This window comes from Monocercomonoides exilis (genome assembly GCF_001643675.1).
Source record: "Monocercomonoides exilis strain PA203 chromosome Unknown scaffold13-1861174, whole genome shotgun sequence".
Lineage (NCBI taxonomy): Eukaryota > Preaxostyla > Oxymonadida > Polymastigidae > Monocercomonoides > Monocercomonoides exilis.
Window position 1 is genome coordinate 1,484,166 of NW_027150558.1, and position 108,866 is coordinate 1,593,031.

The 108,866-nt window shown below is 34.5% G+C and overlaps 27 protein-coding genes across 27 annotated transcripts; 15 read left to right on the forward strand and 12 right to left on the reverse strand.

The window, feature by feature from the left end:
- Positions 1 to 3,982: 3,982 nt before the first annotated feature.
- On the forward strand, positions 3,983 to 12,105 carry MONOS_14939 (uncharacterized protein; the record flags this gene model as incomplete). The annotated part of the gene is made up of 3 exons (XM_067867781.1): positions 3,983 to 4,038; positions 4,108 to 4,193; positions 4,478 to 12,105. 3 exons carry the CDS (start codon positions 3,983 to 3,985, stop codon positions 12,103 to 12,105), a joined length of 7,770 nt encoding a protein of 2,589 aa, XP_067730921.1.
- A 6,849-nt stretch (positions 12,106 to 18,954) lies between these two features.
- Positions 18,955 to 19,425, forward strand: MONOS_6600 (putative DDE superfamily endonuclease; the record flags this gene model as incomplete). Its single annotated transcript, XM_067876841.1, has 1 exon — positions 18,955 to 19,425. The coding sequence occupies one exon, from the start codon at positions 18,955 to 18,957 to the stop codon at positions 19,423 to 19,425; it is 471 nt and encodes a 156-aa protein (XP_067730922.1).
- Positions 19,426 to 21,369: 1,944 nt separating this feature from the next.
- On the reverse strand, positions 21,370 to 22,847 carry MONOS_6601 (uncharacterized protein; the record flags this gene model as incomplete). Its single annotated transcript, XM_067876842.1, has 2 exons — positions 21,370 to 21,766; positions 22,549 to 22,847. The coding sequence occupies 2 exons, from the start codon at positions 22,845 to 22,847 to the stop codon at positions 21,370 to 21,372; spliced, it is 696 nt and encodes a 231-aa protein (XP_067730923.1).
- A 345-nt stretch (positions 22,848 to 23,192) lies between these two features.
- On the reverse strand, positions 23,193 to 25,021 carry MONOS_6602 (putative Surp module; the record flags this gene model as incomplete). Its single annotated transcript, XM_067876843.1, has 3 exons — positions 23,193 to 24,061; positions 24,158 to 24,823; positions 24,892 to 25,021. 3 exons carry the CDS (start codon positions 25,019 to 25,021, stop codon positions 23,193 to 23,195), a joined length of 1,665 nt encoding a protein of 554 aa, XP_067730924.1.
- Positions 25,022 to 25,081: 60 nt separating this feature from the next.
- Positions 25,082 to 26,331, reverse strand: MONOS_6603 (uncharacterized protein; the record flags this gene model as incomplete). The annotated part of the gene is made up of 2 exons (XM_067876844.1): positions 25,082 to 25,933; positions 26,200 to 26,331. 2 exons carry the CDS (start codon positions 26,329 to 26,331, stop codon positions 25,082 to 25,084), a joined length of 984 nt encoding a protein of 327 aa, XP_067730925.1.
- Positions 26,332 to 26,713: 382 nt separating this feature from the next.
- Positions 26,714 to 27,118, forward strand: MONOS_6604 (uncharacterized protein; the record flags this gene model as incomplete). Its single annotated transcript, XM_067876845.1, has 1 exon — positions 26,714 to 27,118. One exon carries the CDS (start codon positions 26,714 to 26,716, stop codon positions 27,116 to 27,118), a length of 405 nt encoding a protein of 134 aa, XP_067730926.1.
- Positions 27,119 to 28,997: 1,879 nt separating this feature from the next.
- On the forward strand, positions 28,998 to 32,750 carry MONOS_6605 (uncharacterized protein; the record flags this gene model as incomplete). The annotated part of the gene is made up of 3 exons (XM_067876846.1): positions 28,998 to 29,163; positions 29,264 to 29,494; positions 29,545 to 32,750. 3 exons carry the CDS (start codon positions 28,998 to 29,000, stop codon positions 32,748 to 32,750), a joined length of 3,603 nt encoding a protein of 1,200 aa, XP_067730927.1.
- Positions 32,751 to 34,227: 1,477 nt separating this feature from the next.
- Positions 34,228 to 37,462, forward strand: MONOS_6606 (uncharacterized protein; the record flags this gene model as incomplete). Its single annotated transcript, XM_067876847.1, has 4 exons — positions 34,228 to 34,595; positions 34,871 to 36,024; positions 36,298 to 36,425; positions 37,094 to 37,462. 4 exons carry the CDS (start codon positions 34,228 to 34,230, stop codon positions 37,460 to 37,462), a joined length of 2,019 nt encoding a protein of 672 aa, XP_067730928.1.
- Positions 37,463 to 37,795: 333 nt separating this feature from the next.
- On the reverse strand, positions 37,796 to 38,053 carry MONOS_6607 (uncharacterized protein; the record flags this gene model as incomplete). Its single annotated transcript, XM_067876848.1, has 1 exon — positions 37,796 to 38,053. One exon carries the CDS (start codon positions 38,051 to 38,053, stop codon positions 37,796 to 37,798), a length of 258 nt encoding a protein of 85 aa, XP_067730929.1.
- A 205-nt stretch (positions 38,054 to 38,258) lies between these two features.
- On the forward strand, positions 38,259 to 40,094 carry MONOS_6608 (uncharacterized protein; the record flags this gene model as incomplete). The annotated part of the gene is made up of 1 exon (XM_067876849.1): positions 38,259 to 40,094. One exon carries the CDS (start codon positions 38,259 to 38,261, stop codon positions 40,092 to 40,094), a length of 1,836 nt encoding a protein of 611 aa, XP_067730930.1.
- A 941-nt stretch (positions 40,095 to 41,035) lies between these two features.
- On the forward strand, positions 41,036 to 41,245 carry MONOS_6609 (uncharacterized protein; the record flags this gene model as incomplete). Its single annotated transcript, XM_067876850.1, has 1 exon — positions 41,036 to 41,245. One exon carries the CDS (start codon positions 41,036 to 41,038, stop codon positions 41,243 to 41,245), a length of 210 nt encoding a protein of 69 aa, XP_067730931.1.
- Positions 41,246 to 41,636: 391 nt separating this feature from the next.
- On the forward strand, positions 41,637 to 41,949 carry MONOS_6610 (uncharacterized protein; the record flags this gene model as incomplete). Its single annotated transcript, XM_067876852.1, has 2 exons — positions 41,637 to 41,739; positions 41,813 to 41,949. The coding sequence occupies 2 exons, from the start codon at positions 41,637 to 41,639 to the stop codon at positions 41,947 to 41,949; spliced, it is 240 nt and encodes a 79-aa protein (XP_067730932.1).
- An 8,123-nt stretch (positions 41,950 to 50,072) lies between these two features.
- Positions 50,073 to 51,724, forward strand: MONOS_6611 (uncharacterized protein; the record flags this gene model as incomplete). Its single annotated transcript, XM_067876853.1, has 3 exons — positions 50,073 to 50,106; positions 50,188 to 50,454; positions 50,664 to 51,724. 3 exons carry the CDS (start codon positions 50,073 to 50,075, stop codon positions 50,987 to 50,989), a joined length of 627 nt encoding a protein of 208 aa, XP_067730933.1. The 3' UTR covers positions 50,990 to 51,724.
- Positions 51,725 to 51,776: 52 nt separating this feature from the next.
- MONOS_6612 (Adaptor protein complex 3 (AP-3), mu subunitB) lies at positions 51,777 to 55,220 on the reverse strand. The gene is made up of 9 exons (XM_067876854.1): positions 55,151 to 55,220; positions 54,765 to 55,071; positions 54,594 to 54,704; positions 54,400 to 54,521; positions 54,162 to 54,278; positions 53,899 to 53,997; positions 53,564 to 53,648; positions 53,149 to 53,277; positions 51,777 to 52,649 (listed from the first exon to the last, which is right to left on the reverse strand). The coding sequence occupies exons 1-9, from the start codon at positions 55,183 to 55,185 to the stop codon at positions 52,248 to 52,250; spliced, it is 1,407 nt and encodes a 468-aa protein (XP_067730934.1). The 5' UTR covers positions 55,186 to 55,220; the 3' UTR covers positions 51,777 to 52,247.
- A 114-nt stretch (positions 55,221 to 55,334) lies between these two features.
- Positions 55,335 to 56,614, forward strand: MONOS_6613 (uncharacterized protein). Its single transcript, XM_067876855.1, has 3 exons — positions 55,335 to 55,849; positions 55,928 to 55,998; positions 56,089 to 56,614. Exons 1-3 carry the CDS (start codon positions 55,369 to 55,371, stop codon positions 56,089 to 56,091), a joined length of 555 nt encoding a protein of 184 aa, XP_067730935.1. The 5' UTR covers positions 55,335 to 55,368; the 3' UTR covers positions 56,092 to 56,614.
- Positions 56,615 to 56,699: 85 nt separating this feature from the next.
- On the reverse strand, positions 56,700 to 62,465 carry MONOS_6614 (uncharacterized protein; the record flags this gene model as incomplete). The annotated part of the gene is made up of 3 exons (XM_067876856.1): positions 56,700 to 58,241; positions 59,032 to 61,582; positions 62,030 to 62,465. The coding sequence occupies 3 exons, from the start codon at positions 62,463 to 62,465 to the stop codon at positions 56,993 to 56,995; spliced, it is 4,236 nt and encodes a 1,411-aa protein (XP_067730936.1). The 3' UTR covers positions 56,700 to 56,992.
- Positions 62,466 to 64,107: 1,642 nt separating this feature from the next.
- On the forward strand, positions 64,108 to 64,884 carry MONOS_17352 (uncharacterized protein; the record flags this gene model as incomplete). Its single annotated transcript, XM_067870264.1, has 4 exons — positions 64,108 to 64,141; positions 64,202 to 64,322; positions 64,564 to 64,693; positions 64,753 to 64,884. The coding sequence occupies 4 exons, from the start codon at positions 64,108 to 64,110 to the stop codon at positions 64,882 to 64,884; spliced, it is 417 nt and encodes a 138-aa protein (XP_067730937.1).
- A 2,788-nt stretch (positions 64,885 to 67,672) lies between these two features.
- Positions 67,673 to 68,056, reverse strand: MONOS_6615 (uncharacterized protein; the record flags this gene model as incomplete). The annotated part of the gene is made up of 1 exon (XM_067876857.1): positions 67,673 to 68,056. The coding sequence occupies one exon, from the start codon at positions 68,054 to 68,056 to the stop codon at positions 67,673 to 67,675; it is 384 nt and encodes a 127-aa protein (XP_067730938.1).
- Positions 68,057 to 72,522: 4,466 nt separating this feature from the next.
- Positions 72,523 to 73,014, reverse strand: MONOS_6616 (putative Mterf domain-containing protein 2; the record flags this gene model as incomplete). The annotated part of the gene is made up of 1 exon (XM_067876858.1): positions 72,523 to 73,014. The coding sequence occupies one exon, from the start codon at positions 73,012 to 73,014 to the stop codon at positions 72,523 to 72,525; it is 492 nt and encodes a 163-aa protein (XP_067730939.1).
- Positions 73,015 to 75,640: 2,626 nt separating this feature from the next.
- On the reverse strand, positions 75,641 to 77,183 carry MONOS_6617 (putative DDE superfamily endonuclease; the record flags this gene model as incomplete). Its single annotated transcript, XM_067876859.1, has 2 exons — positions 75,641 to 76,852; positions 76,905 to 77,183. The coding sequence occupies 2 exons, from the start codon at positions 77,181 to 77,183 to the stop codon at positions 75,641 to 75,643; spliced, it is 1,491 nt and encodes a 496-aa protein (XP_067730940.1).
- A 902-nt stretch (positions 77,184 to 78,085) lies between these two features.
- On the forward strand, positions 78,086 to 78,718 carry MONOS_6618 (uncharacterized protein; the record flags this gene model as incomplete). Its single annotated transcript, XM_067876860.1, has 1 exon — positions 78,086 to 78,718. One exon carries the CDS (start codon positions 78,086 to 78,088, stop codon positions 78,716 to 78,718), a length of 633 nt encoding a protein of 210 aa, XP_067730941.1.
- A 64-nt stretch (positions 78,719 to 78,782) lies between these two features.
- On the forward strand, positions 78,783 to 79,679 carry MONOS_6619 (putative DDE superfamily endonuclease; the record flags this gene model as incomplete). The annotated part of the gene is made up of 1 exon (XM_067876861.1): positions 78,783 to 79,679. The coding sequence occupies one exon, from the start codon at positions 78,783 to 78,785 to the stop codon at positions 79,677 to 79,679; it is 897 nt and encodes a 298-aa protein (XP_067730942.1).
- Positions 79,680 to 80,289: 610 nt separating this feature from the next.
- On the forward strand, positions 80,290 to 80,613 carry MONOS_6620 (uncharacterized protein; the record flags this gene model as incomplete). Its single annotated transcript, XM_067876863.1, has 2 exons — positions 80,290 to 80,317; positions 80,414 to 80,613. The coding sequence occupies 2 exons, from the start codon at positions 80,290 to 80,292 to the stop codon at positions 80,611 to 80,613; spliced, it is 228 nt and encodes a 75-aa protein (XP_067730943.1).
- Positions 80,614 to 92,637: 12,024 nt separating this feature from the next.
- MONOS_6621 (uncharacterized protein) lies at positions 92,638 to 94,287 on the reverse strand (the record flags this gene model as incomplete). Its single annotated transcript, XM_067876864.1, has 4 exons — positions 92,638 to 93,052; positions 93,230 to 93,842; positions 94,014 to 94,076; positions 94,170 to 94,287. 4 exons carry the CDS (start codon positions 94,285 to 94,287, stop codon positions 92,638 to 92,640), a joined length of 1,209 nt encoding a protein of 402 aa, XP_067730944.1.
- Positions 94,288 to 97,949: 3,662 nt separating this feature from the next.
- Positions 97,950 to 98,279, forward strand: MONOS_6622 (uncharacterized protein; the record flags this gene model as incomplete). The annotated part of the gene is made up of 1 exon (XM_067876865.1): positions 97,950 to 98,279. The coding sequence occupies one exon, from the start codon at positions 97,950 to 97,952 to the stop codon at positions 98,277 to 98,279; it is 330 nt and encodes a 109-aa protein (XP_067730945.1).
- Positions 98,280 to 100,007: 1,728 nt separating this feature from the next.
- Positions 100,008 to 100,262, reverse strand: MONOS_6623 (uncharacterized protein; the record flags this gene model as incomplete). The annotated part of the gene is made up of 1 exon (XM_067876866.1): positions 100,008 to 100,262. The coding sequence occupies one exon, from the start codon at positions 100,260 to 100,262 to the stop codon at positions 100,008 to 100,010; it is 255 nt and encodes an 84-aa protein (XP_067730946.1).
- Positions 100,263 to 105,274: 5,012 nt separating this feature from the next.
- Positions 105,275 to 105,940, reverse strand: MONOS_6624c1 (uncharacterized protein; the record flags this gene model as incomplete). Its single annotated transcript, XM_067876867.1, has 1 exon — positions 105,275 to 105,940. The coding sequence occupies one exon, from the start codon at positions 105,938 to 105,940 to the stop codon at positions 105,275 to 105,277; it is 666 nt and encodes a 221-aa protein (XP_067730947.1).
- Between the last annotated feature and the right edge of the window lie 2,926 nt (positions 105,941 to 108,866).

Consider the following 108,866-nt stretch of genomic DNA (forward strand, 5'->3'; position numbering starts at 1 on the left):
TTTTCAGTATTTTTTGGTTGATTTTCAAAAGATATTTTCGAACCGAATTCTCTGAATGGCAAAAATATGATATATAAAATAATTGCCCATATCAGTTCATGTTTTTTGATTAATTCTTTCAAAAAGACATCTGTTTAAAACAAAATAACGTTTCAGCATGAACAAGTAATCTCGTTAGAATAATGAAATCAGAGTTGTTTATTTCCTCTATTAAAAAATAAAAAGTTTATGAACTGAGTTCTTGCTTGAATAACGCAGGATAACTCATCTTCATTTCCTTTTCAACGATGAAATTCAGATTGTCTGATACAAAAACGATGAGATGAAGTACTAACCATGAAACAGGAATTTGCAAGAATCTGTATTCTCTGAAGTGAAAGATATTTTGCAATAGCCATGAGCAACATGTCAAATATTTTTGTTAAACAAATTATTGCATTCGGACAAATAAACCGATAGCTATCCTTCCTCTTTTGAAGAAAATGAAGTGCGCAAATTATTCCTATTTTGTTGATTGGAAAGATTTAGAGTGAAAACAAAATTTTTGTGTCAAGCGTTTTCCTTTTTGAAACAAACAGAGTTGTTGTGAATTCAATTTCGATTTCTCATTTGCCTGAAACAAACAATTTATGTTTTGCTTCTTCAACAACATAATAAAGTTCAATAATTGAAAATGAAGAAAAGTAGAATTAACTTTAAAAAACAGAAATATTTATGAATATTCAACGAGAAAAATACTGTGTAACAGTTTTAAATGTTGAAAAATAACAACCTTGTGTTTCTATATGAATGATATGTCCCTCATCCATTCGATTATTAATGGGTAATTATTTTTGTAATCCTAACTTTTATCGGGACGTTGATAATTAAAAAGTTTTTCTGTTCAAACAAGTTAATTTGCAACGAAAAGACAAATGCAATGCAAAATGTTAAAAAGCCAATGTTTTTGATCAAAAAATGTGATATTCTTCTTGTTAAATGAGTTATTATTTTCTAGTTTTTTTCAACCTTTGAACATGAATATTCAAACTGTAATTTTTGTAAGAAAATCTCTAATATCAAAAATAATCACACAAATAGAATGGGGAAAATGTGGAAATTGACTCTTTTGAAAAATATTTCCAACTTGTGTTGTGATCGAAGTTGTTAAAAAAATGATTGTTCAATAAAAAACTTCAAAAACATCGAAATTTTTCACTATTTTTCCATTACAATATCTCTCAATTTTTGATTCGAATCTTTCATGGTTGATTCGAGAAAGGAGCCATTTATTCGAATAAACTGTCTCTCATTCATTTATAAAGGGGTTTATTTGAAAATTGTCAGATCATTTAAACAAAAACTTTATATTCACATTTCATTCAATGAAAAATGGATTTTTTGATTTTTCAATATATTGTTTGAATAAGGCAAAATAATGTGTTTTTTCGAAAAAAATTGTTTTCTCAAGAGAAAAGAGCATTTAATGAAGATTTTTCAAAAATGTGAAAATTGAAACATTATTATTTTATAAATTCATAAATAGTTATCATTTCTACAAAGCGAAGTGATATTTTGTGCAATAACAATAAGATATAGTTTCAAATAGTTTAGCAAAAATCGATGATATAATTGCCTAATTTGACTGCATGCAAAAAATTATTGAATTTTTACTTAATCTGTCTTTCACATGTTTCAAAATAAACCAGATTTTAATAACTGAAAACAGGCGTTGTTTATTTCTACAAAATGTTTTCTTCCCTCACACATATTTCAAAATGTGAATCCAGTTAATTTGAAAAATTTGATCACAAAAAAATCTTCTGATGTGCTTTATCATTCAATGGAAATACCTGAAGTTTAACATTTAACTCCATTTTATATAAATGCCATAAATATTATAATAAATAAAATTCATTAGCAAAAATTTTTTTTTATCAAAAAAATTTCCAAATTAGAAAAAAACACAAAAAAAAAGATGAACCAACAATTTCATATAACATTAATACTCGCAATCAAAGTTTCAAAATTGCTTTTTAACTGGAATCCGATAAGAAATGACTGATTTTCATACCACATCAAAGAGAAAGCATGAAAAATGAATATTTATGAAATTTTGATAATTATTGATTTTTTTATTTTTTCTATATAAAACAAAAGGATTAAAAATTTTCCACAAGGAAAATGAAGCTGTTTTAAATAATAATTGATGTAACACTTATTTTTATTTGTATCACAAATCTGATTCGTGAAAAAAAAATATTTTTGATTTGAACCATTAAAAATGTTCTGATAACTGTAAAATCCAAATAAGATTATATTGCAAGAGCAGCATCGAAAAAGAAAAGACTAGAACTACTCTACTCTTTTTTGCGATGAAGATGCAGAAGCAATAGAATTGAAAGCGAGGGCTTGTTCAACTGAAGGAACACCATCAAATCCTCATTTTGCCAGTGCAGTTCAACGGCCAGATCAAACAAAAAAATTCTGAAGAAAGGCAACACATAAAAGTAGAGTCCGCCAGCATTCCCTTTTTGAACAGTCAGAGCAAAATTACTGTCAACAGTGAAGCAGATGTTGATTCCTTTGATAAAACACCACAAACACCGTGCTCAACAACAGAATATTCCTTTGCGTACTCCATCATATTTTCACCAACATTTTCTTCAATAGTCAATGTGTTTCATTTGCCTTTCCAAGTGAAGCCAAAAAGATTTCATTAATTTCGTCAATTTTCCAAATCCACATTCCATTCCATTCCGATTTGCATTCTTCTTTGAATGTGTTTCCATTTTCATTGCAACTTTATCAGATTTGTCGAGAATGCATTGGTTGCATTTTAACATTGAAAAGCAATTTTTTGAACATCACTTGAACATCAACCACGTGACATTCTTCACAAGGTATAAATCATTGATACGAAAATTCTATTCAATTGGTTTTCACAATTCTCCATCATCTTTTTAAATATTTTAGCACGAGATATTTTGAAGATGCACCATTTTATTTTATTGAAATACACACGATTTTGTCAGAAAAGCGCTGGCTTTGGCGAGAATTTGTATTGATGGGAATTGCTTGAAGAAAAGATAGCATCATTGAAACACAAGGAAGAGAGCGAAGAAAAAGAAGAAAAAGAAGAAAATTGAAAAGAAAGTGAAAGGATGAGATTCATGAGAAGAAGAAGAAAGAGATGGAAGCAGGGCCAATGCAGAACGGAAAGCGAGGAGCAAGAGATTGGGAAGGAAGAAGAGGCGGATGGGGTTATTAGTGTTTTGCAATGAGAATGTTTAGCTGGCAAAGAAGGGCAAATTGTGTTTGTTCTTGTTTGCAGATTAAAATTGATTATTTTGAATGATTAAAATTTGAAGAAATGTGAAATATGAGAAATGAAAGAATCAATTTCTATTTTTCATTTATTTTGGAAAATGTATTTTAGAGTTTTAATTACAACACATTAAATTCCTTTTTTTTTATTTATTTGTTTTTTTGCAATCATTTGGAATTTCTTTCTTTCTTTCTTTTCTTTTTTTTAAAGAATATGAGAAGAGAAGGTTCACATTGCATATTCTCTCAATTGGAACAAAGGATTTCTTGAAAGGCATTTTTTCTTCGAAAAAAAAGCAGATGAGTATTTTTGAATAACAAACATTGGTTGTTTGCATCAATTGGATAAATATGCAAAATTGAGAAGGAGCAAGAAAGTGGGGGATGAATAAAGCAGAAGAGGTTGTTTGGATGTTTGGAGCAAAGAAGCAGAAGAAGAGGGAAGAGAAAGAGAGGAAGTGAAGAGAAGAAGAGGGAAGAGAAGAAGAGGAATTGATCGATGAAATGACGTGAAAGTTGGAGGAAAGCTGTGAAGAGAGAGCAATTGATCAGCAGACAAGTGGAAGAAAGAGAAGGTGAATGAAGAAAGACTCATCATTTTTGAGCAATTGGAAAGGATTCATTTGACAATTAGAAAAAACACATTCAACTGGTGATTTTAATATCATTTTTTTTGATGAGAGACTTTCACCTTTTTATAACTTTGCTGGACAGCAATTTCTTTTTGAAAAGGTTTTTTTTTTCAATCTTTCATTCAGTTTCATCCTTTTTAAATTTTTTATTTTATTTTATTTTTTGAAGTGAAAGAATTTCATGTGCATCAGCAAATACCGATTCATGCCTGACAAAAACCAAAGAAAGCCACATGCTTTGGATGCGCCCCAGATGTATTTTAAAAGCCCACAAAATGATTTGCTGAAAGAAAGATTTTTTCAATTTTCCATTTTGATAAAAACCATTATTTATTTCTATTTGATCATCTGGAAAATATTAAATTTTTAAAGTCAAAATTAACATTCATTCCGCATGAGAATGCTTTTGCTCCTTTTTGCAAGTTTGATTCTTGGGAAGGCATTTGAAGCACAATATGTCTCTGGAAGTGCCAGATTTCAAAACAAAGGTATTCTTTCGAACTGTTATTTTTTCAATAATTCTCTTTATTTGGGTTCAGGTTATTCTAATGATGCACAACATCTATCAGAGATTGATATCAATTTCTTATTTGAACAGATTTCATTGTTGGAAGTGAAAAGATTCCAGTCAGGACTTTCTACAGTGAAAAACACATTTTTGGGATTGCACAATTCTACAGTTGGACTGAAAAATGTGGCAATTGAGCATTCTTCTTCAACATGTGTGCTAATAACAGGCAAATCGACTGTAACAATGGATTCCTGCATCTCTCACCAAAAATCGGAATCTCCGTTTCTTTTGCAAAGTGGGTCAATCTGTTTCACAAATATGAGTTTGATCCCCCAAAAGAATCTTTGCCCTTCCAGCCTCATATTTTCATCTGATGATTCAAATATTGTTATTTTGAGAAATTCCATCGTTGCAGATCTGATTGCTTCATCATCAGACTATTTCCTGCTGTCTGGAAAGAGCAAAAGAGAACAGATTGATCATTGTGCCTTCAGGAACATGTCAGTGAAATATGACAAGAACAGTGATTGGAACGTGGAACATTCATGTTTGTTGAGTTCAATGGAGAACACCATCATTCATTCTTCTGTTAATGTATTTGAAGGAGGGATCTCAGGTGGATCCTTTTCTTCAGAGAAATTTGTTTGCAAAAACACATCAATATGCAACGGAAAAAGAGAAGCAAATGCTTTGAAGAAAAAAGTGCATATTGATTCAACAGCAAATGAATCATTTTCTTTATGTGAATGGATTGATTGCACAGCCGAACAAGGAGGTGCACTTTATGTGCATGACAATGAAAAAGCCATCCTTCGAGTTGAAAATTCGTCATTTACTCGATGCAATGCTTCATCCACAAGAGGCGGAGGAATATATGCATTGAAAATTGCTGAATGCATTGTGCTTCATTCATCATTTACTCAATGCACATGTGCTTCATTAAAAGGAGATGGCGGTGGAGGAGGAATTAGGGTGGAGAATGTGTATGTGCAATCAATGGTCGACGATTGCTCCTTTCGAAATTGCTCATCCGGCAACGATGGAGGGGCAATGGAAATTCGTCCCACAAATACAAAAAGTCAGAAAAAATGCATCATCAATTCATTGTTTGATAACTGTCGAAGCAATCACTCAACCAACGGGATCGGAGGTGCGATAGATCATTGGGGTTGCACGGATCAAGTTATTTTTTCAAATTGCAAATTCTGTAACTGTTATTCAATGAATGGAGGAGGTGCTGTTGGTATATTAATTAATAGTTACAATAATGGAACATTGTTTTATTTCTGCTTTTTCCACAACAATTCATGTGTAAAAGGAGGTCATGACATTATGCTTCAAGATTCAACATCAAACAACATTGATTCGACATGCTATTCAACAAGGAACACAACAAATAGAGTTAGCACAGATGCATATGTTGTGATTGATAAAAGTGTATGGCTTCGAAACAATTTTGGAATAATGAGATTTGTTTCATCCACCGAAACGCAACCTAATGCAATTGATACATATGCATGTGGGTTGAATGAAATTCATCCTTGTGGAACTATCAGGCATTGCTTGACTCAGCTTATTCCTGATATTGTCACAGATATTGAGATACTTACAGGAACGATCACAGAAACCAAGAATGTGGATTGTGGAATTAACACTTTCACAATATATGGCCAAAGTGATTTGAGTTCAACAGTTCAAATAGAATTTGAAGCATCTGGTTTGTCTCTTTTTTCTGTATCAGTGGGAACATTGACAGTCAGAGATTTTATCCTTGTGCATAACTCGGTTCATCCGAATAACCGTGGGTCAAGGCTGTTTGAGATCACTGGAGCAGGAGAGATGCATGTAAGTGGACTGAACATTTCAACGGGAAGTGAGTATTCTTTAGAAACAGCGTTCACCACTGAGCTGATAAATGTTCAGAGTGGGATGTTTCAGATGGAAAATGTGAACTGGGCAAAGACTATCTCTTCAACTTCGTTGTTTTCGCTTTCTTCAACAAATGAGATTTCATTGACACTATCAGAATGCACCTTTGATGGGATTGAAAGAACAACCAGCGGAGCATCTGTGATGTCGTTTTCCAACGATAAGGCAAACATCGATCTGGATTCTTGTTCCTTTTCAGGATGTGGAAGCACATGTTCGGAAAATGGAGGATCGATGATGCTTTGTGTGGGAGAGGCGAATGAAGTGAAAGTGAAAGGTGGGACCTTTAATGAGTGCTTTTGTTCGTCATCCAATGGTCTTGGGGGAGGAATTCTTCTTCGATTATTCTCTGATAATCCAAATTTCCTGATCTCCTCTTCATTTGGAACAAACACAGCCAAGTGGGGAAGCGATATCTTCGTCTTATCACCAAATTTGGAAATGACTGCAAAATCAAAAAAGATCTCGTGTGTTACAGATTCATTGGATTCTTTTGACAAAGTTCGAGGATATGATAATGGAAATACGAGTGTGGCCATTCCTCCGTGTATTTATCTCCTTCCCACCCCAGAAGAAATATATGTGAGCAATTCTGAGGCATCTGATCATACGCATTGCGGAATAGCCCAATTCCCTTGTTTGACAATAAAACATTCGCTCACACGGTTGACAGGAACAAAGAAAGTTGTTGTGAGTGGAATGATTCAGATGAGCGATGAATTGACCTTTGCTGGACAAAAGCATGAAATCAGAGGAAATGATGATCAAAGTGGCTGGACAGTCTTTGATTCAAATTCAATTTCCAATTCAACGATGATAACAGCAAGTATAGAAACAGAATTATCAAAACTCATTTTCTCTCTTCCTTCTTCTCTCTCATCGCATTCCACTTTTATTTCATCATCTTCACAACTGTCTTTGTCTCATTGTTCTCTTTCTCTTCAAAATCATTCATCAGAATTATCTTTTCTATTCTTATCTGTTGAATCAGGAATCCTGACAATTGATTCGTTTTCTGATTCGTCTATCACTTTGAGTGAAAATCCATTGATTTCATTGTCTGGAAGTGGAACAAATACCGAGTCAATGAGCACCAAATGGTTGAACATGACGAACTGCACTTTTTCAGAAATAGAAAGAGCAGCTGGAAGTGGAGGCTGTGTGAGCATTGATAATGGCAACGATGAAAATTCAAATGGTGAAATAAATATTGAAGAATGCATTTTTGATGAATGCTCTGTATTGGTTGATGAAAGCAGAGGAGGGGCTATCAATGCTCAGTTGAAAGGGAGCATTCAAATGAATGTCATTTCATGCACATTCACAAAATGCACTGCACCAGCTGGAGAAGAAGGGAAAACTGGCTTTGGTGGAGGAATGGCGCTGAAGCTGATTGATGAATATTCTTCATTTGTGATTTCATCACCTGTTTTTGATTTAGAAAAACCAAATATTGCAAAATATGGAAATGATCTTTTCGTTGAAGCATTCAACTTGACAAAGTGCATCACAAATGACACACTTCCATTTGTATCTGGGCATCTTGCTGATGTTTCCTTGGATTCCATGAGAGGCTTTGATGGGAGTGACACAACGAATGCCATCCCGCTGGTGTATTTCTGGCGAACATTTGGCTCAGAGATATTTATTGAGGGAGGTGGAAAAGACGTGTGCATTTGTGGACTTTCAGATTATCCTTGTCTTTCAATTGGTTATTCATTGGATCGATTGCCAGGAGGAAATGAAAGGAATATTTACATAATTAGAAAAGGAATTCTTCAGAAGAGTGTTGATCTCAGTGGAATTTCAATAAAATCGGATGATACAAATAAATGCTCTTTGGAATGTTATTCATCACTTGAAGGAACAGATGAAGCTGTAATGAAGATTTCTGGAATCACAAATTTCGAACTAATTGACTTTGTGATCCCAACATCATTTGAAAATCGTATGAACGTTTTGATGCATGTTGATTCAAGCGAAGGATTGTTGACTGTGAAAAACTGTTCATTCACTAAAATGGAAGAAAGCGGAGAAGAAATAATTAACTACAGGCTGATCAAGGCAGATGGTGGAACAGTTCAATTGGAATTTGTGACAATGCAATTACTATCTTTTTCAAAGGATGTTATTTCTGTGTTATCTTCAACGATTTTGAACATTAAAAACTTGACGATGAAGAATGTTGAGCTGGATGGAGCAAGCGGATTGAGCATTTCAAAGAGTTCAAGGAGAGAAAAATATGAAGAAGAACAAGATGTTGTTATCGAGTGGAGCTCATTCGAAGAAGTCACTCAAAACACAACCAATGATATTCCAGTCATCCAAAATGACAATGATGATGAGCCTTTGAAAATGGTGATAAGAAACACAACGATGAAGAAATGTGGTGGAACGAGGTGCGGAAAAGGAGGAGTGATGTTTTGTGTGTTGAATGAGGGAGGAAGATTTGATTGCTCATTTTGCACGATATCTGAGTGCTTCTGCTCAACCACAGGAAGAGGTGGGTGGCTGTTTCTGGAATGCGTATCAGTGTCTGAGCAGCCTCTGAATTTTGTTCTCTCAAATATCGCATTCAAAGACAACTCTGCATTCAGAGGGAGAGATGCGTATGTGAGATGCCACTCAATTGAAACACAAATTGTTGAAGAGCAATTCTTGCTGGATTTCAGAGCACCATTTGTGAAGGAGCTTGCAATGTGGGGCTGCACAACAGATTCGTTTATAAATGAAGAAGATCTTCTGCTGAGGGTTGTAAAATACCAGAGCGAGACGATATTTGTATCTTCTGTTGCAGATAATCACTCAGACAGCAAGCAATGCGGAGAGTTCAGTGCGCCATGTCAGTCAATGGATGTTGGAGTGCAACATATCATTCCTTCATCATATTCTCAACTGCTAATCGCAAACGAAACAGTTGTTGTTGGGGAATGCAGTGCTCATAATGTCAGCATACACTCGCTTGAATCTCCTTCAGCTTCTTTTGTTCATCTGAACTCAACAATAACCAACGAGGGAAGTCTTATCACAACCTCAGAGAGTGTTCGGATCGAAAGTGTTAAGTTTTCCTTTGGCAAGTCGTTTTCTTATTCTGGAAGTTCTATCATTCATGAAGCAAATGGACAGCTTTCTCTTTCAATTGTTGATTTCTCTACAGTTGTGGAGTCAAACAGCATTCCATCTGTTGCTCTCAACTCAACTTTGCTGAGCATTGCAAATGGAATTCTGCATGTTGACAACTGCTCAGTGTCACTCCTTTCGTTCAAGAAGCCTTCGCTTCTGTGCAATGGAGATGAGATTAACATCACAAATTTCAAACTGGAACAAATTGAATCAATAACAGATATATTTGTGATTGATCAGTGCAAAGAAGTTGCATTTAATTGGGTTGTGGCTGATGAAGTGAAGCTATCTGAGGGCTGCATCATTGCGATTCATGGTTCGAATTCAGGAACAATTTCGATTGGAATCTCCTCATTCAACAACTGCTCGAGAAATTCAGAAGGATCTTCTGTTCTCTCTGTTTCTTCAGCTTCTGCTCAAATAACACTTTCAAACTGCACTTGCACGAATTGTATTTCATTGTCTGAAAAAGGGAGCATAATCCAAGTGAGCGATGCAACGAGTGTTTTGATAGATTCATGTCGATTTGTAGGAGTTTTTGAGAAAGAAAGGGAAAATGACAGAATTAATTCTTTTGAAGAAATTTGCAAATGGAGTGGATCACTTGTTCATTCAGCGAATTCTTCACTGATGATGAAAGACACAACAATATCGAATTCACCAGAAGGTGGAATAACAATGAGTGGAGGAAATGTTATAATTGAAGCCGGGAATTTCTCAAGCAATAATCCTTTTGTTCAGAAATATCCCTCTCTTCGTCGAAATATCATTTGCTCCGATTCTGCCTCATTGACTATTTCGAGCTTGAAAGGTGGAGATGGAGTGAAAGATAACTCTTCTCTTTGGGTCCTGAATGATGGATGCACCCTTGGAGGAATAGCAGGAGAAAGGCCATCTCCTTTCTTCATCCCAAAGCTCGAAGAGGCATCTCTCATTGATAATGGAAACAATGTTTCAATAAAATTCAAGGGAACACTTCTTCTTCCTTGTGATTTGTCATTCAAACTGGTGTATAAAACAGGGGATGTGGAGTTGGTTGAGACATATCATTTCGAAGAAGATGGTTTTGTTTCAGAAACGGAAGTGATTGGAAGAATCCCATCAGAAAATATTTCAACGATTGCAGATGAGACAGAGGTATCAGTGATGATTCTGTTTGGAAAACAATTGGCTGCGACTTCTCCACAGATACTGAAAAACAGAAGTGAGTCCAAGGTGAATGGAGATGAAAGGATTTCCGAAGGAGGAAAAGAAGGAAAATCTTACTGGTTGCTAATTGTTATTATTATGGCATTTATTCTTCTTATCATTCTGATTATTGCAGTGGTATTCATTGTTAGATGGAGAAAGGCAAAGAATGAGAATAAAGATCTGAGAGAGATTGTGAATGATACTGTGAGAAAAGATCCAAAGCTGATTGAGATGACAACAATGGAGATGTCTCCAGAGGAGCAGTGGAGGAGAGCAGAAAGAGAGGCAGAGAAGAATAATGATGAGAGGATCAAGAAGAGGGTATATGCGAAAAGCCTTCAGCATTCAGAATCGTCAGAACACTTGCTGGCTGAGAGTGGATCGACTGAATACATCTTGGGCAGAGACTCAGACAAGATTCCTGAATGGGCATTGGAAAAGGTGGATGAAAAAGAAGAAGAGACAAGAAAAAGAACACCTTCACCTTCCATTTCATCTATTTCATCCACTTCAACAACTGATTCAGATTCAACATTTGTTCGATCGGAGAATCTGTGCCCAACCACCTCATCGATGTCAAATCTGGTGGATGCAATGGCGTGCTCATCACCACATGATAAACTTATTGTGGATTTGAGGGATTCACTTTTCATGCTGCTTCATGGGCTGAATAAGACAAAAGAGATGGCAATTGGCACTCTTCAGGAGAGGGAACAGACAGCTGCTCAGATCCTGTTCTGGGTGGCCAATCTTGCACTTCACTCTTTTGATGAAATGGAAAACCCACTTCAATCATTATCCAACCTCAGTCCTCACATTGTATTATTCTCTGAGCATATGGTCATCTGCATTGTGATGCATTCGGACTTATTATCAGATGACTCAGATTCATCATCGATCTCATCAACAACAGTTGTGACATCTGTCAGTGATGATGATGATGAAAGTGACTCCCTTCCTTCATCTGCCTTCGAGGATGAAGATAGCTTCAAAAAAGAGTGTTTGAGGTGGAAGGCGCCAGAGCTGCTGATCAACAAGAACATGGGGGCAACAAAGAAGTCGGTGGTGTTCTCGATCGGGATGATGCTGTGGGAGTGCCTGACACTCCAGATCCCGTTCGGAGATTACGAGGCAGAGGTGGCTGGACAGAAGATAGTGAATGGTGAGAGACCAAAAGTTGAATGCATCCGAGAGCTGTCAATGGGAGCGATTTCGGAGAGGTGCTTGTTGGAAGAGGGTGGAAGCAGACCGACGCTTGTTGAGCTGAAAAGAGAATTCATCCAACATTTCCCAGCTGGAGCTGTGATGCTCACTGTTTCAGATGCGATAGACATCAGCAGAGAGACAGACAATGGAAACAGGGAAAGCGGGACAATATCAGAAGGGAGCATTCTTGGTTCAGTGAAGGAGTGAGATGATCACGCACAGACTGAGAATAGAAAGCATTCACCATATGTGGATATTGGAAGTGGTGGCTTCTGTTTGAGCTCATTGGTGATTAATTAACAAAAGGAATTTTTGACGATATTCACAAAGCAGGACAAAGGAAGCAGCGAGATGAATAAGGAGTGAAGAAATAAAAAGGAATACCGTGAAAAAGGAAAAGAAAAAGAAAAAAAGCAGTGTGTCAATCATGCGGATGGCGTTGCCACAACTGTGAATTATGATAATAGTTGTTCTATAGAATATTTAAAGCTGGCTTTTGTTATTTTTGGTGAATGAATAAGATATTTCATCATTTTTTTTAAAGTTGATCAATTTTGAAATGGATTGTTTTCTATTGTTTTCTGAATCCTTGCTTTTTTCAAAGAAGTTGTAACTCTGGCTTCTATATATAGCTGAAAATGATTCTTGCAGAGACAAATATTGAAATTATAATAATTTTTTATGTTTCAAAAGTTTTCACCATTTGTATTTGTATTGTTCCATTTTGTTTCAATCCTATTCAAAGAATTCCATTTGAATTAGCTTTTTCTCACTTTTGTTTTCGTTCTTCATTTTTTGATAGCCAGCCTTTTTCGTTGTTTCTTGTTCTTCGCATGTGTATATATTCATGTTCCTCACAAGAATTTATGCAATTCAGTTGTTTGTATTTCAAATTCATTTCATGTTTGTATTCATCCACTGAATTTTTGGAGAAGAAATATCATTTTTCAAATCCCCAACAAATGAATATGAATTGCATCACGATAATTCATCAAGCATGTCTCTGCTGCAAACAAACAGATTCTGACAATCTTTTGAGAGATTTCGGAGACAAATAATTTTCATATTCCACTTTTTCATCTGTTCTTAACTTATCTGAGAAATAACTCCAAAACAAATTTAACAATCAATTTTTTAGCCAGAAAAAAACAAAGTCCGAAACTTTGATTGATTCAAATAAAAAAACTAATATTTTGTCATTCTTTAATAATTATTTCATCAACAAATATTTGAGAGAGAAGATTTTTGAAGTTTTTTCAAAAACTTAAGCAGAATAACAAAATCACCACTCAAGCTGTGAGACTCAACAACTCCAAAAAAAGAATGAGAATGGAATTACTGATAAACATTTATCGCCAAGGGGATGAATTGACTCAATCTCATCTTCTCTTTCTCTTCTCCTGATCAAATGATCTGACTTTTTCTCCATCCTCTTTGTTCTTCCTTCACCAAAAAATTCTCCTTTTCTTTCCATCCCATTTCTTTTTATTGTGCATCTTCAGTTGCTTCCCTTCCACAAAATGATTTCACTTTTCTTCTTCTTCTTCTTCCTTTCTTCTGGCTTTCTCATCTTCTCCAACAACACAACGAGAAGTATTGTCTCATCATCACATTCATAACAAACTACCACTGGATATCCACACTTTCTTTCACACACAAAGTTCATTTGATTCTGCATGAACCGGTTGGCGAAAGAAGGAGGAAGATGAAGAGGAAGATGAAGAGATGTGTATTTTGCGTGTGAATCCCTTTTCGCTTCCGTGAACAAATCATCCGTTGCTTTCATGAGAGACATCACTCAGAAAAATAATTCGGTTGTTGGGCATGACAGAGCAGAAACATTCAGATGCCGAAATGTTGGACTGTTTGTTTTTCTCAATGGATATGCATCTGGAAATGAACATGTGGACCGAACTCTTGGAATCAAAGCAATTTATTGCAAGTTGAAAAAGACACTTTGCAAGAACACATTCAACGATATGAGTCTTCGGAATAAGGTGCAGATCACAGGGCTGATATTATCAGATGCGCTGATGAATAGTGAATATGTGTGCAAGTGAAGGCAGAGTCGATGAAAGTTGTGGAGATGGAACTTTAGAAAGAAGAAATCGCAGAAAAATAGCATTTGAGGACAAATCATAAGATATATGCTGTTTATTCAGCTGTTTTATTGAATTTTCCTTCAATTATGAATGTTCATCCAATTCATTCTCCTTCATCGATTCATCTTCTGTGACAAGTTGAAGGCTCGTAACATTGCCAAATCTGAAGAAAATCATTTCAGTCATTTATTTTGTCCAAGAATTGTTTTGATAACAAGTTCTTTAAATCTGTACCTCATTAATCTTCCACATGAAAAAAGTCAGGGTTGATCTCCATTCCTTGTTGCACGCCTTTTGATCAACTTTTTTCAATAAATGTTGAATTGTCACCATTCTCATGCATTTTCGTCTGAAATAATGTGATTGAAAGAATATTCGTTATGTGTGGATGAAAAGAAATGAAAGAAAAAGAACATTGTTGAATTCGAGTGGAGTTGAATGAAGTGAAAAAAAAACACCAATTTTTGTTGTCTGTTGAAGGAGTTGAAGAAGATGTTGATAAATGAAATGAAATGAAATGGATGTGAACAGATGACATTTTTCCATCAGAATTGTGAATGAAAAATGAAATGAAGACCCACCTATTAATTGATCTGCTCAAAGGAAGGAAAGCGAAAGAAACTATTTCTGGTTCATGTGGTGGAATTGTTGAATTGTTGGACAAAAATATATCAGAGGATTGATGATTAATTAAAGAAGTGACAGAAATTGACAAAAATGTTGAAGATGGAAAAATCAAAAAGAAAATGAAGGAAACGATGAGGAGGGGGAAGAAGAAGAAGAAGAAGAAGAATCTGAAAGAGAAATGAAAAGAAATGAGTTCGATGATGCTCCTCAGAAATAGCAAAACAACAAATGCGAACAAGAATCATCTGATGAAAATGCATTCATCATGCACAGATTCAAATTTCATAACAGCCAACAGCAACAACAGAAGGAAGATTAATTTTGTGTTGCACCGTGAGACTTTGATGGCTATTCAAACAACAAATTCTCAAATACAAAGAAGGCCTTCTTTCCACCAGCTTTGTTAAAAAAACTATCATTAATGAAGAGATCGAAGGAGAAGGAGAAGGAGAAGAAAACTCATTGCTCACAAAAATGCAACTTCATATGGATTGCATTTGGGAATGACGTTCAAAATAAAAAATCTGTTGTTAGGAACGGAATTATAATTTTTGAAAATACATAAAAAATTATTAGTTTTGCATTGATGAAAAAAATTCTTCAAAAGAACACACATGCTTTTCCTGTTCCAAAAACAGAAGATTGTCCAATCACTGATACTGTCAATCTCATTTTTCTTGTTTCCATGCTCCTTTTTCCGTCATCCTTTTTCACCCTAAAATATCATTCTTTCAATGTTTTCATTCACATTTTTTTCCTGAAAAATATATCTCCGAATTTCATTCTTTTCAAGAGCCTTCCAATTGTTGGAATATTTCTTTTCGCTCTCATTCAAATGCTTTGAAATCGAATTTGTTTTTCTTCTCATCACCCAATTGAAAAAGGAAAATATGCAATTCCCATCTGCTGATTGTCTCTCAGCATCCAGCACTCTTCTGATGTTCCCCTCAGAAAGGCAAAGGATTGTTCATAAACATCATTTATCAGATTCTTGGACTCTGAGAAGGCCACAGATGGAAACATCTTCAAAATGAACAAGAACAATAATATATGCAAACATGCAAATATTTTGATTTTTTGAAAATAGCTGAATTTCTTTCCAAGATGCTTTTCTTAACAATCATCTTGCCCAATTCCATCAACGATGTCCCTCCTTCGCTGTCTCGTCCCTTCAAGCAAATTATAACTGCCCATTTTGCAAAAAATTATTCATTCATCGATTTCTCATTCATCCTGTTGCAATTCTTGCACAAAATATTGCTTTTGATCAAAGCATCCATAACAACAATACTGAAAAGATATTGTGTTATTTCTCTTTGTTGCACCTTCTCAAAAATGCAAATGAAAAAAGACACGGAATGGATAAATATTTTTTCGTTTCTATTTTGATAATTTATTTTTCACCAATTTCTTCCATCTGTTCATATGCAAATTCAATGTTAATGATAAAAATGGTATTGTTTTTTTAATGCAATGGATTTTCAAAAATGCAGAAAACGAACAACACAAAAAAGTTCACAGGTCTTCAATTGCAGTTGCATTTGAATTTTTGATTATCGTAATTTTATCTTTGTTTTTTTCATCAAAGAATTGCTTTCTGCGCTGGAACAGTGTGGCGAGGAAGATCAAAATCAGAAAATCGAAGAATTGAATGGAATAATTGATGAAATGGATGGAATTGCAATTCATCGGACTTTCACAAAAGAATTGTTCAACAAAATTTACAAAATGATTGAAGAAAAGAAAACATCTGTGGAAAATATCATAAGATTGTTAAAGCATGTTGGATTTTGCAAAGTTCTTTTGAACTTGCGATGTTATGGCTTTTATTGTTCTTCACTGTCCATGAGATTTGAGAAAATGATTGTTGAAAACGAGAAAAATGAAGAAAAGATCGAAAAGTTAATGGCAGATCTTTGCGAATGCTGTCTTTTGCTGAATGAGCAATTTTCTGAAAAATTGATGTTAATCAGCGTGACTTGTCTTCTGAAAGCCGTCTTTGACAAAGAAGAATGCATGGAGAATCAAAAAGATGTTGAAACATTATTTCTTGCGTTGTCTTGTGTTCGTAACTGTGCTGTTTGAATTATTCACATGCTTTTTAATTTTGTTTTGTTTTATTTATTGAATGTTATTATTATTATTATTTAATGTTTTTTAATAAGAAACTTCCAACAGAATTGTATTTGAATGAAATCAAAGATGTTATCCAATATCATCAGGAGCATCATCACCTCACTCTGCTTGCCTATCAATCAACATGGGATTTTTTGATATTCAGATTATACATGTGTAAAGAAGTGGAAGACACTATTGTGAATGAACTGCATTTTGGAAGAGAGGCAGAAAGAGAGTTGGAAGAACAGATGAAATGTGTGGATTGGAAGAGAAAAAAAGAAGATGAAAGGGGAAAAGAGGTGAAAGAAGAGCTTGTTTTAATCAGATGGCTCACAACATTGGCGTCTTTCTTCAGCATTTGTTGTTTGCGGAATGATGAATGCTCAGGGCTTTTAAGCAGAATAAAACAGGTCTTTCGAGCAGCGAAGGACAACAATGGAGAGATTTGCAATAATTGCTTTTATTGCTTTGTGGTTGCTGTGTCAAGTGAATCAATGAGTTCTGATGATATACTGAACAGTGGAGCCATTGAACTTGTTTTTGCGGAAATGAACAGCTCGAATGAAAGAAATACTATATTGAGAAGTTGCAAGCATTTTTTCGAAAATCTGTGCGAAAGATTGAAGGGAAAGATGGAAAAAAGGGAAGATGAAGAAAGGCGAAAAGAGATCAAAAGAAAGATAATTGAAAGGATGGAAGAAGAAGGTTACGAAGATTGCATAATTGCATTTTGTTTTTTCACTGCTGTGGATTCATTAGGAGAAAGATATGTGTTTCGATTTTTTGATGATTCCATTATTTGTTGTTAAGTTATGTTCTGTTCTCGTTGAATTCTTCGCTTGCAGGCATGATATTTCTTGTAGACAGACAAGTCAAGAAATTTTTCAACTGAGAAATTATAATTTATTCCTTATTATGGAAAAATAGATAGCAACAGCTTAATTTTATTCTTTCCTAATTTGATGTTTGAAGCAAAAAATAATAATAATGGATTTAATCAACTTCACACTTGTTTTTTTGACTTTTCACATTGCATGGAATCATTTGCAACATCCATTGATTCATATGGAGCAATAATTATTCTTCAACATTTAATTTGAAATTATTTGAACTTTAGATTTCATTTTTGTTTTGAAAAAATAATTTCAAAAAATGAGTTTCTTCTTTTGAACGCAGTAAAAGCCATGACATCCTTTGATAAAATCGTTAATGAACTCAAAAGAATGCAATGTTTTATATAATTTTTAATTTTGAGTGAGTTTCATTATGTTTTTCAGTTAACGAAGAAATTAAGGCATAAAGTCATGGACAAAACCCGGGAAAGGGACAAAACCCGGGAATGTCTAATGAAAAACTCAAAAAAGAAAAAGTGAGTTGAAGAATTTGATATTGAAAAAATCAAACATCTTCCTTTTGTTCTTCTATTGTGCAATATTTAACTTTTTTTAAAATGATGAAATTTTTGAATGAAATAATTAAAATGAATAGATCGTAAAGCCATCATATTTGCTTTTTCTTTCAACACGTCTTCTCTTCCTTCGTCTTCAGAACTTTCAAAGGTTTTAGCCACCGCAGAATTCAGAAGATTAAATTCAAAAGTAGAAAAAATTAATTTTCTTCTTTCAAGAAAAGATATTACACGCAAAAGCATTATTTCATCTGGCTTAGTTTCTTCTTCAGCTCTATATCGACATATCTCTTCTTTAAATCAGGGAAGAGATCCCCAACACAATGGCAGACCGAATTTGTTCAACAAAGATGAACAATAAGAAATAGAAGACTGAACTAAATCTCTTTTTCTTTCAACGAATAAAATTACATTCAAAGACATCATTAAAATAGTTTGGTTTTTGTTTAAAAATATGAATTAACTTTTTTGATGTTGTATCTTCAGGCTGAACACGTGCTGCAAAGAAAAAACCGAAACAAGGATGACAACAGCGAATTGGCAGAAATTAATGAAAAATGGGCAAGACGATACATAAAAAGAAGCAATGCCTTGCAAATGGTAAAACCAAAATCCATTGATGTGAAAAGGTTGCTTGCATCTTCAACGGAAAACATTTCAGCGTGGTTTTCATTGCTGGGGGACACAATAAGAACGAACAAAATTTGCGCTGATCTGATATTAAATATAGACGAAACAGGAGTCAGTTTGTGTCTATCTGATAACAATTTCATAATCAAACGATCAGATCAAGAAGACCCAATGTTGCACTCCCAACAACATCAGCCCAACGCAACATTGGTTTTCGGAGTTATTGCAGATGGATCTTCTATTAATCCAGTGATGATTTGGCCCTCAAAAACTGTACCAAAAGATCTTGCAGGATTGAAATATCATCGACTAGAAATAGTGGCCAACGGAAGCGGGTGGATGTCAAAAAATGACTTTGAAGAAATCATGATGAAAAACATTTTACCAATAGTTAACAAAAAAAGAATTGAACTTCATGGATCGGAAGCATCGGCGCTTATTATAATGGATGGGCATTCATCTAGGCTTTGCTGGACTGTTATCACATGGTGTCGTGAACATTCAATCGAAATTATTATTCTTCCTTCGCACACCACACACTTGACACAACCGCTTGATCGCTATGTGTTTGTGCAATTCAAAAAAAGACTGTATTCATCTTTTCAGCCTCCAACCGAAAACGGAATATCGTCATATGGGTGATTTTTTTTGATATCATAAAAAAAGATCAAAAATCCAAAAAAAAATAAAATTATGGGCAGTTGTGATCAATCAATTTTTTTGGAAAGGATTAATTGTTTTTTGAAAATATTCCAAAATATCAACAAAAGATCAATTTGCATTATTTTTTTGTCAAATTATATTTTTTTTGAACATTATTGAATGATTCACTTATTCCCAACAAAAATAGAACCTAAAAAAATTATTTTTCAGGAATATTGTTTTTCAAATTTTTTCATCACTAAATGTTTTTTGAACTATGTTTATTAATGAAATAAACATGACATTATTTATTTATTGATTTATTTTTTCTTCGTTCAGAGATATATATTTTTTAAGTTAAAAAATGTTTATTCATTAAAAATCAATTTTTCTTTCATATTAGTACTCTTTGAAGGAAATATTATTTTTGAAAACAACCAATAACCTAAAAATTGATGTTAATAAAGAAAAAAATAAATAATAAACAATTATTCACAGAGTAGAATTAATTTTTCATTTTGATTTATCAATTTTTTCAAAAAAGAGTTATAAAAAAAAATTTCAAACAATGATTTGTTATGATGATATGAAAAAAACAAAAAAGAAAAATAATAAATCGAAAAAACAAAATTTTTTTAATTGAGAAAATACTCAAAAATAAAATCAAAAAAAAAAAATGAAAAGAATTATGATTTTTCTATTTTTTTGAAAAAACAAATAGAAGGATGAAAATTTTCTGAAGCGAGATGATTCCAATAATCATTCCATTTTTCAGGAATAATTTCTGAAACAACATGATCATTACACTCAATAAACTTTGAAATGGAACTAGGTTTAGAAACATCTTCTTTCACAATGGCCAAAAAATGCCCTTGCTTATAAAGAATACTTGAATGAATAACACATCCAACAAATTCATAAACAACAACATCATCTACAGAACAAGAAGATAAGAATGAATCTTCAGAGGAAACCGTTGGATCAAATATTCTTAAATCCTCAGGCCCTAACCCTGAATTAACAAAATGAATAGAAAGAGGAGGAGCTGTTACAGTGAAAAAATCACCAACGTTGAACAAAATACTTAACACTTTTGGAAAATACAAAAAACGAACATATTTCAAAAATTGTCTATCTTTGTGACATGATACGCATTCTCCTTCTCTCTTCTCAACAAAAAAAGAATTACAAGTTAATAAATCTTGAAGACCAGAAACAACATCTGATCCTCTAATTGTGACAAAAAACTGATCATCCCTTTTTGAAATAGAGTAATCATTACAATGAACACACATTAAAACATTTTGTGAAATGATAGAAAACATATCGTTTATTTCATTACAATTTTTGGAAAGAACTTTGAGAAGTCTTTCAAAAACAACAGACAGTTCTTTTGGCTGATTCTTTCCTCCAAGATAAATGTCGTAAAATTTATTAATCTGACCTCCATCCCATACATTAAAATTAAACGAAGAGATTCGAAGAAGATGAAACAGCTGCATGAATGTTTTTTGCATACTGTTCATTTTTGAAATGTCTATAAATTTAACATCAAGAGAAGCCATGCATTGACAAATGGCAGAAAGAGAGCACACACTGCCATTGTTTTTCAATCCTCTTTGTGAAGAAAGAAGCATGACAACGCAGGATCTTGAATTTGCTTTTGAAGATAATGAAGAAAAAGATGATGATAAAGCATATTGCTTTTTTGTTTGTTTTGTAATTACTGAAGAAAAAGTCGAATGTTTTGTGTATTTCTTTGCTTCTTTTGTATTTATTTGAAATGGAGAATTAGCTTTAAAATAAATACAAAATTTATCGAAATGATGTGAATTTGTGGATGAAATTTTTTCTTCCTTTTCTGTATTGATGTTTGTGAAGTTTGAAAAAGAAGTCTGTTGCTGTTGCTGCGGTTGAAGAAGAGATTGAGGTTGATTTTGATTTTCAGGTTGAGGTTGATTTTGAGGTTGAGTCTGAAAAAGTGATTGCGCAGAAGACATAAGCATAGTCTGTTGTTGTTGTGGCTGCTGCTGCTGTTGTTGTTGTGGCTGCTGCTGCTGTTGTTGTTGTGGCTGCTGCTGCTGTTGTTGTTGTTGCAGTTGAGGAAGAGAAGATTGCTGCCCTGCACCGACTTGCTCCTGAGGCTTCCCAGTCATCTGCAGCTGATTCTGTTGTTGCGCTGACTGCGGGACTTGTGTGCGAGGCATGGGGATATTTGGCTGCAGCTGGGGCTGTGGCAGAGAAGCACCGCCCATCTGAGGATTGAGCTGGGTGCTGCCTGGAAGAGATGGATGCCCTTGAGACTGCTGCTGCTGCTGCTGAAGAGAAGATTGTGTCTGTGCTTTTTGTGAGGAGTTAACGAGAGGTAAAAAAAGAGCAGAATTTGCTAAATGTTGCACATCACTGACTTTTTGAATAACAGTCGCTTGTTGATAAACATGTTGTTATTATATTTATGTAAAAATATTAATTGTTGTTTTGAAAAATTAAAAAACAAAAATTAAAAATTAAAATAAACATAAAAAAGCAAATTAAAAAATATACAAACGTAAACACGATTTGATAAAATCGTTGAATAGCTGCGATCCGAAAGAGTCTTCAAGCATTAAAGCTCGAAGAATGTGCAAAGCTCTTTCATATGGCATTTTTTGAAATATGCCAGAAATATGAGCTACTTCACGTTTTATTACTTTTCTGTCGAAACTATAATGCACTTTGGAAGTGCTAAACATGAAAAATTATATTAAAAAAATATTTGTAAGAACAATTATAATGGTAAATTCAATCTTTTCAGAAAAAAAAACACATTAAATAAATTAAAACAACAGTTATTTAATAAACATTCCATTTCTTCAAAAATTATATTTTTAACAAAACGACAAATAAAATCGCTTGCATTGCTTTGTTATTTCAGCTGATATTCTGTTATAAAATAAACATACGTTTTGTGCTTCCGAAAAGAAAATAAAAGAAGAAGATTGGAACTGAATTTGACGAAAGTTGAATGAAATAAAAATGGCAATTTTTTGTTGTTTATCTAAGAAGAGAAAAAAGAAGAAGAGGGGAAGAGGGGAAGATGAGGAGGAATAAGAAGAAGATGGTTGAAGTTGAGGTTGGGCAGACTGCAACAGGGGTGATGGAGATGGCGATGACTGAGAAGGAGAAGAAGAAGGAGAGGATGAAGGAGAGGGTGAATGTGAAGGTGAAGGAGATACAGAAGGAGAAGGTTGTTTGACAGTTTCATGAAGTGGTGATTGTGCTTGAGTGGAATTGTTTCCTCTGCTCAGTTGAGATGAAGAGATGTATGAGAAGCTCTGGCTTGTCTGCAAGGGATGCTTAGCAGCTGCTGCCTCCTTGGCAATTTGAGAAGAAGCAGAAGAAGCAGCAGAGTGAGTGATGGCAGACGATGATTGAGACTTCATGGAAACACGAGGAGGGACACGGGGACGAGATGAAGGTGAAGAAGAGGAGTTTGAATGGAGATGGAGGAAGTGGTGGTGCTGTGGAAGAAGAAGAGGAAGAGGAAGAAATGTTTGGTGCAGTTGGGGTTGAATTGGAAGGAGATTGAAGTAATTGTGATGTGTGAGATGACTGAGACTGAGAAAGAGGTGAAAATGTGGTTAGATGTGATGAATGCGCAGAAGGAGTAGCAGCAGAAGAAGAAGAAAGAGAAGAAGAAAGAGAAGAAGAAAGAGAAGAAGAAAGAGAAGAAGAAAGAGAAGAAGAAAGAGAAGAAGAAGAAGAAGACTTTGATAAAGAAGAAGAATTCAATTCGATTTCTTCATCCATTCTGATTGTTTTCGATTGCAATCACCATCATTTTGTGTTCTTATTCCCTTTTCTGCCTCTTCCTTTCCATCAGCACATTTTTCTTCCTCTTCATCTGGACGAACAATTTTGCTTATTATTGGGTGTCTGGCTCCGAGGAAGCACTCAGGAACATCCCATCTCTTCCCCTGTGCATATCGGATCACTCTTTTGCCGCTTTCTTCCTCCGAAATTCCGTTCAGTGCACAGAAAACACGCCATTTGTAGTACTCGTTCCCTTCTCCACCTTCACGCAGGAAACTGAACAACGGGAACTGCTTCTTCTCTTCCCGCATCTTTGTTTCAAACCCTTTTCCTTTCACCACAACATACATCGCCATCTTTTCAATCACATGTTCCAAATCAACATTTTCAAGAGGAGCTGTAGGAAAAATAGCGTTCTTGTTCTGATTCAATGAAAAGATCCCTTCTTTCATTGTGTGATTATGGTTGTCTTCCTTTTCATCCTTTTCCTCATTTTTGACTTTGTTCATTTTCTTCTTTTTTCTTGCTGAGTTGTTACTATGGTGATACAATGGAATAGTCTTTTTCGCATATCCAATATGCATACAGCACTGTTTTTCTATTTCTTGTTTGCCTTTTTCAATCACCTTTTCCTTCTCTTCACCTTCCCCTATCTCTTCCTTTTCGTTTTCCTTATATCCTTTTATCTCCTTCATCTCCTTCAGTGCTGCCTTTACTGTCAGCTTTGCACAGACTGCCTCCTCTGTCGTGAAGAACGCCACAAACGCATATCGCTTCTTCTGGTTCACTGCCACATAATCCGGCTGCCCAAGCTCCCCAAACAGCTGCCGCACATCCCGCTCTCCTGTGCCAGCGGGGAAGTTGCGGATCCACAGCGTGCTCTGCGCTTACCCCGCTTCCTACTCCGCCTCAACCACAGCCGTAGGGAACACCACTGAACGCAGCACTGCCTCCGTCTCGCTGATCCGCCCGCAGCTGCACAGAAGAGAGAACCATCCGATCGCAAAGCTGAACGTGTTGACGGAGTCTGGCTCTGACGTCAGTACACTCGAAGACGAGCTCTGTTCGGTCTCTGAACTACCGGTTGCGCTTTTTGACAGATTATCGCTGGATACAGAGGCTGCGCATGAAGAGGATTCCTCAAAGCAAGAAGAAGAAGATGATGATGATGACAATGATGAAGATGATAATGAAGATGACAGTGTTGATGAGGAAGAAGTTGTTGCTAAATTAACAGTTGAAAGTGGATTAAGCAGAGAAGATGCCAAATTGGTTGATGACGACTGCTGCTGTGGGTTGATTGCTTCAGCTTCCATTTCGTCTCCACTGATGTTCTGATCATTCGTTTTCATGTTTGCTCCCTCAACTTCTTCTGTCTTGTTCTCTTCCTCTCTGTTTTCTTGTTCTTCCATCTTTCTGTCCAGCTTCACCGACGCCACACGCGCATGCGAGGCAACAGAAGAAATGAACTTCTCCACTTTCAGACTCTCTCTTTTCCGCAGCAGCTCTACTATGTAGTTCAGCTGCAGCAGCATCGCTCCTTCTCCGCATTCAGATCTACTGAATCCGAAATCCGGCGCTTCAGCTCCGCATTCGCCTCGTTCAGCTTCTCAATCTTGCTTCGGAATGCAGGCATCTGCTCTTCATGCTCCTTCGTCCCTTCGATCGTCGCACGCACTGTCGTGTCTTTGTCTTCCAGCAATTTTTCCAGCTCTTCTTTCTCCCTTTTCAGCTCAGCATCCTGCGCCTCTTTCTCCTGCAACATCACCCTCTGCTGCGCTGCCAGTTCTGTCGTCTCCTTCATCCGCTGTGCTGTCTCAACGGCATCTTTGTCTCTCGCTTCACTCAACTGCGCCTCTCTTTCTTACGCTTTCAGCTTCAATTCTTCTGCCTGCTCTGCTTTTTCTCTAAGCTCCTCCACTTCTTTCTCCACCTTCTGCTTCGCCATCAGCCATTCCACTTGCTCCTCCGACTGGCTCGACATAAGCGACGTTGCTTGCTCTTCCAGTTCTGTTTTGATCTGCTCGAAGCGCTTGATATCTGCCTTCGCTTCAGCAGCCTGCGCCTGCAGCGACTCCTGCTTCACCAGCACCTCTGCCAGCGCCCTCTCAAGATCTGCTATGTGCTCATCGCATTCCTTCAGCTGCAGAATGAGAGACGCATTTTCTGCAGCCAGGCGGTGGATCTGGTCGACAAGGGCGCTGTTGCCGCTCTGCTGCTGGAACAGCACAGGCAGGCTGGGCAGCGACAGCGTCTGAGCTGCAGCCAAACTTGGCGAAGCGGAGGGAGTTTGAAGTGTTGTGGGGTGAGAAGCGCTCTGAGGCATGTTCGTTCTCACTGTGTTATTTGCAGTGAATGTCCGGAGTGAATCGTATCCTCCTCCGCCAAGTGGCTCAGCATCCAGCTGCTTCCCCTTCTCCTCTGCAAATGGCACCCCAGCGAAAGGCTCCTGGGCATTCGTGCTTTGGCTTCTGGGTGACGCTGCAATGTTCGCCTCCGCCATCGCCGACGTCAGCTCTTCTTTGATCCCTTCAGCGCGGTTCTTTTCTTTCTCCAGATACGAAACACGCGACCGGAAAAAGAAGTTGCGTGGTGCCTGCCTCTCTTTCCTCTGCTCTGCTATCTTCCACCGCAAGCATACCTCGTTCCTCTCTTTGTGTGCGGAATGCCACGCAAAGAACACCCAATGCACCAGCCGGATGTCCGCCAGCCGCTGCTAAAGCGCCACAATTTGCATGTTGTGCGTTTTTCTATCCTTTCGCTCCTGAATGCTCCTCCTCCACTGGCAGAACAGAGACTTAACTCTTTTCAACTTCCACATCTCGGCTGCCCTGTTCTCCTTCTGCTGCTGTTCGAGAAATGCGCCCCGCATAACACTCCAGCTGCTGGACATTCGGCGCCTCCAGATCAATTCTTCTGCTTTGCTCAGCAATTTCTCCTTCTCATTGAATTCTCTGTGATGCCGCTTCCACTCCTCATTACCATCGCTTTCACTTTGTAGCTTCTCATTGCAATCTTCGTGTTCATTAAAAGAAATGCAAACCGTTTTTTCCTGTCTCTTTCATCATCCATCGCTTCTTTCAACTCGTCCAGCTCTTCCTCTTTCTCATTCATTTCTTCTTCTTTCTCTTTTTTCTCTCAACAAACCAACAAGCAAACAAAAAAAAAGAAATACCCATCATTCTATTACTTTCTCTCAAACAGTGGCGAAGCCAATTTTTATCACCTTTATGCCCTCCAAAGACAAATATTGTGGATCCTTCTTCATTAACATTATCTTCTTATGCTTCTTCTTCTTCTTCCTCCTCCTCCTCCTCCTCTTTTCTTCACATACTCTCCCCCGATCAGCAATCCCTCTTCCTTCTCTTCCACTGACTTCTTCTTCTTCTCGTCCTTCTTCTTCTTTTCCTTTTTCTTCCTCTTTTTCATTATCCTTCTTTTCACACTGCCCCAGCAGCACCCACAGCATGTCCATCGCATAACACACCACACTCCGATGCCTCCCTCTCTTCAGAATCTGCGCCACTGCCTCAACACACCCTGCCTCCACAACCACCCCCGCCGCCTCCTTCCCCAGCAGCCCCACGTTCCTCAGTTCCCTCAGCGCGTGGCACTTGGCGATGTGGCAGAGGGCGAAGACACACCTCGGCCGGAGGAGGGTGCGTGCCTGGGAGGAGGTGCCGGCGCTGATGTTGCAGGCGAGGAGCGCTGCCTAGTGGTGCAGACAGGACGAGGAGGAGGACAGGTGGGAGGCGAAGACGTCGAAAAAAGAGGGCTGCAGCAGAAGACCCTGGATGTCTTCGTCGCTGCCGCACGAGAAGTTCACAAAGAAGCGGAACGCCATCACTCGCAGAACAGACACAGAATCACTTTGAATGAAGGGGATGATCATTTCATTTGAAATGTCATTCATATTATAATTAATATTTGTAGAATATGTAAATGAAAGTTCAAAAAGAATATAATCAAATTGATCAAATTAATAGAAAGAAAAATAGATAAGGCAAACCTCATCAATTCCGCAACCAGCCCAAAGAGCACAGGATCAATGTAGAATTTGTTATTATTCGAATTCTCGCGATGTTGGTGAGTACTTGCATACAATACTCGATGACTGCCTTTTCTGTGGGCAGCTCATCGCTCTTCGTTCCTTCATTCTCTATCTACTGCTCTCTTTTTCAAATCCTTTCTTCTTCACTTCTTTTGGATTCTTCTTTTTCTTCTTCCTTGATTTTCTCTTCTCTTCTCATCTTTCATTCTTTTTATTCTTCTTCTCTTTTTCCTTCATCCAATCTCATATTATCCTCTTCAGCTTCATTTTCTTCTTCTATTCATACACCATACAGCCCTCCTTCCATATTATTTCCTCTTCTTTCTTCATCCAACTTCCTCTTCCCTCTCTTCCCTCTCTTCCTCCCTCTTTCCATCTTCTCCTTAGTATCCTCTTCACCACTCTTCTCATCCACATTTCCCTCAACACTTCTTTCACAAACATGGCTATGCTGAAGAAGAGCTGGCCAGGCTGAGAAGAAAGCATCAGAGCTCCCAGAAGCTGAAGGAGATGAGAGGTGGTGGCAATGGATGGGAATGACGAGAAGAAGGAATTGCTTGAAAGATAGGTGGTGGAGAAGGAGAAGAAGAAGGAAGAGGAAGGAGAAAGCAGCATCGTTTCGATCATTCAACGAATAAGTGCATTCGGGGAAGATAAAAGCTCAGGCAAAGATGATGGAAAAGAAGATTATTTGTGTTTGCTTGTCGAAAGAGATGAATGTTGCGGAGCAGAAGGAATTTGCGAAGAAGAAAGAAAGATAAGGAAACGAAGGATGTCATAATTGTAGGTGTAATAACAATTATGATAATTAAGAGGTTTAAAATGATGAATGCTTTTTTTCCAATTTTGTGGTGGAAATGAAGAACAGTATGCTTGAAAACAACGAGGAAGAAGAAGCATAAAAGAAGACATGAATCACATTTGAATTTTGCTTTCAAAAACAAAGTTCCTTTCCTGAAATATCAAATTTTTAAAATTTACCAAAAACCCATTTCGAATTTTCATTTTTTCGTTGATCTGGAATTTGCAGAATTGATTATTTTTTAGTTCTTAATGGAATAAATGATATAAAGAAGAGATAAATATACGCAAAAACGATTTCTGCAAATTCCCGTGTAATTAAAATCTTTCATTGATCAATAAGATCAAATCGGACAATTTTCAGAATGAATATTATCAGAAACATTTTTTAAAAAAAAACAATCTTAATTTGTAAATTTCAATCGATGCAATAAATTTTCATTGTTTATTATTTGTCACTATTGAAAAAAAAATTTTTTTGCAAAAACTTATCATTTACAAAAAAAAAATTATTATTAAAAAAATCCTATTTTGATTTTAGTCATTTTTTTAAATAAACACATAAATAACAATTATGTTCATTGAATTTTGATTGAGACAGTAATACTGATTTTTTGTTTTATAAATGATATTTTTAACAATTTTTTAAAAATTTTTTATTTTGTCGTTTGATATTTTTATTCTCAAATGATGTGGAAAACGAAATAAAATTCATGTCAGTTTTGACTTGTCAGCAAATTTTTATAGGATAATTTTGAATAATAAAAATTCATTTTTGGAAGCTCTTTGAATATTTTATTTGTCAATTTTTCTTTGAATAAACACAAAACCAAAAAAAAAAAATTAAAAAAAAGCGTTGTAAATTCAAACAATAACATATAAATTTCTAATATCATCAAACCATTATTAAAACACTTTCAATATAAAAATGTCTTTTTCAAAACCTCAATCAACTCTTAATTCTCGATGTAAAGTTATTTGGAACGAAATAAAACGAATCGGTGGAGATGACGTTGATTCATTGCTCATCTATCTTTTTTACAACTATAGGCAATCATCTTCTGTTATTAACGATTTACTGAAGTCTTTGAATGGTTTGGTTCTAAATATTTATGTATTGTTTCAAAAATGTTATTTTGACTCTCAATTATTTTTTTCTTTTATATTTGTTTATTATTTATTTTTTTGAAACAGAATATCATTTAAAGCTGCTGGAAGACCTGTCTGTGGTGTACAACAACGCTCCATTGCACACTCAGACAACAATGCTGCAGGCGTTGTCTCGAAACACATCATTATCCGATTTACAGGACTATGGATATGATGTCACAGAGGGGAAATTTATTTATGCGAAGCAAACGCTCAAAAAGAACCAAGGATTTATCATTCCTCCACAAAAACCTCACCTTCCGTCTTGCAAAAGTGGTTTGTATTTGTATATTTATTTTTTTGAATAATTTTCTCTGTAAATTTAGGCTTAAATGAACAGGATTGGGAAAAGGGCAACAACTGGATGTTAGCCCATTCGACTGAAGCTTCAACTTCGCTTCAGTCAGCAAAGAAAAAGCAGCGAGCTGAGCCAGAATATGTCAGATACATCGAAGAAGAGGCTTGGGAAGAAGAGATTATTACTGAAAATTCATCTCAAAGGAAAAAACAATCTTCTTCCTCTTCAACATCGTCTCAACAAAATAAAAAATCTAATCCCATATCAGAAAAAAATTCTCCATCTTCAAATTCCTCTTCTTCTCAAGCTGTTGATGCTCCAATCAGTACTCCAACAAGGAGAGAAAGGGGTTCAACAAAAAGAAAAACAAAGAAATTACATCATAAACGTCATTCGTCTCCATCTCCAATTCCAATTCATAAACTTTTCAAACAGAAAACAACATCATCCAATTCCTCGTCTTCCTCGTCTTCCTCATCTTCCTCATCTTCCAAAAAAAGACAAAAAGAAAATATGAATTCTTCTACTGTTGAAGAATCTTCAACTTCCTTTTTCAACGATGATGCGTGGGTTAGTGATCAATTAATTGAATGTGCCACTTCACCCACATTAATTCCACCTCAAGCATTTCAAACCCTCTTTTCTTCATTTTCAAAAAACAATGACACTTCAACAGTTCAACAACAAAGCATTCAACCTTCAAATAATGAAATATCTAATAAAAACAATTCTTCAAAAAATATTTCAAAAAAGAATGCAAAAGAAAATTCATCAAAAATTCTTTTGCTTTCTCAATCTTCTTCTAATTCATCAATTTCTTCTGACACAGTATCACAAATAACAAAAGGATTGCTAAACTTAGGCAACACATGCTATCTTGCATCTCTTCTTCAATGCATGTCTTCTATCATCACGCAAAAACCATCTTTTATCAAAAAACAAACAGTTATGAAGAACACATCTTCGCGTGTAATAAGTGTTTGTCAACAACTGGTTAAAGATGGAATGGCAGTGCGTTCGTGGATCCCATCGCTTATCAACAAATGGGAAGACTTTTGTGGATATGGCAGCAGGCAGCAACAGAATGTGATAGAAGCATTTGAAAATCTTCATCAACTTCTTCAAATTAATAAGATATTTGAAAAGGATACCTTCAATCCTGTGCTCATTACTCATTTCAAATGTCAAAAATGTCAAAAAGTTTCTAATCATTTCAATGAAGCCTGCAGTAATGTTATCATTAATTCATCATCTCCTCATAAAGGTCTATCTTCTATCTTTTCAACTGAGATATTGAACGGAAAAAATGCTGTCTATTGCGATGAATGCAAGGAAAAATGCTGTGCTGCGAGATGGGAGGAAATGGCTGCATTTCCAGAGGTGCTAGCTCTCTGTCATGAATGCACTGATTCTGCTAGTTCTGCGCCTTCGAGAACGCTTCTAATTGAAACTGATCGCACTAACCAGCGCACGTTCTGCAAAGGGTTTTTAACAGAAAACATTCAACATCTTCAAGAGAGCAATAAGGAAACTATCATTTATCATCTTTCAGGACAAATACTATATAAACGTCTGGATCAAAGAAATGGACATTACATTGCTATTGTTAAAAGGAAGAGTGGAATCAACAGTTTTTGGAGTATTTGCAATGATGAAAATGTTTCTGAATTCGATTGTGACAAATGGAGTTCTTCATGGAATAATCTTTACTCACAAGGTTTCATTCCTTCACTTTCATTTTTCACAAAAGAAAAAACAAAGCCAACATTATCAGCAATTCAATTTGGTGGTTCTTCATCTTCTTCAGAAACATTAAATGAAAACACTTCATTCACCTTATCATCATCATCATCATCATCATCATCATCATTCATCACACCACCACATCAAACTTCTTCCATTCCTCAACATTCTTCATCAATCACATCTTCATATGGATTGGAAGCACTGAAAGAAAGAAGAAAGAAAACGGGCATCTTTTCTCCCAATGAAAAGAGATTAATCTTCAAGCCCAAGACAAAATTATGGAGAGAGTTTTCAGAAGAAACGAATATCAAAGTTTCTCTTTCCCACTTCTACAAACTCACCACCAACTTTTCCAAAGCGAAAAGACGAACTGACCTTTGTGGAATGTGCGAGAAGCTCAACTATCTGGAAAACAAATTAAAGTCATCGCAAAACAAAAATGGACTATCTCCTGCAGAATTTCAGACTCTCAAACTTCTTCGTCAACATCGTCTTGTTGCAGAAATGCAACGAAAACATTATCAATCAACTGTTGATAATCTTAAAGAAGGTGAGGCAGTCTTCGTCTTTGACTTCAAAGAAAAATGGAAACTCCCTATCAGAAAAAATCAACTTCAACAGGAATTCTTCAACTATCAACAAGTTTCTCAATTCACAATCATCTCACTTCAAAAAATAAACAATCAACAAATAAAAAGAACTTTCAACTTCTTCTCCGACTGCCTCTCAAATGATCACAGATTTGTCATTGAGTGTCTGGAATCTGTGATCAAAAGACACTTCTTCTCAGACACTCACACCTTTAAGTTCTTCTGCGATTCTGGACCACACAACCGAAATCGCTTCCTTCTTCACTTCATCCTCTCAAAACAATCAAAACTTCTTAAAAAGAAAAACACTCAACTCAACTTCTTCGCTGAGCACCACGGAAAAAATATCTGTGATAGTGAATTTGGTGCGTTAGTGAATGCAATCGACAACTATCTTTCGACTGAACATATCACCACACTTCATGACTTGATCAACTTCTTCGAAAACAATATGAACACTTCGACATCAGCTTCTTCAACTTCACAATCGAACAACTTCTCAACATCATCATCAAACTCTTCACCATCTTCGACATCTGTCAATAACTTTGAGCATGAGAGGTATTTTGAAGAATATGTACCATCTCAACAAATCTCATGGCCGTCATTGACAGTCCCTCACATGAAAGACTATTTGTATTTTGAGCGCAAAGGCTCATTTGTCTGTGCTTCAGCTGTTGGATATCTTCCTCAACGCTCTCTGGTTGCCCTCGAATCTTCGACAATGAAAGAAAAGGTTCAACGAACAAGAAAGTCATTTCACTCTGATATCACATCATCTAACTCTTCTCTTCTTTCTCAATCTTCTCAAGATCTTCTTTCAAGGAGATTTGAGCTTCTTCTTGACTCTTCTTCTATTAATGAATCTCAAAATTGTTCTTTTGGTGTCCCCTATTAAGAAACTAGTTGTTGTGTATGCTTAGCTGGCACTCTATCGGAAGGGTGCTGGACATGACTGTTCGTATTAGATATTGCAGCCTTCGGGCTGCTTTATCCGGACCTGGATACGACGAACAGCCTCCCAGGTGCACAACAGTTAGAATCCGATTGTTTTCTTACTGTTTCTGTCCCGATAATGTCCCTATAATTAATTTGGTTATTGTCCCGCATATATTTGTATTTATCGAGATTCATTAATAGAGAGAGTTGTGAGGGAATTCATTGATCTTTGAGTGAGGTTTTTGGAAGGGAGAGTTATTGAGAGTGTGAAGTGATGTTTTATCATTGTGTCTGTCTTTTTTCTTTGTTGGATTTGATCTTTTTGAGTCAAAGTTAGAGAAATATCAGAAAGGGAAGAGTGGATTAAAAACAAAAGAAAAACAGTCAAGTTTGTTTTTGGACTTAAAATATTTGTAATCTTTTTTGTTTGGTATTGCCATTGATTCCATGAATCAGCTGTTTTGGTGCGACCTTTTCTTTTTCCTTTCATTGTTCAAAATTGTTGACATTTAGTTAACATTTGGTGACTGTTTTGATGATTATGTGATGGAATTATGTTTTTTTGAAAGATATTGAATCTGATTAGAAAATTTCTGACTGTTTTCAATTTTTTTAATGATCAATATCATGAAGTACTTTTTGTTTATTTATGTCATTCTGATTGGTGAACGATTGTTAATTTTTAACGTATTTTTTTCATTTCATTGATATTTTTTCCATTTCGATTTTGACTCAGATTCGAAAATATTAAATTTTTTTATCTTGAATTCAACTTCAGTTTTTTCCATATTACTTAAATTAACGTTAAAAGCAATTAGTATTTATTTGAAAGAAATGAATTTTTGCAAATAGATCAACAAACAATTAACTGTTTCACAAAAGATCTCAATGATCATAAAAAAATTTTCATTACTTGGGAATTTGCAGAAATCGTTATTAACCTAATGAAACACTTCAACAATATATAAATATTATCTTGATATATCAAAAAAGCATTTCTGCAAATTCCTGATCAACAAAAAAAAATGAAATTTGAAATGGGATTTCAATGAAGAAAAAGGTTTGATATTTCGTGTTGACACTTTATTTTCGAAATTTTTCTTAATCTGCCAAAGACTCTATTATTAAATTTTGAATATTTCTTTTGCTTTTCTTTTTAGAAATTCTGTGGTTCTTTCTCAACTGAAGCCATAGTTGAATTTTGTTGTTTTCCGTTTCTTATGGAGAGAAATCAAATTATTCTTTGTTTGTCCTTCAAGGCATTTTATTTATTTATTTATTTTTTAATTTTAATTTTATTTCCAAGTCTTTTATTTTCTTCTTCTTCTGCTTCGTCAAATGCTGGTTTTCCGGCTTCCTCATGTCCGATTTCAAGTGATCAAACCAAGAATCCCTCTTCATCATCATTTTCTTCTTCTTCTGTTTCACTGCTGAGCATGCCATCAACTGCATTCGGAAGAGCACTCAAACGAAGCGGAGGGAGAAAAGCGCTTGCTGCCTTCAAGCGGACAGTTCGTCTGAAGACATACACAAACTCAAGAATTGCTCCACCAGAGTTCAAATCAGAAGTGCTAGGGCTGACAAATAAGATGGGAGGAAGTGGAAATAACATCATTAATAATAATAATAGCAGTAAGAGGATGAAGCTATTTCGTGTGGTGATGGAACAAGTGTCGCTGGCTATTCCAAGAGGAAGACCACCGAAGATGCGGAAGAAGAAGATGATGACAGCGATGGGGCTGATTCAGCAGGTGCAGAAGAGCGAAGGAGGAGCAAGTGCAAATGTGACTGTACAGTATTCGAGGTGTTTGGAGTCAGCTGCCGCGGCATTGGAGAGTTAGAGGAAGCTTGGAAACAAAGAGAAAGTGAAAGAAGATGAGAATGGAAAAAGGAAAAAGGAGAAAGATAAGGAAAGAATTATTTCAGTGTTTGATGAGCTTCCTTCAGATGAATAGGAGTTTTGAAGGCAAAGAGGAGCAAAGTGCAGAGGGAAAGCGGGAGTGAAAGGGGAAAAAAAGCGAAAGGAAAAGCATTCCAATCAAAGACAAGTCCGATGATGGGTTCATAAGCTGTCCTAAGTGAGCTTCTTTCGAAAAAGTTGGAGCTGCTTTGTGTGGCAGATGGCAGCATCACATTTGACTCTTCTGAATCTGACACTCGTGAGACAAGTGGAAGAAGCAGAAGTGACATTGAGTGGAATGGCTATGACGAGGAAGTGGATGATAAGGAGGAGGAAGAAGAAGAAGAAGACGTGGAGTTAGACAGGATTCTTAGTGCAAAGATATCCATGACAAGCACACGGGCAAATCGGCAGACACCGAAAAAGATCAGATTTGTTTTTGAATATGGCACCTCTACCACATTCAACTCAGCAAAAATAAGAGAAAACAGCTCAATCGAAGCAACATTTATAACAACTGAGATGAAGGACAGGGAGAAAAGAGATTCACTTACGAAGTTGATGAAGAACACACTGAAGCAGACACATGGAAGGATCATTCCAACAATCAATCCAGCCGATTTTAGACTTTATGCAAATCTCGTGCAGGAAGAGGAAAGCAAGGCAAAGAAACAAAAAAGAAAGATGTGGCTAAGAGGGAAAGGGAAGAATGAGTATTATTTGAAGCGGAATGAAGAGAGGAGAGAGAGAATGAACGGAGCTGGTGCAGCTGACACTGAAGAAGCAAAAGAATACTATGAAGATAACGACAATTACGATAGCGATGATAGATACGTTAGCGGTGGTGAAGACAGTTTGGATATAACACGATTTGCTGATACATCAAATGCCGATGAAACAGAAAAGACAACAGAAAGAGAAAAAGACCCAAAAACACTCCTTGCACTGCGCTTCTCTCACAAACAGCAAAAAGCTCTTTCATCGATATCCCAAAAGAGCTATCACAAGAAGTCGAGTTTTGTTTTCTCACCCACCTCAACCATCTCCAGTGGAGAGCTTTGTCCGATGCCTCTTCAGATTTCTTTTCCTTCAGCTAAGTTCACAAAGAAAAATGGAGAGAAAGAAGAATACAAGAACACAATTGGCTCAGACGGAGGCAGAGAAGCGCTGCAGAGCCCGCGCAGAAGACACAGCAATTACAGTTTATTAGCTGTTTCTGTGTCACGAAGACATCTTGTCCTGTCTGCCATCAGAGCAGCACTCGGCAGAGAATTGCAGGCGCATCTCAGAGCAGCTGCGGAAAACGGGTTTGCGATAGCTTCTTCTTCTGCAAGTGTGTCTTGTTAGACGGCATGCCAATGCAAATGGAGAAGATAGAGGAGGAGGAGTAGATGACCTTGGGAACAATTCTGTGTTTGGGGAGAAAAACAAACAGAAGACAGGGCCGAAGAAGCTGTTTGTGAGGTTGATGAACAGATTGGGTAGGATGAAGGCGCTTCTTTGCTTCACTCTCTCGGAAAGGCGCTATCCCATCTTTTCAACCAGCTCGGGTCACCTCAGCTTCCAAAGCCCATTACGATTCCATCATCTTATGCTGGGGCAACAGGGGGAATATTGGCGAATGATGCGAACAAGTTTCTGGCTCTGCTGTGTGGAACGAGGCTGTTCAGCTTGGGGGGAGAAGATGCAGTGAGAGATGCGCAACTGGTGGAGAACATGAGAAAGCAGATGAATGTATGGAAAGGAGAAGGAAGTGCAGCTGTGGAAGGAGGGGACAGTGCAAATGGTCGAAAAAGCTGTTCTGTGAAGAAAGGGGAATCTTCGGAACTGTTCCTGCTGTACAGAAAAAGATCAATAGGAAGAATGACGACAATAACTTCTCTTTGGATGCAATGGAAAGAGAGTTATATACAATCAATGCGAATATTCTGCTTGACCCACTTTTGTTTGCTTCGTCTGTCTTTTTCAAAAACCAACAACTTCTGCTGTCTGCCTCAGAAAATACAATTTTAGTTCCTCCTCAAAGAACGGCATATGTCCCATCCATCGGAGAAATTCTACTCGAACTGACAAATCCATCTTTTCAGTTTGCTCCGCCGCTCATTGAACATCCACAGAAAAAAGAGAAGCATTCAATTCTGCCTTCTTCTCTCAAGTTTTCATGAGCGCTTCTTGTCAACATGTGCCCTCTCCCTCTTTCTCATCCACTCACTCCAATCGTCCGCACTCTGCTTTCAAAGATGCTTTCAGTATCTTTCACTTCATCTTCCATGTTCTCCATCCCTTCTTTATTCACCTCCTTCGTCACTTCTATTTCCATTTCTCAGTCCATACCATCCTTCAGCGCAACGCCTTCCATCATCTCGTTCTCCATGCAACCCCTCGACCCTTCTGCCGCGTAGTCCAATCTCCAGCTGCTTCGTCTGCTGGCAACGCGGGCTGCACTCACCGCTATTGTCACCGCTCTTCGCAAGCTGATGGTGAAGAAGGACTTGCTCCATTTAATATTAGCCATATTCGAGACACACCATGTCCAGAAACCTTCTTCTTCTCCTTCGATGTTCATTTCTGCCTCTCTCATCCAGCGATTGGAGGTTGTTGGCGCTGCATTCGCACAAGCCACACCTTCCGCTTTTGCTTCTGTCCAGCAAACATCTGAGTCTCAGTCAACTTCATTGGAATCGAATATAACAACAGATGCACTGGACCTGAGTGGATCTTCAAATTCTGCTGCTGATGAAGCTAATACAACTTCTGTTGGCATGCGATAAATGCATAAGGAACAGCAAGTGGAAGAAGAGGAGAACTTCCCTATCAGATAAAGAAAGACTAATTCTCAGCAATTCTTCCACATCAGCTTCAGATAAGCGTAACCTCCTCTCAGTTTCCTCTCTTTTTGCTTTCGCAATCTCCTTCTCCTTCTCCCTCTTCTCCGTCATTCACATCAATAAATTCTCCATCCTCAGTTTCCCTCCCTTTTCCTTCGACTCATTCTCTTCCACTTCAGAGTGGAAAACGAACATCTCCTTCTTTTTCTTTTCTCCCATCCATCAGGAACAATTCCTAAGAATTCGACGATGAGAAGTCAACTTTCTCGAATTCTCTCATTTGTTAAAGGATGCTCTATCATCTTCACCTGCAACTGTCCTACTTGCTCTGCTTATCTCACAGCTACAATCTAATTCATAATCTTCTTCTTCTTCTTCTTCTTCACCTCCTCCTCCTCCTTCTTCTTCAATAACAGAAATAACACCTTTATCATCATCTTCTTCTTCTTCTTCTCCTTTCAATAGAAGGTGATTCAATGAAAGAATTTGGCACAACCGAAGACTCAGAAGCAGCTCTTCTGCAGCGTCTGGCATTGAACGAACTTGATTCCCGTCTCTCAGACGCAGAGCGAAGGTGGATTTATCACTCCAACTTATCCTATTCACTTGGGTGTTCTGCACTTCCTATTGTGTCGCCATCTTCTCTTCTCACACCAGGCACGCAAATTCACTCGTTTCCTGCGCCTTCTGTCTCCTTCTCTCTATTTCCCCCGCCGCCTCCCCCGCGCGTGTGCGAAAGATGATCCTGTCAGAAAGAGAAAGATTAAAACAGTTTGTGACCCTCCACGTGCGCAGCCGCCTCTTCCACATCTGCACATTCTGTGGGAACAGCAACAGCCACCTCAGCTCTGCTACCACAGACGTCCTCGCCTCTTTCTTCAGCGGCGGAGACAGCATCGACGACCCTGATATCACAGGAGCCAAATGGGCAAAAGAATGCCTGCGCATCAGTTCCCCCACTGTCCAGCACGCTGCTTTGCTCGCCCTCAACCGCCTGGCTGAAACTCACCCGCCCTCAAAGTACTTCGACTTGTGGTACCCGATCTTTCCTGAGCTACTGAATGCAGAGCAGATGAAGAGGTACTGCGAGGTCGACCGCTCCCTCTCCGCCTCGCTTGTCGCGCTGTTTGCATCGTCTGCTGTCAGCTTTGAGCACATTTCAGTTGCAATGCCTCGCATGCTCCTTTTATTGGGTATCCCAAACACAGCTCTTCAGACAACCGTCCTGCAGATCCTGTTGGAGGCAACGAAGAGGGGAGAAAGCGAGCGTCTGTCGCTGGATTCCCTCAGAGCCATCGAGTGGGCGTCTGCAGGGCTGAGATCAGTTCCAGATGAGCTTATCTTTGGAGCCCTGCAGTTCTTTGTGGTGATGCTGGGCACGATACACAACCGGCCTGACGCTGACAGCGCCATCACTTCTATCACACGAAGGAGGGAATATAATGGAGAGCGGTTTGGCTGCCCCTGCGAAATGCAGGCAGTGAAGATGTGCTCGTTCACGTTCGAGTCGATGCTGAAGCTGATCAACCCGCTCACGCACGCGCCACGCACAGTCTCTTTGGCTGTTGCTTGCATTTCGGCCTTTGCTGAACTGGGATTTGGAGCAGAAGATGTGATGGAGGACAGGATTGCGCTGCAGCTGTATCAGAAACCGGAGGAAAGGGCGTCGTTTTTCTTTTCTCCGGCTTCTTCTCCTGGTGGGAGCGGGAGTGGGAGCGGAAGAATAGCATCAGCAGCAAATGCGACGGAGGCAATGTATTCTTCTTCTTCCTCTCCCTTTCACTTTCCCTCTTCATATTCCTCTTCCGACCAAAAACTTCACTTCGACTCCGGCACCTGCTTCATCCGCCTTCTCATATCCCTCTTTTTCACCAAGTTCCCTTCCCTCACCTCTCTCTCTTCCCTCTCCTCCACCAGCCCCAACGCCTACCTCCGCCTCTACCCAACTCCTCCTCTCGTCCACGCCGCCCGCGCCTTAACCCACTTTGCCAAGCAAGACAGACGCATAGCACATTCTTTGTCTTCTATCAGAATCAGTTTCCCCTCCTGGCCTTCCACACATATCTTGCTCTCTTCTGTTGTTCCGCAGCTGCTGGAGACGATGGAGGGAATAAACTTGGCGAATGTGCTGAGTTTTGTGGCGGTTGTGTTTGAGATTAGCAGGGCTTTTAGAAAGCAGCTGGTGGAGATGGATATCTTTGGGATCGTGCTGAAGATGACAAGAATGGGAGGGGAGGCGTATGCGAAGAAGAGGAAAGAGGAAGGAGAAGAAGAAGGAAGTAACAAAGAAGTGGATGATAATAATAAAGAAGGTGATATAAGAGAAACTTCCATAGATTCAGATAGAAAGCACGTATTCAGCCCAAGTCCGCTATCTCCTTCGAATTTTGCTCAAAACAATGCAACTTCAGAAAATAATCCCTTCATCGCCCCGATCGCTTCCCCAACCCCTCCAGAACTAATTCCTGCAGACATCAAAAGCAGCTTAAATAGAAAGCATATAACACCGCTGGATTCAGAAGAAGCTGAAAATGAAGAGAATGAAGAAGATAATGACAACGATAATGATGAATGAAGTTCAAACGAAAGAGAAGAAAGAGACGATATTGTAATTGAAAATGAGGGAGAAAGAGAAAGAAGTTTAGAAGAAGAAGAAGTTGAGAATATCAGCAGACAAAGCAGAAGATGAGAAAGAAGAGAGGTAAGAAGAGCGATCACTGCCGCATCGCGGAATTCTCGTCGGAGTGTGCAGACAGCTAGCCGTTCAGTCGATGCTTTCTCAACAGCCTCAGCTGCTGCTGGCACACTCAATGCCTCATTCTCTGCTTCTTCTTCTTCTTCTTCTTCTTCTTCTTCTTCTTCAATTTATTCTTCTTCTTCTTCCTTTTCTTCTTCTTCACCTTCTTCTTCACCTTCTTCTTCTTCTTCTCCTTCTTTCTCCTTCTTGGATATTTCTTTTTCTACGCTTCTTCTTCTTCTTCTTCTTCTTCTTCACATTCTTCTTTGCCTTCTTCTTCTTCTTCTTCTTCTTCCTCTTCCTCTTTCTATTTCACTTCTACTACTACGATCACTTTTTCTTCTTTTCCTAATCGTATTTCTTCATTTTTTGCATCTTCATTTGGGAAAATAGCAGAAATAAAAAAGAATGGAATTTATGAAGAAATCAACTTATTAAAAAAACGAAAAGAAGATGATTAGTGAATGAAGAGAATGAAGATAAAGAGAAGAAGAATTTGATTTGTCAATAAATGATGATTGGAAATTTGAAAGAAAAAAATGAAGGTATTGATAAATGTTAAAGTTAAAAAGAAATGGAGAGAAGTTTGAAGAGAAGACGTCGACGAACAGTAACAGTACGCGACAACGAAGCAAGAAGAGTTCGTTGAATGTCAGAACCATTCCGTCCGTTTCTTCTTTTTCATATGCTCTTTGGAGCATTGCAACAATCATCATGGAAGGGAATTGATTGGCGAAGCAGAGGAAAGAATATCCACCGTTTCGTTTCTATGTGAGTAAATGAAAGAGCATTCAGGAGCCTTTCCAGGGCTAGGCAATGAGGAGTACACAAAAGTTAGAGCAGTTGCTGTTGTGGAAGGTGGAGGGGAAATTCAGGATGGAGAGGCTGTCGTTGGTGAGTTGAAAGTGGCCTTCGAGCATGCTTCGACAGAGCTGGCCGAGAAAAATGATAGTAAAGATAAAGCGCATCATGATGAAGGAGATTTCTGACATTTTTATTCCAGAAAGATAAAGAAGAACTATGCTTTTGCTAACATTGGCGAGGACTGTTATAAAAAGATGTTCAAAAATGCTTATTGATTCATCGTCAAGCATAAGCAAAGTTGAAGCAACTTTGAGAACTGAGAGGTTGATGTGGAAAAGATTAAGGGAGTAAGCAGTGAGAGTACAAGAAGCATAAGGAAAGAGGCGAAAGGGATGAACAGGTGCGTTGGAGAGGTGAGTGGTGTTTTTGCAGGCACAAAGCAGTTTTGAGTTGAGGCAGACATGTTGGTTGGAAGGAGAAAAAAGGGATAATTCGAAGGAACAATTGAAGCAGAGGTGGCTTAAAGGATGATGCAGCCATTGAGAAACACAACGGAAGCCAACTGATGGTGTTCAAATGAACAAGATCAAGACTTCTGGAGATAAACCAGAATCGGAATATGGAAAGAGAGATATGGGCTTCGAAAGAGAAGGAGGAGATCCAGAAGATATTGACGAGTGTTGTCGATGCAGAGGATTAATGTGCAAGCGGGTGATCTGCTGGCTTTATCGACGAATATCTGTTGGACGCAGTAGAAGAAGAAGAGGATGAGATTGTGATCGACATCGAAGTTGAGGCCGGGACGGGAGGAGATGGCGTCGCAAAAGGAGGCTTCTGTGACGAGAGAGAGTTGGAAAAAGTGAAGGGAAAAGAGGAACTCGTTGTTTAGGCTTGGATGCTGCAGCACTGGAGAAAGATGCACTTGCCCGCAAAGGAGTTATTCAAGGCTCAGCGGAGAGCGAGGAAGGAAATGAAGTTGGCAGATGCGACAGCTTTGTGAGAGCAGTCGAGAAAGATTCAGTCGCTGTTTGTTGAGCAAGTGATGATGCACTGGATGAGGATGCAAATCGATACGCGCAACTGTTGAACACTCACGCCTCGGCAGCACAGCCTTCAGCACATCTCCTCTCCGCTTTCCCGCTAGAACTGTCCCGTTGCATGACAGCACGATGTTGGTGATGTTGGCAAAGTCCAAAGCGAAGACATTTCTAATGTCTGTGGCCGCCAACCTCGAGACAGTCTTTCCGGCCAGTGTGTGGGCTGAAAACATCGAGGTCAGCGACAGTGATCAAAGAAAACGAGACTGAGAGGGATTTGAGTTCAGAGGAAGTGGATGCAGAAACTGACACAATATACATGAAAAGGAGAGGGCGCAGTTGTTATAAGACACACGCACTTCAACCGCTTCCACAGTTGCATATGAAAAAGGTGTTTGTGGAGTCTGCATATAAAAAGAGCAGCCTGCAAAAGCCGAGCAACTGAGGAGGTAGTATCAGGATGAAGGATGAAAGACGAGGAAGATGATGAAGGATTGAGAGAGGGGAAAAAGAAAAAGTTCAAGTGAAGATTTTCGTTCTGTGGAAGATTTAAAATTGTCTGAATGAGAAAATCTTAAATATCATGTTGTTTCTTTTGTAATTTTTTTCAATAGCTTTGATCAATTAATTTAAATAACTAATTTAAAGAATTATTAATTTAAATACAATTATTAACAATGAACAATTGTTTATTCGACAAATATTATGTGCTTCCATCATATTTCTCTATATGCGTTAATGAAAATTATTCGTTTTCTATAAATGTTTCAAGATCTTCATAGTCAATTTATAAAATTCTTTGCATTAACATCATAAAACTAGTTTTTTAAATAAAAAATAGATTGATTTCATATTGTTATTATTGTTTTCACGTTTAAAATACCAGTGAACATTTGTATCGTTCTGTTTATTGAATTATCGATATTTTCTATTAATTTTTTATGTTTTCTTCAAATTTTGTAATAAAAACAATTAAAATCAAATTAAAATCAACAAATTAATAATTATAATAATATATTAATGCATATTTTCGCAAATTTTTTCTGAAATATTTTCTTATAAACCAAACCCTTAATAAAATAATTTTTTGATCAAACTTCGTAATTTTTTATGATATCATAAAAAATCACCCATATAGAAAAGCTCTTGTGCCAGCATTGGCAGATGCTGTGAGTGCTGCGTTGGAACCTAGAACTATTAAATAATCGTTCAACACTTGCGGGATTGAGCCATTTGATCCGTCAGTTGTTTTAGACCGACTGCCCAATCAGTCTTCAATTGCAAAAATATCTTCAATTAGTTCATCGGCCCGTGCTTCAAATGGAGTCTTTAACATGAAAGTTTTAACAAGTGATGATTTTGTTCAGGAGAACGAACCAAGTGAAAAAGGTTTGAGAAATTTCATTTAATTTGAATGAAATGATTATCTAATTTATTCTTATTTTATAATTCCGAGAAAAAGAAAAAAGCGAATCCAGAACCTTGAAAGGCAGAATGCAAAAGCAAATGTCAGAGAGGAAAGAAAAAGAGGATAAACGTGATGGGGAAACAAAATGCAAGATATCGGAACAAACTCGCGAAGAAGAAATAGATGAATCTTCTTTGTTTTCAGGAGAAAAACGAAAAAGAAAGCAAGTATCTTAAACAAAATGGGGAAAACTATTTTATTTCAGCTGAAAGCGACTTTTCTTTTCAAACAATTTTGTTTTGCAACTTGTTGATAGAATTTTTTTCATTTTGTTCGATTATTTTCATATGGTCTCATATCAGCCAATGTTTCTTTTCGATAGTGATTTTGAATGCTCATTTCATTTATAATCAAGAAAAACATATTAAAAAAACATCGTATAAACATTTTTTCAAATAAATATTTATTTTTGTTAATTCAAAAAAAAAGAAAACAGGAAGCGGAGTCAATTGTTGAAAAACTTTTCAATTGATTGGACATTCCCGGGTTTTGTCCCTTTCCCGAGTTTTGTACATGTCTTTAAGTGCAAAGAAACATCTCCTCCAATTTCACGATTTCATTCATGATAATATGTGATAATAAATAACATAAAAAAACAACACTTTTGGGTGGAGTAGTTTTTTGAGATATCAACAAAAAATATCAAGAATTAATATTTGTGATCTGTCCCATAATTAAATTTTCAATTCAAACTTTTTTGCTTTAAACTTTAATGCCCGTGAGTTGAAAGTTTATCTTAGGAATTAATAATGCAGTACTTAAAAATTTTACAAATGAGGTGTGATATTTTCAATTTATCTCTGTATTAAAACCTATTTTTCTGATTTTTTAAATATGTGATTTTAATAGCGACTTCTTGTTCGTTCAACAATTGTTCAACCAATAATCATGGTGGAGCAATATGTTGCGATTACCTACTTAACATAGACATCATAAAATGCAATTTCACAAACTGTTCGGCATTTCATGGAGGAGCAACTTGCAAGCTTATCCACAATCCAATTCTGTTTATTCATTCTCAGAAAACAAAGTGGAAAGTTGTAAAATCACAAGTACAATTGGAACTGGTTGGTATTTTGCTCTTGGAAATGATTATACAAATTTTCATTTCGTGTTTTCCAAATGCAAGTGAATCGCAAATTCTGGTGGAGATTCTGCTGGTTCTTTAACATTTTATAATCCTCCACAAAATAAACCAAGTCAGTTTTCAATCAATGATTGTCAGTTCATAAACAACAAATTGACATCAACTTCAACTTCATGGGGAGGTGCTGAGCTTTGCTGCACAGCAACTTATTCCTGGATGAGCGGAAATAAATTCATCACATTTTGTTTCTTCGATGGCAACTCCGCCAAAAATGGAAGAGGAAACGATGTATTCTTCAGCGGTAATGCCATCATTCAGTCTCCATTTGAAAATTGCGGTTCAACAACTCCAACAAAAAGACTGTGGAATAACAATACAGCTGATAGTGATGTGTACAATGGCTGGCTCCCCCTCGTTGCCCAGAATAAAATCGTTGCCAGCAATGGAACGAATTCTGATGCCTGTGGCAGACCCCAACAGACCCCATGTGCCACCATCGAGTATGTTCTCAACGGCTTCATTTCCCTCCTCCACGATGCCTCCCTCACCCTCCTCACCTCTATATTTATCCCAGCTCAAACACTCTATTTCTGCGCAGCTGATGCAGAATATTCTGGAAATGAAACAATTGCTTTGCCATTTGAATCTTCATGTAATGTCCATTGACATAACTCAATTTCATTGTCAAATTTTATTTTTATCATTTGCCTCTTCCTCCTCTTCCTCCTCTTCCTCCTCTTCATCGATCTCTTCTCCACCTTCTCCTCTCCTCTACTCTCATTTACATCTTCAATACTCCTTCTACGACTTATTCGTGATCTTTTTCTCCTGTAATATCTCTCTTCTCCTCCCATGCCCACTTTCCTGAGTATTTGCTCTATACTCTCCATCAAAAACCATTCCTTCAGAGCTAAATTCGTCATTTGCACAGGTTCTGCTTGCGAAACGAAGCCATGTGCCTGTAAGTCATTGACTTCAACATCAAAAAGAAGTCTCTCCCACACTTCTAACTCTTTCAAGCGGATTTCAGAAGCTCCTTGTGAAGTACCGACTTTGCAAGGTGAGTCAACTGTGGGAGTGTCTTTTGCTGAATCTCAAACTTTCACGATTCTTCAAGACTTGCCCACGCTTGCCTCGTCACTGCAGAACTTCCTCGCAACAATGAAATCGGCAGGGCATTCGTAATGCCTCGTTAACGACTTGATCCTCCTTCCAAACTCGCACTTTCAGCACTGTCTCTTCTGAACAGCTATTTCATTCAGTCAAGCATATTCAAGTTCGCATCATGTTTATTTTCTCCACATTTCATTGAACAAAGATAGTCCAATTTTATTATATTATCTGTTCTATCAGAAAAAGAGATTGATATGGAGACAAAAAAGTTGAAGCAAAAGAAAGGAAATCAAAAGGATGCTATTAAAAAAGATGAAAATATGAAAAAGATAGACGAAATGATATAGTTTATGTTGTGGTTTGTTTAACTGTTTTCATTTTTGGAAAAATGTCAATAGTTGTTGAAAATTACTCATTTTTTGTTGTTCACTTGAGGTTTTAAAAAGCTAACATTGTTTTTATAACATCAAAAAAAAAACAAAAATTGCATCATTTTTTCTGTTTGTGAACATGAAATATATTCGTGTTTTCAAAAGTTTTTCATTTTAAACATTTAAACTTTATGCAACATTAAAAAAATCAACTTGACATAATTTTCATATAAAATACTGAAATTAATTATCACTTAAAAAGACGATCACATACGAATGAAATGAGCTAAAAATCAAATAAACAAAATACATGTAAAAACTTAATCAAATGGAACATAAATGATTATCTTCATTTCACTAATAATCTTTCTTATTAATTTAAAATAAACTTCAGATAAACAAGGTTTTCACAATAAAAAATTAAAAGATTAATTTGATACGTTTACAACAACTTCTAAAGCTTAAAAAAATATTAAAATTTTCGAAAATAAATTGAATGAATATGTGGATGTTACAATTTAGAAGGTCATGAAAAAGTTTTTAGCATTGCACTTAAAAATAACAATAAAGTGTAAATTTCACACCTCATTTGTAAAATTTTTAAGTACTGCATTATTAATTCCTAAGATAAACTTTCAACTCACGGGCATTAAAGTTTAAAGCAAAAAAGTTTGAATTGAAAATTTAATTATGGGACAGATCACAAATATTAATTCTTGATATTTTTTGTTGATATCTCAAAAAACTACTCCACCCAAAAGTGTTGTTTTTTTATGTTATTTATTATCACATATTATCATGAATGAAATCGTGAAATTGGAGGAGGTGTTTTTTTACACTTATGCCGAAATTAATCTACGTGATTTGAAGGTTTAAAAAAAATTTTTTTTTACATATAATATTATCTGTAACGTGAGTCATTCTTTTTGATAAATTGCAAATGTTTGGGTTTTACGTTTCAACGACTTTTTACATTTTTTGAAGCGTTCAAGCAATCTAACAGTCAAATATGAAATGAATGTCAATAATTGCAAATCGGTAATATTACATTGCACAAAAAAGTGTGAGTGAAACTTTTCACATACTTATTTAAAGAATTCTTGAGAAAATGCCAACTTTCAATGAACCATAAAATAAAACATTTACGATTTCGCAAAAAAAAATATTCATATGAGTTATTATTTCAGAAATCATTGCATACACCAAAAATTATTTAAAGTCGAAAAACTTTCATTCAAAGTCGAAAATTTTCAACCAAAGTCGAAAAAGTTGCAAACGAAATCGAAAACTTTCAATGGAAATTAAAATTTTTATCATGAAAAATAAATGTTTTATTAATGTTATTAAAGAAAAGAAAATATTTATTCGTTTATTAAAGAAAAAATTATCACAATATTTGTGAATATGTTTTCTGCGAATTTTGATAGTTTCAAGCCAAAAATAAACTCAAAAATCAACTCGAAACGAAACACAAAATATTTGTTTCATTCCATAAGAAATGAGTATTTTGTTTTATAAAACTCGAAATAAGAGACGTAATACTGTTTTCATCATTTTTTAAAATAAAGTTGGATTATAAGAAACAATAATTTTCTTTTGCAAATCTTCTGAAAAGCAATGAACAAACAATAGAAATGAGATAAAATGTGTTTAAATTCCTCTCATATTTTTTTTGCAATTGGACAAAAGGAAGTACAAAAATATTTAGGAAAAAGAGATGAAAAATCATTAAAATTACATATATTATCAATATATCAACAATAAATATGTTTTTTGACTTTTATTGAATATTGTCAACTAGCCGAAATTTTTGACAATTTCGAACTTTCGACTTCGATTGAAAATTTTTCAATTTTGGTTGATAGTTTTTCGATTTTGAATAATTTTTGGTGCATTTTTGGGTGTTGATAATTCTGAAGTTGTTAGTCTTTGACTTGAAAATATTTCTTTTAAATGAAAAATATTTAACATTTCTTTTTTGAGCGAATGTTTGAGATTTGTTCATTGAAATTTTATCAACATATGGAAGATATATAGGTGATAATTTTTGAAATCATTTTTTTTGGAACAAAAAATTCGGTTCATTAATACATTTTTGAATTTTTGTTTAAAAACTCAGAAAAGTGATAACTCAAATCAAAGAAAATCTCTTTCAAATAATTTCATCAACTATTGGCTTTTAAAACGATTGATAAACATTTGACATTTGTTTGATAATTATTAAGCAAATGAAATCGAGTTTTTTAAAAAAAAACAACACCCAGAAAAAAGTTACGATTTCAAAAATAATCACCCAAAATTTTTGTGATCATTTTTTCATATGAAACGCAAATTTTCTATCAGAAAATTTTGGCATAAAAAATCTGATATCAAAAATAATCATCCACATGGGGGAATATTCAAACTTTCAATCTTATTTGTGAAAACAAAAAAAAATTATATCACTAATAACCGAAAGAAATGCTTTCTCATTTTTCTGATTATATTAAATTTACATTTTTCATTTGCAGTAATCATTGTTGTTTTCACAAGATGGTTTGTTACGTTCTTTATGTGACACAAAAATATATTCATTTTGTTCGTTAAAGAAAACAAATAGGTTGTTCACAACGTGAAAATTATACAAAAATCAACCTTAAGTTTTATTTTTTATCCCCTATTATTTTGGAAATGCATAATAATTCTATTTTATTTTTAATGAGGTGCCTTTTTTATTTTTTATTTTTTATTTTCATTTTTTATTTTATATTTTATGTTTTTTTTATTTTATTTTATTTTATTTTTTTCGATAAGAAATGATCTTTGAGCACACTAATAAAACAGATTTACAAACTGTGAGAAAGGTTGCGAAATTTCATATACAGATATCTCATAAAATACAGGACATCGTACAAAATACCGGACAAGATCGATTTCACAATAATTGCAAGAGGAATAATTCTGACAATTTTCCTCAAAACACACCTCATCAATGCAAACTCATTTGATATACAAATTTTTCAAAGCAACTTCATTTGTGCTCAGACAATAGTTATTATAAAATTCTCGTAGAAACAAAAAATCCAATTTCTCCGAGAATTAAATAATAATTTTCTGTGAGCACAAATGAAGCTGTTTTGAAAGTATCTTATTTCGATTGAGTTTGTATTGATGAGATATATTTTCAGGAAAATTATTAGAATTTTTCTTCTTGCAATTATTGTGAATCGATCTTGTCCGGTATTTTGTGCGATGTCCGGTATTTTATGCGATATTTGTAACTATTCTTTTGTGACTTTTATTTATCCTCACTTATTTCTGTGAAATTTAAGTTGAAGCAATTTTATAAACATAAAGATTGACCAACATTTAAAAATATTCACTCCTTTTAGTTATCTGCCAACTTTCCCAAGCTATTCATTAATAAGGTGTTAATTTTTAATACTTGAAAGTTATCAATTCTTTTTCTATTTTCAATCAATTATGGTTGATGACCATAATAGAGTTGTTAATCTCAAAATGAAATTCTTTTGTCTTCTTTGTTGTGTTGATTTTTTTCGGCTGTCCAATTGTACTGAATTTTCCGCAATTGATGAATATGATAGTGAGATGCAATCTGGTTTGGTTTTTTTTGAAATGAAATATTTAAAATAAATTTTTTAAAGATGATCTAAAGTCGATATTATTCGCAATGGATGATACAAAAGAGGAGAAATGCATTAAAGAACTCTTTCACTTCGTTAACGATAATGATTTGAAAGGATTGAATCGGTCATATTATGCAATAGGGTTATATAATTGTTTAACTGGTGCAAAAGGAATGCCATTCATTTCATATCGAACAAACTTCAAGTTAATTTTTCTTTCTTTCTTTTCTTTTTCTGTTTTTGATGTTCAGTTAGTTGCGAGAAAGGCTTGCACATCGAGAAATGCAGCACAGGACTTTCAATTTACCAAATGAAAACGATAAATGCTTTAAATAAGTCGCTTGGTTTTCTTTTTTCATTTTGGAAAATAATTTTATGTGTAATCTTTCATTTGGTACTTTTTTTATCATTTTGTATTTCATTAGATGCTGTGAAATTATATGCATCAGATGCTTCAAATGAGGAAAAGAGAAAACAATTTAAGAAAATTTTTGATGAAATGGCAGTGAAAGTTCAGATGATTTTGATTCATTCATATCCGATCTTTAAAGATGCAAAAGAAGAGAATATCCTGGAAATCGTGCACTTTCTCAAAAAAATATTTAGTTATCAATATTTAGACATTTACTTGAATTGCAATATGGTTTACCTTTTTTTTGCTGAAGAATACAGAAACTTTCATGAGATTTACGGTGTGCTACTAATGTTCAATCTTAATGTTCAGCAGCATTTTTCATTAACTTGAATGTATTAAAAATATCTGTTTTAAACTAAAAAACACAAATTCATTCAAAAAATTTTTTTAATTTTATTTTTAAATATTTTTATTTTATTTTATTTTATTTTATCTAATTTTATCTTATCTTATTTAATTTAATTTAATTTAATTTAATTTTTACAGATTCATCATTTCTTTCTGATCCAACGAAGGAGAATGTTGAGTTTGTGTTGGCATTTATGGAATTTATCAAGCACTTGTTTGAAACAGCCTTGCCTTTGGTTGAATCTTCTATTATTCCCTTTGAAGAAGCTGATAAAATGATTGATGAGGTTTATGAAAAATACGAAAAAGAAGGGGAAAAAGATAAAATGAATCAGAATTTAGCTGTTTTTTTCTGTGTTAAAGGGATGAGTCAATATTCAAAGATTATAAAGGAATTTATTGAGGAAACGATTGTGGAGTTAGAGAGAGAAATAGAGAAAGTGCAAAAATTGAGATTGAAATAATGGAAAAGGAAGAAAGGAAGGAAGGAAGAAGAAAGAGAGAGGAAGAAGAAAGAAAGAAAGAAAGAAAGAAAGAAAGAAAGAAAGAAAGAAAGAAAGAAAGAAAGAAAGAAAGAAAGAAAGAAAGAAAGAAAGAAAGAAAGAAAGAAAGAAAGAAAGAAAGAAAGAAAGAAAGAAAGAAAGAAAGAAAGAAAGAAAGAAAGAAAGAAAGAAAGAAAGAAAGAAAGAAAGAAAGAAAGAAAGAAAGAAAGAAAGAAAAAGAAGAAGAATTTAAAGAAGAAGGAGGAGAAAATGAAGAAGAAGAAAGTGAATTTAATGAGGCCAATACATTGAAACGGACAGATTAATGAATTTGGATTCACGGTTTTCAATTTAATTTCAATTTTAATTTTTTTGGGGTATTTTTTTCCAAATTTTCATTGAAATGTCTTGATTTCAATTTAAAACACATTTTTATTTCAATATTTTTTTTTTGAATTTATAATAGATGAATATTGCGGTTTTGTTTGTTTATTTTTATTTTATTTTTTATTTTCTATTTCCTTTTATTTTCGAGCGAAAAGTTATCTTTTGCACATGAGATAAAGAATTTCTATGAAAAAATGATTTTTTTTTATTTTTTTTGATTTTCTTTAATTCAATTCCGCAATGAAGTCTTTTTCTGTTTAATGTTTTGTTGTTTATACAGTTACTTGTATGCATTTCTTCATTTATTTCAATAAATGTTTGGCCTTTTGAGAATTTTAGTTTTTTTTTAACCAAGTATTTTTAAATAGAAAAGAAAAGAAAATTTTTCAATTCGGTTCTGCATTTCTTGAAAATCATGGAAATGAAAACAAGTTTCCCAATCTCGAATTGAAAATAAATCATGTGACATCAATCATGAAAAGAAAAACTGTTCAATTAATTTTTTATTCCTCAGAATCTTGTTTCTTTTTCATTAATGAATGCTATATCCGTAAATTTTTGATATAAAATAACTCAATTTCTCTGGAATAATAGAAAAATAAGAGTTAATGAAGCAATACGCATTTTTAGAACAAATTTGAAACTTGTGCTTATAAAACTCTTACAAATCAATTCTTCATTAAAAATTGAAAATTGATAAAAAAAATTTAAACAAAAGTTTAACCATCAAACAAGAAAATTAACTTCAACAAAATCCAATTAATAAATGTTAACAACAAGATTTCTCTCATCCCCTCAATCAGTCATTTTTATAAAAGATCAAAAGATCAAAAAGCTCAATAAATAAGACTTATCAGAACCTCACATCAATTTCTCCTCCTTTTGACACCATTCTAAAACCCTTTGCCAGTTTCCACTCTTCCGGCGACTCGACAGAAATCGTTTTTATTTCAATCCCAGACAATGCCACGTCATTTAAAACAAAGCTCAGCGTGGCAGAAGGGCGTATATTTGAGTCAATGATTTTTTTACAAATATAAATATTACTGTCACTTTCATTAATACTTTTACTTTCACGTTTACTGTCATTTTCACTATCATTTTTACTTTCACCTTCACTTTTTCTAACACTTTTGCTTTTTATGCTTTTAATATTTCTTTCACTGCCATAAGTGAAAGAAGGAGGGAAGTTAAATTGCCCGCTGAGTGAGGCTGTGGAAGAAGGAGGGAGTGTTTCAATGCTCCATCGGCCTTTCTGGAAGTTGTGAATGATGATGAATGATTGAGAAGATGGGCAATTATCATTGGTAGAAGAAATAGAAGAGGAAAGAAGAGGAAGTGGAAGAAGATAAAATGTTGTTGTTGTTGTGTGTATACCAATGGAAATGAATGAATATATTGATTTAGTTAAATTTAATCAAATTAAATTGAAGGGAATGGAAGGATCAAAGCAAAAGGAAGAAATAAAAAAAAGAGAATTATAACGAGAAGATGATGAATGAAAACGAACAAATTCATAAATAATAACAAAGCAAGCACACAAAATCACATGCAACTATTTTGAAAAAAACAAATGCATTCAACAAACGAAAACAAACAAACAAACAAAAATTAATTTCATTTCATTTATCAATGATTCCATCAACACTTCTTCTTCTTCTTCTTCTCTCTCTCTCTTTTTTCTTTTTCTTTCTTTCTTTCTATTTCCTCCTTCTCCCTCCCTCACACACTCACACACACACAAACAACCAAACCTTTGAGATAGTGGAATAAGTGAAAGTGCCCATCGTGACTGTGATCGTGAGTGAATGAGAAATCTTTGGCAGTTTCAAATCGAGCTGGACATTGCGAAGTGGCTGGGAATGAGTGAATTGTGAAGTGAGCTGGGGAAAGGAGAAAGGAAGGGAAGGGAAGAGAAGAGAAGGAAGGAGAAGGAAGGAGAAAGGAGAAAAGAGGAGAGGGAGTAAGGGAGTGAAGAAAGAAGGAAGGAAATGATAGAAGAAGAGAGAAGAGGAAGAAAGAAGAGAGAATGAAATGAAGAGAAGAGAAGAGAAGAGAAAAACAAAAAAAATAAAACTGTCAACAGAAAATTTAAAGAAAATGAAAAAAATGAAAATATAAAACAAATAATTGTCTATTTCCTCCCCAAATAATAAGGTTTTAACAAACATAGACAGAAAATGAAGCTTTTTCAGGAAGAAGAGAAAAATTCGTGGAAACTGAAACTGGAGCAGGAATTTTCAGTTTGCGGCATCTGAAGATTGTTTTTGTGAAAAAAATGAAATTGGAAAAAATAAATAAATAAATAAATTTAGAAAAATTAAAATAAAATTAAAGAGAAAAATAAGAAGAAAAATCATTAAATGAAAAGAAAGAAAGAATGAATGAAATAAAAAAATATCAAATCGTTTTAAATAAAAATTTAAAAAAATAAATACTTTTTTTATTTTAAATAAAAAATAACAAATCTTCACAAAAATATAAATTTAACAAAATTTTCATACCCAGATCGATAAGAGAGCAAAACAAACTTTCCATCTGGAGGAACAAATGAAAGCACTTTCTGTTCTTTCCATCGAGGCAATCTTACACATGGATGAAGACTAAAAAAAAGAAAGAATTCAAAATATTTTTATTAACAATTTGTTTTATTTTTTATTTTTTATTTTTTATTTTTTTTTTTTTATTTTTATTTTTTATTTTTTGGAATTAAAAAAAAAAATAATTCATCTTAAATAAATGAATAAATAAAATAATAGAATCACACCTAACTTCTTCAAGCACATGTGGATTGTTGAAGGATACTGCCAAGTCTGGCATTCCACTGACTTTTGATGTTGCCTTAAGCTCTCCAGACACATATGACGTTGCGATATGTCCATTTCTATGAGTTAATTTTTGGGGTTTTATAAAATAAAATATTAAATATTAAAGAACAAAATAAATATAAATATAAAAATAAAAATAGAGTTGAAACACAAAAATATGAAGGTAAAAATTCAAACTCTCTGCATATGGCATGATAAGACTCAACAATGTCCATATAAAACTCATTTTGCATGTACTGAATGTCTCGGCTGCGCCACATCATTCCATCAAATCTGTCCAGAGGAAGATCATCTTTTGACTTATTTAAAAGAAAGATATAAGAATGAAATAAATATCTATAATGCCCTTATTCAAAATTTAACTGACAAACAATTTGCTTTCCTGGAAATAGACCTAATAGTGAAGGAGTTTCAAATAAATCCAGTAAAAATGACGGTTCAGTGCAATTTGGCATTCCCTTATCAAAAAATTCTTCGCACATCTTGCAAAAAATAAAGTGCAATAGAATAAAGTGCAAAAATATTTTTTCAAATTTGCATACAAGAAAAAGAAAGATATATTGTTGTTTAATCTTCTTTTCCAAATCCTTTTCACCAAAAAATGTTGTAATCATTAAATCAATCCTTTCCAAAAGCGTCGTAATCAATAAAGGTGGGAACTCTTCCTCGGTTACCAAAGAATAAATGATGGAATGACGTTTCAAAACGAAAATAAAAAATGAATTATCATCGCTTCGAATCAAGGGGAAATCTGCCATTTCTTCGTCAGACCACGTTATTTTATTTGTTATTTGCTGTAGTTGTGCATCTGTGAAAGTATCGGAATATAAGCGTTGAAAAAGGATATCACTAGCTCATGTGCAAAAAATCACAAAGATAAATGGGAATAATCGTAAAAGTTTATTTAATAAACATATAAAATTTAAACCCCTTTAATGGGCTTATGCTAAAACATGATATCATGCAAACTAGGCGTGAAATTGCAACAAATTATTGCATGATCTGTAACCTCAATAAAAATTTTAACCTCTTTGGCAAAAATGTATTTCATCAATTTTCGTATTTAAATTTTGAAGTCTTTATATAAAAATAATTAGTGAAAAATTTGCCCCATACAAATTTTTTTTCGATAGGGATTGATTTGGAATGTCAAGTACTCCACCAGTTGTGACTGAAGAACAATTTGCAGGTGAAGATACACAAAAGAGTGAAGAATTTAATTCAACTGCAACAAGTGAACTTGAAAAGAGCAGAGACTCACAACAGCAATCACCAAAAGATTCGCCAAGAAGTTCAAGAGATTCAAGAAGAAGAACAAGGTCAAGATCATCGCACAGACGTTATAGATCATTATCTTATACAAGGGGAGATACAATGCGCTCGACAAGATCTAGACACAGAAACCCTGACCTTCCAAGTCACAACTTTCTCGATCCAACTGATCCTTCTTTTGACCATATTGTTGAAAAATATGAAAAATCGCCAGGCCCTATGTATGATACGGATAAAGCTTCTCTTATTCTTGCGAGGCGCACTGCAACCTGGAAAATACCAACCGAAGATCGTCTCAAGCATTTTGGAGGTCGTTCCATTTCTCCAGGGCCTGCTGCATATACTGCAAGGAAACGTATGCTTATTCTTTTCTATGCAATATTATTTTTCGATATTATTTATGTTTTTTTAATTTTACGTTGTATTTTTTCAGTGGAAAGAACTTCAAGTCGAAAAGGTTCATTTTCAAGGAATGAGCGTATCACCTCGTCGTGGTTGTTTTCTGTATGAAATGAAAATATTCTTTCTCAAATTTTGATTGAATTCATTCTTATTTATTTCATTATTTTATTTTATTTATTTATAAAATTTTAGTAATTCTAATTGTTTAGTCATAAATCTACATGATTGAAGTTCGGTTTTATTCAGCAAATTATAAAAATTTCATTTTTTTTTAAAACGTCTAAAAAAACTTCTTTCATATTAAGTCTTGATAATGTCTTAGTTTTCATTTTATAATCCAAAGAAATCTATTTTTTTCTTTTTTTATTTTTAATAACCCAATATTTACTGTCTTCTTTTTTATCTTTTTTATTTTATTCATTGTGAAAGTGGTTTTATTGTTTTCTTCCATTTTTTACAATATTTTGTATGTTTTTTTATGTATTTAGCATATTTTTTATAAGACATAATAAAAAATACCTGAAGAATTTTATTATTCAGGTTGCATTTCATATCATAAAATATATGTGGAAGAAATCATAAACTTTGATTATTTTTTGTCATTTATCAATAATTGTGATTTCTTTCTTTCTTTCAGTTTTCTTCTTCTTTAAAAGAAAGATCTTTTCTTTTCTTTTCTTTTCAAAATAACATAAACTTCTTTAAAGATGCTTAAATATCTAGTTAGAACTTCCATTTCTTCTATGAATTCTAATCTTTAATGATTCTTTTCTTCATAACAAAAATTTGAATTTAGTCCCCCATTTTGATAATAAACACAATAAGTTGTTTTTTAACTAAATAAAATGAAATGACTTTGAACAATAAAAAGAAAAATCTAAAAAAGTTAACAATTTTTTGGAAAAGAAACAGAAACACTTAAATTACTAAGAAATAATGAGAACAAATCATTATCAATTGATTTCAGAAATTAAAAAATAATTTTTAAAGAGAATAAAACAAAAACTTTTTAAATCCAAAAATAAAAAAGAGGTTTAATTTTTTTATAGAAGTCATCAGAAAATCTACTAAAAATTTTAACAATTCCCCCATAATTTCATCTGTTCTGCTTAATCTTTCTATACAACACAGAGAAAGAAGGAGCAATGTGAGTGAGCTGTTGAATGGCCTGAATCCATTCATTTGCTGTTTGCTCGTCTTCCACAATCAAATCAACCGTTCGATGCGAAAAACAGCAGGAAAACGAACGTAATTCGTCCTTCGCAACAGACGCAGGAATTGCCGGAGGAGGGAATTTTGCTTCGATTCCAACAGTTTGCTGAGAAGATTGGGTGTGATCAGACCCGTTTTTATTTCCTTTGTTATTTGCTTTCTTCTTTTCTTGTTCAATCTTCTTTTCCCACAATTCAACATTCTTTTCATATTTCTTTCTTTCTCCTGTTTGCGCTTTTTTAAACAGTTCTGTCATTTGCCCTCGCATAATTTGACTAAGCTCGCAAAGGGGGAATTTTTTTGCCGGCGCCGTTTTTGGAATTGTGGAAGGAGCGGCTTTTGAGTCAACCCATACAAGATATAAGTTCTGAGGAGAAAAAGAAAGAGAAGGGAAAAAGGGAGAAGAAGGAAGAGGAGAAGAAGGAAATGGAGAAGAAGAAGGAGAAGATAGGGAAGATTGTCTTATAGGAGTGGAAAGTGAATTGGTTTGAGGTGTTTGAGAGGAAGAAGAAGAGGAAGAGGAAGAGGAAGCAGAAAGAGAAACAGAATGTTCCAATGGAGGAGTTAAAGCATTTTGTGAATGGATTTGCGAATTATTCAAAGAATTCAAATTATCATTCTTTTCCTTTGTTTTATTCGTTTTCTTCTTCTCCCCTTCTGTGTTTTCCCTGCTTCCTAATTTGGAATCACTGCATCCCATAACAAAAACCCATCTTTTTTGTTCTTTTGAATTTGTCCCGATTTTCCGGCAAAGACGCGGCTGGCAAAGAAAATTAAGGGAATTGAAAAGAAAAGGAGGAAGAGAAGAAGAAAGAGGGAGAAGGAGAGAGGAAGGAGAGAAAAGGAATGAAGAAGGAGAAGAAGGAGAAGGAGAAGGAGAAGAAAGAGGAGAAGAGGAAGAAGAGGAGGAAGATGATGATGAAGGAGTTGAAATAATTGAATTTGAAATGGAAGGAGAAGAAGAGGAAGAGGAAGAGGAAGAGGAAGAAGAAGAAGAAGGAGGAGGAGGAGGAAATATGGTGGAAGAAGGAGAAAGAGAAGGAGAAGGAGAAAGAGGAGAGGAAGGAGAAAGAGAAGAAGGAGAAGGAGAAGGAGAAGGAGGAGAAGAAGAAGAAGAAGAACTTAACATTTTCCTATTTGAAGAATTTTCAACTTTATTTCTGATTGCAATTTCTTTCTCTTTATTTGCTGTTTGTTTTGTTATCATTTTTTTTCTCTCTTTCTCTTTCTCTTTCTCTTTCTCTTTCTCTTTCTCTTTTTCTTTTTCTTCTTCTTCTTCTTCCTCCTCTTCTTCTTCTTCACTTTCTTCTTCATATTCTTCGCTTTCCTCCTCTTCTTCCTCCTCATCCTCATATTCTTCACTTTCTTCTTCTTCTTCACTTTCATTTTCTCCTTCTCTTCCTCTTCTTTCTTTCTCCTTCTCTTCTTTTTCATTCATTTTCTTCTCTTTCTCCTTCTCTTTCTTCTCTTCTTTCTCATTCATCATCATCATTTTCTTCTTCTTCTGTTGCATTTGTCTCAATTGGATCATCTTCAGAATGGCTAACTGCTTCTGTGTGAGTGGCTGGTTGAGAGAAGATGGAGGAAGAGAAAGAGAAGAAGAAGGAGAAGAAGAAGATGGAGATGGAGAAGTTTGAGAAGAAGGAGAAGAGGAGGAGGAGGAAAACGATGAGGAGGGGGAAGAAGAAGAGGGAGAGGAAGAGAAAGAAAGAAGAAGAAGAAGAAGAAGAAGAAGATATTGAGGAGGAGGAGGAGGAGGAGGAGGAGGAGGAGGAGGAGGAGGAGGAGGAGGGAGAGGAAAAAGAAGATTGGAATGAGGAGGAAGGAGAAAGAGAAGAAGGAGAAGGAGAATGAGAAGAGGAGGAGGAGGATGAAGGAAGGGAAGAAGGGGAAGGGGAAGGAAGCGAAGCATGAGGATTTAACGATGAAATGGATGAAATGGAAGAAGAAGAAGCTGAAGCTGAAGAAAGAGAAGAAGAAGAAGAAGATGTTGTTGTTGTTTCTTCAAAAAGAGGATTTGAGAAGAATGAAGAAGAAGAAGGAGAAGGAGAAGGAGAAGAAAATGATGAAGAAGGAGGACGAGGAGGAAGAGAAGAAGAAGAAGAGGAAGAGGAAGAAGAAGAAATATCATTAAACATCAAATTATTCACATTTGAATCAACTTTTTCTTCCTTCTTTTCTTTTTCTTCTTTTATTTCTTCTTTCTTTTCTTCTTTTTCCTCTTTTTCTTTCTTTCTTTTCTTTCCTTCCTCTTTCTCTTTCTCTTCTTCCTCCTCCTCTTCCTCTTCCTTCTTTTTCTCTTCACTCATCATTTTATTTCTTTCCATTTGTATTTTCTTTTCTTCTTCTTTTTCTTCTCTTTCTCTTTCTTTCTCTCTTTTAAATCTTTCTTCTTCTTCTTCTTTCCTTCTTCTTTCTTTCTCCTCTTCTTCAATTCTTTTTCTTTCTTCTTCTTCTCTTTCTCTCTTTCTTTCCTCTTCTTCTTCTTTTATTTTTCTCTCCTTTTCTTCTCTTTCTTTTTTAATTCTTTCTTCTTCTTCTCTTTCTCTTTCTCTTTCCTTTTCCTTTTCCTTTTCCTTTTCCTTTTCCTTTTCTTCTTCTTCTTTTCTTCTTCTTTCTTCTTCTTCTCTTCTTCTTCTTTCCTTCTCCTCTTCTTCTCTTCTTCTCTTCTCTTCTTCTTCCTTTTCTTGTTTCAACTTTTCCTCTTCCATTTTTCTTTCTCTTTCTTTTTCCTTTTCTCTTTCTTCTCTTTCTCTTTCTCTTTCTTCTTCTTCTTCTTTCTTTTTTCTTTCTCTCTCTTCTTTCTCTTCTTCCTCTCTTTTTAATCTTTCTTCTTCTTCCTTCTTCTTCCTCTCTTCTTCTTCTTTTCTTTTTCGTTTCTCTTCTTCCTCTTCTTCTTCTTTCTTCAATTTCTCTTCCTCTTTCTCTTCTTCTTCTTTTCTTTTCTTTTCTTCTTCTTCTCTTTCTCTCTCTTCTCTTTCTTTCTTTTCTTTCTCCTTCTTCTTTCTTTCTTCTGCTTTTATTAATTCTTCTTCTTCTCTTTCTCTTCTTTCTCTCTCTCTTTCTTCTTCTTCTCTTTCTCTTTCTTCTTTTTCTTTTTCTTTTTCTTTTTCTTTTTCTTTTTCTTCTCTTTCTCTCTCTTCTTTCTCCTTCTTTCTTTCCTTCAATTTTTTCATTTCCTTTTCTATTTTTCTTTCTTTCTCTTTTTTGCTCTTCAAAATCAATCGGATGTTGTTTCGAACAAGTTTTATTAGAATTTCTTTTCTTTTCCTTTCTTCTTCTTCTCTTTCTCTTTCTCTTTCTCCTTTTATTTCTTTTTCTTCTCTTTCTCTCTCTTCTTTTTCTTTTTCTTTTTCTTTTTCTTTTTCGTCTTTTTCTCTTTCTTCTCTTTCTCTTTCTTCTTTAACTTTTAGCTTTTCTTTCTCTCTTTCTTTTCTTCTTTCCTCTTTTTCCTCTTTAACTTCTTTTATTTCTCTTTCCTTTTCCTTTTCCTTCCTTTTAATTTCTTCTTTTTCTTCTTCTCTTTCTTTTTTATTAGTTTCCTTCTTTTCTTTTAAATCTTCTTCATTTTCCTCATTTTCTATCAATTTTTCTGGTTTTTCGCTTTCTTCTTCAATTCTTTCTTCTTTTTCTTTCTCTCTTTCTCTCTCTCTTTCTCTTTCTTCTTCTTCTCTTTCTTCCTCTTTTCTTTGTTTCTTTTCATTTCTCTCTTCTTTTTCCTCTTCTTTTTCCTCTTTATTTCTTTCTCTTAATATAAATTCTTCAAATCTTTCTTTTTCCTCTTCTTCTTCTTTCTCTTTCTCTTCATGTTCTTCATTTTCTATCAATTTTTCTGGTTTTTCAAATTCCTCTCTTTCTCTTTCTTCTCTTTCTCTTTCTTCTCTTTCTCTTTCTTCTCTTTCTCTTTCTTCTCTCTTTTTCCAATAATTCCATCTTTCTTCTTCTTCTTCTCTTTCTTCTCTTCTTTCATATTCTTCTTCTTTTCTATTTTTCCTCTTCTTTTCTTCTTTCTCTTTCTCTTTTTCTCTTCTCAAATTTTCCGTTTTGAACGAAAATTTTTCATTTTCTTGCAAATTTCGACTGAAAAAAGGAGTTTTTCTTGTTTCTTTTCTCCAATTCATGCTTTCTTCTTCCTCTCTTTCTCTTTCTCTTTCTCTTTCTCTTTCTTCTTTTCTTTCTTCTTCTCTTTCTTCTCTCTCTCTCATTCTCTCCTTCTTCCTCTCCTTCTCCTTCTCTCTCTCACTCTTCTCCTCCATCTCCTTCTCCATCTTCTTCCTCCTCTCCATCTGCTTCATCTTCCAAGCAATCTTCTTCTCTTCTTCTTCTCTTCTTCTTTCCTTCTCCTTCTTCTCCTCTTCCTCTTTCTCCTCTTCTTTCCTCGCATTTTCACTCAATTTGATCGTTTTCTTCAGAAAATTAAGACGAAACGAATCAGAAGAGGAGAAAAACGAAGAAGAATTCAGTTTTTCCTTGTCTGATTTTGGTGTGTTTAAATAAGAGGAAGAATTAAAAGAAGTATTAAAAGAAGAATTAAAAGAAGAATTAAAAGAAGAATTAAAAGAAGAATTAAAAGAAGAATTAAAAGAAGAATTTGAAATTGAATTTGTGGCAAAAGGTGAATTTCTTCGAAATGAGGAAGAAGAAAGAGAAGAAGAAGAAGAAGAAGAAGAAGAAGAAGAAGAAGAAGAAGAAGAAGAACGAGAAGGAGAGGTAGAAGAAGAAGAAGAAGAAGATGATGATGATGATGATGATGATGATGATGATGAAGATAAATAAAGAGGAAGAGGAAGAGAAGGAGGAGAAGATGAAGTTTGAGAAATATGTGTGGTTTGTGAGGTTGGCCTGACTTCTGTAGCTCTTCTGGCTTTTGATGTTTGAGTGAATTGAAATGAAGAAGAAGAAGAAGAATAAGAAGAAGAACGAGAAGGAGAGGTCGAAGGAGAGGAAGAGAAGGAAGAGGAGGAAGAGGAGGAAGAAGAAGAAGAAGCATAAGGAGGAGAAGAAGAAGAAGAAAAGGAGGAGGAGGAGGAAGAAGGAGAGGTAGAAGAAGAAGAAGAAGAAGAAGAGGGAGGAGTAACTAGATTTACTGAAGTGATTGATCTAACTGAAGTAAGCGATGTGAGTGGAGTGGCTTGTGATGCTTGTGCTGTTTGTGTTGCTTGTGCGAATCGCCGAAAAGAACTGCGATATGCCGGCGGGGTGGGAGTAAACAGCGCTTTCTGGGAATTCAACGGCTCAGGCGCGGAATCGAAGGATTGTCTTGCTAATGGAAGCGGAGATAATTCCTGCGGACTTTCGTGTCTACGTTCTTTTGATGCGTTTGAGAAAAAAGAAGTTGATACATTATCTTGTGTCATATCAAGAGTGTCAAAAAGTGATGAAATATTACGACTTTTATTAATGGTATTCCAACCACGTAATTGCGATGGGGTTTGATAATTTTCTTCTTTGGTGAAGTATCCCAATGTTTGCGTTTGAATGGGAAAATTCATGCGAGATTTGTTTGATGAAGATAAAGAAAGTGCATTCTCTCTTGTGGGATATTTCGAAAATATGTCATGCTTGTTTTTCTTCGAATATGCAGTCTCATTTTCGCTAGCATATTTTCTTCCAATTTTTCTGTCTTCCGTTTGAGAAAATAGCGAATAAAATTCCATCACTTAAGTCACTGAAAATTTTGAATATATCCAAGAGTATAAATAAAAAACAGTTCTCCAGATTATTTATAGTTTCTAATTTAAATTAAATTTAATCTATAAATTCAAAGAATAAAAAAAAATACCAATATTTAAAAGCAAATAAATTATTCATTTCAAATATTGCAGACTTTCAAAAATAAGTTTTATAAAAAGTGTTGAAGTTATCTACTAAAAAGCTATAAAATTGTTTAAAAAGCAATTCTTATTTGGAATCTCGAATCCAATGAAATAATATTCAAATAATAATTTTATTGAAATTGCATTACTATAAATGGTTTATTGATCAATTTTTGTTTTTTTTTTTTTTTTTTTTTTTTTTTTTTTTTTTTTTTTTTTTTTTTTTTTTTTTTTGAAATGGTATTTAATTTTCGTTATCTTGTTTGCCAGTCTTTTCACTTTCTAACAGTCTTTTCTTCCTTTCTTCTTCTTTTTTCATGTTCTTTTCTAATCGATTTTCATTTCCGTCTTCCCCTTTTTTGTTTTGCTTTTTATTCATTTCATTCTTCAATCCATAAACGCCTTGCTCATTTGTTTGTCTGCCATTTGCGTTGTCCTTTTCCCCTTTTTCCTCGTTTTTTGACTCGAAAAAATTTGATTGCTGTGTTCCATCATTCATCAGTCCTCTGAGTTTGAAAAAGCGACGGACAGAATAATCTTCCAAATTTATTTCATCGTCGAAAAATAAACAGAAATTCAGTTGTTCACATTTAACTTTTCTGAAATGGTTTGAATTTGTTCTTCAGGCTGAATTTTATTATCAACGAACAGTAACGGAAATGTTATTAGCAGCATTATGAAATTCATGCTAATCTTTTGCAACATTTTTATTGATGATCTTTCATTTGAGAAATAATTGTTAGAAAAAATGATAGTTTTCTCCATTATCAAATAATGAAAGTTGTTAATCGTTGTTTCACTTCCAGTCACTTGTCAAAGCCATCAATGTCAAGCAATGAGGTGTGATCACAGATGTTTTTATGACTGTTTTGATTTTTTATTTTTCACAAAATTTTTCTCTTTGTTGCGATCTGTTTTTTTCTGTGAATAACAAAAATGATGTTTCTTCTTGTCATGTCTCGATGAAAACCATGAAGGTGGTTGCATGCACAGAAAAATTTCAAGGTTTTTGTACATTTCTGGACTTGAATCTTTAATGATAAGAATTTTTTCTTTTCTTTCTTTTTCTTTTGAAGTATTTCTTGATGAGCTGGGGCGTTGTGCAGAAATTGAGCAAAAGCAAATTATCAAAGAAATGAATGGAAAAATAGTTGTGTTTAATGGCTGCGATGTATTTTCAAAAATGCAGGAAACGGACAGCACAAAAAAGATCACATGTTTTCAATTACAGCTGCATTTGAATTTTTGATGACGTAATTTTTTCTTTATTTTTTCAGATTTGCTTTTTGAACTGAAACAGTGTGGCGAGAAAGATCAAAAGCAGAAAATAGAAGAAATGAATGGAATAATTGATGAAATGGATAGAAATGCAATTCATTGGACTTTCACAAAAAATTTGTATGACAAAATGGGCAAAATGATTGAAGAAAAGAAAATATCAATGGAAAATGTCGTTATACTGTTGAAACATTAGGGTTATAGATCAGTTTTGATTGGATATTTGTTCAGTTTCATTTGCTATTCTTCGCTGTGCAAAGAATTTGAGAAGATGATAATTGAAGAAAATGAGAAAAAAGAAGAAAAGAATGATAATCTTTTGACTGACCTTTGCGAATGCTATCTTTTATTGAGTCCCGAGGTTTCTTCGGAATTTCTTTCAATTAGTGTGCCTTGCCTTAAAAGCTACATTGAACAAACAGGAAGATAAAAAAACACAAAAAGAAGTGGAAATTGCATTGCTTTCTTTGAGTTGCTTAAGAAAAGGAAATGTATGACCTTATCTTTGCTTTTTAGAGTTAAATATTTTTCCTTTATTGCTTTTAAATAGGAGATCAAAAAAAAGAAGTATTTGGAAAAGATTACAGAAATTATCAAGTGTCATCAAGAGCATCGTAATCTGACGCAACTTGCATATCAATCTGCTTGGAATTTATTAATCACAGAAAATTCTTTTGATTGAAGCTATGAAAAACTGATTGTGAATGAACTGCATTTTGTGAAGGAGGCAGCAAGAGAGTTGGAAGAGCTAATGGAACACTTGGATTGGAAGGAAAAGGAAGACACTTGGGAAAAAAGAGGATTAAAAACGAACGAGTTTTTAAATGTTGATAGGTGGTTGGACATATATTGCAATTTCTTTGAATGTTTCGAGATTTATAATGAAGAATTTGCTGATTTGATTGGTTGCATGACAAGATTGTGCCGGGAAGCAAGGGAGAATCACATCAAAGTTGTCCTTCGATGTTGTGAGATTTTTGTGAAAATGATAATTCACCATCAATTTTTGATTGTTTTCAATGATTTGCTGAAAGGTGGAGTTTTTGATTTCATTTTGGAGGAAATTCGCGTTCAAACGTTGAAGGACTGTATGGCAGGTGAATTCTTGATATTCTTAATAAATGTTTCAAGGGAATTGAAAGAAAAGGAGCGTTTTGGAATAGAAAAAGCGAAAACAAAAGAGAAGAAAAGGAAAGTGTTTGAAAAGATGGAAGAAGAAGGATCAGAAGATATCATCGCAAGCATTCATGTAACATATAAATACATCAAAAATAATTCTAATTCAAAAAAAAAAATAATTCAATTTCGGAATTAATAATTCGATTTCGAAAAAAAATAATTCAATTTCGGAATTTTAGGAATGAACATATCCATGTTGAATAATGTTAGAATTCAACTTTGAAAGTTTGTTGATGAATAATTTTTATGAATTTACTTCAACTTATATATATTTTTCCTAAAAATTCGAAATAACATAAAAAAAAGTTTATAAAACAAAAATAAAATAGACTTTGTCTGATGCAATTATTATTCGCTAATCTTTTTGTAATTTCCTTGATAAAAGCACATATGATAATATATTTTTCAAACTATAATTTAAAAAAAAATAACTAAATAACTTTGAACAATTTCGCTGTTTCTAAATTTTCCTTTCCTTTTGGCTTTTTCAATACAACTCTTCTTCTCATTTATTTCTTCTTTTTTTTCTTTTCTTCTCCCAAAACTAATCCAACCCTTCCATCCCTTCCTTCTCCCTCACTCAATTCATTCATCTCAACAACAACCACTTCCACTCCCACCGTCATCAATATCAATGTGATCCCCTCCTTCTCCCTTCACTCATCTCTCTCCATCCACTCATCCATCTTCCTCCACACCCACAACTCCATCGATGGCGCCATTCTCCCAAACCTCAATGGCCCATCCACTTCTCTCTCTGCCTTCAATTCCTCTTTTCTTCACCAAACACGCTCTTCATCAAATGCCCCTGTTGTATATGAAGGAAATGAAACTCACAGAAAATCACCTGGAAGATTGACTTCGTTTGATCTGAACAGCCATCGCTTCGAATGGTGCGAATGGAACGATTCAAATGGTGGAAGCGATTGGGGTGGAGCACTAAAAGTTAACTGCACAAATGCAAATCTCACAATCACTTCCTGTACATTCAACAATTGTTCATGCACAGGTAATGGCCATGGTGGAGCGTTGTATTGTGAAAGTTCGTTAAAAATTGATATCACAAAATCCAATTTCACAAGTTGTTCTGCTGCTCATGGAGGAGCAGTTCACGCAAGGAATCCGCAATCAAATTCTGTTTGGACATTCTCAGAAAACAGAGTGGAAAGTTGTTCAATAACAAACTATTGCGGAACTGGTTGGTATTTTGGGGTTGGTGGAATGCCATCAAATGCTCAATTCCTGTTTTCCAAATGCAAGTGCATCTCAAATTCTGGTGGTGATTCTGCTGGTTCTCTCACATTCAATTACCCTCCAGGAACTAAGCCAAGTAAATTTTTGATAAATGATTGCCAATTTATAAACAACAAATTGACATCAAATTCAACTTCATGGGGAGGTGCTGCGCTTTGCTGTACAGCAACTTATTCCTGGATGAATGGAGTAAAATTCATCACATTCTGTTTCTTTGATGGCAACACTGCGACGAATGGCAGGGGCAATGATGTGTTTTTCAATGGCAGTTCAATAGCCCAATCCCCATTCGAGAATTGTGGATCAACAACTCCAACACAAAGAGTGTGGAATTGTGGAACAGTTGAAAACGCTGGAAAAAATGACCAATTCTAGCTTTTCTTTCCAAATTCTCCAATGAAATGCTTTTCATTCTTCCATCTCTTATTTTTTCTTTCTCTATCATCTCATCTCATCTCTTTCCTTCTTTTCTCTCTTTTTTCATATTTTTGATTTCTCCTTTAATTCAACGTTTTGTCTTCTTTGTTGTTCTGCTTTTCAATTTTTTCGCTTTTCAAGCATCTTCCTTTTCTTATCCAAATACATTTCTTTGTGTAAGTTGCTATTTCTTCTTTCCTCTTCTTCCTATTATTCTTTCTTTCTTTCGAAAAATCTCTTCAATCCTCAAAACCACATTTCCTTTCATAATTTTCAATAAAACCAGGAACTGATTTCTCTTTATCTTCATTTGTATTTCTTCTGCTTCTTTATCTGATTTAGAAGAAGAAGAAGCCACAAAAGAGCAGGGCATTTCGACCAGTAAAGTTCAGCTGCCTCGCATTCAACTGTCTGTTATGACGATTGGTTAGAGGATTAAACAATAGAAGATATAAATTCTGGCTGCTAAATTGTTTTGGTGGCTGCTCTATCGAATTATTCAAATTTAGTGAATTAGATTGTTCATTCAATGCTTCTTCAAAAGATTCTGGTGTTTGTGCACTCGCAGCATCCTTCTCAGAATCTTCTTCATTTTTCCTCCCTTTTCGTTCTCCCTTATCTTATACATCCTCCTTTCCCCTTATTCTCTTCTCCTCATTTCTCACCTTTCGATACGAGCACACAGCCAAATGCGCCTGCATCTCTGTGTATTGTCGCAGCAAAGCCTCATCTTTCCCTTTCGTCTCTGTCACAACAGAATTTTTCATCATATAGCCTGAACTTCCGTGTGGTTGAAGAGATGTGACCAGAAAAGATAGTGAACAACCGTGAAAAGACGAAGAATAAGGAGGAGAAGAAGAAAAATCAAACCGAAGATTATTCTGCACCTGCAAATGCATCTGAAACGGCAGCTCGGCAGCAGAAGATAACGAATGAGTTTCTAGAAGCTGAACAAAATCTAAGTTGGAAATCGGCGTTAAGTCGCCTTTCCTACCGCTTATCATATCAAACAAAAGAAAACGTCTCCGCTGTTGTGAAGTTGTTTCCATCTCTTCATTCGCCTCAGCTTAATCTTCTTTCAAGACGTTTTTCTTTCTGTTCTCTGAAAGAAAGAATATTTTTTCTTTCATATTTTCTGCAGAGATATCCATTTTCAACTTGCAATAACGGTGCATGTAGAGGAGCGAACGAATAACTAACATCACCAGCAGATGTCAATAGAATACTTTGTTTATGGGAACTTTTGGAATTCTTGCATAAAAATGGAGTGATGTTCAAAAGAGGATGTTGATGTTGTTGCTGCTGCTTTAGATGATTTGAATGCATTGAAAGTGATTGTTCCAGTTTTTCCATTCTATCTGTTCTCCCTCAACAACCAGAATAATCTTCTTTGCATTTCTTTCTTCTTCCTTTTAATTTCGTTTCATTTTTTCATCTTCTTTTTTCATTTCTCCTATTCTTTCTATTTCTCTCCATTCATTCAATGTCAGTTCATTAACATTCATCTTTATCTGAATATTCATCTGTTCTTGATGAAATGGAATTATGCGCAAAAGCGAAGACAGCAAAGCATCAGAAGAAGAAGACGAAAGAAGAACATCGCTTCCGATTCGTTCTGTATTTATTATTTTTAATGAAGAATGCATCGGAGAAAATGAAGAAATGGATTGGGATGTTGCAGAAATATAAGACGAATATGAATAAGAATACGAATACGAAGAAAATGAACAAAAAGAAGAAAAAGAAAAAAAAAAGAAAAAGAAAAAGAAAAAGTAAAAAAAGAAAAAGATGAAAAATAAGAAAAAGATGAAGAAGAAGAAGAAGAATGCGAAGAAGACGAAGAAGACGAAGAAGGCGAAGAAGGCAAAGAAGACGAAGAAGACGAAGAAGACGAAGAAGAAGAAGAAGAAGAAGAAGAAGAAGAAGAAGAAGAAGAAGAAGAGAGAAAGAGAAGAAGAAGACGAAGAAGACGAAGAAGACGAAGAAGACGAAGAAGAAGAAGAAGAAGAAGAAGAAGAAGAAGAAGAAGAAGAAGAAGAGAGAAAGAGAAGAAGAAGAAAGAGAAGAAGAAGAAGAAGAAGAAGAAGAAGAAGAAAACGAAGAAGTGAAAGAAGAAGATTCAGATGCGTTTCTGTGAAAGTGACTTGTCTCTCTTTTCGGTTGGGCTGATTTTCTTGTCTTCTCTGTGCAACTTTTTCAATTTTTTGCCATCTTCACCTTGTTTCGTTCATCTGAGTCAATGTGAATGTCAGAAACGATTTCCAAAAAAGAATCTCCAAAAACGATGGATTATCGATCAACGCACAAAATAAATGTTTTTTTTTTTTTTTTTTTTTTTTTTTTTTGATCAGATTCATTCCGTTTTCGCTCATTACGTATCCAAAAGAAGGATAAAGATGAAGCTGAAGAAGATGGTTAAAAACTGTTATTTGAAACAAAATATGAAGAAGATGATGAAAAGACATCTGGAATGAATCACCTCTCTCTGCCGGGGCTTTTCTCTGCTTATTTTGAGTCAAACGAGAAGAGATCTGTTGCACCTCTGGCTGATAATTCTACAAAGATGAATCACTAATATTTTATTGTGCAATCAGAAAAAACGAATTGTGTGCTTCATGAAACAATCATTGGCTATTGAAATGTTTCTGCTGCAACTGGCACACTATCAGATGAAATGATGTCGATGCAGATTAATCTTTGGCTGAAGAATTTCCACAACGTTTTCCAGTCGATCCACTGAACATGTAATTTTTATTCGCTTCTTTCATCCCTTTGATTTCTCAGTCGGTTTGATCTGGGTTCACAAACAAAAAAATGAAAGGCCCTCTCAAAAAAGTTGTCATTCGCCATCCAAATTGAAGTTCTAAGAACTGGTGCATCGCTGTAACTATTGTTGAAATTTGATTTCTTCTTTTTCCTCTTCAAATCCATCTTATCCTTCGCTCTTTCAGCATTCTTAAAACAAAATAATAATCACTTCAAAATAAATATCTAACCTTCTAAATATTTTTATAAACAATTTTCTGCTTTATATTGAATTGGTAACTGTTTTCCTCCAATTAAATTTTTTTATTCCTTCCTTTTTCAAGTGTTTCATCATCTGATTTGCCAACCATCCTTTCCATCAGTTGTTTCTCCATCAAATGCATTGATTTCCCTTCCTTCTGAAAAATGTGAAATTTATGCATTTTGCTCAATTCCACCCTCATCATTGAAAAATATCCTGTTTTTCCGTCTGAAAATATAACTCCAATTCCCTTCCCAATCCCTTCACCCTGTGCACTTTTCGTATGAATTCGCTCCCCCAACTCGATAGCCACCCTGCACAGCGAGATATCCCGCTTTCATTCATTTTCATTCTTTTCCACCTCCTGCCCTGAAAGAAACACAAAAAACATCAAAAGGCTAATATTCATATATAGAAAAATAAATAAAGACCAAACTGCACTTCATTTGTTTTTCGCCAAATAGCCTCATTTCCACAACAATCATCATTCAAAATAAATCAATCTTTTCATTTCAGTCTCAGAATGGTCAAATGCAACAAGAAATGCTTCTCCACAAAACACATTGCACATCTCACTGGAGGGTCTTTTCAGCCCGTACACATTGTGGTGGATGTCCAGAGGGGTTTTTTCTGTTTTTGTCATGATCATCTCCTTTAATAATATTCTCAAACATTCAAATCAATGTTTGATGTTTATCTCACCAACACCTTGCACATGAGGGACACGGGGCAGAGAAGAGATGGAAGAATATTTTTTGTGGCAGGGAGTGGGAGTTGAGTGGTTTTTGGAATGTTAATCTTTCAAGAGGGGTTTTTGAATGAAAGAAATTCTGAGACAAAGGTGTGGGGAAGGAACAGATAGGGATTTTGAGAAAAATATGTAGTGAAAATAGAGAGAGAAAGTTGGAGATGATGAGGGATGTGTTTATTGTTGATGAGAGAAATGTATTTTGAAGAGATGGAAAAGAGGGTAAAAGCGGGAAAGAAGATGAATATTCTGAAGTGTTCAAATGGAAGGAGGGATATTTTTTCATGAGAAGAAAAGATTTTATGGAAGAGACGGGGAAAGATGAAGAAAAGGAAGGGATTGATATTTAATGAGATGAAGGATAGAAAACAAAGAAATGGAGAGATAAGAAAATATTTTTAGATTGTTGCTGATTGGATATGATGTGACTGGATGTGAAAGAGCGCGACGAAGGGATTGAGAGAAGAAGAAGAAGAAGAAAAAGTTATGAATACATTATTTTATTAGGAAATTTATTGATTATTTTTTTCAAACGATAAATTAAGTCAATTTTTTGTTTTTATCTTGTTTGAATCACTTTTATTTTTATTACTCAAGTTTTCATGTGATAAAAAGAAATTGATCGTTCTCAATCTTTGTTATTTGATATCTAAAATTATTTTCATCATTTTTTTTCAAAATTTAAAATCGAATTATTTTTTAATAACAAAAATATAGACAACATTAAAAATTCAATCAAAAAATATTTCTTTGATTCATTTTGTTTTTTTTTATATTATGTTTTAATCCCTTTTCATCCCGCTATTTATATTTTTCACTTCATTTTTTGTATTTATAATTCTTTCATATGGGTCATTATTTTTCATATCGTAACTTTGTTCGAAGAAAGATCTTTTTTTAATAATTGTGGTGTGTGTTATTAAAAACTCAAATATGTGTTAATAAGTGAAATGTGAATGAAGAGCGAAGGAATTATTGAAAAATAAGTGAAATTGAGAAAATCTTGAAAATACCATTATAACATTTATTTATACAAGAATTTTTAACATAACAATAATTTGACATCGCGATGCCCAGCAAGTTCAGTTATTGCTTAAAGAAGATAATAATTTAAGTATGATTTAATGAAATAACTTTATTATTATTTTTTATGAACTATCATATGAATATATTAATATATATATTTTATTAAATTTGATTGGAAATTGAAAGGTTTCTTGTTTTTTTATATATTTTATTTTATGCTTTATTATAGTCATGAACGATGTTCATTTTATTTATAGCGATTTGATAAGTTAAAGAATAACTATAACATTGAAAGTTGAACGTGCACCAAAAATGGAGCTACAGAACATTTTAAAGGAAATGAAATCATTTTAAAGAAGAATGTGAGTAAGGGAGAATAATTGTTGTGGAAATTATCAGTCAGATGTTTGTCTCTTTATTTTCATTTGAATATTTTGTTTGGTAATTTTATTGTTTGCTGATTTGAATTTTTATTTGTTTTGTAAGCATCCTTCAAGAAATGTGATGCAGAAATGGATGAAGAAGAGGTTGAAAACATTCTGAGTACTAGACGGGGAAAGAAAGGGATGCAGATAAAGAGGGAAGGCTGAATGAGAAATGGAGAAGGAGGCAAAGCGGAAGCGATTCCAAGCAAAATGATGACAATGCGCCGATAGATGCTGCAAGGCGTTGCCGCAGCAGGAAGAGGATCAAAGAGGGAAAAGGAGGAATGGATCATGTGAGAGAGCGACGGAAAGGAGGAGCTTTGGAGGGATGGCAGCAAAGGAATGGAGGAGCTGTGAAGCACTCGGACTTAATCCCGAAGAGACAAAACAGGCGATGCCACCACGTTCGTTGATGTCTTTATCATCATCGCCATCGTATTCTTCCTCTTCCTCTTCATCATCATCAACTTCTTCTTCTTCTTCCTCCTCTTCCTCCTCTTCCTCCTCCTCCTTGTCCCCTTCACCTTTTTCATCGTTCTCATCGCCTTCGTTGTCTTCATCCACTGCTTCTTCTGCTGATGCAGCTATGACTTTTTTGGTCGGACAATCCATTTCTTTTTGTGCTCCTTTTTTGTGTAGCGGAGAAGCAGACGAATTTTTGAGCGATGTGCCCGCCAGCAAAAAGAACAATGATTTACGGCTTGTGAGGCCTTTGATGAACAGAAGCAGTTTCAGTGGCTGCAACTCTTCACTCATTCGATACTTGTTTCATTCAACTCGACATATTCAAGCGCCTTCTTCTTCTTCTTCTTCTGCTGTTATTTCTTGTTCTGGAGCAGTGCGATTCTCAGATGCTGTCGAAAGCTGCTATAATAAATGAGATGAAGCATCTGGTGTGATTGGTGTTGTTTGTGTGGTTGCTTGCATTTTAGCGAGGTGGGTAGAGACGAGGGAGGAGGAAAAGGAGGCAGAGTATGATGAGGCAAGGAATGTGCTGCTGTTAGATAAGGATGGAGCATTGAGGATGATTTTTTGAATGTCGGCAGGTTTTGGTGGGGATGGGACTTTAGTGGGGTATTTTGTTGTGGTGGTTGGTGGATGGAGTTTGGAGGGGTGGGAAAGAGCTGGATGAAGCGTGAGCAATGGGAGTGAGCATTGTTGGCTGGCTGTGGATGATAGAAGGAGAATGCTGAGAAAAGCAAGAGACTCAAGAGAGAAAGGAAAAGAAGAATATGGAGAGGGATTTTTCGGAGGGAGAAAAGAAAAAAGAGGCAGTAAATGAAAAATGCAAAAATACAAATGGTTTGCATTTATTTTATCAGATTGATTGATTTTTCCCTTCAAAAAATGATACAATTATGTTGAAAAAAATAACATTTACAATTTCTATTTTAATGATATTTTCATATTTTCATATTTTATTTATCTTCCAATATTAGAATTTCAGCATGGGCGATCAACAGCAAGGAGGGAACAAGGAACTTGGAAGTGCTGGCGTTCGAGCGGATTTGGAAAAATAGCAGAAGATGGCGATTGAAGGGCAATGAGCTGAATCAGCTTGGGAAAGAGATTTATAGTATAATTGTAACTATACAGTATTGGCAGAGAAAAGGAGCTTTAACAAACTTTTTTACAAGATTCTTTTTTTGAGCAACAGAAAGAGGAAGGAAAAGGGTTGTCGAATTATATGGAGTTATGAGAAACATTTTTTGAAGAGATGGGGAAGAGAAAGAGAGGATGGGACAGACGAGAAGCGAAAGAGAAGGAGGAGGAATAGGAGGGGGAAAAGGAAGAGGAAGAAGAATGCGAAGGAGGAGGGAGTGTATTGGTGAGTGAGTAGCATTTCTCTTCAAATTGCATTTCACCAGTTCCATTTTTCTCATCTTCCCTTATACCTCTTGGATTGCACTCTAATTTGATCTTTTTCAACATCTCAGCTAAACAGCAAGATTCTTCATCTATGATCAATTCACTTTTATAAAATCTTCTGCCTTCCAGGCAGACAACGAAGACGAAGGGCTGCTCAGCGAACACGTCATTTGTCGGATGCTATCGATCACAGAATGTTGCAATCAGCGGGAGTGAAGGGAATCCATCGAAACAAGCGAGACAACAAATAGCAGACAATGGGGCGAATTCGTTCACATGGTGCGAGTGGAACGGATCGAGAACAACTGGAACAGGAGCTTCTTTTTCAGATGGAATATCAAGTTGAGGAGCAATTTACATGTATAATCTTGCGTCAGGAACACTTTCAGCAAACCACTGTTCATTCAATGACTGTACTGCATATTGTTGTGGTGGAGGAATTTTGTGTGCTTCTATTAATTCAGTTAAGATAGAGAACAACTCGTTCAATGCTTGTACAACACAAAATAATTACGGAGGAGGGATGCATGCCTATTCAATTTCTTTGTGACACAGGGTTAGTGTGTGCAAATTCCAGAAATGTGAAGCAAGTGACGATGGAGGAGGGTTTTTTTATCAACTTTTCAGCTTTCTGGAGCAGATTGAATAGAAACAAAAATTTTGCACAATGTTTGTGAATAAAATGAAACTTAGCAATTAGACTGATTCTTTTTGACTTTCATATATTTTTCATATTTTTCTAAACTTTTTTTGTATGTTTTATCTTTTTTTCTTCATTTCACATGTTCATTGATTAATGGAAACAGGAAAATTGCAATTGATAAAACAAATCTTAAATTTTTTGTAATATAGAATTGATGAATTTCATTTTTGAAGCTCTTCCATCAAACTTCTCAAATAAGGAAAAGATCTCTTTATAATTCAGACTCATATATGTTCTTCTCGATGACAAATGAAGTGCACATCTCAAAGCCATTAAAATAATAGAAAATTTAAATTATGTTTAATGTTTGGAACGAAGAAATATGAAAAAAAAGATAAAAATAATAATGGCAGTTTATAAATATATTTCCTCCTCCGTGCTCATTTTCTTTCTTAATTTCACAAAAGTCTATCAATAACATACCTTAAAAAGTATATTTAATATCTATTCTTTGATTTTTATCTGCTTCTTGTAGGAAAGAAGTATAATAAACATTAATTCGCTTGAAACTTATCAAATCGCTATAAATAAAATGAACATCGTTCATGACTATAATAAAGCATAAAATAAAATATATAAAAAAACAAGAAACCTTTCAATTTCCAATCAAATTTAATAAAATATATATATTAATATATTCATATGATAGTTCATAAAAAATAATAATAAAGTTATTTCATTGAATCAGACTCAAATTTTAATTATTTTCATAGGGTGGTTTTTTTATCCGGATATTTTTTTATATGGGAATGAAAAAATAAAAAAAATTTTATTTTACTGTAGCATGTTTGTTTCTTAAAAAAAAGTTCACTAGTAATAAATATAATCAATCAACTCTCTCTTGATTATTTTTCTGGAATTTTCTTGTTTTCTTTCATCTCCAGAATTATCATCAAAAAAAACTTTTTTTCGTGGAATTTTCCTTTTCTTTGGTTTTTCATCCTCAAACAATTTTTTTTCCACAGTTTTTTCATTATCATCATTCATTATCTTCTCTTCTTTCATTTTCTTCTGATTTCTCCATTCATCCAAAAAATCTTGGTCGGTTATAATTTTTCCATGAAAATCAAATCTATGGTTCTTTTTCTTCAATGTGACAGAAGGCTCATCAGGTAAAGTGGAAAGAACAGCATGCCATTGGTTTGATAACACTCCACTTTTGACAAACGAAGAAACAATTGTTTCAGGCAATAATGCTGTTTGCAGAGCCTGAGGAAGGGCATCTGCAATTGCTTTTCTTCGAAGAGAGACAGATGAAGAAGAAGGAACGACATATTTTGTGTTAAAGCATTTTTTGAAGACGGCAAATACTCCTCGGTCGAGAGGCTGGGTGAGGTGTGTGCTGTGGGGGATGAAAGTCACCACGTCGATGGAGGCATCAGCGAATTTTTGCCAAATATCGGGCTGAGCTCTCGATGGATGAGAGTCTAATAGAAGAAGGCATCTTTCTTCATCTTTGTTCAAAAGAGTTCGTCTTTCCACGATTCCTGGAAGGAGAACATCTTCTGCATATCTTCTAAATATTGCGTCGGTCATCCAGCCATCGTTGTCCTCCCAAATGCTTATTGTTGAGCTGAGCATCGCTAGCAGTTCGGATGGAATCTTCTTTGAAGGCCATAAAACAATGCTTTTTAAAGAATAACCGTCTGCAGCAGCAGCAACGCACAACGTGGTGTTTGGCATGTTCATAGGTGTTTTGTTGAACCCAGCTGGTGAATCTGAAGGATGTACAACAAGCTTTTTGGTGGTATCTGAGAGGCGTAGAGAAGATTCGTCTGTGTTAAAAATCAAAGAAGAAGAATATTTGTAAGTATTATGAAGATGTTGAAGAAGTTCGTAGAAAGGCTGGAGGGTTTGTTTATTTGAAACAGCTAATCGTTGAATATCAACGTTTCTTGGAAGGGAAACTTTAAGGTGTGGATTTCTTTTAATGAATGAGTAGGGCGATGACTTAGAAATTTCAACTTCTTCCTTTTCTTCTTCGAATAGGTTTTTTTGTCTATCATAAATAACAGATTCCATCTATTATAAGATAAAAATAAAAATAAAATTGATTATGAATGAATAAGCAAACTAATTGTTTCATTTGAGAAACAGAAATGCTCACTCCACTTGAACTTTCGCAACGAATAACATCTTCAACTGTTTTTTTTTCTTCATCAGTTAGTAACTCTGGGTGACCAATTTTGCCGACTTTTCTTTTATTTTCCAAAGCTGTTATTGCTCTGTTAATGGCCGAACGGCTGAACTCGTGAAGATTCGCTGCGTCCACTATCCTCGCCTTTCCATCCAAAATAATTGTCGCAATCCGCTCTAAACGATTTTCTATTTGCCTATAACCAAATGACATCATTTGATTTCTAATGTTTATCAATCCTTGTTCTGTTTTGTTTTTGATAACACTCATTTTTAAAAATTTTTTGGTTATGATCATTTTTTAATTTTTTTAAAAAAATTTTTTTGAAATGAAAAAAATTTAAAAAAATTTTTTTCGATTAAATTCTAACTTAGTAATACCCCTTGCTATTTCCTAATCTCCTCAGGGGAGGCACTAATCAGAGATGGAGGAGCTAACCCCCCCATCTCCCCCCCCATCAGAGATTAGGTATAGTAATTTAATCTGAAATTCTAATTAGTGACTTTTCCTTATATATCAAAAATATGATAAAATATCCAAAAAGTGGGAAGAAATAATTCATAATTAAAAATTTTGTCCGGATAAAAAAAAATGTCCGGATAAAAAAACCACCCTACAATAATTGGATTTGTTTGATGTTGCAATATCAAATAATTTATATGTAAAAAATTGCTTAATAAATTAATGTTATAATGGAATTTTCAAATTATTCTCTAACTCTCTGATTTTCAAAAATTCAATCACGATTCTTTTTTAATGCGGTTTTAACATATGTTTTTTGCTTTTTTTCATTTCATACCACAATTACTTAAAAAAAGATCTTTCTTCGAACAAAGTTACGATATGAAAAATAATGACCCATATACACAAATAAATGTATTTTGACATGAAACCTGTTTCTTATGGGGGGGGGGGGGGGGGGAGAATGGGGGGTTTCTCCTCCATTTGACTTTCATAAGAAACTGGTGGGTTACATGGCGAGTAAATCCCACAAATTCATGTCAAAAAATTTTCAGTGAAGAATTACAACTACTGAGCAATTTACAGTTTAATATCAATATGGAAAATTAATTACTATATTTGAATTTCTAATTAATGGGAATGAAGAAAAATTACATATGAGCCAAATTTACGAAAAGGAAAAGCACACTATTGAAGAGTTGGATCAAAGATTACAGGAATCAGCCTTTCATTACACAACTGATAAAATTAACTCAAAACTTAAAAGATCTTCGCAAGAATTAGAAGAAGTCATTGAAGAAAAAAAAAGGCAAATACCACCTGCAAAAGAACATGAACCTACAAATATTCCAGATGATTGCTTGCAACTTGTTGAATGTGAAGTTACAAAAACAAAAAGGAAGCGAGGACGCCAGAAAAAAGCTGTGGTGCCAAAGATCAATGCAAAAGAGAAAAAAAAGTACAACATGCTACCGAATAACATGAGGAACTTACTGAAAGCAGACAAGCAGGAAGGGAAAACTCTAGCAGAATTGTCGGAAAAATACAATGTTAGCATATCAACAGTTTCAAAAATTGTGCACGAAGAAGAGCCTCCAAAACAGCGAGGAGGAAAGGTCCACGAAAAAATAACAAAAGAGGCATCTAAAAAAATGGCAGAAATAATATTACGAAAACCAACGGTTACAGCAAAAGATTTGGCAAGTTCAGTTGCAGATGTTTGCACATCAGAGCCATCAGCTTCAGCGATTGCAAAGAACTTGAAATCAAAAAAAAATGGAAGAGCATGAATGTCAGGTGTTCTCAGTTAAAAGATTAAGAAAATATGAAAATAAAAGGGCAGATGAAAACACAATGCAACTCAGGAAAGAATACGTGCAAAGATTTCTTCAAAAGCAAGTTGGTGGAAAAATGATAATTTACATCGATGAGACTGGATTTAAATCGCTTGAACTACAAACAGAAGGACGCTCTCCAGTGGGTCAGAGATGCATTCAGTACAGAGATAAAACAAAAGTGGAAACGGTAACAGCAATCACAGCTATTAGCGAATTCTTCGGTATTACCCACGTGACATTTGCAGACGGAACCGTTAACGATCAAAGCTTTCGAGTGTTCTTGCTATCGCTAATGGAAAAGTTACAAATATTCGAAAAAAATTCTTGCGTTTTCGTGATGGATAATGTGGGATTGCACAAAACAAAAGAAGTGACTGATTTAATATCATCAAAGAATTACGAAGTTCTTTACACTGCTCCAAACAGCTGTGAGTTGAATCCTATTGAATATGTATTTGGCATATGGAAATCACGTTTGACAATTCCAACAACCGTTCGAACAAGTGAACAACTGATTACGCATTTAAGCAAATCACTGGAAACAATTTCAAGAAAGGAAGTCTCCAGATGTATAAATTTGGTTAAATGCCACTATCTTCCTTTGGCGCAACAGGGAAAGGATTTGAGTGAAGTATTCCACTTTCAAAGACTGGATTCTGGAGAAATACGAATTGAGTATATTACTGACGAACTAGAAGATAACCAAATTGTACCTTGTTCATCTGCATCTGCTTCTGCTTCTTCTGCTGTATCTCCTTGTAACGTTCATCACAGCTTTGAACAAGTTAATGCACATTTCTCTTCTCATAAAGACCCTGAACTTCCTTCTTCTGTGATTGAGGTTCCTGACTCAAATTCTTCACAGGAAACAATTCATGAAAATGAAAAAAATAACGATATGAATGTTGACTAACAAATTGCTTTTTTTTTGTTTCTGTATTTTTTGCATTTTTGAATGAATGAGTGAAGTTTTTCTTTTTATTGTTTTCTTTTCTTCACTTAAATTTTTTTTGAAAACAATATTAACATTCCTTTCAACCAATCTGTCAATGAATAATCAAAAACAAACTTTAAAATAAATTTGTATTTTTTTTTTTTTTTTTTTGAAAAGAACCTCAAAAAATAACATAATATAACTATTTCAATCGCAATATTATGAACATAGAATTTATTTGAGAAAATTTAGGTACTTTCGATTTCGAATTATTAATTCCGAAATCGAATTATTTTTTTTCGAAATTGAATTATTTTTGGTGTATCATAACAGATTATATTTTCCTTATATGCTGACTGAAGACTTATATGAATATTTTATGAATGTTTGAGTAAATGAGATGTTGTTTATTTTGTAACTCAAAATTTTATTTTTTCTTTTTTTGCCATTTCACAGAATAGAAAACAAACAGTCGTTTGAATCTTTAATTAAATATTTTTCCCCCCATAACTTCAAAATGCAACAAAGCAATTGAATAAAATTGAAAAAACAAAGTGCAAAAAAATCCCAAAGTTAAAATTTCCCAAAGATGGTCATAAAGTTCTTTATCTTTATTGGTTATTTAAGAAAAGTGAATTGAAATTAAAATTTGCAGAATTTGATTGAGTTAGGAAATATAATATAAATTGTTGATAGACTATTTCGCTTAACAGAAGAAGAAGAAGTAAAAGAAGAAGAAGAAGAAGAAGATGATGATGATGAAGGAGGAGGAGGAGGAGGACGAGGAGAAGGAGAAGGAGAAGGAGAAGGAGAAAAAAGAGAAGGAGAAGAAGAAGAGGAAGAGGAAGAAAAAGAAGAGGAAGAAAAAGAAGGTGAAAAAAAAGGTGTAGAAGAACGAATGAACTGGAATTGACATTATTGATGAAAAAGATTCTTTTCGGCTATCTATAAATTTCCTCCTCTCTTCTTCTTCTTCTTCTTCTTCTTCTTCTTTTTCTTCTTCTTCTGTTTCCTTTCTTTTTCTGGCTGAACAAATCCAATTTCTGAAAAGTTTGAAACAGAAAAAGCTCTTTTGATTTAAACGAATGCAAAATAATATGAAGTGTTCAAAGAAAAATTATCATCAAAATATTATCTTTAAAGAGAATCATATATTTCATGAAAGCTTGTGATGATATCTTCATATCTTTCTTCTTCCATCTTTTCAAATATCTTTTTTTTCGTTGCCTTTCTTTTTGCTTCTTCCATTTCATCCTGCTCCTTTTCTTTCAGTCGCTTTGAAATATTCAAAAAGAAGTGAACGCTTTTATATGTCACTCCTTCATTCAACGTCGATTGATTCATTTCCTCCAAAACAGCATCAATAGCTCCTCCTTTGAACAAGTCTTCGACATACACATTTTTGCCTTCTGCTGCATTTCTAAAGAAATAAATGCACTTGTGACAATTTTCTCTGTGATTATTCTTCGCTGCTCCAAATATCTGAACAATGCTGTCGATTAGTCCAGCAAGTTCTTCGTTCCACAATGTGTATGAGTATAAGAACATATCAATTGCATCGAACCATCTCCCGATTATAAGTACTTCTTTCACTTCTTCTTTTCCCATTTCCTCTACTTTTCTCTCTCAATCCACACACTTTGACAGATCTTCGATTTCTCCTGCTGCCTCTCTTACAAAATGCAGTTCTTTCATCATCACTTCTTCCAAGCTTTCGTCAGCTTTCAATCTGCAAATCAAAAAGTCCCAAGCCGATTGATAAGCAAGTCTTGTGAGAATGTGATTCTCTTGATGATATTTGATGATTTCTTTGATTTCATTCAGATAAATTTTTTGTTGGATGGACTTTCAAATAAACAAAGATAAAAATTAAAAACATCAAAAAAAAAAAATAGTTTTCATACTATTAGTCCAAAAGTTGTCAAACCCAACAATGCTATTTCCGCTTCTTTCTCAGTCTCCTTGTTTTCCTCTTTATTCAACGCAACTTTTAGAAGGCAAGGCACACAGATCGATAACAATTCAGGTGGGAAATCATGACAAAGAGAAATATAGCATTCGCAAAGATCAACGACACGATTTTCATTTCTTTTTTCTGATCTTCTTCTTCAATCATCTTCGCAAAACTAACTTTCAACAATAATAACAACAATCAAAAAAATGCATAGCCATTGGACCAAATATTTTTCATTTCCCTCCAATAAACAATATGCTTCAACAACATAATGGAATTTTTCAAACCAATTTACTTTTTTTCTGTCATTTTGTGAATTTTATTGAACTGTTCAGTCATGAAAACATGTTGGAATTCTTCTTCGTTCATATCATCCATGATTTCTTTCATTTCTCAAATTTTCTATCTTTGTGCATTCTCGTAGTTATGTCCCATCTCATGAAGAAATCCTTCAAAAAAAAAAATAAATAGTTAAATGCAATAATCATGAAATAAAAAAATCAGCAGACAAACAAAGATATTTTTTGATGAAATACAATTTGTACGTATTTCGAAGTTGTCATTTCAATAAAACATCATGATGTTTGTTAATCTTATTGAACAAACAAAAAGTTGAAAAGAAATATTTTTTATGCAATTCATACGTATAGCATTCTCAATAATTTCAAATTTCACACTATTACGTAAAGAAATATGCATATTTTATTTGATTATATTGAATATAACTTGAATTTTAACTTGAATCATATTGTAATGAGATCTTTTGATCAATCATTTTTTATTGATTTTAAATATAACATATGAAAATTCACTATAAAATGTTATGTTTCAATTAAGGCTGTCTGACCTGACAAATCATTTTTTGTCTCGTACGTCGCTAAAAAAAAAATAAATAATAATTAAATAAATAAAATAAAATAAAATATAAAATATAAAATTAAAAATAAAAAATAAAAAATAAAAAATAAAAAATAAAAAATAAAAAATAAAAAATAAAAAATAAAAAATTATAATTATCGTTATTATTATAATTATTATCGCCATCATCATAAATAAATGATATTTTTTATTTTTTTTAGTGTTTTTGTTTGTTAGTCAAAGTTTGACAACAGTTTATTTTTTTACAAAATATCCCATTATGAAATATTTTTTTATTTCAAACAATTCCATCATCTCTCCTGTTCTTTAAAAACATTTCAAAGTGTTTATGATCAATTCCTTATTTAATTTCAGTGTTGCAGTTAATTTATTATTTTTCGTGTTTTTTTTCAATGTTTCGGAATAATCGAGAAACTGCATTTTTTCGAAACAAGTGGCAGGATTAAACTATCGGGCTGTCGAAAACTTCACTGTCAATATTACTGTTATCGAATTGTTATCATTCGTTGAATGAAATTTTCTAATTTTTGTTTCACTAACTTTTTGTTCAATTTTCTTTTGCATTGTTACAGCCTTATGAAAGCGGAATAAATGCATTTATTTTGGTTTTTTGTAGCACTTGACGCTTCCATTAACAAGCTGAATCATTTTGATGAATCATTTGTTTGTTTTTTAAATTGTTTCTCATGTTTAATGAATGATAATATTTTTCTTTGATTTCTATCCTTGTGCACAAATAAGTTATTGTTAAGTAATGATTTCAGTGAGTGAAAGAAAATATGAAAATGTTTGATTCTTTTCAATCAAAAACTCTTTCATTTATTCTTTCCGGTTTGAAGGAACATTGAAAGTTTTAGAATGTTTTATTTTTTCCAGTTTGAAAAAATTAACATTAATTGAAATACCCTATATTTGAAAATTTTTTAAGTTGAAGTGCTGGTTTTCATTTTTGATTTGAAAAATTTTGGTGAAAGTCATCATCAATTTTATCGAGAAGTCTCTAAACATGTCAATAAATCAGGAGAAACAACAAAGATTGAACAAAAGCAATATGAAAGAAAATGAACTCATGTGGAGCAAACAAGAGAATAATTAACATCAGTAATACACACCCATCAATCAGCATCGAAAGAAATAACAAATGAAAGAGCAGAGAGGTCTTTTTGACATTATCAAATGATAATTCCCATATTTTTGAAGAACAAAAAGAAAAAAAACATAAAGATAATGAGGAACAAAGTACCAAGAAAAGTTGTCTCAAACAGAAACAGAACCTGTTCAGCAACGAGGATATGTTGCACTTATGAATGAGCTCCAACATCATCACATCGTTGTGAAAAGAACAAAACAATTATTTTTAATCCGGAATTTGAGTCTTCTGTTTTCACATTTACAAAGATTGCTGTCTAAGAATCAAGGAGATGCTGATTCAATTCGAAAACAGGGCTGAAGACTATTCTGAAGATTTTCTTTTTGCAAATGGAAAGAAGCTGCTTATTTTGTTCTTATCGAATGGTTTGTGCTTTCATCACCAAGTACTTTAACTTCTTATTCCTCCTCTTTTACCACACAACAGTCTCTTCATCTGCTTCCTCATCTTCATCCGCTTTTTCTCAACAACAATCACTACCAACTACTCATTAATCCATTTGAATTGAACATGCGCATCAGAAAGAAGAGCAAATGTTGAGATGTCTTTTGAACATCGAAGCAGTGATAGCGTATCTGAGGCAGCCTGGCAAATGTTTCATACAAGGAAAGAGAGAAGCTTAAGCAGAAACTTTCACAAAAATAGTGGTAATGATGTGGTCGACAAGGTTAAGATATCATAAAAAATCACTGAAAAGAAAAGAAGCAACAATCATCCAAAGAATGTGAAAGACATTTCTGGCAAGACAATGGATCCAGAAAAAGCTGGAGGTGATGCAAGCAAGCTGGAGGAGAAGTGTATTGAGCAACTGCAGTAGCTTTGAATAGAATTGGATGAAATCATCTTGAAGATAAACGAGCATTCATTAGTCTCTAGCTTCAATAATTGGATTATTGGTTAGGAAATAAAATTGAAGTTAACTCAAACATTTTTGAACTGAAGTTTAAAAAAGAAAACATAAACATTTCACACTGACTGTTGTCTGATTCAAATATTCAATAACATAATCGATTCAGTTTCTTTCAATCTCTCTTGTTCTCTTTCTTTCAAGCCTTTTTTTTTTATTCATCTTCCTTTTTTTCTCGTTTCCAAAGCTCTCTCAATATCTCTATCATCTTTTTCTTGTTCCTCATCAACATCAAGTATTCATCTTCGTCTTTTAAAACTTCTCACATTATCTCAGTCCTTCTGTAATTGCTTCAACAGATATCCTTTAAGACTTATCTGCTTCTTCTTAATCCCCTCTGTTTTATGCGATTCAAATCTCTTGTTGAATTCAGTGAATCCACGAAGCTCTGCGCAAATCACATTCTGAGGTTTAGAGCAAACCAGATACTTTTGTTTCATCTGCCCCTTCTTTCATTAACAAATGCCTTCCCATTCCAAGAGTTTCCAGAACTTGAGATGCAATGGCTTCTTTTTGCTTTCTCTGTTTCTCTTTGATTCTTTCCATAAACTCCCTGCGCTCTATGCGATAACTTCCTTTCACTCCATTTCATCCTTCTTCATCATTCTCTTCTCATCTTCCTTCACCTTCAATTCAATCTCTGCGGGCGATAGAACCACATTCTCCATCTGAAGTTCAGCATCATGAAGTGCTTTCTCAACAATCTCGCTCAAAAGCAAGCTTCAACGCCTTCGCATTTGCACGTAGTTTTATGTTATTCAAAATCAAACATTTTCATTGTCCGACTTTGACACTTGCATTCATTATCAAGTGAAAATAAACAATCAGCCTTCCTTCCAAATTAAACAAGTCCAATTTGAAAATTTGGAATATAATTGACCATGTTGTGTTTTCATCAAATACTCACAAATATCAGAAAATTTTTCACCTGATTATTCTATTCTGTTTTACATAAAGATGAGAGTATTTTCAATATTTTGGTATTCTCTTTTTCAAACGATGAAATGAAATATGAAATAACTCTATCATTTGGAGAGAGTGAAAAATAGAAAACAATGATTCTTTGATGTTAAAAAAGAATGAACAATAATAGTTATTCTTCAAAAAAGCAATGATAAAAGCGATTCAAAAGAATGCGAATGTCGACGATCACCTATCATGCGCTTAAGACTGGAAAAAATAAATACACATGCAGATTCATTGCAATGTGCAGTGATAATGTTATGACAAATGTTATCGAAAACAGTCTCCACTTCCTCGCGAAGAAATGTGACCTTTTAAAATTGTCAAACTCTCCAGGAAACAAATCGGCATTGTTGTCATTGAATGAGTTTTGAATTATGATAAGATATTTTATTTGTGTGATTCTTTATGGGATCATTAAAATCGTCTCTTCAAATTAAATGTTTTAATAATGAGCTCAATTTTATTTCTTTTATTTGAAATACTTGAATAATATAAATGAAACTTCATTTAACGTATTTTTATTGAGCCAACTATATTTTGAATAAACCAAAACAACCTCATTATAAAATTTGTTTTCAAATAAGTTTCATCCATATTTCTCCATAACACAATCGAAACCAAAACCTTATAAATATCAATTTGAATAGAATCGACTTATATTTCAACTTATACAAAAGTGGTTTGTGAATAAATTTATGTTTCATCATTTCCAAATTACGAATGTTTTTCAAAAAGAAATAAGCACAATCAATGAAAAGAAAATCTGCAGCCACAAGACGGATGGAAAACATTGCACATGTGAACACATTCAAACGAACAGGAAGCGAAATTCATTCGAATTCTTAAAGAATCTCTAAACTGTGTCTTTATTTTTTTTCCAGTTTAAAAAAGTATGCAGAGTTTTTGTTTTTGAAAAAACATTGAATGGACACTATTTGTGTTTTATTTTTTTAAAGATCAATTTGTTAATTCATGGATAACATCTTTCAATATAAAAAAACATTTCATTTATTTTCAACGGATCAATTTCTCTGGGAAAGACGCTTTCAAAAACGAAATCGTTGAAATTTGACTTTTTCTAAATATTTGATAGAAGAGGTTTATTGCAGTTTGGAAATTCTATTTATTAAGATGAAAATCTTATTCTTTGCATTTATGTATTGTTTGTTCTGAAAAATTGAAGAAATATGATATCTTTCAATTTGATTATTATTTCTTGAATCATTCCTTTCTTTATTTAATGTTTATTTTTTCTCATCTTCATTTTTTCTAAACAGAATAAATGATCTTCAATGCTGATTAATAAATTCATTTATTCACAAGATAATAAAAGAGTTATTGGTTTTTTTCAATAAAAAACACCAAGTGCCTTTGTTATGAGCTTTCTGTCACAAAAAAGTGATGGAACATTTGAATTTTGAGGTGTGCCTTCACCAATTTTTGTTCAGTTTTATATTAATTTTTTCAAAAATCAGTTTCGTATTATGTGTGCTCTGTATTACATGGAGATGATAAAGAGAGAAGCAAATGCAAAACAGAAAAGTTTATATGAAAATGCGAATGGAAAAGTTGTTGTGGCTATGCGAAGAGGAAAATGAATAATCGGCTGGGATATGTGAAGATGATAAAAGCTATTAGAAAAGGATAAGTTCTTTTGCGCCATTGCAAGACATTGCTGTCTGAATCATGAGCGAGCATGACGTAGCTGAGCTCAACTTTAACATGCCTTGTTTGAGATATGGGAGTTAAAAGAAGACAATCAGTGCTGGGGAAAAGAATATTTCAATTATTTGGAGATGGAGGACAATGAGTAAATTCGATTTATATTTTCTGATTTCGCCTTCGGTTATTCTGCATAGTTAGACAAGAGCGCAGCTGAGTGTTTGGAAAGTTGGGATCGGTCACAACACAATATGAAATTCAAAGATAAGTGTATTTGTTACATTGCGGAGAAGCTGGTCACTTTCATTTTAAATTTTGGCTCTTATCATTTTAATTATTTGCGAAAGTCAATGGAGGAATACTAGGAGGTGAAAGTTCCGTTTATTTTACGAATTTGTTCAAGGTTTTTAGAGTCTTGAACAAAAGGGTTTGCGAGAATGAAATTTTTTAAATTGTTCATGTATCTCGATGAATGTTTATGCTAAACTCTTCTTGAACAATTACAACAAGTGCACTTCATCATCAGATGTTGTTGTGTTGTATTCATTTTTAACATCTTCACCATCGAAAAAAGTTGAACATTGCATTTTTCCCAAAAAGAAAAGACAATATTTAATAGAAATTCAACCAAAGGCAATTCATCTCGTCTTTCTTCAATTACAAGAAAACTGATGCTTTGTGTTTACCTTTTTTCTATGAGAAACTTTGTCGATGGACATATTTAATTAAGTAGTTTATGGAACAGTCATTTCCCCAAAGTTCTTTTTCATCCTCAACAAATGTTGGATAACATTTTTTGCATCCCTAAGCAATAGCGCCTCTTATCCAAGTCTGAATAAAATAATTCTGGATTATTTAATTAAATGAACGAAGTTGCATTGAACATCACTCAAACAAGATTCCAGCAAGGCATGTGCAATTGCAATAGCTTATGTTGATGAACATTCAAAGTTATTATTAAATTGCATTGAAAAAGTTCCATCTCTGAAAAGTGCAAGTCTTCGCTCAATAATATTCTGAAATTGTTGTGAAACAAAAAGAGTGTTGCTGTCAATTGACTTTGAATTGAAAGTTTTTCTTTCTTGTTGAATTAAAAGCTTTGATTCAGTCACATCCAGAGGAACAAGAGAGCGCTGCGGTTCGAATCCGACAGCAGATCCACTGATCAAAGTTCCACTTCGTTCAAAATACAAAAAATCCTTCATTCTTAGAACATTCAACGCTGACCAATATTTATTTTCTGAAGGTTGATATTCCTCAAAAAATCTTTGATGAAATTCACAATTTGCGCAAGCTGATGAATACGAGTTCGAATGAAAACAATTTGAAGTTTTTTCATTTTTAGAAAAAGAAAATGATTGACTTGTTTTTATTGTATTGTTAAAGAATAACAGAAGATCTTGCAATGTTGTTATTGTTTCTGAAGATATGTTGTTGTTTATTGCATTAACATACACGCTAAACTCACTGTCGCCCAAATTCTTTCCATGATGCTCAACAAAGAAGTTGAGCTCACAACGTTTATTTTTGAATAACTTTGTTTTGTTTGACAAGATGAAATGCAACACGAACCGATTTCTATTGTGCGATCCAGTATCGCAGAAGAATTTGAATGATGTTGCCTCGCTGAAATAAGATCTTGTCAATACAGATTCAATGCATTCAATGACATAACGATAATCGTTGCTCAGACAATTAGAAAGAAAGTTAAACGTTTTTTTATACAGGCCAGATCTGTTCATTTGAAGAGTGATAACTGAAAAATGAGAAATCTGTTAATAATCATAAAATTCTTGCTGCAGTTGATTTCTTCGAATCGGAAGCTTCCACTTTTCTTTGAAATCAAACAGGCATATAACCTCATTGTCCGTTAGATTTTATACTGTATTTCGAAAATGTACTCTCTGCCATTTAGCCATTTTTTTGTGATGTTTTAGTAAATACAAAGTTTTTGACTGATTTATGTTCAAACATTTTCCTTCTGTCAACGCAGCATTTTTCTTTTCCAATTGTTCCAATTTTTGGCATAGCCCACAAAGATCTGTTCTTCGTTTGGCTTTCTGAAATTGCGTAGTCAAGTTGTAAAAGTGTGATAAAGAAATATTGATGCTTGTTTCCTTTGTGAAGCTTTCCCACAGTATCGGTTTTGGAACAAATATTATGCGTTTTTCGTACGGTGAGAATATTGGAAGTGGATTGCGATGTGATTTAGAAAAATAATTAAGCGGTTTCAAAGTTGATTGAAATGAAAATGAAAACCCATATTTTGTTCTCTGAATTGCTCCTTTTAGTTCAACAAAAGATATTGATGAACTTCTCTTCTTCTATGCGTCATGTTCGTCTGTTCCTCCCTTCAAAATGGAAATATTGGAATGGTCATCTTCTTTTTTCGCAAAGAATGTTAAGGCTGGCATATATCCATTTTTCGCAACGATGAGCCAAGAATTGAAAAAGTTTTCATTTGAAATATGATTCACAAAAGAATCGTTGCAGATAATCCATTTATTTTGACCATTTGAATCTTTCCGAACTATTGATATGTTATGGCCTGAGTTCTCTCCTATTTTTTTTATTTAAACCTTGTACCACAAGAACATATTTTGTCACAGCATCCCGATCAGAGTTATACATCATATTATCCAAATAACTGTTTTCATTTACAACGTTGAGCTTATCTTTTTCCGGATCGTATTTGAATATAATTGATTCTTGAGGTACTGCCGTTGTTGATTGAGTGCATATGTGAGCTAATACTAAAACTTTGGGAAATAGAATGAATCTGGCCCAACGACTTGATGGACATAAGGAATAGTAAGTTGAACATTTGTACAAATTGTTTTCTGACAAATTCTCTCTGGTAAGTTCTTTATTCAATCCATTCAAGACAGATCCACTGTTAATGAAGAATGTTGAAGATCTATTTTCTTGAACTTCACTTATATGGTTGCATTTTGAACACTGAGTGAAACGAGATATTTTTGGTCCAAAATGGTTTTCGTCGCACAATCCGTTGAAAATAAATAAATTTTCGAATCGTTGAAATGCATCAATTACATTTTGTTGTTCACGATGACCATAATTGCAGTGTTGATCCCATTTATCAATTGTTTCATGATTCCACTGATCAGGAATTGAGTCGTGATCATTTAGATTGTTACAAATTCTCTCCAACGATGATGATAAATTATCCCTTTTGTTTTCATAATATTGAAGTGGATGAAACTGAATTGAAGATGCGACACATTGAAGAATTGAAGCTATGTAACAGGTGTTGTTTAAATTAGGAAGTCCAAAATGGTGGTGGTCGCTGTTGTTTCCATGGATTTGATTTTCACTTCTGATGATGAATTTATCAAATTCTGTATTTTTAAGCAATTCCATTGAGGATAATGAGTGATTGATGTTATCTTTTGACGAAATAATTGATTCGTTGAAGTCAGTTGAAAAAGATGAAGATGAATATAAGAGTATTTTACTGGTTAAATATTCTTGATCGAAGTTGGAAACATCAAACAGAAATTATTGATATTTCTTATCGCAATTGTTGAAAACACTTGTTTCTAATTCATAGTCAGTCTCTTGCAAATGGATGTTGTTTGATTCATTTGAATTTTGTTCTTTCAATTCACTGGATTTTACCTCTCTGCTCGAATGAACGTGTTTTTTGGTTATGAAAGAATTTTTTGAGAAGTTATACGAAAATAAATCTTTCGGAAAAGGTGGACGACATTGTTTCACTTCCGAATATGTCATTGCATTTGCATCTCCATCGCTTTGATAATCGATTGAGCATTTACAATCCGAAGGAAATGAATCAGAAGGAGGAAGGGAATTAGATAAATTCATTGAAGATCCATCATTTTTAAGAGTTGAATTCCTTTCAAGTTTTACTGTTGAATATCCCAGTTTTTTCTTTTCGTCAAACCTCCTCCAGCCATCCGAGAGTTCGGTTTCCTCTGAACATTCACTTTGAGAGGCTCTTTTTGATTTGTTAGGAACTTTTGCAATAAAAGTGATATCGAATTTTTTATTGATGGAAGAAATATCTTTTTCATTCTGTGGTTGTTTTGCATGAAGATTAGGGTCTTCAGTGTTTATAATCATGAGATTATTCCAAGCTTTTTCATCTAAAAATTCTTCTTCTTCAGTTGCTTTTTTCTTTTTCCTGCGAATTGAAACTATTGAAGATAATTCTGTTGAATGATTTATCATCCAATCATTCCCTTTCTTCCATTCTGTTTCACTTAATCCTACAATACATCATTAAAATTGAGTTGTATAGTTATTAATTGAAAGTGATAATATGTCAGAACCTTTTCTTTTTGGAGGAATAACTGATTCGAGTGGCTTTTCAACTTTGTTGAAGTTTTTTTTCAAAGTTTGTTTTGCGTGATTTATTTTCCCTTGAGTAACATTGAATCCTAAATCTTCTAATTTTTTCAACGATGAGCATTTGGAAATAGCTTGTAAAAGCATCGTTTGAGTATGTTTCTGAGCGGAATTGTAAACGATGGATAAGTCTTCAATCAATTGATGAAAAGGTTCTGTGAAATTGACATTATTATAATTTTTCCAACAAAATATGGGTGATTATTTTTGAAATCATAACTTTTTTCTGGGTGTTGTTTCTTCAAAGGCTTAATTTCTTTGAAGACAGTTTATACATTCAAAAGAAATAAATTAATGATGATTGTTCGAAATAACAATGTTTGAGAGAATATTCATGAAAAAATTTTTTGTAATGAATATAAACTTTTCTGTGTTCATTTTTCATTATTAAAAGTGGATTCTTAAACCGAAAATATTGATAGAGAAAACATGGATACAAAAATAATCACCCATATCGATTAAAAAATCTATGCAAAGTGTTTATTTTTCAAACCGTTCAGCTCTCTCCTTATTCTTTTAGTTGTCTCTTCTGCATCTTTGAGCTTTGTAAAAAAGTAAATTAGAAGTTCCTCTACATTATTTCCACCGATTCTTTTTGTTTCTTCCCAAAAAGCTTTTGCCTTTCTTGATAATGTGTATTCTGGAAGAATGTTCATAAAGAATTTGTTGAGAAAAAAATTAATGAAAAAATGTAAAAATGATCAAAAGGATTATTTTTTAATTGATTGCTGCTAACCTCATAAAAGAAAAACATTTACAATTTCAGAATAGAAACTTCTCAAATCGACATCAAATTTGTTGCGCAATTCACTCGAAACATTTTTTCTTATGTTTCAGTGAACGCATTTTCTTCATCTTTAATCCTTTTCTTTCATTCATTATTTTATCTCCACAAACAAATCTTCTTTTTTCGTTCAAAAAAAGAGATGCTTCCTTTTTGCCACAACCAATGCAGAAAGCGGCTCATCTGCTCCGCTAAGCTGATAGATACCAAACTATGATTTGGCCTTTCTGACATTGAAGCTGCTCCTCATCCAATGAACAAACCAAATCGCTTCTCTGCCTCCAACAGTCGCTCTTCTCCTTCTCTTTCTTCAGCTTCAGCTTCTGTTTCTTCATCTTCATCTTCTTCTTCCTCCTCCTGTCTTCCTCCTCGTCCTCTTTCTTCGCCTTCATCATCATCTTCTTCTCCAATTAACCAATTAATTCCCCAACCAATACAATCATCATCTTCTTCTCCTTCTTCTCCTTCATCATCATCAATATCATCATCATCATCATCATCATCATCTCCCTCTTCTTCTCTTCCTCCTCCTTCCTCCTCTTCTCCTTCTCCTCTCTCAAATACACCTCCTTCTCCCTCTTCACCACCTCCTCTGTCTTGTCTCTGTATCGCTTCCTCTCTTTCTCCCACTCCTCTTTCGAAACAAGAACACTCAACGCTTCTGCATTGTTGTTCAGAACACAAGACACAGCAGCGCATCGTCATGGGTGAGGAACTCCACAAAGGCTGTGAAAGAAAGAGAGAAATGGAGAGAAAGAAAGAAAAGATAAAAAAAAAGATAAAGAAAATATTATTTCAAAAAAAATAAAACATTTTCAATTGCACTTCCGAATAACACATGCAATTCACTCCATATCCCTTCGGCTTTCCCAGCCTCGACTGCCTCTTCCGTTTGCTGCTCTCATATTTCCCTTTTTGTGCTGGAGCATCTTCTTTCTCTCTCACAATCACAACTTGCTTGATGTTCACTTTCGTTGAAGGGGGAGGAGGACAAGGTGGAATCACAGACAATGCCGAAGTTAGAGAAGAAGATGAAGAAGTTTTATTTTCTTCATCATCTTTCCCTTCCTTCTCTTCTTTCTCCTCCTTCCCTTCTTTCTCTTCCTTCTTCTTCGTTTCCCTTTTCATTTTCATTCTCTCTTCTTTTTCCTTCTGTTTCAGTGCTTTCCCATAGTTCCTCTCCCACCTCTGCTTCTCTTTCTCCCATCTGCTCTGCCTCCCCCACAAAACTGCATTCACAACCAGCCTCTTCAGCAGCGTAGGCGACGAAACAAGAGAAGAAGATTTGTTTGTGTTCTTTTTGGAAGAAGAAGCAGAAGCAGAAGAGGAAGCGAGAGAAGAAGGATTGACTGTTCCACACATGAAGAATGGCAGATTGTGGATGGAGAGGCGCGTGGAGGAGACATAAGTGGATGGATTTAGCAGCTTCTTCCGGTTCGACTCCGACAATCCTGTCGAATGTTGATGAGATCAGGTGATTAAAATAATGTTTATTTTTAATGGAAAGCAAATCAATTTCAATGAAAAGACAAAAAGAATATTGACAAAAAACATGAGAAAGATTAAAAAAACCAATTAAAAAAAAATATATTCTGTAAATCAAATCGTTATTGAAGACAAACTTCTCCTCAGATTCCAATCATAATCAGTCATTCCCTCAGCTGCAGGCGTTCCAGGGACAATCACTATGTCACGTTATGAATGAAATTTTTGCGAATAAATAAAAAGAAATAAAAAGAATTAAAAAGAAATATCAACACATTCATTCGAACACACACCTCCTTCATTCAGCAGATACACATTTCTCGAGTCCTTGTTTTTCTCCCCAATTTTCTCTCTCTCTCTTTCCTCTCTGCCTGAATCTCTGCCAGCTTCTCCCTCGACACAGCAGCTCATATCCACAACAGCCTTTTGTCCAACACAAACTGAGAAGAAGAAGAAGAAAAATTTGAAGAATGTGAAAAAGAAGAAGAAGAAGAAGAAGAAGAAGAAGTTGAAATAGAAGAATAAGAAGAAGATGATGATGATGAAGTTAATGCTGGATGATCAGAGTTCAACACAATGACTGCTTTCGCAAACAAAATTCTCGCAGCAGATATGGAAAAAAAAACGAAAGAAGAAAAAGAAGAAGGGGCATCTGAGAGAGAAATGGAATGAAATGAGTTCGATGATGCTCCTCAGAAATAGCAAAACAACAAAGGCAAACAAGACTCATCGGAAGAAAATGCATTCATTTTGAACAGATTCAAATTTCATAACATCCAACAGCAGCAACAGACAGTAGTTTCTTTGTGTGTTGCACAATGAGCATTTAATGGCCATTCAAACAACTATTCTCAAATACGAAGAAGGCGTTTTTTCAACCAGCTTTGTAAAAAAAAATCTCGTCAATGAAAAGATTGGAGGAGGAGAAGAAGAAACCATATAATCCGCAAAAATGCAACTTGAAATGGATTGTCACCAGGAATGACGCTCAACATAAAAAATGCTGTTTGCTGGAATGGAAAAATGATTTAAAAAATACATAAAAATTATTGGTCTTGCATTAATTTAAAAAATCCCTCAATAGAACATGCATGCCCTCTTTTATCGCAAATGCAGAGGATTGTCCAATCACTGATGCTGCCAACCTTCATTTTCATAGTTTCCCTGTGCTCCTTTCTCCATCATCCTTTTTTCTCACACAAATATTCTGTTTTTGATGTTGTCATCCACTTTTTTTTTCCTGAAAAAAATATCTCCGAATTTTATTCTTTCCAATAACTGTTCAATTGTTGTCATTCCATTCGCTCTCATCAAAATGCTTTGAAATTGAATTTATTTTCATCCCCTCTCCCAACTGAATACAAATAATATTCAATTCTCATTTGCTGATTGTCCCTCTGCACAGCTCTCTTTTGATGTTCTCCTCAGAAAAGCAAAGGAATGACTATTAATAGAATTTATCAGATTCTTGCACTCTGAGAAGGCCATGGATGGAAACATCTTTAAGAAAAACAAGAATAATAAAAAATACAAACATTGAAATATTTTTTTTGACAATCAAATTGCTGCATTTCCTTCCAAGATGCTTTTCTTAAAAATCATCCTGCCTAATTCCGTCATCAATTCCCCTTCGTCACTGACCTTGTAACTGAGTAAAAATAATATTTACTATCCCGCGGAAAATGTTCATTTTCATTTTTCTTATCCGATACTAAAACTTTCACGGAAAAAAGATAATTGAATTATCAAGCATTCCATAACATTTTTTCAATCACAATTTTATTTAGAAATTTCATCGATTGATTGCATGTTTTCAAGTTTTTCAACGATCCCTCTTCAGATTTTCATATATATATTTTTCTATAAAAAATTGAAAAAACAAAAAAATTACTCATATAAGATCAACAATGCAACGATTTTATGATCTCATAAAAAATCACACATTTGTTTCTTCATTGAACTGTCCAAATAAAAATAAAGATGTGCATATTTAATGATTTGAATATTCTTGTCTCTTATTTTTTGACATAGAAAACATCAAAAAATCTTTAGCTTCATCTTCCTTCTTCTGTGGAAAAAACCTCATGATTTGTTTATTTTTTTGTTCCAGAGATAATCATATAATTTTTTATATCAGCTGAATCATCCTTGTTTTTATTGCCTATTGCATAATTTTTCAGTTTGCATAAGAGTGTTTCTTGAGAAGCAGAACTAGAAGGACTGATAAAAACAAAGCAAACAGCTTTCTTATTTCGTGTTTCTTCTTATTCGTCATATTCTGATTGCTCTTTTGCAACAGAAAGTCCGAAACTCATCGAATGAATATCTTTTCTGAATTCGAAGCTAATAATTGATTATTTCTGAAACAATTAATTGCAAATAAAATAAAATACTAAAATTCAGCTCATTTGTGAACAATAAACGATCATTTACAACAAATGTTTCAAAGAAAATGAATTCAAAAATAAATTCAATAATATTTCCGCAACTGACACTTTGTGACAAATTTGATCAAAAATTTGTCAAAAATAAAAAAAATACTAAGATTTCTTTTATGGAATTCATATAACATTCTATAAAAATTTTTAAAAATGAACAGGGAATATATTTAAAAAATATGGGAAATGACACGTCAAAATGACTCGTCCGTCAATTTGTCACCGACCCAAAAAAAACTTGTCAGGTCAGACAGGCTTAGTTTCAATTGTTCATTCTGAGCCTTTGTGACTTAAGAAAAAATTTTGTTTCAAGTCAGTCAGTGACTTATTGATAATTGATCAAAAAAAATCAAAAAATAATGATCATTTCGGTTCCATAATATAGAGTGAAAAAACATAAATAAGATTTCTTTCCGCTAATACTGTGATATTAATTCAAAATAGGCATTATATCATATTCAATTTTAACCTTTTTTACCTTTTTGTCTTCTTAAAACTTTTGATTTCTAGCCATTTTGGGCAAAACAATAATTTGTTTTTAATTCTTTGTTTTCATTTCATCCGTTTGATTTTTCATTCTGATTTTTCAAATGCTTTCTTTCTTTTAAACAAACTTCTTTATTGTGAAACAAAAAGTTAAAAACTGCTTATCTTGGAATACTTTTTTTTTGAAATTTAAGATTGATAAAAATTCAACATTTCATTGCTTATTGTTTTTGAACAACATTCAAAATAAAAAGCATATGGAACAATAAAAGAAATTTTGATTGAAAAATAAAATGTATTATCCATTTTTCCGCAGAAATGTTTTTTTATTAACAATTCAAAATAACACTTACATCTCTTTCATGAGACACAATCATTTTTCATATACTTCATTGTTTTAGCTTGTTCATCAGTTTTTATTAAAATATTTCTTCTCGTTTCGATTTATCTCAAAGAAATTCAGCTCCTTCTTGTTCCGTAACTCAAAAATGATCGGCTTTATGAACTTATCCACCTCTTTTTTCAATGAAGATATTGTCTTTGCACAAGAGAAGGAGCTGCCAACTTGTTCGATATCTTAACTCAATGAAGATTCATTTGGCTGACTCTGTGAAGAAGAAGTCTCTTCGCTTTGCGTCTTTATCTTCTTCTCCAAGAACAGCACGCTGATTCACTTCGTCATTCTGGATGTAGAGCAGCGATGAAAATAAGGCGGAAGGTAATGATGAGTCATCTTCATCAGCTCCTATGATTGACTTTTCGAATGCCTCGGTTGCGGAGGCGTCATTCACTTTGACTGCAGCGATAAACGGTATCGAGAGGAAGCTGGGGAGTATGTTAATCAAAAGAAGTCGTAACTGAGGGAACAACAGACACTGTGGGGATATGTTGTGGCGCGAAGTGCGGTGCTGTATGGGTGTGTTGTGTGTGCATATGATGTGGTGCTTTCTGCGATGCTTCCAGTTGAGCATGAAGCGCCACTTCCCTCGCTTGCAGTGTAAGTTGGCACGAAGTAGGAGGAGCAAGCGGATCTTTGCAGCGGCAGATGTGAATGCGTTCCCGTCGATCTACGATCTGTTTGACACGTCGCTGCAAATATGGAGATCGCAACAGTAGAGGCGTGCGGAGGTGAAATTGGACGAGGAAGTGATGGGGCGAGGGATTGCAGTGTGTGAAGTGTGGGAGATTGTGGAGAAAGGGTTGGATGCCGCGGGGCTGAGGATGGAGAATGTGGTTCTGTTGCCTGAGGAGATTGTGCTGGTGGTGCTGGATGAGCGAGAAGAGGAAGAGGATGGAAAAGTGGGAGACAAAGGGGGAGAAGAAAAGGGAGAAGAAAGGGGAGACAAAGAGGGAGGTGAAGGGAATGAGGAGAAAGGTGTGTATCTGACAGCACATAGAGAGTTTGTGGAGAGAATAAAAGAGAAACAGGAAAAGCTGGAAGAAGCGATGGCGCTTTTGGTGTGGGGGCGCTTGGGTTGAGTAGGCTGAGGTCTGTGAAGGCGGAGACATGAGCAGAGATTTTTTTCAGAAAGTCGCCTTTCACAAATGCTGAACAATACCCTCACTTTGAGTGCCTTCTGTGTGACATTGGAATACGAGAGAAATAAGAATGTCAAAGCATGAAAAAAAATTGAGTGTTTGAGTATTTCTCTAATAAATAGTCGAATTAAAACAACTGGAGTTGTGGAGCAGTTGAAAATATCGTTGATCGTTTGACAATGATTGAAGAAAAAGATAAATTTGATGAAAAAGTTGTGTGAGAAAGTTGTTTTTGTTGTGCGAAAAAAATGAAGGCTACGAAGACGTATAAGAAGAAGATGATAATGACGATGAGAAAGAAGAGGAAGAAGAAGAATATGATAAAGAAGATGATAAAGGATTATGTGAAAGTTGTTTTAAGTTGTTTGTTATTGGGAGTTTTGAATTGAAAGATGTGGAAGATGCCAAAGAAGAAACAGAAGAAAACACCAATAAAAGAAAGTTGTTGAATAAATAACTCAAAATTCACGAGGAAGGAGAAGAAGAATAAAAAGAAAGAAAAGAAGCAGATGAAGTGAGAAGTGAATTGCGAATGGCAAATGCTGATGTGGAAGAAGGCGTTGAATGGAATGAAATGAAAGACCGCAAATAAAATAGAGTGTTTTTCATGGAGTTATTATGAGAAAGGTTAAATTGATGTGAAGAAGTTGAAAGCGATGTGGAAGAAGAGGAATAAGAAGAGAAGGAGGAGAAGAAAGACGATGACGATGAAATGGAAGGAGGAGGAGGAGGAGGAGAAGAAGAAGAAGATGATGATTGAGAAGAAGAAGATGATGAAGTTTTTGGAGTTATTTTTTTGTATCTTTATTGTTATTTCCCTTCATCAAATCATCAGATTTCACAATCGACGGCAAGAAAAGAAGCTCCAGCGAAGTTAAAGAATTAGCAGACAATTGAACAGAAAAAAAAGACGAAGGAAAAACATTGAAATTTCTGTTATTTTCTGGATTTTCTGGATTTTCTGTGAAATTTGTCAAATTTTCCTGATGAAAATGGCTGGAAAGAAAAAGTTGAGGAATAAAATCGAAGATGCTGATGTGAGAAGATAGTTAAGACTTCTTGTTGTCACAGAAGAGAGGAAGTGTTTTTGAATGGAGATGAGAAGAGGAAGAGGAGGAAGAAAAAGATAAAGAAGAAGAAAGGAGTCATTACGTTTATTCTCAACCGCTATTTTCAACGCCTTCGGAACACTCATCGGAATAAGCTCTGATAATGCACAGACTTTCTGAAATGACCGATAACGTCTCACAGATGCATTGATCACCATCTTCACAGCATTTTGCCACCTTCTCTGAGCAATCAATTCTTCCAAGTCCGATCTGTTGTCTGATAAAAAGATTGGGCTGGATGTCTTCACTCGTCATTCTTCTTTTTGTCTCACATCCTCCAAACCCGTCAGTTGCTTCTCCGGATCAGGTTCCCCATCAAACACACTTTCAAACTCATGCACTCATGTCATCGCTGCTCAATTGGTCAGAATCTTCTTCATATTGCCTGCTTCATCTTTTTCTATGCTCTGCTAGTAGAGTCAATTTCCCACTCCGTTGTTGACTTCACATTCACCGAACCATCTGTGTTTCATCATGACCGACGCTTCCACTTTACAGCACAGCTTCCGAAGGTGAAACGGGATATGTGTGTTCGCATGACATATCAGCTCCTTCAGACCTATTCAGATGAAGTGATCAAAGTCGCACTTCTCTGCTTTTCCTCGATACCTTCGACAAGCGTACAGAACTTTTCACACAAGTCTCTTTTTTTTCCTTCTTCATATTTACACCATTCCTTATCCCATAATGAACAAAGATCTCTAAAAACTTTAGGGCCAAATGCCTCTTTAGTGTTGTTCTTCCGCTGTATCTCTGCCCATCCACCCACTCCGCTTCCTGGCTTCTTGTCCAGCATGTCCAGCTCGTCCAGCATTGTCTCCTACTGCACATCTGCAACGCACCGCTTCATTATCCATGCGCTCCCCTTTCGCATCTGCACACAGATCATCAGCCAGTTATCAAATTAAACAACAACGAGCTCTCAGCTCTTTTGCCTTCGCTCAATCTCTCCTCCCCATTTTTCTTCCTCCTATTCTTCTTCTTCCTCTTCTTCTGCTCTGTTTGAGCTCCACAAGTTCAAATATCCTCTGAACTCCTTTGTTCAACGATGGCTTCCCTCTCTCTATTATCATCAGCTCCATCACCTCCTGAGTGCTGCCTTCTTGAACAAAATCCTCGTTCGTCATTTTCAGCTGTCAGCTTAATTCTTCTGCACTTTAGCAAGTCTGCTAGAAGAAGTGGAGGCATAATAGTACAATATAGCATTTTTCATATTTCACTAATAACACTATAATCTGATTATATATGTTGTTTTGAGCATGTGCTGTGTGATAAAAGTTTGCGGAAATGTGTTATTGACAAAAAATTGAAAAATAAATCATTTCTAATTTTTCATAATTCTAATTTCATCAAAAGGATGTATTCCGAAGCAATTTTCTCCATCTCCATCTCCTTAATATACATCTCAATCATTAAAAACGTTTTTTTATCTTTTGCACTTTCGGATCTCGATTTTATGTATTTTTCACCAATTACAATTATTTGATCTTATCCCATTAATAATTTGAAAAACAAGATTTTTCTGATTATTTCTATATCATGAGAAAACATTTCCTCACAAAATCATTAGCATAAAAAACAATTATATAATAAATGAAATCATGCCATATAAATTTAATTCTATTTCAGTGAATTCCATAAAGTATCATTATGCCGAAGTGGACAAATGGAGAACTTCACCTTAAACATCACGGAGTAAAGAAGCAGCGCATTTGGTTTCGGCATCTTGAATGTGATGTAGAATGTTGAATACGACATAAAAATTCCACCTTCTTTTCACTTGCATTGTTTTCCTTAGCTCCTCCATCAGCACTTACTCTTTTTAAAGATGAAAACTCTTTTTCTTTTCCTTCTTATTCCTCTTCCTCTTCATCTTTCGTTTCGATCTCATCCATCGCTCGACAACAAACACCTCCTCGTCTCAGCTACATTTTGAAAAACAAGAACAACAATTGAAATACTTCCTCTTCTTCCTCTTCTTCCTCCTCTTCTTCCTCTTCTTTATCTTCTTTCTTTTCTTTTTCATTTTCCTCTTTGGAGATAATGATTGAAGTGGATTGTTCAACGAAAATAGTTTTATAGTAATTTCTTTTTCTTGTATTCATTTCATAATTGTTCTTTTGAAAGAGATAGTGAATTTTTAACAATATTTATAAATATAAATTTGAAAGTTAAATATAATGAAATGTGTCAATAAAAAAAATTAGCTGAACAAAATTGAAAAAAATGAATAAAGAAAAACTATATTAAAAGCAATGCGTTGAGAGTGTTAAATGAAAGAGAGTGTCTGTTGTCTCCAGTTATTCTTTTCATCCTCGAGAAAATGGGTGATTTTTTTTGACTTCATAAAAAAGATCAAAAATTGAAAAAAGAAATTCTATTGTAGTATTTATTGATCAAATAGTTTTTTTGTTCTGATAACAAGAATAGATTTTTCATGAGTATTAAGCATGTATTGAAAAAAACTTTAAATGTTTAAATATTTAAACAAAAATCCATACCTTTTTTTTTATTTTTGGCGAAAAAGGATTTATTGATCAAGTTTTTTTTTTAATAAGTGGAGAAAATATATAAATCGAACTTCAAAAAAAAGTTGAAAATTAATAATTGGAAAAACTTAACATTGAAAAGAGAAAGATCATAAAGAAGAACAGAAAAGATGATAAGAAAACAAAAATATTGGAATCAATCAAACAATAATAGTTATTTTTCTCATTTTCCCCTCACTTTTGTGTAGCAGATAAATCTCCATTTTTTTAATTTGATTCAGAAGCTTCATCAAACGTTAAATGAAATCGTGAAAAATTAGAAAAGCTGAGTTCAATGGCTGGCTCCCCCTCATCGCGCAGAACAAAATCGTTGCAAGCAATGGGACCAATACAGATGCCTGTGGCAGACCCCAACAGACCCCATGTACCACCATCGAGTATGCTCTCAACGCCTTCATTTCCCTCCTCCAAGACACCTCTCTCATCCTCTTCACCTCAATGTTTGTTCCAACTCAAACACTTTCTTTCAGCTTGGTTCATACAAAAATCACCGAAAATAATGAACTTTATCTGATTCTCATATAAATATCTTCTAATTCTGATAGCTTTTCATTTCACTTTATATTCATGAATTTTCATTTTCTTTTCAACTTAAGAATATGTCATCACTTGTGTTTCGAGAAGTCTGTTATTGGCTCAAATATAAATATTTCTTCGAAATTTCTTCATCTAATTTTTCTTCTTCATCCAATGAAAATTACGCTTGCAGAAAAATTGATTCATTGCTGTCGTATCTTCAAAAAGAATATATTCATATATATCATGTGATTTTCTTCAGACTATGTTTTCTTCAGCTTTCCAATCTCAACTTGCTTGCATCCAATTAGTACCAGAATCTCATATGACTTCCCTTCAAACATAGTTTTTCGCAAATACCAGCTTTCTCTCTTTGTTTCATCTTCCACGACTAGTCGAATTCAAACAGCATCGAGAAATCTCGAGGAGATCATCCATATAATCATTCGTTCCAAATATTGTTTTCTGCCCTACTCCTTATGTTTTCTGTGAATTCTTTCAGCTTCCAAATGAAAAAGTCAGATGATTCAGTTGTTGATAACGTGCAGACTTTTCTTTGCTTTGTGGAGAATCGCTTCCGTCGTAATGGAATTTCAGCTGATATTTTGCGAAAGAATAAATGATCATTTGTGCTTCTGAATTGAAACGAAAGATGAGGTCTGGCACTGAATTCGATGAAAGTTGAATGAAAAAGAAGGAGACGAAGAAAGAGCAGGCAATGAAAGTGGAAAAAGGGAGCCAGGAGCAGCATGATTAGCAGAAGATGTTCGTTTAGCTTGGGATTGCAGTGAAGGAGATAGAGATGTTCTTAGAGAAGGAGAAGATTGTTATTGGATGTTCTTGAACAAAGACGAATTTACAAGTGATAAAGTGCAATGAGAAAGAGGAAGAAGAGCAATGTTTGTATTTACGTCAAATTCTGCAGTTGAATTAAAAGGCGCAACCAAATTGAGTGCAGAATATTTCTTCATCAAATCCATCGCCATCGAATTCTGCTACGCGAAGAAAGATTCCAATTTTGAAAACGACAGCGCATCTCTTCTCCCAGGTACACTTATCTTTCTAAAGGTTCTTATCCATTTCTCCTTCTGAAACAGTTGCGGTTATCCTTTCCCTTCTCCTTTCCTTCCCTTTCTGTGTGTCACTTATGCTTCCTCTTTGCAGTTCCGCACGTCTTTGCTTTAGAACGATCTTTAGCGCACTCATCAGATCCAGTCTTGTTCTCGTCTGCCTCGCGTCGACTGCTGCATTCACAGGCAATTTTCGCATCTTCCACTCAAATTGCCTGTTTTTTTTCGCTTTTAATACGCACATAGCGGCAAGGCACATCCAGTTCATTGTCCAAATCTTCTAAGTCAGAATTGGCTAAATCATTCAACATGCAGTCCAATTTCCGCTCTCTTGTCAAAATTGGCGTTTGGCTTTCTTTCGCCTCTTGCTGCGCCTAGATGGCCATTTTGTTCTCCTTCTGGTTGTTCGGCGTGCCTGTCTCAAGGTGTGGTTGTAGTATTCCTGGGATGCTGTTAAACAAATTCTTGTCTTTTTCTTCTTTCTCCATTTTCCTGCTCTCCCGCTCATCTTTCTCATTCATCTTTCCTCTATATCTCCTTCGGTTTCATCAGCCGAAGCAGTTTTTATCTCTGTTTGTGTCTCATCTTTCTTCTCCTGTCTTCATGGCTGAAGATGGAGCTGTTGAAAAGGCATTCACTTTCTTCTTTCTTCTTTGTTTTCTTCAAAGAATTTCTTCTAATCAATGATATACTCTCGTTTTCTTCTGCTTTTGCTTTATATTCATTTTCATTGTAGCTATTATCCCTATCACTTGCATGACTTAATTCCTTCCTCAACTTATCAGTAATTTTGTTCTTCTCTCCTCTCTCCTCTCGTTCCTTGCTTTTCTCTCTCTTTCCTTCGCTCTCTCTCTTTCTCTCTTCCTCTTCTCCAGGTTCTCTGCATTCCGCTCCACCATCCGAAACTCTGCAAACAGCGATAGCGCCTTGAACGCATCTCATGAAAGAACAAAATATTGTCTTTTCCTTCTTCTTCCGAACTGCTTCCTCATCCTCCTCATCTACTGCTCCTCGCCTGTCAAAAAGCTGTTTCTAGAAGAGCGAAGCAATGAAGAAGAATAAGAGGAGGAGGAAGAAGAGGAAGAAGAAGAAGAACGTGAAGCGCCAGAAGCAGCAGCCACTTGTGCACAGCGGTTGAGATAGCGTCGGCGGAGGAGAGGATGCATTGCTCTAATGCGGCGAGCCATAGCAATTTCAGAACGATGAGGTGGTTTTGGATGGAGAGAGAGGTCAGTTACTGCTGGAGAAGATGAGGAAGATGAAGATGAAGGAGAGGGTGAAGGAGATGATTGAGGAAGAGAAATAAAAGATTCATTGGGCAATGAAGAAGGAGATGTTCCTTTTCCTGTGCAAATGCCAGCAATCGAATGAGTGAAAAGGTTTGTGTTTAATTTTATCGCTTTTTCTCAGTCTTTGTCTTCGAGGCTCAAAAGATGGATTCATATCGCATCTGACTGAAAAACGGACAATTCTCTGCTCGAAATGAGGCTGTTTGCAAGCGAACCGAATCTTCTTCGCAGAATGCCATCGCCATTGTTCAGTAATTGCTCAAAGAGAAAGTCGTCAATAAGATTGGTTGCATAGCCAGGAAAATCAAATGTGTTGATTGTGTTGGAAGATGAGTAGTTTTCGAGTGCCAATGGATTGACTCCATATTCATCGACTGCCTCATCTGTATCAAGATCCTCCACTTAATCACCCATCAGCTTAAAACCAGGAAATTTCTCTTTTTTATCTTTCTCTTTTCCTTTTCCTTTTTCTCTCTCTTTCAGTTCTTCTTTCCATTTCTCCTTCTCTCTCTCCCTCATCGCTGTTATTCCTGTCATTCCTCTCACAACATTTCCTCTTTTTCCTTTTCCATCTTTCCCATCATTCCCATTCTCATACATTCCAGTGAAAATAGCCAGCTTCCTCTGCTCTTTGTTCGACATCTGCTTGTTTTTCTGCCCCCATCTCAGTCTGTTCTGCCTCAATTGAAGTTTTCTTGTGTAAATGTTTGAAAATTCGTTGTATTCATCAAAAAGAGGCGGAGGATAAGGAGAAAGATCAGGTGAAGTTGACTGAGAAAGAAGCTGTTGAGTGAGAAAAGAATGAGGGAGAGAAGGGATGTGAGAGAGAGAAGAGAGAGAAGGGAAAGATGGAGAAAGAGAAGAGAATTGAAGAGCCAATGAAGAAGGAACAAGGGAAGATCTGTTGGTTGAGAGGAGGCGGTGAATGAAAGGTGTATGAAATGAAAGAGAAGGATTAGGAGGATGAAAATGATGAGGAAGAGAAAGAGAAAACAGAAGAAGATACTGTATGATATGATGTTGAAATATTTGATTATGAAGAAGAAAAAGATGATGAATGAATGTCATGAAATGATTAATTGCTAAAAATTAAGAAGATGAATGCATATTATTATCAACTAAGAAATTCAACAAAATTCTCTTCTTCAGGATTTTGTCTTCTTCAGCCGAAAAGAAACCTCAGAATCCTTTTCACTTTCAGCTCAATCATCCACCCTCTCCAACAAAAAATACAAAGCAAATGTCAATCTCTTTTTCATTCCATTTCTTTCAATTTTTCACTTCCCCTTCTTTCACAAAAAATCACCTTTACTCAAAAACTAATTCTTCGCCAAAGCCCAATGCCGGGAATCTTCGAAATATCTTGAATTTCATCTGTCTGTCTTTATTTTTTTCCCCAAACTTTTCTTTTTCTTCTTCAAAGCCAGCTAATCCCTCGCTGTTTCAACATCCTGAATGAAAAAATTAATAATTACTTCAAAAATATTACGACAACAAACCTTCTTACCATTTCTATAAGTATTTTCCAACTTTTTCCCCCTAGGCACCTGTTTTCCTCCAATTAAATTTTTTTATTCCTTCCTTTTTCAAGTGTTTCATCATCTGATTTGCCAACCATCCTTTCCAGAAGTCATTTTAGCTTCAAATGCATTGATTTCCCTTCCTTCTGAAAAATGTGAAATTTATGCATTTTGCTCAATTCCACCCTCATCATTGAAAAATATCCTGTTTTTCCGTCTGAAAATATAACTCCAATTCCCTTCCCAATCCCTTCACCCTGTGCACTTTTCGTATGAATTCGCTCTCCCAACTCGATGGTCAGCCTGCACAATGAGATATCCCGCTTTCATTCATTTTCATTCTTTTTGACCTGCTGCCCTGAAAGAAACACAAAAAACATCAACAGGCTAATATTCATATATGGAAAAATAAATAAATATCGAACTTCCTTCTCTGCCTTTTTATTAGCAATTATTCTTTTCCTCATCAATCATACAAATATTTTCACTTAAAACAAAGAAAGAACACATGTTGATTTCCTAGAAGAAAGATTTGTTTTAAAGCATGTGTTTTCCTCATAAGTTAACAAAAAAACAAACCTCGATACAACGTCAATGTGGAGAAAAATTGTTGAAAGAACATTTTGAAATAAAGTTATGGAAATTTTTTCTAATTGAAAAGAGTGCAAAACACACATTTTTTTAATCATTTTTAATGAATATTGTTGTTTTAATAATTATGAAACGTATGAACACTAATAGAAAATATACATTTTCTCGTTCTTAAAAGAACAAAAAAGCAAAAAATTTTCACAGATTTTTGATCTGAAAATTTGAGATACATTTTTCGAAAAAGAGGTCACACCTTGGTACCCCTTTTTTTGATATATTTCATACACCTTCATAACAACAAATCGATTCGTGCAAAAAAAATGTCACCCAAGGTGTGACCCTCGTGGGATACCTTAAAAATATTTTTTTCATAATGATCATATCCATAATTTTTTTTATTAATTGTCTATCAATTGTCTGACCATTATGTTATGAAACGATAATTATTCATTCATTGTTTGTACAAATATTTTAACATTCTGACATTATTTTGTGAGATGTTTTGTTGTTTAGTCGTTTTTGTTGGATGAAATTTTTATATTTGTGATGTTGAAAGTTTTTGAAATGAATTTCTTTTTCTTTTTTAAGAATCTTCAAATTTAAAAATAAAAATAAAAATAAAAATAAAGAATAAATTATCTTGAGTAGGTTTCCAAAAGTTGAAAAATTGAACAAAAAATGTTTCATCATTATTGTGCAAATAAAAAAAAATTCTACATTTGATTTTGTACGAATAAATCGAAAAAACATATAATTTTTTCAAGGTTGTATTTGTGAAAAAAAATATTTATATCTGTAATTAAAAATATTTTAATTAGTCATCCAAACAGATATCTTCAATTTTTTCCTTTGAATGAAAATGAAAAAAATCAAAAAGTTTTTCAAAATGTTCATCTTTAGTTAATTTTTTTTTTTTGAAAAATAATCTTTCATTTTGGAATCAAACAACACAATTTTTTTTGAAAAAAAGAAGGAATAATAATATAATTTTGAAAATTATCAACTTTTTTAAAGTAATTTTCTTTTAATTTTGTGACTTTATTTGTGAGCTTTTTGGATAACTGAATGTCTTTTGACAAAATTATTATTGGAGAAAGTGAATAAATAATTTTAAAAAAATAAAGGATGACTAAAAAATAAAAAAATTTTTTTTCACATTAAAAATTCCATAATAAATTAAATATTTCACAAAAATGTCTTTTTCGAAACATCATTCAACTCTTAATTCACGATCAAAAATTCTTTGGAAAGAAATTGAACGCATCGGTGGAGATGACGTGGATTCATTGCTTGTCTATCTGTTTTACAACTATAGGCAATCATCTTCAGTAATAAACGATTTACTGAAGACATTAAACGGTTTGATTTTTATTTTTTCAAGTTTTATTTAGATAATTTCATGAACTGTCATCCTTGTCATTTTCTTATTTTTTTGTTTATTATTTATTTTATTTCGAACAGAATATCATATAAAGCTGCTCGAAGACATATCTGTTGTGTACAACAAATCTCCATTGCACACTCAGACAATAATGCTACAGGCGCTGTCTCGAAACACATCATTATCCGATTTGCAGGACTATGGATATGATGTCACAGAAGGAAAATTCAGTTACGCGAAACAAACTCTGAAGAAAAACCAAGGCTTCATTGTCCAGCCTCAAAAACCTCATCTTCCTTCTTGCAAAAATGGTTTGTTTTTATTTGGATTTTTTTTTTTTTTGAATAATTTTCTCTGTTTGTTTTTGGCTTAAATGAACAGGAATGGGAAAAGGGCAACAACTGGATGTTAGCCCATTCGACTGAAGCTTCAACTTCGCTTCAATCTGCAAAGAAAAAGCAGCGAGCAGAACCGGATTATGCAAGATTTATTGATGAAAATG

What these genes read in the sequence shown, in the direction of transcription:
- MONOS_6612 (XM_067876854.1), bottom strand. Translation starts at nt 55,185, where the DNA reads ATGATATCATGTTTTAGCATAAGCCCATTAAAGGG. An exon ending in CATGTGCTTGAAGAAGTTAG is followed by an intron (nt 53,998 to 54,161) that starts GTGTGATTCTAT and finishes TCTTTTTTTTAG; the next exon opens with TCTTCATCCATGTGTAAGAT. An exon ending in TTGCTCTCTTATCGATCTGG is followed by an intron (nt 53,649 to 53,898) that starts GTATGAAAATTT and finishes AACAATCTTCAG; the next exon opens with ATGCCGCAAACTGAAAATTC.
- MONOS_6613 (XM_067876855.1), top strand. Translation starts at nt 55,369, where the DNA reads ATGTCAAGTACTCCACCAGTTGTGACTGAAGAACAATTTGCAGGTGAA. An exon ending in TGCATATACTGCAAGGAAAC is followed by an intron (nt 55,850 to 55,927) that starts GTATGCTTATTC and finishes GTATTTTTTCAG; the next exon opens with TGGAAAGAACTTCAAGTCGA.